The 113,939-nt window shown below is 35.0% G+C and overlaps 2 protein-coding genes across 2 annotated transcripts; one reads left to right on the forward strand and one right to left on the reverse strand.

The window, feature by feature from the left end:
• Nucleotides 1–13,432: 13,432 nt before the first annotated feature.
• LOC149804733 (uncharacterized) lies at nt 13,433–85,936 on the reverse strand. Its single transcript, XM_089943609.1, has 14 exons — nt 85,881–85,936; nt 77,937–78,047; nt 70,332–71,076; nt 68,841–69,144; nt 60,645–60,772; nt 55,268–55,355; nt 52,633–52,793; nt 51,189–51,376; nt 47,126–48,444; nt 43,028–43,173; nt 36,978–37,120; nt 33,342–33,562; nt 27,689–27,788; nt 13,433–19,785 (listed from the first exon to the last, which is right to left on the reverse strand). Exons 3-14 carry the CDS (start codon nt 71,068–71,070, stop codon nt 19,642–19,644), a joined length of 3,681 nt encoding a protein of 1,226 aa, XP_089799735.1. The 5' UTR covers nt 71,071–71,076; nt 77,937–78,047; nt 85,881–85,936; the 3' UTR covers nt 13,433–19,641.
• Nucleotides 85,937–86,073: 137 nt separating this feature from the next.
• Nucleotides 86,074–104,862, forward strand: LOC149804734 (lactoylglutathione lyase-like). The gene is made up of 6 exons (XM_089943621.1): nt 86,074–86,281; nt 87,584–87,666; nt 91,618–91,758; nt 96,027–96,094; nt 96,505–96,594; nt 101,001–104,862. Exons 1-6 carry the CDS (start codon nt 86,087–86,089, stop codon nt 101,099–101,101), a joined length of 678 nt encoding a protein of 225 aa, XP_089799747.1. The 5' UTR covers nt 86,074–86,086; the 3' UTR covers nt 101,102–104,862.
• Nucleotides 104,863–113,939: the final 9,077 nt, after the last annotated feature.

Genomic DNA, 113,939 nt, shown 5'->3' on the forward strand with positions numbered 1-113,939 from the left:
CGAATTCGCATACTTTTAAAGCAGTGATACACGTTCAGCAAATTATGTCACTGTCGCAGATATAAAAAAAATGTGCTTTGCGCAGTATGCAATTTTTATTAAACTCTTAACTTTAAAAGAGCTTTTCGCGACATAATTTGCGCTACCGCAGCTCTCTCACAGCGCTTACTGCGACATCCAGATATCTGGATACTTTGGTTCGACATGAATATCAGTAGGGTGGGAAAATCTACTGATATTTACAGTGCTTGAATTAAGAGGCAGAAATACCCAGAGATGTACATGTGGTCATTTATAACAGTACATCAAAAAAACAACTTTAGCTTTCATTATTGTGTTCATTTCCGAGTGTAACAGAATAAGCAGTGCACGTGACCTCGGAATCATGACATGTTGAGACTTAGACTTGAATGAGTATTTTGGGGTTCAACGGCAAACTGACAAAGATTGTAATAAGATTCGGGAGAAAATTGCTAGAACTGATAGTTTAGAAAGGACAGTAGCCAAGTGTAAGAAAGTGTGTGATGCCTAGCTTAGTGCTTTGAATAAGACCTTCCTTGGATCGAAAAAATTCAGACTCACTCTGATGAACAAGCAGGAGCTATGTCAGTGTTATACAAAAATGTAGAAATTAAACTCTACGGCAACCAATAGTTCTTATAATTTGCATGGTTTTCTGAGAGGGGACTGCAACTTTTCCTGGTGGGACTCATATTTTTACCAAAATGGGAGCCATGGACTCTTAATTTTAAAATCCTAACGAGACCTCTGGTTCAAAACTGTTCTTTTTGGAACAGAGATATCCAAGAGAGAATACCCATGGGGCCCATACATGTGAGATGTTGAAAACTGCACAACCATAAAGAACAGTAACTTGTTCAAGCTAGTTACGCATATGCGTTTCAGACAGCAGGCAATGAAAGGAGTTCACAGCACAGAATAATATTCGTACACGGAGGAGGAGGATCATATTAAATTCAGAAACAATTAACAGATTAATGCTCATAGGGAACATCAGAGAATCCCCATACAACATAATTAAGTGTGTGCAGATCTCTAGTTGGCAGAACCACTGTGGCAACAAAAGAATAAAGAGACAAACTTTTATATCATGCAGATGTATGACCAAATGATGTACATGCTCTCTATGTGCAAAAATTATATTACATTAAACATAAGAGACTGAGTGATCTGTGTAAACTCAAAGCAAGATGCATAAAATTTGTCCTGTTTGTGTTTGGTTCTTCCTATGTATATTTTGATCATGGTGGTATTTTCTGCAGACCTTTTGGCACTTAGTTCCAAGCCATCATTTGGTATTTGTATTGCAAAATGGATAACTAAAAAAGTCTATTATCTAGTACAATACATTTTTAAGCAGTATCATTAACTGATGATGAAATTGATGAAAAAATACTTGATGTCATTCTGATATATGGATTCTTTACTACACTACTAATCTGTTCATCCTGATTCATTTTTTACCATCTCCTTTAGTTTTAATGGTACCAATACTTTTAATAAAATTGTAACTTCTATTTTCTTGCTATCTAAATATTTGTAATCATGTGTTATTGTCAAAAGGTAAAATGTGCTTAGTGTTGTAAAATCTAAAACTATTAATTAGCAGAGGACTAAAGTAAAAAGTGGACAGAAATTATTGCCATATTACAGTGTTGTTAGAAATAACAGAATAGTTGTACAAGATGTATTTTGCACGAAGTTGTAGAACTAGCGCTAGTATTGTCACCACATATTCTACTTAAATAATTATATCATTATTTCTGTATATTCCTATCAGTATTTTCCCAGTTGTAGTAATTTTCTGATCTGATGTTGTTCATTTCTTGCGCAATTTTTACACATCAAGAATTCTCACCGTATCATTAAAAAACCATGTAGTCTGCACCAAATTGAGTTTTCTGAGAAGAAATTAATTTTTTTAACCCAAAAAATCACTGAAGCAACAAGTTCTTGCATTAAAGTCTCACATTAAATAATATTTGAAGTAGTCATGATAGTAGTTTATGTTGCAACTATACCAATTTCACCTTTGGTATATCCAAATCTTGAATGTGATGGAGGAACATAGCTCCAAAATAAACACCATCAATTTTAGAACCTGTTCATTGACTATGAATCAAGTATCCAAGTCCAACTGAATTGTATGAAATTTTTTAATTCTTTTGACAACATCATAATTAGTTGTCAAATATGGAGTGAGCCTATGGTCTTAATGCTATCCCAACCATGATCCCACCATAACCATGTGACCATGCCCAATGACATCACAGTAATAATCACTATACAACTAGAGATGACATCTCTTCAAGAATTTTGATTTCAGAAGAGCTGTAACAGAGTGGAACAGTAAGAAAGAGTTGACAGATATTTAGGTTATTTCCACCACCACCACTTCCTCATTGGAGATCTCTCACACACAAAACTGAAAAGTCATTCTGCAGGGGAGATAACTTGACTATTCGATTTTATTGGTCTCTGGTTATCCCATGGTATTTCTCTTACTTGAACATTATCTTACAGTGTGTCTATTCAGCATGATTGAAAAAGGCTTACAACCATTGAGAGTTATTAAAGGACTCACATTACTACAGATGTGAAAGAACGAGAACCATATTATAAATCATTGAAGATTATTTAAAATAGAGTATATATGGGTTTTACTGTCGCTGATTGGTTGATAATGAAAGTAAGATTTTAGTAAAAACAATATTTTGAGAGCTTGTCCTACTTGTAACTGAAAAAAGTGAGGGACATTGTTTTATTAACATAATTTTCGTCCCTTTACAGACCCCGAGTTTGGATGACTCATTACTGAAATCAGCAGCTGACTCTTTGGTGCAGTATTGAAAGCACACATTTCAAATTTGTATAGATCCAGAAAATGGTGCAGCTGTTATGGTTTTCTTTTCACAAAAGCTGTCATCATAGATGTGTCTATACTGATACAAATTTGATCATGAGCACTCAAAATTTTAAGTCACTGAATTTTAATATCATGGTGTTTGCACAGGTTTACAGTGGGAACTGAATTAGTACAGAGATTCCTGAACTCTTGAGTTTTGTACAGAAATATTGAATCCATGCAGAATACATCCAGAAATGTAGAGGTTTTCAATCTTTGATTTAGTCTCCCCATTGTGTTTCACACTGATATGCATATTCACAGAACATTTGTATAGTAGTAGGAAAAATGAGAAATTTAGATACATATCATAAACAAGACAAACAGTATGTGGGGGGGACAAGATTATAAGAACAGGCTGGAATGGAGAAGTATAATAAAAACAATAATGAGTTGAAGTGTGCCTCTTTTTTATGTGTGTAACATTATTTTCTTAGCTTCAGTAAGAAATTTCATCAAAAGGAAGACAATAAAGGGTGTACAGTTAACTAAACCAATATGAATTTAGCTACTTAAAAGCTGTATCAAATCGATTTTAACCTTCTGGTCTGTTTCTGTCCGTTCTGGTGATATGTCCATTGAATCAGTATGGTTGGAAAAAATATTTGGCAAATTTAAAAATCTTTTGGCAGATTATGATTATACCCTAATTCTGCCTGAGAGATGTGAATAATTTTATTTCTTGGTTTGTTGATTGTGGTTGTTGCTCAATTCAAATGCATCATTGAAAAACATTGATGCATTCTCATACTTTGTTACAAATATTTATTACAGATGCATATCTCCAGATATCTGTATATATAGCTTGAATAAGTTATAACAGTTCTAGTTGGAACAATGAACATTGTTAAGAGAAAATTTAAGTGAGCTAAACTGTAAACTTTTCGGCAGTGTGTGATGCAGGATTGCTCAAGTCTTTTCCATCTCATATGCTCACCATGAAAAATCTATTTGCACCAACTGATGATGACTTTTAGGTAACTGTCAGAAAGACTTAACTGACGATATTCTAAGGTCTACAAAAATTACTTGAGTAAAAGGTTATAAACTCATACAGCTGTGGTAAAAATGATTGACTAGTACCTTTGCTGCTGTGGCCACAGTTGATTAGTTGATTGATTTAGTGTGGTTTAATTTGGGTTTTTTTGGTGATTTTTTTTAACAATATATTAGGTGGAGAAAGAATCCTGAAAGACCACCAACCAAAATTGGTTGATCTGTGACACAAACTCACTCTGTGAGATGTGCAAGTGATGTAAAAGCAAGCACCTTAGTATACTTGGGCACATGGAGCCTCTGTTGATTTGATGTTTATCTCCAACAGCCGAAGTCATTTAGACATGAGATCATTATGGCCTTTACACCATTTTCAGATGAAGAGTATATATGGCAGCCAGTTTTACTGCTGAAGAAAATCCAAGTCCTTTTGAGACACCAAACACCACTTATGTAGAACCACTGACCTTCCACAAGTAACTGGCAACATTCTCATTTACACATTGGCGGCAAGTAATCACATGACAAGCATCTTGTACCACTGCAATGGAAGCCCCTCATATCTGTATCACAAGACAAGCATCTTATACCACTCTGCCATGAAAGCCCCTCAGGCCGTAGGTATAAGTCTCATATGAAAGACTAGAAGTGGGAGATGGAACCTGTGACAACTGGATTGAAAGTGCAGAATGTTATTGCTAGGCCATCAGTGATGATGATGATGCTATTGACAATACAGTTAACTGCAATGACATTGATTTTATGAGTGCTCTGGAAAAAATGATTCCTAGACTTTCATCCATTTTTTAAAATCTAACTTATGATATAAAAATGTTTGACTTGCTATTTTTTTAAAATAACTTTATATTAGCCTTGCAACAAGGCGTAAAAATAAGACATCGGTAACTGAAAAAGATGTTCTTACAAGAAATGGTATAGTGTAAAAGTATGCAGAAAATATGCAACATCACTTCCACAGGCATCATTGTTTTCTTTTCCCTGACAAAGTATATAAGTTTACCAAAACATTTATTGAAAAATATAATAACAAGGAATCAAAGAATCTGACCACACATTTAAAGCAATACAAAATTTAACTATTATTCTAATCAAAAGCAGCATGTCTGAGAACAAAGAAAAATAGCAAGACAGTGATCACTTTAGTAAACACAAGAGTTTAGTAAGGGTACAAATCAGGATTTCTATATTAGAATAGAAATATCTATTATAAAATCTGTATTCATGGATGTTAAATTAGTAGGTATTTAAGGGACTGATCAATGACATCTACAAAAAATAAGCCACCATGAAAATTTGTGATTTCACAGTATCAGTAACATACTTGGCTGACAGACAAACAAATTATATGATCTATAAGAATTCAGTGGATTACCTCCAGCCAGCTGTCATTTAAATCGCTTCTGTTCCCAACCCAATATTAAAATCGCTTCTACCGCCCACTAACCTATAGCCAGAAATTATGTTAAAAAATTATACTTCTGTAGGGGGCACTGTTTCTCAATTAAAACACATCTGACGGTGGATCATAATTTTTTAAAATTGCTTCTGTTGTGGGTTGGTTGAATTTGAAAGTGCCTTCCCCCCGGGGGGTATGTTTTACTGGAACAGCCCTTATGTAATTAATATATTGACATATATATTTTGTACAGTTGTACTAGTGATGAATGTATCTACAAGCAAGTGTTATTGCAGTCAGGTCATACCAGCTATCGGGTCAGATATACACATATAAGGTTGTAAGCTGACCTATAAAGCTTTAAGAATACACCATTCATATTCATAGATCACACTCCTAGTAAAACTCATTGTTCATCTTGATGATGGAAGCCTGTTTACCACAGTGAATCAAAATCATACCAGTAATGGAGTTGCCTATGTTCAGTCAATTACATTATTACCTCCTTAATAGTAATGGAGCTCATTCATAATGGAACTGTTCTTAGATCTTCACAATTTTGTTTACTTTGATGACAGTAAGATCAGAAATGCATTCTCCAAAGTGGGAGCAAGCTAAGCCAATCAGATGCAAGATAACCTCGTTATTATGCATGAATCATGCTCATTACATATATGCCAACCATTATGCTTTTGACATAATCATTATGCTTTTTTTTTCTCACTAAATTACGCCATACGCGTAAATGTATTTGGATTTCGTGTTTTTAGTATATCCCCTCCCCCAAAAAATTAGTTTTCTCATTTTTATTAACATCCCATTTATCTTCCAGACTGTATTCTAGAAAAGACTGCTTCTGTGTAAATATGACATAAGAGTACACTTGTCCATAGACTTGCATGCACTTTCCTAACAGTGTTATGTTCTATTTATAGCTGCCCTATTTCCTAGAAACATGCTGGTTCTACTTTCAAACATTTGACCTTGGTTTCTATTTATAACAGCTGTATGGCTTAATTAGGAGAGAAAGACTGGTTTTCTAACTTGTTATCTTTGCTCGCAGATTCTTTGTTCAAATTTGTATCTGGTACAGAACCAATCGGTAGGTATTTGGCGCTAAAAGTCAAGTCAGATTTATTCTAGTCAACGCATATGTTGGAGCAAAAATGTTTTTCAAATAATTTCACAGATGGATTAGGAAAAGATGAAAAATTGATTCAGAGATGAATACATGAATTACACAATACAGCCTTCCATTCTTTCTAGGGCAGCTTCATGCCCCTTGCAGGCTGTGTGGAAAGGATTTTACTATTGGTCATGGTGGTAAAATAAAGAAACCTTGAATTAGCTTATTTTACTAACTCCAGTACTAAGGTAACTTCTTTTTTACAGCACAACTAAATTGTGGACATGAATTTTATAAATGCAGAGGTGTTATGTACTGAGTTATTAATAGAACATGAACAACCCCCAGCAATATAAGACTACATTGGTCTTTTGTTCAAATGGATGTTTCCTGATTCCAAAATTACACAAAATATGCATGTGCAAGAACAAAATCATCTGATATTGTTACGTTTTTAGCAGAAGATACTTCACTTAAAATTGCAGAAGCCATGAAAAATGGGTCGTTTGGTATTTCAACAGACAGGAGTAGTGATTATGATGACAAAAAGTTGTACCGAGTCTAAGAGACTTTGACAATAAAAAGGGCAAAGTCAGAGTGCTTATCTTTCATTACCAGAATTAACAGTAGATTAACTGGAGAAAACATTTTGTATTTGCTTGATAATATTTTGAATAAATATAAGTTTGCAGAACTGTATGGGGTTTTCAGCTGATACTGCATCAGTGATGACTGGAATTCATAAAGGAGTTGCATTCTATATTTTGAAAAATGTCTCCTTCACTGTTCAAATCAGGTTGTCTCTGTCATATGATGCACCATGCTGCAGAAAAGGCTGCTGATAAATTAGGAGAACTCCTGAAGTATTAAGCTGGCACTCTACCTGACAATGTACTTTATATAGACAGAGTTGATTTTTTTCATCTCATTTCCTTGCTAAAAGACCCAATAACTGGTTATGAAAGGAATATTGGTTCTTTACCATCCTAATGCTGACTGAGAGATTATTCAGTATTGTTTACAAAAGTAAAACTGAATTCAGATCCAGGCTCCGTAACCCAGCACTTAGTGCTCTACTGGTGTGCAAAACATTATAGTCTCAGCTGGTTCAAAGTGTTTTGAAATGCAAAATGAGAGAATGTCGCTTTTTAAAGCACAAAGTGTTATATACGAAAACTTGAAGCAGTAATTGATGTTAAAAGTCTAGAGAGATAAATAAATCATTTTGTACAAATGCTCATTGAATTTTTATCATGTTATGTGGATTACTCTTTTTCTGCTCGGATTACTCTTTTTGTCCACTTGGATTACACTTTTTCCTTGCCAGGGTTTGGCATGTATGCCATTATCCAACACTTATGAGATCTTGGTGTTCTAAACCTAATTACATTAATAAGACGGTCATGGTATGATACATAGAATGGTAGTATAATATGCTGTACCACAACTATGAGAAGAAAATAATTTGTCAGAAAGCCAGAGAAATTTACTGATTAAATGGTAATTAGTCAGTGTAGAACTGTTAAATGTAATGAGAGGTTAGAGACTCGGACACTCTGTTAATGAAATTCTTAATGTCTGTTCTGTGGTGTTCCTGTATTCAGTAAGCTGTGTTGTATTTCAACAAAAATTGGCACTTATTGTAGTGTGACCAAATACAATCAAAAAAACATCTGTGAGGTGCTGTTGATGTTGCACTGAAATGTATTTTTAACATTTTGTTATAACCTTTTTCTTTCAGAATACATGAAGCTCAGTATACATGTCTCTTGCTATTAGAACAGCATACCACCAGCTATCTCAATATGGCTGACTGTGAATAACATCTCACTGATATATTTAAAACTTTCAAATTCAACATTTAATGATACTATTTCTACAGTACACAATTATAAACAGCAACATTCATGAGACGCGAGTCCCAGGTTTGGGTGCTATAAACTATTTCCACTTAATATTTGGTCAAAATTTTCAGTTCATGTTCCTACTGTGTAGACTATTTGGGCTTTTGTTTAATTTTGTTTATAAAAGTTTGTCATGATTACTGACCGGTTTTGAGATAAATATAATCATCAGAAATTGATGTGCTAGTCTGCGGACTACATTATTCGGCCTGCAAAGATAGCAGAATCCATTTTCCATTAGCATTCTGTGGGAATTTCCCACATCTTCTTGTCTCTGATTGGATATTTTGGATTCATCGAATAAACCCTTACTTAGGACAGTAGGCAATGGGAAGGAATGAGGCTAAATTTTATACCTACATGCAAGTTTTTGTGTCTGGCTCATTTTTTTTAAAACTATTCATATCGCTATAACTGGAAACATGGTGAGTGCATGCATACCCTCATGACAAATGTAGGTTATTTGACCTGTATTTTATGCCTTGTTGACTCTGGTTTTAATTTCGTTTATCAAGCTCTATCCAGTTGTCAAACTAGATGACTACCCACCTCTGCTAGTACCACAGGCTTACCACAGAAAAATGTCATGGTGACCTACACTTTTACTGGCTGAGATAAAGTGTCTGCATTGAGCTCATGACCAAATAGTTTTGTGCGTGCATATGTGTGGGACAGTAGTACTACACCATGATATGAAAAGTCAGTCACTAATACCCATATTTCATCCTTCACTGACATTGATTCATTTGCATTTTCTATTATTTATATGTTTATTATTAAACATGATTCTATACAACTCACTTATTATTATACCCATACCAAACATATTATACCCATACCAGACATGTTATACCCATACCAAACATATTATACCCATACTAGACATGTTATACCCATACCAGACACGTTATACCCATACCAGACATGTTATACCCATACCAAACATATTATACCCATACTAGACATGTTATACCCATACTAGACATGTTATACCCATACTAGACATGTTATACCCATACCAAACATATTATACCCATACTAGACATGTTATACCCATACCAAACATATTATACCCATACTAGACATGTTATACCCATACCAAACATATTATACCCATACTAGACATGTTATACCCATACCAAACATATTATACCCATACCAGACATGTTATACCCATACCAAACATATTATACCCATACTAGACACATTATACCCATACCAAACATATTATACCCATACTAGACATGTTATACCCATACCAAACATATTATAACCATACCAGACATGTTATACCCAAACCAAACATATTATACCCAGACCAGACATATTTTACCCATACCAAACATATTATACCCATTCCAAACATAGTACACACATACCAGACATACCCATACCAAACATATTATACCCATACTAGATATATTTTACCCATACCAAACATATTATACCCATACCAGACACGTTATACCCGTACCAAACATTTTCTCTTAAGGGCACTGATAATCTACTGGCTGAAAGTAATTTCCGTTAATGCATGGTAAGACATTTCCATTTAGCTGCTGAGTGTTGAAACCATCTCTAAATTCTTCAGTGACAAGATTTTGAAATTAGCAGCTTTGGTGGTCATTGATTGTTAGTGTGACACCAATTTCATTTAGAACCAATTGGACATCACTTTTTGATGAAAAGCCCAATGTCATTATGACGATCCACTGTGGGGGGGGGGGGAATAAGGAGAACCAGATATTCAAGATGATTGTAGTGGCAGCCTTAGTTGATGCAGGATGCATCATTTTCATTTAGGAGCAACTAGGTATCACAAGGAGTTTTCTGGTAAAATCCCATGTTGGTATGACCAACTCTCTAAGATGTGTAGAGATAATGGCCATAATGATGATCAATGTGGTTTTCATTTAGGACCAACTCTTCTGGAGAAAACCCCATGTAAAAATGACTTTCCATTTAAGGAGTAGCAATAACAAGCTGGTGACCATACTGGATGTCGGATCAAAATGACATGCACAACAACATGCAGCTTACATATTTGACTAATAAGGTGTAAAAGATAATGGCACGATGATAAAAAAAATGCAATCCATCTTTCCAGTTTGTTGAATTGCTTCAGTACGTTACTTGACAAATCTTCTGATGAAGATGAGATTTTTGTATCCAGCTGACAGTAAAGTAGAACACAAAAAAAATAATGCAGGATAGTTATTGAAAAAGTATTTATTGAAGAAAGGGATTATATTTCAGTGTTTTGATTTTATTCTCTACTTGTAATGCAAAGATGTATGAAATATTTGTGTAAAAATGGGAATAACATAATTGTTAGGTGTAACTGATCGTACCCAAAAGAACCCCACATGGTAGCAAAACTAGCTATATATAATACTGTGTGTATCTCAGCTTTAGAGCATGCAAGTGATAGAGGTAGAGGTATCGTGCACGATTCACCAAATCATCAGCAGTTCAGACCAGCATGAGCATTTTTTCTTCAAAATACATATTTTTATATATAAATATATTTTCTTAGTTTTTTTCTTCCACGATTTGTTTTTCCTCTTGCACTATATTTCTTTTTTTCTAGCATCATATATCCACAGATTTTAATTCGATTAAAAATAATCCTGAAAGCAGTTTGTTTTCGAATACTATTTCAACTGGTTGCTTACAGTTGTCATATCCATCTCATTATTGTTTATCTTTCCACTGTTCCCAGGTGTTGATAAGTACAAAATGTTTCCTCATGACCATTCTTGTTTTGTGGTAAAAGCATAAGAATGACCGTATCCCAAAAAAAAGAAACCATTTGAGGTATGTCTTTCTCATCTTTGCTTGTGTTCAGTTGCTGGATTTTGAACATTACATACCTGTCTTCTTTTATCTTATTACTGGAAATGCATATGCATGGATATGTGGATTGTCAAAATTGGAAGAGATGGTTTTCCACAGCTGTTCCATTATTTTCAAATCAAATGATAAATGAATAGTTCGAATGTGGGCCTCACAAATGGTAGAAAAGTCTCGTTGAGTAAATAGCCCCTTTTAAAGAGACTCAATGTCACTGGACTCTGTGTGCGTGTTGTGTGTGCATGCTTAGCAGGGTACGGCACGCAGACATGTGAATAAATTCTACTTGTGCATGAACTCCATATTGATGCACATATAAAACATTCTGGACATTTTTCACGCCAGAAATTTGTCACATTCTTCTGTTTAATTGGTCAAACATTAATATAAAAATGGTGTATGTCTTTTCAGATTAGTTACATGTTTACATGCTTACAGCAAGAGGAAATGTTAACATGTTTACTTGAAACTTGATTCCATATGACCTAGTCTATCTGAAGTACGAAGGTTTGGTAATACAAAACTTGATAAAGTTTAAAATGTCATGTTGTATATCTGTATATTTATAATACACCATCCCTAATTTGAAGTCATTAAATATAGAATTTCGTAATTTCTGGGACATAAATGCAATAATATGACATGATTTTCTACAAAAAATGAAATCTAGATGTTTTCTGATTATATTAACAACTGAATATACAGGACCTTAGGGGATGTATTTTAAAAAATTAGATCATGTTGAGTTCTAAATGAATATGACAAAATAATGATGTCAGTGATAGCATAATGGGTATGGGAAGCATTGCGCATTGGAATAAAGGAACCAATACATTTGTATTATTTCGTCTACTGTAGTTTTTGTTTTTTCATTCCATCCATTCCGAAACCCATTTGATATATAATAAGAAACTACTGATCATATTGAAAATAAATGTATCAAAACTAATATCCTCGGCTGGTGAAGTAATGAAACCTGCTATAGTGCCTCACACACACTATAGTTTACAGCTGTTGTATTCTCACTCATAAAATTGGTAGAAATATATAAATTTTTGATCAATCATATCTTAAGGAATATTTTTGTCAGAATTATTAATAATATAAACAACTCCCCCCCCCAAACAATGCATAAATAAACAGCCTCCATCACTGATATTTTGAACCTTTTTAGTTCATCTCTATACAAAGAATCAACATTCTGCCATTATTAATGTACAAAGTATATTTACTCCATTTTTGTGTGAAAAGTAATCAACAAATACAAAAATTGCCTTTTCTGGAGTGATTCTTTCAAGAATATGAGAGAAAGATAGCTCTAAACATATTCATGAGCAAAGCATTTTAAATGAAAACAAAAACAGCTGTAAGAAGCAATCAACCAAACCTAATGGAAATATATGCATAATTTATACATTGTTCCAGACCAAAACTGAAGTTTTATAAAGTTTTATCAATTACTGTTGTGCATATTGCATTTAAATGCAAAGTTTAGGATAAATATTTTTTGCCAATATGCCTGATAGGAGTTTTTTAAGCTACACATTTATAATCCATGAAAATTGATTTCACAGTGGAGAAATGATAGGTAATTCAATTGTTAAAATCCTTTATTAAAAGCGGTCCTGGATAAAAAATCACATACATATTCAAGCAAAAATCTGTTTTATCTGTACAAGTTTCATTGAGATCAGGTTATGGGCCCATTTTCGATCATTTACTTTGTAGACTTTTTTAAAATTTAAAGAGCAAATGAAAAAATTAATGTGAAAAGAATGAAAGAATTAGATTCACATAAGCTGATTAACTACATGAATGCACTCCAGTATCATTAAGTGGTTAATAGAAATCATCACTTTTTGGGTTATGTTTCAAACTGAACACCCAAGTTAACAGAAATGAAATTTCAGAAAGTACCAGTGCTCCAGGTAAGTATTTTTCTTTCAGGAATGTACAAGAGGAGGTACCGTTAAATAGGTGCATAGTTCTGGGTTAATGAATGCTTTTTCAAACCAAACAAATATACAAGTCTTCTTCAGACAACGGACGTAATTTTGTTTACAAAATTCAGGTATGAAGTGTTTGAGTGGTCTGGAGAATTGGAGAGGGTCACTAGATTGGGCAGATGGAAAAGTGTTAGGGCAAAGGTAGGTGGAGTAATAAGTACCTATGATGATAAATCTTATAGGAATGATAAAAATATGATGAACCACAGTATAAAGATTTAATTTTAGAAAATGTCTTCATAAGTCACAAAGATCAATGTTGTAATTACACTGCTTGGAAGTAAACAGAACAAAGAAGGTATATTTATCTTTCATTTCACAATGCCATTTTGTGCAATTATCACTGACTAATCAGGCAAATTATATGTTCTGCTTATTGGGAGTCCTCAAACATTTCAATATGAAAAGTAATACAATGAAAGAATATCTTTAATGTGACATGGAATAAAAAATAATCAATTTTCAATATAAGGTGAATAATGAAGAGGAAAACAATCTTAACTGGAGACCATACATACTACAAGAAATGTACGTCTCTGAAATCATGACATCCCAAAAATCCATTGTAAGTAATTAACTCCTGTAACAGCCTCATGAAAATGCATTTGATTTGTAATTTTCGTTAATTTATCCCATCATTGAAAAGAATGACAAAAAAGGCACTCAAGTGATTTGTTTTTAAAATAAAAAACAAATGTTTCATTTAAAAAATCATAAATTTTTTTTTGTATCTTAAAGGAGACTTGCACAAATAAAAATGATCAGAAAATCCGTAAGGTAAAGCTTGAGCATTCAGAAGAAAACCTTGTGTAAGGAATTGGTCTTAACAGGTATTAAATCTGTGCTCATGCTATAAACTTTAAGGTAGTCTTGTTTTACCTTTCCAAGTGACCCAACCTTTTAGATGGCATATTATTGCTCTTTTGTACTTACTTTGGGCATTTCTAGATGTTAATTCACAATATTAAGTACATACAAATATGCAAACTTTGACACAGGCAAATCCATGAATATAGGAAGACATGAATTCTATTTTCATAAATAAAACCACAAAAAAGTCATACCCATGGCATAAAGGTAACCACAGTATACAAACTGAACATAAAGTATTCTCCAGGGAATACATTTGTAATCTGTATGAATATTACAAGAGAAAATGAAGGAAAGCCAATGACAATTGGATTTGTATGATTTTCATATGGAACAAAATGCCACCTTACTCTAACATTTGAATAAAATTTATCAATCACTGTGACATAATTTTTTTTAACAATGGAATTTTCAGTTTATATTCAGCAGTTAAATTTCATCCACAAATGGTGACCATGCTCTCCTAACATAATGAAAAAGAATTGGCTGCAGATTTATAAAAAATAATGAAGGCTTTTCCATTTTAACACAAACAGGAAAGGCAGTTTTAATAATATATGCCAAGGTACTATGATTACTTTCTGAATTCAAATGAAAATGATAACAAAATTATAACCTGCCTCTATAAGTGACTAATCCAAATTGAAAGAGCTTTCCTTGGGTCCCAAAGGAATTGTCAAGTATCGAGTTTTTGTGTAATCAACATGTCTGACATTCAACTGCTGTTTTTTTTTCTGGGAAAAAAGAAACTGAAAAAAGGGCAGAGAATAAACATATACCATGTACTAAAGTCAAAAAACCACATACAATATATAGATCCCAACATTTACTATATTCACTTTCATATATATATAGATATATACTTTAAACAAAACAGTATTTAACATAGAATTGCAAGTAAATAAAAAGTTTCATGTTGCACATATATTAAATGAAGAATAAAAAATGGTACGATACATACTTCTACATAATGCCCCATTGACAAGTCTACAAAGCGTATTCATAATTCATCCAAACCACTCTGGTGTCCTAAGTGGTTTTCAGCATCTGCCTCATACAAACCCCAACCAAGTCATACCAAAGAATTATAAAAATGGTAGTAGCAGGTGCCTTGCTTGGCATTCAACATTAATAGTGCTTGGCCTGTTGTCCGGACAATGAACTGGGTGGGACATGATGCCACGTGTCTGCGGTATGAAGGCCCACTGCAAGACATCACTCTAAATTGCTATACTGCAGATATCGCAGTGATATGACACAGATTGTTAAAAAATAAAAAACACCAACACATATAATTAATCCAAAGGGGATAGGTTTTTATTCAATCTATATCAAGTCTACAAGTATATTCATAATTCATCCAAAGGGGCGAGATTCCTATTCCTATACACACACAAGAACAGACTGCATGCTACTGTAATGCAGTTTTTATTACCGTTATCCTCTGTCAGGTTACTTAACAGACTAAAAGAATAAAAATGGATTTTACTTAAATTATGATGCAATTCTGAGGATTCCAGTTGAGAAATAATAATGGATGTTATATGCAAAATGCTTCCTAATTTATTTGTTATACAAAACAATGAGTTGTATACAAGCAAGCAAAGTCAGGGAATTTTGGTCCCCATACACCATTGTGAGGTTAAAAAAGTTCATAATAAGGAAATCTGACAATGATCCATATGACATGACTGTAAAGTCACTGGACAGACAGAAAAAGTAACCAAGTTTCATTGCCGTCTCAAGTGGCATTAGATGAGAAGTGCAGAAAATGTAGTTTTAAAAACAATTAACTATCAGTTATGTTGACATTGAATTGATTGTGATACACAAGATGCAATTAAACTAAGATGTACAAGTGTATCCTGGTTCATCCCTGTACCTCAAACAGCTTTTATGACACAAAGCAGAAACAAAGGAAATCTTTCAATATTGACACATGACCTTGACCTTGATAAGACCCCAAACATGTGATGCAACATGTCGTCTTGTGACAATTATACCAAGTTTCATCAATTTCTCTTAGCTTTAAGTTAGAAAGCAGACATGCAAATGTTACTGAAACCTAAAATATTTACCTTCCATTAATGTGATTGGAACACCAAGGTTGTTCACAGTGTGTGTGTATATATATATATATATATATATATATATATATATATATATATATATATATATATATACACACATACATATATACACACACACAACAGCCCTCCACTTTTTATGGCCAGAATCCCTTTGCACTGATGAGTTCGTGTTCAAAGGAACCTCAAGTAAGGCCACCCCTTTAATGCAACCAGCGGACAACATAATAGTGCAAAAATGTAAAATTTTCCCCTCACAAGTGGCCAAATTTTATTATTAGTATGTGTCCAGAAGCAATATTTAATTCATATGGTAAGGTAAGTAATCTGAATATCTTTCCGAAAGTCGTTTCTGGATTTCAGATGTCAGGTTTTTGTTGCTCAAAGACGTGATGGCTAAAGTACATATACCACTAATGGGATTAGTATTACTAATGCTGATGTTTAGAGGAAATGGGGTCAGCAATGCTTTGAGTTTTGGGCTTCACACAGCGGTTTGTTTTGTTTCTTTTTCTTTTTTTTTTAATGATTATGACCAAATGTAATTGTCAAGATCATAGCATGGACAGCATTGGCTAAATTTAGATTTTGTGCATTAAAACACACATAGCAATTAACCTTCAACAAAACAGAGTACCAAACAGAGACCGTAAAATCACGAGACAGTACATGTATCACGTCCTTGAAAAACGATTTTATGTTTATAAAAGATTTGTCTGCATAATTAAATTGCAATACTATACCATTAATAATATAGGAATAAATTGTTACAAAACTTAAAACCTAAACAGAGAAATAATACTCTAGAAGGAAAAGAAAAAGTTATTCGACATGACAACAATGGGGAGAGTTCACCTGACGATAAATTTTATGTTGGGAAGACTCAAATAAATAAGATCACAACAGATAATATGAATATTCTGTAGCGTTGGGAAAATGGAGTAAATGGAAAGAGAATTATTTTAAATACAAAACAATGTATGTACCAAGATTTAAATAACATTTTTGAATGGTTCTGCAATGTGCATGCCAACAAGACCCAAATCACATATCGTGTCTAAGAATAAGAACTATTAATTATGTTACCTTGAAAAAAGTATGTTTTTAAACAAGAATATTTAATTAATGATGCTTTTAAATGAAGATATTAACTGCTTTATGTTATATGCAGATTTCTTACTATATACATATACATATACATCTCAAAAATATAGTCCCCTTTTGGAAAGGCCACCAATCTTATATGGCCACACTCCTGGTGCAGAAGGGGTGGTCATATAAGAGGGGGACCACTGTGTTAAAGAGCAGAAGGTAAAATGGAAAGCATAAATACAGAGACATGACCTTGACATTGAAGATAGCAACCCATATGTGGCATGTGATAAACCTTCAAGTGACGATATAAAAGTATAACAAATGTCATTCCATAGATTATGGTTATAGGCCATAAAATAGATGAATGAATGGAAATGTGGACCCAATGTCCCTCACTTTTCTTTGAAAAAGCTGGAGACAAAACTGTGGAACTAAGTAAGTATTTACAATTTATTTTCACGCTTAAATTGTAATGCTATTCTCATCATTTCCTTCTGAGGGAGAAAAACGGGTGTAGTATATACAGTTTTAAAAACTACCGTGATTTTTTAAAAACTGATTATGTTTTAGAAGCATCATTTGCACTGTCTCTACTTATTTATGGTACAAAATGTAACAGGTGAATAAACAACAGGAGAAAGAACCTTCAAATACAAGTAATTAAAGATGAAAAGTCAGAGGTAGAAGATTTCAATGTTATCAGGCTCCCCAAAAAAGTGTTGTTCTGGTTACACTAAAAAAAATTAGGGTAGGTAGGTTGGAACAAACTTTTACTGTCTTGACGAATTTAAATGAAGTATAATGTAGAAAATAAGCATCATTTGCATCCTGAATTGCAATTGTAGCTACATCCCTTTGTTAATTTTCTTACACCCAAAATGTTTCCAAACCCACCCACCCCCAATAGGGTAAGCAGGAAAAAATTTAGGATTGGTCAGGTAACCAGATCCACATATACTTTTTTTGGCCCTATCCTTTTATGGTGTTGTATCCATTTTCTTTTAGTCTGCGAACCACTACAGCATGAAAACAGAGGGTTATTCTTGCAAATACATTTCATAGTCACTGAAGGTACCAGCAATGGCATAATGACACTATTGTAGCAATGAACAGGTTTGGCATCAGGAAACATGCTAGAAAATGTACAAGAAAAAACTGTCCTGAGCAATGGGTTTTGCAGTAAAGGCATTAATAAAATCTGTACATAGTAGTGGGTTTGCAGTAAAGGCATTAATAAAATCTGTACCTAGCAGTTGCAGTAAAGGCATTAATAAAATATGTACATAGCAGTGGTTTATATCCTCTGTACAAAGATAACAAGGCATCAGTTTTCATTCTTTCAGAAGACTTTCTGAGTGCATAACTTATATTTAAAAGGCAGACCAAAAAACATAACTCAGTCATAATTTATCAGTTAGAAGGGTTCACAATACTAATGAATAAATTATACCCAAGCGAGCATACTCCCCCATCAGTTTTCCCGACATATCAATGAACTTGCTAAACACTTTATCTAACTTGCTTTTGTTCTTGCTAATATTCCTTTCTATGTTGTTCTAGGAATTTTATACAACTTTAATATGAAAAACAATTACATGGGTAACTGTTGCACTTCATTCTTGTATTTGCTTAATTAGATTGTGATAACAATTCCTGTTCTGTATGGAACCAACCATGGTCATACTAGCTGTGGTAAGGCACATCTCAAATCACTTAATCTAAATTTAGTTATGCCTTCGATATTAAATTGTCTCACAAGAACTGAAGATGATATGGAAACCAAACCCAGATCATATTCAAGCCTGTTACATTCTACAACAGGGATTAAATACGGACACACTAAGGGACTTGCACCTTTAGGATCTGACAAATAACTAGAACTGTTATACCCAAGCCTATTAGTTATTCAAGAAAGTTTCTCCAAATTACAGAATAGTGAAGATTTCTGGAAAACTGAAAGAGAACAATTTAAATAAATTCAAATTATAAAGTGAAAAGCAAATACTAGGTACCTAACAATCGGTAAAATATGCTGCCTCAAAATTAGACAAACATAGGAATCCGATCATGTGCTGGACTGTCAAATAAGTAGCAAGCATCTCAGCATTGCTGTCAAGCAGTGTGTTGAACTTGAAAAAGCAGCAATTATCTTCCAGCTGCTACTGGCAGACTAGTGGAGCTTGGTGATTCAACATTTAATGTTGCATATGGGCTGTTCAACATGGTTCAAGCTAACAACATCTGTGCTATGTTTCCAGCTTTCAATGGGTTGTTGTTTTTCACACAGGATAACTCATTCCCTTTGTAATCCATTGCACTCTGAAGCTCTGGCTGTCCAGACATGCAGCTATCAACAGGACTCTAATCTTGGTCAGACCAGTAGAAGTCCTGCTCCTCATCAGAATCTTGATCGATCTCCAGGGAATCATTTTGTTTGTTCTGGAACAGCTGCAGGACACCAGGTGCACTCTTGCCAAACAGGCTTCTATTGGGAATATCTGATACCTGAAAAACAGAAAGTGAATGTCTTTTCAATATACAAAACCAGGTAAGGAAACATCATATTCAATGGATTCAATGGAATACATTCTAAGAAGAAGCATACAACTTATCACTGTGTATCATCTGACATGCACTAATGTTCAACCTTTGGATGGTGAAAAACCGATGGAATACACATGAATCTTCTAAATGAATAACTTCCTAGACCAGTGTTTACGACTAAGAATGCCAAATTCTAAGTCATTATTCTCTATATAGATTACTAAAATGCAATAGAGAGCATTGTACATTCATAATCTCGTTTGTTAACTGATCAGCTGTTTTAAAAAAGACTAATCAAAAAATAGTTCAGCCTGGCCTTTTCAATAACTTGTGTAATAGTCAGATCATGTCAAATTTACTTGAACAATAGTGCAACTCAACCTTGGAACGTTATGAATGAATCTACACACTTGGTACATGACTCACCTTTAAAGTGCAAACTTATCATTGATAAGAAATTTAGTATTTAAAATATTAACTAAATAACCCTTACTAACTAAAATCATAAATGATAATACACATACTATAGGTATACATAACACAAAGTACACCCCTACTTACTGGTGGGTCAAAGAGAAATGAGCTTTTTGTAACCCTAAAATATGGGTGGGGGACTTATAGTAGAGTCAACTTAAAATTGAATATATACAGAAGTACAAAAATTATCTAGACACCAACAATTTTTTTTCTTAAAGCCAACCAAACTTTTTTGTTCTTTTATGTTGAAACAAATTTACCCCTCCTCAGAAACTGGTGACTTAATAGTCAAACCTCAGGCCATGAAACTGTTTTGATGACCCTAATTATCATGTGGAATAAATGCCAATAGTCAGCAATAAAAACAGCAGACATGGCCTATAAATCGTGATCAAGCAGATCCCTAACAAAGCGAGCAACAAGACTGTTAAAAATAATAATAAAGGAAAACATTTCTTTCATCTCAAGACAGTTGGCAGAAAAAAATTAATCACTTTGGTAACTTTAAAATCAAGAATCATTAGCATTACATCAAGGATTTGTAGCATTAAGATTAATTAAAGCATTTTTGATGGAAAATAAGGATTATCTTTCAACTTTTCATAAGAAAGACAATTTGAATACCAGCTGATGTACTGTGTGTTATTTTGGTGATACAGTCAGTTGTGGAAAAAAATCTTTACAAAATGTTATCAGTACTGGGTCACGTTTATAGATGGGCTTCTAGAGTGACCAGTATCACTAAACTAAAACAATTAAATTAATATAATGCAGATGTTCATCATTGGCAAGGATATAATGCAACATCGTTTACCTACCTAGACCACTTTCCACCAGCATCATAACTGACTGGATTCTCAATACGCAATCATGATAAGAAAGATATTAATTTTCCAGATAAAATATTTGGGAAAATTTATAATTTTCATTAGAACATAAAGATAAAAGTAATCAGAATCAGGATATTTGGATTAATGACGGCAAAGAGGAATACAACAGTGTTAAACAGAAATATTAGGAAAACAAACTTCAAACAACTGCTACTGTTTGTGTATGGTAATGGCAGAAACTTGATAAGGTTCAAATGACGTTGGACTATCAGCCTATCTAGCATTGCTACATTGTGGGTGTTTAGCATAAAAACCTGTTAATCCAATCCAATGGTTTACTTTATTGGATAATTTTTTGCACTTTTATGATGTTCCTTCTAATTTTCCTTAAGTTAGGTTTTACTGTCCTCGTGCAAACAATTTATTATTTGTATACCATCCATTTCTGAAACATTAATTTCTAACATGAAAAACTGTCCGACTCCAGTACATGCACAGTTTTTAATCTAAAAACCCAGACCTAAGTCAAGTGGTTAAGAATATAACAACCAATAGTTTTGGTGTAGAGAAAGGGACACAATTTTTTTTTATCTAAACAGATAGCACATGTAATTTGGTTGATCAGCTGTTAAGAAAAATTTCAAATCAATATATGGACATAACTAAATTTCATGCCATATAATTTTTTTCCCAGTGGCATGAAATGCTGATTCAGTGTTCTCTGGTGAAATGTTATAATATCTTTTTGTCCAAAAGGTCTTAGATTTGAAAGAATTTTTTCAACAAGTTTTGTGTACTACTTGGTTTTGATTCCTATTCTGAGTACAAAAGCCACATTTACCATGAACATTTTACATGGGAAGTATCACATGGCACTCAAGGTTTATGTGCCTTCCTGCTCATTACATCATGAATTTTGGCCATATGACTTCAAATGAGCACAGCATACACTGTACATTGTATTAAATATATTCAACTGCTGAAATGAACATTTAGATTAGTTCCCTTTATTACTATTGTCATCTTGTTAAAAAATAATAACTATTAATAATCACATGCTTTTCAGGATGATATTAGCCATGAAAAAGATCAATTGGGAAGCAATAATAATCACATGGTTTTCAGGATGATATTAGCCATGAAAAAGATCAATTGGGAAGCAATAATAATTACATGCTTGTGTTTGCACAATTGATAAAGTGGTAACACCTGTAATGGACACAGCAGTTCATTACTGTAGAACTACCCATAAACCCCCAATTAAACGAGAAATTATTATGGCCCTTCCTCCCTTCCCACAATGAAATGGTCAGTCTCCAACGAGATGTACATTCATTTTTCTGCAAAGATAGGTATATCTTGTGGTCAAACTGAATCAGACACAGTTCTGACAATTCTGACATTATGGTAGTCAAGAACAACTCTGTTCTAGTCAGGATTCACTCAGGTAATCCAGCAGGGAAGTTTGAACAAGAGTACTTTACAATCCCTAGTGAGTACAAAGATGAACACTAATGACTTTTGCATCACCTTTAAACTCCCTATTGAACTATTGAGTTTCCAAGACTGCATCTAATTAAACTACACACACGCACACGCACACACACACACACACACTCAGTGGATTTTAAAGACAAAAACTTGATATTTGTTATGATTTAATATTTATGTGGATGTGATTATGTATTTGCACACATGTATGTGTATAGTGCTGATATTCGATATTACCAACAATTTTTTTTCTTTGTAAGTGTTATTAAATGCTCTGAAGAAATCAGACAAGTTATTTTCTTTGATTCACATCGTAATTTCCAATCATTTGTTAGAAGCTTATATGAAAAGATAGCTTACTCTCAATTGAACAATGTTGCTCCTTTTGGTCACACACCTGGGACAACAAAGTACACTTTTTGAGTCTTAAAAAAACCCCAAAACAACATTGTCTGGGAATATGCCAGGTATGGAAGTAATTTTTGTGACCAATTAGTTACCCACCTTGCCTTATGTTATGAGTCTATTGTCCCAAACTAAGTAAGTGAATGAAGCAAAACCAAAAAGTTTTGTAAAACGTACTAAATAATTTAATTATCAAAGTTATAAATGAAAATGTGAGAGGAACTTAAAGTATTATGAAATGAATCAAAAATAATCCTGAAAGAGTTTAAGTCAAAAAGAATGACAAGTTCTGTATAAACTTTAGAAACAGAAATGTAATGGTCTGCCAAGAATCATGATGTTGTCAAAATGGCATTGTCCAGAACTCCTTTGCATAATTCACAATAATTTCAGAGTAATATTAAAATCCAAACAATGAGCTCTTTCTATTTCTGCGGAACAGTCCAAACAAATGTTTTTCATGTCAAGTAATTTCTACATATAACATAAAACATGTCTGTTGGCTTGATGTTACTTCAAGAACACAAGAAATAAGAACGACTCCAAAATAAGAATGAAATCTAATTGCTCAGTTCTCTCCTTATATACATTTTCAAGGGTCTATTATGATTATATGTTGCAATATATTACATGTGACAGATCTTACTACTCATTCTAATATTTCAAAATACATATTCATGTGACCCAACTCATCCAATAGGAATTAACTTAGTTCTTAGATACCACCTGACTGATCTGTCCAAAGTGAAAATAACCAAATTTTTTAAACAGATTTACTTATTTTTTTTATTAGGAGCTGTCAACATATACGTAAGCATCTATTAATAGATTACATGCATTTTTATGTTCTTTAATATGCACCTACAAAATCCAGCTATAAACACTACAATTTAGAGCCATAAATAAAAATTGTAATAATTAAACAAATTCATGTACCAGGAGTTAAAATAAAGTATGTATATATATATATATATATATATATATATATATATATATATATATATATATATATATATATATATATACATACACACACACACACATACATGCATTTTTATGTGTACATATTTATGTGCATACACACACACATACACATATATATAGTAGTCCCCCTTTTATAAGGCCACCCCTATTGCAGCAGGTAAGTGGCCTTATAATGAGGGTGGCCTTTCTAGAGGGGGATGACAAATGCAAATAGTAAATACATATGAAGAAAGTCACAAGTACATTTAATTCTAAAACATTTAATATTTTCATTAAAAAATCACATGCATGTTGTGAAATAAACGTAAAACAAACTTTCATCATTTTTAAAAAAATGTTATGAATGACCATTGATATAGTTTTAAAACTGTCTTTATAACTATGTTACAGATCACATCATCTGTCACTTTGTTGGTAACAGTCTAAAAAAAAAAACCCAGTCTCATCACAGTTAAAAATATCCTTGAACTCATATCCCCTGCATATATCGTTTAGTCTTTTGTTCCAATCTTCAACAACTTCATTATTAACATCAGCTGATTCTCCAATAAGGACAGAACACTTAATATTGTGTCGGACTTGAAATCTGTGCAACCATCTGTTACTTGCGGCAAAGCTGTAATTTCCCATTTCAACTGAAACAATTATTCCTTTTTCTTGGATCATTCGACCGGTGAGTGGAATTTTCTTAGCACGTGCAGTGCAAAACCATTCAAAAACCTTGTCATTCAAATTAAGATACAAACATCTCTTGGCTCAACCAATCTTCCTTTCTACGTCCATTTCACCTTTCCACTTCTGCAGAATTGTTTCCTTATCTTTCACGATATTGTTTATCTGAGTCTTTCCGACATCAGTTTTCTGCAAGGATCCTTGCCTCCCCCCTTTTCGGTCAGTTGAATTACTTTCACTTTCTCTTCTAAACTGAGAATTTTTCTTTTCCTCGATGACATGTTGATCTTTTTGCAGTAAATTATTCATGTTGCCAACTACAATATTGAAAAGGCAATATTTTATGCATCTGAACAAATTGCCTTGTGTTTTTAAAGGAAGTGATCTTGTCACGTGATTCGTTAGTTGCAGTCTGGTACCCTATTTTTTTAATACATTTCTTTACATTATGTGAGAGAAGCTAAAACGGCTTCGATAGGGACCATTAACATCATGCAGATTTGACCTCGCGGCCGTTAGGATTTGTATTCTTGACAATTATTGTTAGTTAAGTAATAGTCACTAATTATCAAAGCGAACAAGCTCAACATCTTACTAAGGGAAGCCATAAAGGCTATCAAACCATTTTCCTGATGACTTGTGTATTGTACACATCAATACTGCCACTTCTCAGCTGTTAATACTGTTCAATAATTGTAATCTTAACAATAATCAGAGTGACTAAACTGGACATCTTGTGATAACAAAGCAGTAGAGCTAATTGGATTACACATACTTACCCTTTTGTATGGATTAAAATTTGAGTTTTTCTTGACTTTATGGAACAAATGTGCCTTCTCATGAAGCGTTAATGATATATTAACCTTAGTGGTACATGTACTTTAGTCAACACTTCTTTCACTAACGAAAACCTGACATTGGGAAACAGAAATTAGATTACTTAACACACATTATGAACAAAATACTCGTTCTGGATACATATTAAAATAAAATATGGCCGCTATTGAGGGGTGAATTTTATATTATTGCATTATTATGTTAGCCGGGTGGCCTTTTGAAAGGGGTACTTTTGAACACAAACTCACCGGTGCCAAAGGATTCTGGCCGTAAGGAGTGGGTGGCTGCTGGTCAGGAGGGCCATTCAAGAGAGAGACTACTGTATACGTATACAAAATTTGTAGTTTGACTAATGAACCATGGCAATTTCATTTATTAAGCTGAACATCTAGATCTGTCTTTTACACTGGTTTATCTTTTTTATACTGACCACTCCGATTGCTTAGTGGCTAGAGCATTCACCTCGGATGAGGGAGATAGTGGGTTCAATCCCCAGCTGAGTTGTACCAAAGACTTATAAATATGGTACTAACAGCTGCCTCGCATAAAGAGGTTAGTGATAGGACTGGTCAGCCTGGTGACAGGATAATGTGACTGGGCGGGACATCATGCTACATGTCTGCAGCATGATGCCCCAGTGCTAGACATCACTATAACTGCTACACTGCAGACATCGTAGCGATATGACTGAAAATTCAAATCACACATATACATACACACTTTTTTACTCTCCAAAATATTGTCCCCAAGGATGTATACAAAGCCAAAACTTTGCATACAAAGTGAAGCATTTGACCTGGGAATGGGGAACAATACTATATCTGTTTTCCATATCTGACTGGTTACCTATAATTAGAAATCAGCTTTCCTTTATGAATAATAATAAGCTACTGTGCTGCTTCAAGCGATCTACCAGTTCCTATGTGTCTGTGTAACAATTAAGCTAGCCAAGGGAATTAGTGACTTATCAAGATCTGTTCACAATAGTGCTGTACAAAATGGCAGTGTTATATAATTACAAAATGGTGATTATTTTTATAATCCATTTAATTCATAAACTACTTGCTGGCCACTGATTCCACTGACAGATGGTGTGGGCATCTTTAATTCTTATCAGTCTGATGTATTGTACCATGAACTAATTACAAAACTGTAGGATTTTATTTTTTAGAGACGAAATCAGCCATCATGGAAAAAAAAACAAATATGGACCATAGCTCTCCAACTTTATTTAAAAGTTCAACTAAACATAAAATGGAGATTTTTTTAAACACATGTTACATAGATGTAGATCTTCACACACAAAATTACTGGTACTCGAGTCCCTGAGTACTATAGACACTTCTGACAGGCAAAGTTTTAATTGATTTGATATCAATTTGGAACTCTATGGAAGTACACAAGTAATGCTGCCCTAAACTATTTTTCAGTGATTCTCAAAGTTAATCTTCTATTTAAAACAGGAAAATTATTAAAATTATGTATAAAGAAGATGGAGACTAAATATTTAAAAACTACAAGATTGAAGGAACATTCATTCAGTAAAAGACTAAAGATATAGGAGCAAAGAAACTGTTTTTCATCTTTGTCTAATGTGATTGACTCTGTACTGACCGCATGCCAGGTCTTCTTGGTCCAAAATTACCTCCCATGGATTGATAACTAATTTATCTGCTAGTCAGCATTAAAAAACTTGTCACTGTTATGCAAACACTTCTAAGACATTTTAATCAGACCACATAGCTGTCAATTTACCTCAAACTTTCCAGTGTAGGACAATGGTTAATATTCTTAAAGAAATTTACTTTTGTGACAAGTCCAACTAATGGAATGAAAATATCCACGAATGTTTTACCGCAGAGAATGAATCATCATGTGTAAGAGCATTACTGAATAATATTATGTAGAAATCAAGAATATTTGTCGATTATGATGTACAGAAATGACAAGATGAACAGTCAAAACAGAGCGTATCTTCTTTTCAAAATACCTGAAGAAAACATTTTTAATTGATTATGCAAAACTTTCAGATCTATAGAAAATTAACATATTTGTATGCAGCTTTTGTGTCAAATGCTTTATGAAGGTTATGTCCTAAAACTACAATACTAAATCAGCTGCACTAATGAGCATTCCATTCAAGGACTTCAATAATTTTCTTTACCTACCTTTGTCTTTTTCCCTTTTGGTGCCTTTTTCTGTGACCCTATTAACCGTCTAGGTCCCTTCTTCTGTTTGAATTGGTATATGATGTGATCAGCAGCTTTTCTGGAAAAGATTATGCATGACTGTAATAGAAACTAATTTTTGGATTAAAATGTTTCTTTAATAATGCTAATCTGATAATAGTGCAATAGGAAAACATCTGTTATCTTGTAAATCCATTCTTCCAACTTAACAAAGACATTAACCACATCTTTTGATTTAGTTTTGCAGTTTTAAAATTGCGAAGATGAGATGTGACTGGCATCTAATTATGTCTATATTATGTATGAAGGGAGTGGGTATGCATGCTCTTCCAGATATGAAGCCGATTCTGTGTACATTACAATCAGATAAGTATTAATGAAAATGCCTATTTTACTCAAAAAATGATTTCTTCTTTACCTAAATTATCTGGTTAGAAGACCAGGTAAAAGATGGAGGAATTTACATGTCTTTACCACTGATTCCAATCTGCAAATGTATGTTCAAGTCTTGTTCAAGTTTTGAGTGAAATATGAGCTATGGTTGGTACAGTTAAATGGGGACCTTGGGAGGTCAAATGATCTGAGGTGCTCACCTTTACCAACCACTAACGTCTCATCTTTATCCACGTGGGTTCAAGTTTCAGGCTCGGAAAGCATGGGTATGTGAGAAAGTTTGACAGTAGCTTCCGGTGGGTCTGTGTTCTTCCAGGGATTTTTCTAGGTAGTTCCTCCACCATTTATATTGGCCACCATGTATAGCCTATTACATGCTAAAATAAGGGCATTAAACCCTGAGCAACAACAGCCTTGAAAAAGCTGCCGAGTAATTCTGTATGGTGTCTCAGGTTTGATGTACATGATGATTTACTGGAAATTAGTTATTCCTAGCATTAACACCAGTCTTTGAAGAGATAAATAGCTGTGTTCGTTTGAGGGGATTGATTTCAATTATTCATTGGAATTAGAAAGTGCTCAGACTTAAGATTCTGTAGCTGTATTAAATTACGGTGACTGCATTTAAAGACATTTTAGATTGTAATTGTGATATGTCTGTAACAGCAGCATGAAATTCATTTGGATTGCCACTGGAACTCATATGGATTACTTAATAGTTTTAGACATGTGATTTTAGGACTATTTAGTATTTCATTCACCATACTGTATGTTATTCTGAATTTTTCACCTTCTCTTTTAGGGAAATAAATTATATTTTGAATTTTACAAAACTTTCTGGTTTTCACTCTTTTTCTGTTACTTAGTTTAAGACCATAGAGTTGGAACAGATCCCCTTTGCCATCTGAGATAAATGACAATAGTCAAGCTGTTGGCAAGAATTTGGACACCCTTTTCAGATAACAGCTGTCAAGATCTAAGGGCATGCAATATGGAGTTCGTCTCCAGGAGGATGTGTATGCAGTGCTTCTAAAGGGACCAAACCCTACCCACTACTGGAAAGGAGGGCAGGAGATGGGCACCCCAACCAATTATGCTGACATCCGAGCAGATCATGACAACTAGACATTAATTGTGAACCAACTGTAAGCAAAGAGAGATCCTCTCATTTGCTGAAATACAATGCAGTTGAAATCTTGACTCATTCTGTCTAGTGGGAAAAATTCTGGCTATCATTGTGATAGTATAGAAGGGTCATCTGTATGGATAACCAGCCCAAAACAAGAGATCTGTGACCACAATGAAAATACCAAAGAGGCAAAGAGAACAAGAGTCTTGAAAGGACTGATGCTATACTGGCCAAAATTCTCAGAATGTTTCTTTTGCTCATTTACTCTTTCTAATGGGGCTCCAAGTGTCAGAATGCTCTAAAGTGTTCACCATTACAAATCACTGCCATCTCATCTGTCTGCATGGTTCAAGTCTTGTGCTTGGCTAATGTGCGTACATGAGAAAGCTTTTTCCTCCACCAGTTATACTGGCCACCATATATAGCGAAAACCTGTGGTAATATCACCATCCATTCAGGAGAAATAGCAAATATCAAGACGAGAGTACTAACATGACATTCATGTTAGGTCAGCACCAACCCGAAATCATAAAAAGTCTTTCAGTTATGTACATTTGATTTAATTTAACTGTTTGTTTGTTAGTTTTAATTTTTTTTAATTCCATTACATGCTATTGTAATGTAACTTTATTTACTGGATTTGACACTGTCCAGAAATTCAGTTCAGTTCTATTTGAACTAACTTTTATTGATAAACACTAATAATAGAAACGCTTATCTAGTTTCTGACCTTGATTCAAAACCAGTGATAGTTTTAGTAAACAACTTTTAATTTTTTTTAAATATTCTTTCTCAGAGTAAAAATTATTAAGTTAAGTCAAAGGCCATACCTAGATTACATGATATTTATCATGTAAAAAACATCCATTTCTAGAAGGCTGACCCCCCATTTGGGAATCTGTTTTGCATGTTAGTTAGACTTATTACTGATGTATTGAGAAAGACTTGTCAGTCGTGCCTTAACACTTGAGACATCAAGTTGTTTATGTTGTGTCCAGTTTGGGCTAATTATTATATTTTCTTCAAATTAGTTTGAATTCAAGTTATTGTTTTCCCTGGAAATACAAGTGTTCTAAATTAATTCTTGGACAAAGACATTTATTGAAATTTATACATAATTCAAAAACAGGAATAATATTTTTCTGTGATTCAACAAGAGACTGTTGACAATGCAGAACTTTGCAGGTTGCAACAGACGTCATCATCTTCCATTTTGGATTTAAATGTGATTTGAACTCAGTTTCATTCATGACTTTTTATTACTAGGACTTCTATTTCTTAATTCTTGGATTATTTTTGGATCTGATTTGTAAAACCGTAAGTTCTTTTTTCTCATTTGATATTCTAGGGAAATAAATTATTTGTCCAATTTTACAAAGCTTGTTGCCTTCACTCTTTTCTGTTACATTTAGCAGGAGACCAGACTCATAACACAGTGAGAAGTTGATGTCAATATAAACAATTGAAGGGAAGAGAAGCAATAAGGGCTATTCCTTTTAAACACACATGGTACTCAGGAAAGGCAGTGTTTTAAACTTATATGCCAGGATACTTCGATTTCACAGATATATAAATGATAAAATTTTAAATTGCATCTATGGGTGAGTAACTCACTTTAAAAATGCTTTCCCTTGGTCCCATGTATTTTATAACTGAACAGCCCTAAAATGATTTATAAGATGGAGAATGGCGACATTATTTCATCGGCAGTCGTACTGGATGTCAAATTGGTATCATCTTCATTTAAAATCTAAAATTGCTCCCATTTCCATTTAGAACTGCATAAGTTGTCTTGTATGATAATGCATGTCAGTATGACCATCCGTTCAGGAGTAGTGAAAACAATATTTTCAAGATGACCATTATTTTCATTAAACATTAGAAGTCTTTTAGTGAAAATGACAGGTTGATAGACCAACTGTTCAGGAGTGTCAATAACAAGGTTTTCAAGATGAATGCTGTGGTTGTCATATTGGATGTCTGTGGGGCACTATTTTCATTTGGGATCTACTAGATTTTGGGATATATGCTGGATGAAATGACAATGATAAAACTATTATGGTCTATGACCATTTGAGCTAAATATTTGTCACATTTCAAACTCAAAAGGGGTACTTCTGTAGCCCTATGGTGGACATTCTGGGTTGTTCCAGTACAAGATACCTGGGACCCAGGGACTTTTAAAGGGGTATTCTCTCATAGATGCAATTTATAATTTTTTCTCATTTTAATATGGACTCTGTGAAATCAAAATACCCTGGCATATATTTTTTTATAAATTGGCCTTCCCTAGGTACCATGTATGTTTAAATGGAAGAGCCCTGACTGATTTGTCATGAGTTGAAAGTTCAAACAACTTAGTCATTGATCATTAACAGCCTGTTTATTATGCTGAAATTTTACATTTAAAAAATAATCAAACATTAACAATTGATCAATTACATGAAGAAGAAAAAAATGTCAGTACAAATATTCTGATACGGCATTGTACATTTATGACGACTACGAATTTAACATTCACACATTGTCCTTCCATTTTACTAATTTTTGTCTTAAACTATCATTTTTATTTTACTGGATTGTGTTTTGCTGAAAAGACACTAATATTAGTGAAAATATTGTTTCTGGAGTTCTTTCAGTCATACCTTTTTCATCTGGTCAGTGCTGCAGACTGTTTTCTTGACCATAAATAAAGAGTCCCTTCAGTTACCTCCATTGCAAACTTCCTTCATTATTGAACAGCTTTAACTTCAATGGCAGCTTCTGTGCATTTACTGGATACAATTTGCAACAAAAACCATTCTATGCTTGGTAATACCCAAGTGAAGGCAAAAATAATCTCCAAAAGCTTTTCAATGTTACAAGCAGAGAGTCTTTAAAAGGACACTTTTGTAACAGTTCTTGACAACAAGTCCCCATCCCAATCTCAGAGAAACATTTAAGAAACAGGTTTAGAGAGATGAATATTGTGTCAGGATGAGTGAGGTGAGTGTGTCCAAAAATCATGCTTTTTGACAATTTTTAAACACTCTAAGGCAGACTGCCAAACCTAAAAAGATCTCAGTATGGCAGTCAATCATTTTCTCTAAGTTATACCAGTTTTCAGTATACTGCTATTGTCAAGCTGGAAAAGATGCATTAAAAAAGTTCAATGTGTTATTAAAGAGCTATGCAAAGACAGTAAACATATGTTCAACTTAAAGTTTGTAAAGCAATTAGACCTTAATTACTTCCAAAACAGTTTCAAAAACTGCAGTTCCAAATTCTAATGGAGCTCACTGATTTCTTGATACCTCTTGACATAATCTTTGGTTTTCCTTTGCAATTTCATGTGGAGATGGCAATCATATCTCCTCATATCTCCAACCATAAACCAGACTCAAAACAACACATGGTGTCCAATAAATGTAATTAATGACCTTCATGATTTTTCCCTTAAGATTCAGTTTATTCATTCTCATCCTTCAATTGAAACTTATTTAAAGGCTTTGTGTCTCTTTCATCTTGAACATGTATTGCTTGTTGGATGCTATTTTTAGAAAATTCTGTCAGCAACAGCTTGATCATGTAGATGTTTTGAATAAAAAAAATAATGCAGATTAAAGTGTCTGATTTACTCATGTAGAGTTAGTCTGGTTCCTTGACCAACTCCACTTAATCTTATATGAAATCTAGATCTGAACTGAGCACGGACAAGCCAGTATACAGATTTTACTGCAATAATCATATTTCTGTAATATGGGCTTTTACATACACACACAAATACATCAAACATGCTGATTTTAGAAATACTTCATATTAATTTGAGACCCAAAATTTTCATTATTGTGATAATTATTATGGTGTATACTTCCTCTGTAATGTTGCTGTGAACAGGGATGGTTCAAAGTTTTATAAATTACCCATCTATAAGAAACCTGTATTTATTAATATGCAAATTCTGAAACTATGCTAAAAGTACATCAGTTTTATTTTCATTTAGCTTCTGTGATAAATTTATTTCCCATGTCTTTTTTAATTGTTTGAGCCCAAATCGATTTAACCAGCTTTTTCCTACAACTGATTTGAACAGAATGGGGGAGAGTTTGGGATATCTCAGGGCAAGTCTACCTGTCCAAATCCACGGAAGGAGTAAACACATTGGAGATTACTGCTGGGGTTTTCTTTTCTGACGCCAAGTTCAAAAATCTTGGGTTCTTGCTCTGAACCAGTGGTGTCTGGAACCGGCTGTGAAGTGAAGAGCGTCTCTTTATCAATTCATCAAATATACCATCCTCATCTTTCATATTGGCACCATTCATCCCCATACTTTTGTCATTCAGCTTCTGTCTCTAGAAACAAAATTGTATTTCATGATGGCATCAAACTTAATTTCACAAAGATATTTTACAATTATCATTCCTGAGGAGGACATATTAAAAACATTTCTAACAGGCAAAAAACTTATTTTGTTACATGCATTATTCTATAAAAGGTACAGATGGTCATTACCTTAGTAGTCAAACTTGTTAACAGCAGCCATCCAGTACCCTTAGGACAATGCAAAATTGGCCTGTGTGCACAGGTTATCTCTCTATGCAGGTATACCTTTCCAACTTGGTTTTTTGAACAAATATAGGAATATTCTATTAAAGATTACTGTATCCTGCACACTTTAATACACCTCTTAAAATAAATAATCACATAAACTTAAAAAAAAAAAAATTAACAAAAATCACTCTTCTTTCCATTGTGCACCATGACAAAATACTAATTTCAGCTCACATGGGCCTAAAACATAGTACAGATTGCATAATAAGGCATATGAACACTTATTCACTCCTTAAAATGATATATGTGTTAACTTGTTGCTCAGCTGGCTGAGATTAACAGAGTATTCTGTCATGATTGGCCTCTGATGATCAAGAGTTAAAAGAGGCTTAAGAACTCGGGGGTGGGCATGGATTGTCTTTCGAGTCCATGTAGATAATTTTTTCATTTTACCTCTGGAAAACTAATTTGTTTCACCTAAGATATTGAATGTAATAGGTTCATTTTCTCACAGGGGTTCGTATTGTTGCTTACAATAAAGGGAGGACACTTCTCTCCTTTCTCTCATCATCTATTTAAGAATAAACGCTGATATTTCAAGCTACATTTCATGTAACGTAAAAAAATATCTCAGGCATTTGACATTGTATGCGTATCCAAAGTCTGGCTTGCCATTATACCTTTTAGGAATGCCAGACCATTTTCCCATGCCAGTGCTTGACATGGCCATGATTGTGCCCGCTTAATATGCAAGAACAATGCACTGAATGGAATACTGCCTTCCCATTAGCCAACTGAAAACAAGTTGTAAATAAATGCAGGACATAATTTTTATTTAACCAATGAGAGGACAGTATTCCATTCAGCAGGATTTCACTTGCATATTAAGCGGGTGCAATCATGGCCATGTCAAGCAGTAGCATGGGAAAATGGTCTGGCATTCCTAAAAGGTATGATAGTAGGCCAAACTTCAGATATGCATACAAAGTTGTATGCCTGACCTAAACATCAGTACCAAATTTATTAAGCTATGTGAAATGTAGCTTGAATATCAGCATTTATTCTTAAATAGGTCGCACGAGAAAGGACAGAAGTGTTCTTCCTTGTAGTTATTGTATAGTGCATGTATGACAGGTACATTTTATGCAATGATACGAGCCCCTGTGCTTTTTCTCAGAGCAAGAATTTTTTGTTCCATCCTATTTTAAAGCTGGAAAATTTTAATTCCCCCACCTATCAAATGGTTGGTCCCAAATGTAGTTGTTTTAAAATGAATCAAAACTTTGCCTGCCTTTACAGACAAATTTTCCAAATTATGAATAATCCCTGAACCTAATGAAATGATATGAAGTAATATGCCTCTTCAAAGATTAACTTTTTAATCAGATTTACAAAAAAATAAGATTTCAATCAATACGTCACAAAAACCATCTGATGTGACTATGACTACTTTTACCTCCATCCAGCTACTGAATTGCTCCTATCCTATATAAAAAAAACGCCTTGCTTTCAATTTTGACAGATTAACATTTTTTACTTAAATTGACAACATGACTGGAGTACAGTGAATACAAGACAGAAATGTGTACAACTTGATTCATGCCCTAATCCTTTTATGTAAACTTATTCATCACAAAAAAGTTCAATTTACACGCATAGAGCATTGTTGATATGCTCCAAAGACCCCTTAAAGCAGGTGGCTGATAAATATAAACATATATACATAGAACATGATACTTATTAAGGAAATATGTAATGGGGAAATTAGAATGGCCATTGTGACCACTGCATAAAGGTGAAGATATATGAATATCCTTAATATTTTTTTCATTACACACATTATTATAGAGATGGTACAGAAAATAGTTTTTACCATAGTTATCAGGTCATTCATATATATATATATATATATATGAATATGAGAGAGACAGAGAGAGATCGATCAATAAAAGGGCCATCAAGAATGATTTTTACAGTGATGGAAACAGCCTTCCAAAAAGAACCTGAACATTTTCCATGCTCCTGTAGGGCACTTGTAAAATGTAGAATTTCACAACTAACTGAAAACATTTCAAAATCATCAAAACATGTAAGAAAAGATTAACTATTATTATCATTTGTTATCTTGAAGACTCTTTCATTGTTTTGACAAGTGACTTGTGAAGAACTGTTGATACCCCTTCTTTTAGCTTGTATGAAATTGTTTTTCAAACAGACTGGTGCGCGTGCTGTGAGGTAAAAACAAATGTGTCTTTTCAACTGCACTGGTTTTAAAATTAGGGTAGGTAGTTTTTTTTAAACATTATATTTATATTATAATGATCAGTATATATAATGAACTAAGCGCTTTAAGTACTGGGGTAAACCAGCTCAATTAGATGCACATATCAATTTTGGGAGGGGAGGGGTTATCCCGGAATGAAATAGGGGCCACGAATGGCAACGAAAAACTGAGATGGTTGGCTGACCGGAAACATTTTCTTTTGGCCTGAGGTGGTCACTGCTATTTTCAAAGATGAAAGTGACCAAAAAACTGCTGAAGCCCCTATGTATCTAAACCTAATCTTCCCTGTATGTACTTTTTTGTTTTAGCATCATTAGAGAGCACTTTGTTGCCAGATCCAGAATTAATTGTCTTTGAAGCTCATGTAACAGGCAACTCCAGGTTCCTCCAATTTCTAAACAGACCCCCCCCCCCCATCCTGACTGTAATCTTTTTTCTTCTAAAAATTTCCATCTGAACAGATTATTTACAGACTAGTCAAAGTTAGTTTTATTCACACATTTTTCTCTTTCAAAAAATTTCAATTCGTAGAAGCCATGAAAAGATGTGAGTGTGTGAGACATTACTTGAACTACATAATGAATGACTGAAACAATGAACAATATCTGCCTGCACAATTAACTTCTGGTATGCAGTGTTTTATTGCCTACTTTCCTACTTGAATTACATCCAGGAACAAATATTCCTCATTAAAAAAACAGAAATAAGTCTGCTGGAAATTTTACCAAAAAAAAAAAGAAAAATTGTCTGCAATAAAAAAACGGATTTCCGACTAAAACCAGAACATTTCCAACTCTGATTTTACTTTCAAAGAAATTATGCTTCCAAAGTTTGATTATGTTCAAGTTTGATTAAAACAAATTAGGAACAACTTCTTCATTGTAAACTGAAAGGGAGGTATTGTTGTTTAGGTGCACTTGTGGATTACCTACTTTGTTAAGGTTCCTGAAGGGTGTAGCATCAAACAGGTCCTCAGAGTAGCCCTCCTGTTGCTGGTCCAGGAAGTCACGCAGCTGATTTTTGCGCTTCAGTGTGCCAGCCTTCCCTGTCAGCTGTGTAACTTTCTTCTTCTCTTCTAGATAGTAATGGTTGAAAATTAAAAAAATGATACCTCCTCTTCAAAAACAAATGGGATCTTATGAGCTATGTTGAGGAAAATACTTACTAATCTAACCATCATTCAGTTACATATAAGACAGTGAGACAAAGAATTCAGTGGAGGTCAACTGACATCTGATAATTATACTGTCTTGATAGTCTTAAGTGTTTATGAAAAGAAAATCTGAAAGAATGGGGAGACTGGACTGCATTGTGCTTGATGCAAAGCATTTTTAATTTATGATTATACAGGTATTGGCAACAAATCCAAATTTGTAAATTAAACAGCACACCCTGTGTTTAATATACCACTAAAAGAACTTTCTTTAAGTGGTCATTATGAGCACATGGTATTATATGCAAGTACCTATACAAGAGTACAAAATTCCATTGACTGGGAGCCATGGACAACCCCAAAAATATTACTGCAAAATTATTACATTAAAAATTATAATGGAATTTTATATTTTTTCCAGTGACAAACATTTGACCATTAAATTCCCTTTGGGTACCTTCAGCAGGATGCTCAAATGATCTCTATACAGTTCCCTAGCTGAGTGTTGGGTAATTGCTATCAGTAAGAAGTCACACTAATCCATGTGTCAGCAACTCATTATTTCATTAAGTACAGTCCGTACTACTACATACTGATCCATGTGCTAGCTATTTGTTATCTGATTAAGTACAGTCCATACTACTACATACTAAACCATGTGCTGGCTATTTGTTATCTGATTAAGTACAGTTCATACTACTACATACTGATCCATGTGCTGGATAGTTTTTATTTGATTAAGTACAGTCCATACTACTACATATCAATCCATGTGCTGGCTATTTGTTATCTGATTAAGTACAGTCCATACACCTACATACTGATCCATGTGCCGGCTATTTGTTATTTGATTAAGTAAGTACTGTCCATACTGCTACATACTAATTCATGTGCTGGCTCCTTGCTATCTGATTAAGTAAGTACTGTCCATACTACTACATACTGATCCATGTGCTGGCTCCTTGCTATCTGATTAAGTAAGTACAGTCCATACTACTACATATCAATCCATGTGCTGGCTATTTGTTATCTGATTAAGTACAGTCCATACTACTACATACTGATCCATGTGTTGGCTATTTGTTATCTGATTAAGTACAGTCCATACTACTACATATCAATCCATGTGCTGGCTATTTGTTTTTTGATTAAGTAAGTACAGTCCATGCTACTACTACATACTGATCCATGTGCTGGCTCCTTGCTATCTGATTAAGTACGTACAGTCCATGCTACTACTACATACTGATCCATGTGCTGGCTCTTTGCTATCTGATTAAGTACAGTCCATACTACTACATACTGATCCATGTGCTGGCTCTTTGCTATCTGATTAAGTACAGTCCATACTACTACATAATAATCCATGTGCTGGCTATTTGTTATCTGATTAAGTAAGTACAGTCCATGCTATTACATATTAATACATGTGCTGACTATTTGTTATCTGATTAAGTAAGTACAGTCCATACTACTACTACATACTGATCCATGTGTTATCTACTCATTATTTGATTTAATAAGTACAATGCATATTACTACATACTAATCCATGTGCTCGCTATTTGTTATCTGATTAAGTAAGTACAGACCATGCTACTACATATTAATACATGTGTCGGCTTCGTGTTATCTTATTAAGTACAGTCCATTCTACCAGCTCCTCATGGTAAACCATGAAGACACAAGACCAGCAAATGCTTGTTTGTGTATCAACACACCAAACACATTTCTAGACTCTCTTGGTGAACCACTGAAGACACAAGACCAGCAAATGCTTGTTTTTGTATCAACACACCAACATTTGGTACTGATGTTTCATCTTTGACTTCACATAATGAATGCCTGCGATCTAGCAGTACACTTTTCCATTAGCCAGTGGAAGACTGGACACTCATTGTAGAGCCTGTGTTCTTTATGTTGGCTAACTTTACATAAAGGATTATGGCAAGTATGAAGACTGAAACCAACTGCAACTGTTAATACATGCTATATTGGCATGAAGGGTAATGACTAAACAAAAATCCTGATTGTAAAGTTCACATTCACCTTCAGTTTACACACAAGAATAGTATCATATTAATGCTAAGGAAAAAAAAAAAAAGTTTCTTATTGCACCAGTTTTAAAATTAGGTTAGTCAGGTCAGTGTTTTTCTAATTTTTTTTGAAACTGCATTTATAATTAATGTGATGTTATGCGATGTTTTTTTTTTACCATGGGTGAAAAATGTGCTAGGGTCAGCAGTGAGAAACAGGGATGGTCGACCAAACGGAAACACATATTTCTGTACCTAACAGACCTGCCAACCGCCATGAGTCCAGCTCAGCAAGGCAGTTGATTTTCTTCCATAAGGTTGACCAGTTTTCAGTAAAGTGTAACAAAATATCAGAAACTGCTGTTGTAAAGTTGGAAAACGTATTTAAAAGTTAGGTATTTGAAACATGCAGCGACAATAAACACTATGTTCAACTGAATAGTGTGTAAAGTATGCACAGACTTTATTTACCACTAATACAGTTGCACAAACTTTAGTTCCAAACCCTAAGCAGCTCAATGGCTTGTTGCTAACCCTCAACTTGACATAATTCTTGGAAATTCTTTTTCCATTTCACATGACAACGGCAATCATATCTCCTGCCATGAGACATACTAAAATTGGCATGTAATGTCCAATAAACGTAATTGTGTCCCTTCCAGCTTTTATTCACAAGAATCTGAATATTCCCTTATATTCTCCTGTGTTGATTATTAACATTTTTCAAGAAGCTTATTTTCAGTTTTGTCCTAAACATGCATTGCTTGCTCGTCGACATTTTTACAAAATTCTATAAACAGTTTGATCAAGCAGACGCTTTGCATGAACAAATAGGTGCAGTTTGAAGCATCTGAGGTGCTGCTGTAAAGTTAGTTTGGTTCCCTGACTAATTTCATTAATCCTATGAAACAGAAAAATATTTTATGGCAACAACAATTTTTCTGTATTTTTTGCTTTTATGCCATAAGTTTGTATTTTAAGGGTAATTTTCATAAGACCTATGACAAAATTGTAAGGGTTGGAAGGTCTGCTTAACATAAACTGTAATGATGTTAACTCATGTAAAAATAAAAGATAGATATGTTTCTGGTCAGGGGTTGTCAAGTAGTATACAGCGCTCACCTTTAACAATCACTGCCATCTCACTTCTGTCATTCTGGGTTTGAGTTAAAGATATCAATAGGTACCTGGGTACTTGGGTACCCACTGGTTGATAATAACTAAGGTAATAAAGTGGGCAACCAGGTACGAGTTAAAACTTTTTAAAAACACACACAAAAAAATCACAAAAAGCAACATGTTTCCAAGTTCAGATCAATGACAGTAGGAGCAAGCAAGATTGATTAACGATTAGTTTGAGGCTCTTATTGTAGTACTATTAGCTACTAGTTTTGTTTTCTATTTATAGTAACTTTACATGAAACAGTTCCAAGAAAACAAACGGGTTTCTTGAATAAGAGACCATATGTCACAGATTCATTCTATTCTGATACTCACATATGTAATGCACCAGTCTAAATTGAAAATACACGGTGACAGATATTAAGATAAACTGACTTTATTGATGTCACTCATGGATATTACATGACCAAAAAATGTTACAAGAGAAGGATTTTGTTAAAATTAAAAACATGTATCTGGAAAAGAACAAATCAATAGCACTTTACAAATTTTGAAAGAAGAATTTGACAGCGATGTAATACAGCATTCATCATTTGTGGACTTCACAACCATTTACAAAGGTTACTGTAGACATGCAGACAAGTTAAAGTGAGTGTCGTGCATAAATAATTAATAAATTTGTTTCTATACTCTCATACTAACTATAACTCCACATGGATTTAACCAATTTTAACTGCAGATCTAGATGCATACCACAAATAAATGCATGTTTGGTTATCTGTAATTATGGCAAGCAATATACAGATCGCTCTTGTTATGCTCAGATTACATTTTTTGCCACTTATATTAGTGATAATCATGCTTATACCTCTACTGGGGGCTTGGCATGTATGAACCAACAACAAAACAGCTCAGGTTCAAATTTAATACAATTTCCGTTTGATCACGTACCTGAGTAACAAATTGTTAGGATCAACAGGTACTCGGTACAAGTTTCCTAAAATGTTGACATCTCTAGTTCAAGTCTCAGGCTCTGTCAATGTGGGTATGTGAGAAAGCTGCCAGTATGTTCCCATGGGTTGGTGGTTCTTGCCAGGGTTTTCCCGGTTCTTCTTGTACTAGCTATACTGCCTGCCATATATAGTCTATCTTGTACTGAGAAATCTCATTAAACCCAAAACAACACAATGACAACAAAACACTAAGCCTGGTTACCTATTAGAACCAGTAGAGGTTTGGGGGCGGATTTATTGCCTATCTTTTATTTGCTGATCTTGAACAAATTAAGTGTGTCAAGATGTGCGACACTTTCCATTAGCAAGACAGATGGTGAGTTACAAATAGTGTATGCTATTTAGATATATATGACAAAAGTTGTTGAATAATTTTGAGTACAGAACCTGGGGCAATTGAAACAATTCACTGGGCAACCAGACATAACTGCAAGGCACTTTGACCAAGAACAATTATGGATTTTCAAACTTTTTCTACCTGAATATAATGAGAAAAGTTTTCAAGGAACCATTACATAATGGTGGTTCTTTTATGCAGTTGGTCACTAAAGCTGGTTTGACTATTCTGTACCATTTTCAAAACTGCAGTGTAAACTAGATTTGTGTTTATAAAACATGTACGTCTTTACTACAGATATCAAGACTAAGATTTATGTATTTCAAAATATTGCCATAACTGCATCAAAATCTAATCGGGTCATCTACATAAAATAGGTAATACACCTAAAAAGTTTTAATTATCTACCCCAGGTAATTTTTGCTCAACATGTTAACAAGATTATTGTTTTTAAAAAATGTCATAGTTAGAAAAGTTAAAAATGTTTAAAAAGGAAATGAAAAATTGCTGTAATGGCCTGAAAATGTAATCAGATCACTTAAATATAAACTTAAATAAGTCTATTCCATTTAAATGGTACGAACTGTGTGCTTTTGATTAATAATATTAAGAAGTTTGGTACCTAAATATCTCAAAAAGTTAACAAAATTAAAAAAAAATAACTTAATGGTATGCAAATTGAAACACTTCATCTATGTATGTAAACAAATATGCCCACAAAATTTATGTTTGATTCAAGTGACTTAATCACATTGACATGGCTTTTGTAAATAAAAAAAGCCATTCAAAACTGTTTTAAAAGATTAACAAGAATCCTATCTGAGAAGGATTTCCAGGAATTTAAGACCTTTTCTTATTTTTAACTTATGAGTGTTCAAATCATCTCGTCTTGAGCTATAACAAGATTTTTTAATTAGCTGCTGTGGTGGCCATACTGATAGAAAGATCAGTACCCGTTTTGCTTATAACCAAATTCATAAAAAAATAAAAAGGAATCTTGGTGAAGGCAGTCAACTTTTCCCCATAAATGTGGCTAGTTTTCAGTAAGGTGTAGCAAAAGATCATGTTATTGTAATGGTGAGTGTTATTCAAGACATATGCAGGGACAGTAAACATTATGTTAACTAACGTTGACTTAGCTTGAAGACAGCTAGTAATATAGGCTCGTATTGACTTAGCTTGAAGCAAACAATATTCATGCTTTTATCCTGACTTTTAATATCCTTCAAATGCTTTCAGTTCAAAGTGGTTTGTCAATGTTCATTGGTAAACAAAGTTAATATTTCACAAAAAAGACAGGTACCAGCAGGTGTATATTTACCGTTACTTTCCTTCTTCTGTTTCTTGGCAAGTTGCGGAAATTCTCTGTAGTAATAATCCTGGCACTCCTGGACACTCCTGGTGCCAACAAGACTGGCTACTGTCTCCCAATACCCTGACTGGCCTTGCTGAAGTTCATCAATTGCACTACAAAAACAAGCAACATAACTTTTATGCACAGTCTTGTTTACACAATACAACCTCCATTAACCTAAAGTCTAACCAATTCAAATGCCAACAGAAACAGCAATCAATAAAATATTAATGTTACTGATTGCACCCTTTAAAGTCCTAAGATACTGCTCATGACACTTGGAAGCAAAATTTCGATAAACACATCTTTCTTGCACCCAAACTAGCCCTAGTTTACACTCATTGCAAATAAGCTATGGGACTGCTGGGTGTGTCAGTGTACCAGGAGTTTCCCAGCTTCCCTGTGTTCCAGAAACAATGCAAGATCATGCTAAATATAGGTTATCCCTAAAAGCAGGGATTCTCCCTATTTTATTGCAATGTGCAGTGGGTTTTTTATTTGTGTGCAAATTCAACACAAATCTATTTTGTTTCTTAAGTCCTGGGACATATGACCTAGATGAAAATAATAGTTTCATCATAAGTTCTGGGAGAGGAAAAAAATTAGTTATTTTATTGAGTTCCAATATACAGAGTTATTGTTGTTGTTGTTGTTGTGGAGTTTAATGCCATTTTTCAGCACACAATAGGCTATACATGGCTGCCAGTATTAATGGTGGAGGAAGAACCCGAAAAAAACCGGAAAGAACCACCGACCCACAAGAAACTACTGGCAAGCTTCTCACATACCCACATTAGCCGAATCTTAGACTCAAACTCACGCAGACAGAGGTGAGATGGCAGTGATCCGTAAAGGAGAGTACATTAGACCACTCGGCCACCCTAATATATAGAGTAAATATGGTACTACTGATCTTGTTTATATTAAGAACTCATCTAGATGCAGTGATACAATGTTGTCTAGTTCCCAAGTAAATAATCTTAATGATGCCTAATCTTAATATAAACATGTATGTTGCCTGGAACTTGCATAGGTCTAGTTTATGATACTTTAATTGAATGTGTTTATGGAAAGAAATGACGAGGAGTACATTCTGACAGAATACTTGTTGCGATATTGCAAGAACTTTCTTAGAGAATCATTGAGAAATTACTAGGAGTAAATACTTCTGAGAAAATACCAAAAGAACATGTTGACAATCATTTTACAATTCATATGTTCTCCCACATCCAGCTAACTGTTGCAGATTTTGGGGAAATACATCTGCAAGTAATACTGACAAGATCTACAACATTCAGAACTAACAGCAAGAATAATCTTGAATCTACCATTTGACACACCCTCTAAAACACTAACTTAAAACAGCCAAAATTTGAATACCTACTTACCTACTCAATATGATGATAATCTTTAAAGTTAAAATTTAATCTTTAGAAAAATCCTTACAAAATATGTTTAAACTGAATTTAATGGAGAAAAAGAACATGAAGGATGTTGGCTAAGCTCAATGACAAATTGCAACTGTATGGCACTTTGGCCAAAACATAAGAACAATGAAATAATCATTCTCCCATTGTGGTGCTATCTTATGGAATGAACTCCTAAAAATAATTTAGTCTGAAACAAAACAAAATAATTGTAAAGATAAAGCATAAAAACCTTTACTTCAGAGACTGAATGCACCTTTATCAAGAGGGCGTGTAAAATGTACTGGAAGTACATCTTGCACAAGAGGGCATGTAAAATGTACTCCAGGTGGTACACCATGCTCAAGTGGGCATGTAACATGTACTGGTAGTATATCTTGCTCAAGAGGGCATGTAAAATGTCCTCCAGGTGGTACACCTTGCTCAAGAGGGCATGTAAAATGTCCTCCAAGTGTTACACCTTGCTCAAGAGGGCATGCAAAATGTCCTCCAGGTGGTACACTTGCTCAAGAGGGCATGCAAAATGTCCTCCAGGTGGTACACCTTGCTCAAAAGGGCATGTAAAATGTACTGCAGGTAGTACACCCTGCTCAAGGGGGAAAGGAAAATGTAATCCAGGTAGTACAACTTGTTCAAGAGGACATGTACAATGTACTCCAGGTACTACACCTTGCTCAAAAGGGCATGTACTATGCACTCCAGGTAGTACACCCTGCTCAAGGGGGCATGTAAAATATACTGGTAGTACACCTTGCTCAAGAGTGCATGTAAAATGTCCTCCAGGTGGTACACATTGTTCAAGAGGGCATGTAAAATGTACTCCAGGTGGTACACACTGGTCAAGAGGGCATGTAAAATGTCCTCCAGGTGGTACACATTGTTCAAGAGGGCATGTAAAATGTACTCCAGGTGGTACACACTGGTCAAGAGGGCATGTAAAATGTACTCCAGGTGGTTCACACTGGTCAAGAAGGCATGTAAAATGTACTCCAGGTAGTACACCTTGCTCAAGAGGTCATGTAAAGTGCACTATTTACCCATGGTATACCTTAATCAAGACTACATGTAAAGTGTATACATCTTGATCAAGAAGGCATGTCAGTGTACTACTGGTACAACAGCTTAAGTCTATAATTAATGATCATTTCAGTACGACTGACAGTCATATCATATGGGTTGACAGGTTTGTTAATTAGTCCTACAATGTAAGACATAGCACATGTTGTTTTTGTTTTAGTGCTATGTCTTACTATTCAAATAACAACCTTGTATAGCGTGTTCCGATGTCATTTACATCAGAATGAGTAGTCAGAGTTTCAGGAACATCTCACATACTTGGCAGCCTATATCGACACTCCTCCACTAATTTATGTGTAATTAATATACTAACTGTGCTGTCTTTATCCTGGTGGAATGAAAACATGATACTAGGAAATGGATGCATTTTCACGTTCCACTGAAATACATTTGAATTTGTTGCAATGCAATGGTAGTTGAGGTATGCCGAAGTAAGTTCAAGTAGGTTCACACTGGGGATATGTTTCTTGAACAAAACGAACCATTGCTAACAGTTCCAATAAGAATAATATATTTTTATTCGCTTCATTAAAGAAAAATATTTCAACTTAACCCAATTTCCCAGCTTACATCGCTTTCCAGCCAACTGGAGTGTAGGCCAATGAAACTTGAAAACAGGTCCATTTCTTGTGAGAATTTGAATTTATTAGAGAAAAGACATCAGAATAGGTAAAGTCTGACTAAAACATTATGAATTTACTTTGTAGAAAAGTGTCGTTATTATAGTTGAGAGTTGTGTGAAATATTCCCAAATTTTTTACTTTCATAATGATGTTAGTCGACATCAAAACAAGCTACACAGCGCTGTTAGTGTTAGGCTGTAAGACCTTGATGCCCACAACATAAATATCAGCATCGAGGTCTTACATGTAGGACTAGTTTGTTAATATATCCAAATCTTGTGTATAATAAAATTCATTGGTTATCTTGACAATATAAGCTTTTTTACAAAGTGTGATATAAAAAAATCAAGTCCAAATAGTTACTGAAGTGTTGATGACCTCAACCAATCAGATGCAGTACCACCTCATTAATATGCATGGATCTCATGAATTAGTAAACTCATATAAGATTCTAAAGCTATAAGCCTATGTTCCATTTCTGATCAAAAACTGGATCAGAAATATGATCTCCAGGAAGGAAAAAAGCTCAGCCAGTCAGATGCAAGCTTGGTAACAAGTGTGGATCTTGCTCACATTCAAACTTACCACAGAGCTTCATAATATGAACCTAACATTAGCAACAGCTGACTGACAGATCATGAAAGATTAACACAGGGCCATACCATATGCTCACTGGAGTTAAGGCAAGCTCAAAGACAAAAAAAATGCAATGTTTTGATTTCACTGTGCTACAAGTTCTGGAGAATTAGGTCATTTACAGGCCTAAGTAGCAACATTATATGGTCTTTATGTACAAGAAATCCTGCCCATCGCCCCCAAAATGGTTCTGACCATAACTGGGTAAAATTAGTAATTACCAAAGCATATGGTATTTGGCTTGAACCAATAACATGAGTGGTATAAAGCAGGTGGCTGAGTCAGTGCTCCATTAAACCTACCTCTCCAATTTCTGAACTTCATCCTTCTGCCAAGCACCATCATTCTTTTTACTGTCACTGTCTGATTTACTGTTGTGAAGAGTTTGATTATCATTGTTCTTGGTACCATCCAAACTACCCTTGTTCTTGGTACCATCCAAACTACCCTTGTTCTTGGTACCATCCAAACTACCCTTGTTCTTGGTACCATCCAAACTACCCTTGTTCTTGGTACCATCCAAACTACCCTTGTTCTTGGTACCATCCACACTACCCTTGTTCTTGGTACCACCCAAACTACCCTTGTTCTTGGTACCATCCAAACTACCCTTGTTCTTGGTATCATCCACACTACCCTTGTTCTTGGTACCATCCAAGCTAGCTGATGCTGAACTTCTTTTGCTTCTAATAGTTGTTTTTGTTCTGGATTGCAGATTCTCTCCATTCTGAGTTAACATTTTTGAAATTCCATTTTCTGCTGTATCGGCTGCAGGTATGGCTTCCAACTTTTTTGATCTGTTTTCATGTAAGACAGAATTATTATTTACAGTAGATTTGGAAGATGTTACCCTTCTATCCATTGACCTTGTTATCCGTTTTTGACCTAAGTCAATCAAATTACTTTCTGATGCAGACTTGTTATCATCTTTACTAGGCTCTGAAGACTGCTCCATTTTATTTTCAGCAGGATTTTTCATATCAGTATTGCTTTCAACCAATGTATCAATTCCTCCAGATGACTGTTGCTTGGATTTGCCACTTGATGTTTTCCTTTTGCATACAGATTTCTTTCGGTTGACTGATTTATCACTTTTAGCTTCTTTTCCCGTACCTGTTATAGTCTGAACATCATCTGAAGTGGAACTAGTTTTATTACTAGTCTTGTATGAACTCTTGGATCTGTCAGGGCCTGGCTTTTTAATGTTCTTAGTTGTTCTAATCCTCCTTTGTAGTTTTTCCTCCTCAAAATCATCTTTTGTATGATCGACAGAGAACACATCATCAGCACTGTTGCTTGGTCTTGAATCCTTTGCGTTATTATAGCAGGTATTTCTTTTGGGTTGCCTTTTACTTTTTACTTGCTCCTGATGACGCTGAATAATATCATTTACCCCTGCCTGAACATCTAAACAAGTGGAATCATCCTTTGATTTTTTGTCTTCCTGTGGCTCTTTAATGACCATACCAGAATTCTTGCTTTTAAAATTCATTGTTTTGGCTTGAGACTTAGAGGACTGTGTTATATCAGAGTCAGTCTTCTTGGCTGTTGGTGATGAGTTTTTGCTAAATGATGCATCATTCTTAACCAATACTCTCCTACAAATCATCTTCTTGGAATTCTGTAAAGAAAGAATAAATGGAAATAGTTATAATTATTTTTCAACATACTGAAACTTATTTAATTAACTTACTCCTAGTTTCATTTGTATGTGGCTACTGATATTACATAAATTGTAAAAAATGTTGTTGTTTAGCTAAATTTGCAAATATTGTATGCTGACAATAGTAGTAATTCAAAGCAAACCCAAGTAGAGTATACAGGACAGATGCAGTTTTGGGTTCAACACAGAGTACATAGTACAGCTGTAGTTTTGAGTTCAACATGGAGTATATAAGTTTTGTAATTTTGAGTTCAACATAGAATTTATAGGACAGATGTAGTTTTGAGTTCAATACAGAGTATATAGGACAAATGTGGTTTCGAGTTCAACATTGAGTGTATAGGACAGATGTAGTTTTGAGTTTAACATTGAGTATATAAGACAGGTGTAGTTTTGAGTTCAACATAGAGTATATAGGACAGATGTAGTTTTGAGTTCAACACAGAGTATATAGGACAAATGTGGTTTTGAGTTCAACATTGAGTGTATAGGACAGATGTAGTTTTGAGTTTCACATTGAGTATATAGGACAGATGTAGTTTTGAGTTCAACACAGAGTATATAGGACAAATGTGGTTTTAAGTTCAACATAGAGTGTATAGGACAGATGTAGTTCAACATACAGTGCATAACAAGCCCTGCAATAACACGAATTCAGATATAAACACTTCGTGGCATAGCTCCCTAAATTTTGCATATTCATTTGCACATAAAAAAATATTTTTTGTTCAAAGTTCATGAATTAAAAAATCATTTTAGGGAATAGATCATGTATGAATTTGAATATAATACGATCGTGGCTGGGTTGCTGAAATTTTTAATACATGTGTATTTTTTTCATACTGGGAATAAATTTATTCATGTACAAGAAATAGTGTGCAAAATGTTTATTATTATTTTGAGGAAGAGTTCGCATCTGAATTTTAATATAACACAATTGTGGCATAGCTTCTGAAATTTAAAAATTTCACCAGGTTTTTGAAGTGTTATGCCAAAATAAACATTATCGGAAATGTTACTTATTACTGATCCATGAGTAAAGCCAGTAAGTTGTTGTTGTATTTGTGGGGTTTAACGCTATTTTTCAGCACACAATAGACTATACATGGCGGCCAGTATTAATGGTGGAGGAAGAACCTGGAAAGAACCACCTACCCACGAGAAGCTACTGGCAAACTTTCTCACATACCCACTTTGGCTGAATCCGAGATTGAAATCAGCTCAGACAGAGGCGAGATGGCAGTGATCCGTAATGGAGAATGCTTCAGACCACTCAGGGCCCCCAGTAAGTTGTCTTTGTAATTGTCTTCAATTAATTCTGTATACAATCATTGCTAAAACAATAGCCAACATGTGTTTCTTCTTTAACTGCATACATAACCAAGCAACAGACAATGCAGTGATTGATAAAAGATTATCACAATTTAATAAACATCAAAAATTGAAAGCCACCAAAATGTTTGCTGGGCTTGGTGGTATTATTAGATACAATCAGTTGACCAGTAAATAATGTCTGCTTTATTAGCTTGAAATTGAAAGGGTATGAAATTGCACAGGCATTCATCTTAAAATAATTCATAAAAGTGACTCGCGACCATTGCAGGCCTAGTTAGTTCTTGGGTTTTACATATGTATGGTGTTTGCTTATGAACTCTTTATTAGTGTCCTATTTTTGATAACAATATTTTACCGTTATGGAAAAGCAAGCTCACAAACGCAAGTCGTTCTCTGCACTTTGCACATTGATTAGTATAGAAGTTTTCACACGTTTCTTTCAATATTCACAAAATCTGAAGTAAAGGTTATATGCACGCTGAATGCATGTGTTGATTGTTAATTATTCTTGCTGTAGTCATTCAATTGAATAGGCATACAAGCGTTAATTATTGGAAATTCAAAATGAATAAATGTACATGGAAACGCATATAAGAAAATTTGAACAGTATGAAATTTGTACAGACACCATTCATAGACCCTGGAACATAATGAACTGTACACGTGCTTCGTCTTTCTTAACCTAATTTTGCTGTTAATTTTTCCCACTGAATTCAGACACATAATGATCTGTGACAAAATTATTTAATAGTTTAATAAGTATGCAATTTTTGCAATGGAATTAAATGTATTATGTATTAATTGCAAGCCCTGATGGTACAATATCAGAGTGCAAGTAAACGGAGTCATAGTTTTAACTGACTTATCCATTTAACAGGTCCTGCCAAGCCAGCCTCTGTATCAAATGTGCTCTTCTGACCTTTGTTATTAACCAATCAGAACTGAGCACAGGGCACACAGAAATACGTTGCTTATTTACAACTATACAATTACAACATATTCCCCAAGAGTGACAACCAGGAATTTTAAATCAAATAGCGCATTCTTAACAAAAAAAATGCGCACAATTCTTAATTTTTAGTTGATTTTGCCTGCACAGGATTAAAAAACTTGTGTTAAATCTTAAATTTGATGTACTGTACACTCTTTGTAATACTTACTTCTGTAAAATCTACTGGTGCATCAGAACTCAGAATCACATGAAAATAATTATTCAAGTAAATCACATCATAAAATGACTAGAGCTGATTTTATTCAGTTTAAGTAACTGATAAACTAATGTGACAGATTAAAATAGAGTTTAAAAATCTGTACAATGTGCAAATGTGGCATTTTGATGCTGACCCTTTTGTTTAGATTAACATTACCTTCACTTGATCCTTCAGGGCAGTGAGTTCCATTTCCCCATACTTAGTGTTGCACGTGACTTGTATATCATCCCCTGACTCTGTGATAGACTGTCCAACCCACCAAGATAACACAGGTTTTACCAATCTTCCACACTTGGTACGATTCAAATTTTTTATGTTGATTATCTGTCCTGTAGGGGTGCAGACTAAAATGCAGAAATATCAGACATAATATAATGCCACTCTTTGAAAACAAGAACTTTGCATAGCAACTGACATAGTGATGTGACACATTAATACAAAATACAGAGGTCAAAATACACTACCATGATAATACTATATGTTGTTTATATTCAGCACTTCTTAGGAACTCGATTTTGTAATCACTATTTACGGCTACCTAAGCACTTGCTCCTGAATTATTTAAATAAACGTTTAATGTTTTTCACCGTCAAATTAATGATACTAATTAAAAAAATGTGAAAAAAATGATAATAAAATATTTACCAAGTGTCCCTGAAAAAGAGATTCTACTATATAAACCACAAAGAATTTCCAGGAATCGAAGACAATATCATCTACCTAAGTCTTGAAACTATCTGAAATTCTTAAGCAATAACAAGATTTTCAAGATGGCTGATGTGGTGGCCATATCTGATGTCAGATCAGCACCATTTTCATTTAGGATCAACCACACATCATAAAAAGTGATTTGGTGAAAACTCGGTGTCAATATGACCAACCATTCAGGAGCAGTGATAATAGGATTTTCAAGATTGTCACCATGGTAGTTATTGGAGGTCAGATCAGCATCATTCTAATTTAGGTCCAACTAGATATATTCAGTCTGCCTTTCTGGAGGGGTAGTGATAAAAAGTATTTCAAAATGTCTGCCATGGAAGCCATACTGAATGTCAGATCAGAATCATTTTCATTTTGGACCAATTGGATATCACAAGATGTCTTCCTGGTTTCTCTCTGATTTCAATAAATATTTACTAATTTAAAGGGTTTTTCACATTTGGAACAAGCCTAATTTTTTCCTTCTGACTTTTTCCCAATTTTCTAGTAATATGGGAAACTGGCTGAAAGTGACAAATTGTTCAGATGACTTGGAAAAACTAGAAATGTGTTCATGGATAACTAAAAGCAAATGAACAAGAGTAACTCTATATGTCCCTGTCACTCTTCTGCTAGGTTATAAAATGTTTTAGAATATTAGATCTTTCAAGACCAGTATTTATCGCATTATGGATTTTAACTTAATGCACTTTAGTGGGTGCCCATTCTGCCATAATCAATATTTTCACTGAACAAGCAAGTCCGAGTTTTTTAATCAATGTTTCATAAAATTTGTAAATCCTATTTTTGTAAAAGATCTATTACAAGTTTAGCTTCATCCTGTAATTTACTTATCTAAATATCTTTCAATATACATTAAGTAAATACAATGTGAACCAACTTTCAAATTCTGATGTAGCTGTCGATGATGTAGGGGTGTCAAGGGCAGGTTCTGTCTTTCCTGATTTTCTTTTCAATGACCGATTAGGAGACTTGAAATTATGGTTCTTTGTGTGGTTCTCCTTTTGACTTCGGGATGTTTCATTTGTCTTCACATTCATCCTGTATAACAGAAGATGTTGGTCTCATTGGAAGAAGAAAAATTTGTAAAAGAAAACGATGAACAAATCCTAATGATTAAACTATGAGTGTGCATGATGCAAATAGGTCAAATTGTTGGATACTTATAAAGATCCTGCATAGATAGAGCATTTTCTGCTATAGCACGTAAGGGCATTAATAACAACTTAGGTATCTATTGCATAGAAAAAAGGGAGTCTCACAATGGTACACGGATGCAAATGTCAACTAGTATGTTCTAAGGTGTTTTATTTTTTAAATAGTTGAAAATACTGCTGAGATATTTAATTTTGACCATTTACATGAAAGTGGCTTACTCCAAAACTCCAATAAAGTTATCAAAGTGAAGGGCTGACGATGGATGGCTGGTAAAGTTATCAAAGTGAAGGGCTGACACTGGATGGCTGGTAAAGTTGTCAAAGATATGGTCTGACATTGGTAAAGTTATCAAAGCTAAGGGCTGATACTGGATGGCTGGTAAAGTTATCAAAGCTAAGGGCTGACAATGGATGGCTGGTAAAGTTATCAAAGCTATGGGCTGACAGTGGATGGCTGGTAAAGTTGTCAAAGTTATGGTCCGTCATTGGTAAAGTTATCAAAGTTAAGGGCTAACACTGGATTGCCGGTAAAGTTATCAAAGCTAAGGGCTGACAATGGATGGCTGGTAAAGTTATCAAAGCTAAGGGCTGACAATGGATGGCTGGTAAAGTTATCAAAGCTATGGGCTGACATTGGATGGCTGGTAAAGTCGTCAAAGATATGGTCTGACATTGGTAAAGTTATCAAAGCTAAGGGCTGATACTGGATGGCTGGTAAAGTTATCAAAGCTAAGGGCTGACAATGGATGGCTGGTAAAGTTATCAAAGCTATGGGCTGACATTGGATGGCTGGTAAAGTTGTCAAAGATATGGTCTGACATTGGTAAAGTTATCAAAGCTAAGGGCTGACACTGGATGGCTGACAAAGTTATCAAAGCTAAGGGCTGACAATGGCTGGCTGGTAAAGTTATCAAAGCTATGGGCTGACATTGGATGGCTGGTAAAGTTGTCAAAGATATGGTCCGACAATGGTAAAGTTATCAAAGCTAAGGGCTGACACTGGATGGCTGGTAAAGTTATCAAAGCTATGGGCTGACATTTACCTGGTATCTGCTTTACCTACAACTACTTTCATACAATATCACAAATGGAAATGATTTCTTAAAAGTAATTTGAAATCTGGATCCATTTATATGAGAATCACCTTTCCCTGATGTTTTAAATTTGCAATGAACTGTGCCAGATAAACAAGATGAGCTTGTATTTGATGCAAACATTTGGAGAAAATTACCAGTACACATTATCTTTTCTCATGGAATAGTAGCTGGTAAAGTTGTCAAAGATATGGTCCAACATTGATAAAGTTATCAAAGCTATGGGCTGACATTGGATGGCTGGTAAAGTTATCAAAGTGAAGGGCTGACACTGGATGGCTGGTAAAGTTATCAAAGCTAAGGGCTGACAATGGATGGCTGGTAAAGTTATCAAAGCTATGGGCTGACATTGGATGGCTGGTAAAGTTGTCAAGTGAAGGGCTGACACTGGATTGCTGGTAAAGTTATCAAATCTAAGAGCTGACAATGTCTGACATTGGTAAAGTTATCAAAGCTATGGGCTGACATTGGATGGCTATTAACTGACTTTCTTAGTCTTTTCATTGATTAAGTTCTGATTGTTCAATGCATCGAGGCAATTATAACTCACCCTCTTCATCGCTACAGCCCACTACTGCAAGGAAATTTTGGAGATGAAACTCAAACTTAGTCCTCTAACTCTGACAATAGGTGACTGATGCATTACTTTGAAAAGGCATGTGTTAATACTTGTAACAGTCTAATTCCTCTTTTATCAGTGACACAATTTCAATGCACATTTTTCAATCAAAACGCCTCATTTATCAGTGACACACTTTCAATGTACATTTTTCAATCAAAATGCCTCGTTTATCAGTGACACACTTTCAATTTACATTTCTGAATTCAGATTCAAATAATTCTAATGCTCTGAAAAGATTTATTTTCATGGATTTATGTTTATGCTGCCACTTAATTTCCTTGATTGGGAAAATGTTCCTGTTATTCCAGCTATTACATCACAAATTAAGCTCTTTATACACTTCCTTAATTTTTCTACATTTTGATGATATCCAGTGCAATAGCTAAAAGTTCAGTTGTCATTCACCTAGATTGTAAAACTCAACTGTTAAACATTTTACTGAGCAAACTTATATATAATTTAAGAACCCAACCTAGGTAAACTATCTGCCAACCTTACATATTTACTATACTCTGATAAAAATTCCTTCCAAAGTTGGTCTTGCTCATAATCAAAGTCATCCAAAAACATGATGCAAAAAGTCTAAAATCATGATTTTTTCAGCACATATCTCTAAATAATAATTTGCAAGCAAAAACTTACCGATCTGGATTGCAATATTCTTGCAGTGTTTCTTGCCAGTCTTTGGGGAAACCATGTTTGAATGCATTAACCACTTCTAAGGGATAACCTGGCAGAAAAGTGAAATGAAGCTTAGAGTCAATAAGAGTATTTAATTTTCATTGTTTTTAAATGTGAAATTATTAATAAAATATCAAATGAATATCAAATAAAATTTCCAATATAACTGAACTAAACAATAGGTCACAATATTACAAGACCAATCCAACCATAATGGATGATTTGTAAAAGTATATGTGTTGCACCAACAAACTCAGTTTATCATAAAGTTCAACTGTGTTTCCCAAACTTATAACATTCTCAAATCCCTTTTGGGACATTGGTCTTATTGGTGTATCCCTTCTCCCAGTGACATAGCAGCTTTTTTAAGTGCTAATTTTACTGATTTATTTTTCTGCCATGTATTTCCTGAATGCTTTCACGTACCACCGGTGGTACAGGTACCACACTTTGGGAAACAATGTGCTAAATTAAAGTAAACCAACATAGTGCATAACATACATTTAGTTCAAAGACACTCATCATCAACAATAAAAGCACAAAAATTGGTCTAAATTCATCAAATTTAACTTTAATGATTGATAACACTGCCATACCTATAAACCATTCATGCTACAGTCCAATCTCATTTACCTGGTATCTGCTTAACCTACAACTACTTTCATACAATATCACAAATGGAAATGATTTCTTAAAAGTAATTTGAAATCTGGATCCATTTATATGAGAATCACCTTTCCCTGATGTTTTAAATTTGCAATGAACTGTGCCAGATAAACAAGATGAGCTTGTATTTGATGCAAACATTTGGAGAAAATTACCAGTACACATTATCTTTTCTCATGGAATAGTGGTATTATGAATTCAACCCTATTTTACTATCCAAAATCTATTAACCCTTAAAGTGCTATATTGTTTTGCAGCACAAGATCCCTCAGTGCTGAATTGTTTGAGAAAAAAAAAGGAAGAAAACTGCACAGTTTTCAAACTGCATGCATTTCAATAAATATACACAATAGATACACAAACCCTATATGAAAAATGATGGTGGAGGTATAAACTTTAAGATTAGCATCAAGGTACATGTGCAAGTTCAACATATTTGCATGTACAGGTGCAAAATACAGGTAAAATTACAAGTTTTGACTGTATTTCATCTGTATTTTTGTTTGTTTTTTAATGAAAAAGCTCCAATATCTAAGAAATGTTATATTCTTTTGTAGTTCATCCATGTACATGTACATGTTATGTCTGTCACAATGTTATATCTAAATTGTGAAAATCACAGGTAAAGAAAAGGTAACAGTTTTGTAAACATGCAATCCTTGAATGTCAGAGGTAAATTTAGACCCCCAGGGTCAGTAGTAAATGTTCATGAAAATTTTTCACTTGTTTATTCTGATATATTTCATGTCAACTTGTGCACTTAAAGAGTCACCCATTGTGTTTATTACCTGTTCAGGTATTATTCTAGCTCATCTGAACTAGTACATTCACTCTGTTGGTAATTTACACGAGTGTGGAATAACCTGAAACAATCAGGTACACAAAGTGCCACTTGGCATGTCTCACATCTGAAAGATGTTTGCTTTCTTTTGAATCCCTCATGGTCCTTTCTTCTCTTATTACAAGCAACACAATCACGTGCAGGGTGTGCTCGTTTAGCTCCAGGTGTAGCTGGAATAAATTCAGGGAAATGCCTCCCAACAAGGCATTCAGGTTGCTCACCAGCAAATTTTCGTCCTCTCCTAGTAGGTTCTGACACATCTCCTGCTTCCAGAACCAATGACTTCACTATTGAGACATGGAAATCATGGTGACTTAGTTTCTTCTGCACAGGTGAGAATCTCAGGTACAACTGATAGGCATTTACAATACATACATTCAGCAGATGAAAAAATAGTTTTCTCCACCATTTCTTGGATTTCCTTACTACAGGATTGTACTGGTTGAATTGGTCACTTAAATCTACTCCTCCCATGTTGTTCACATAATCCACAATGCATGTGGGTTTCATCACAGGTGTGTTTGTAGCAAAATTTGTTTTATTGACCACTGCTACCTTAGTTTCATGAAAACTTGAGATCATATTTACATCTCGTTTGTCATGATATTTCACCAGTAGCAAATTGTCCTTTCTGCGATAAATACTCACCCTGGTTTAGTTTTTTTTAAACCTTCATTGCCTCTGCAACACCTACTCAATTTGTTCACAAGGTTCCACATGCAGAGGTATTTAGCAACTCAAGTTTGTTAAAAAGTTCAGGTGATGAATAATAGTTATCCATATATACTCTGTGTCCTTTATTCAAAAGACTAGACTTGCAAAGCAAACCAATCACAACTTTTGTTGTTTTACTCAGCTCATCAGTGTTTAGTTCAAGTCCTTCACAACAATTGTCAAGGTCTCCACCTGTTTTACCAGCATAAATGTGGTAGCCAATACAATATCCACTGCTTGCCTTGCACACCTGGAACAGCTTTAAGCCAAACTTGTTAGGTTTGGCAGGGTTATAAACTCGAAATTTCAGACGACCTTTCCAAGGGCAGGTAGCTTCATCAAAACTGAGGTTCATATCTGGTGAATAAACCTCAGCAAATGCTTCAGTTTTTTCAATCATTGGGCGGATCTTGTGCAAAGTGTCACCTTGATTGTTCTCGTTGTCTGCCAGGTGTAAATTGCTTAAAATAGCTAGAAATCTATCCCTACTCATTTTTTTGCTGAAGTATGGGGTTGATATCACATCATCAGTAGCCCAGTATGAATCGAGAACAGATTTATGTACCAAACCCATTGCTATAACGAATGAGAAAAAGAGCTTTAGCTGCTCAGGTTTGACAGGCTGCCATTTTTTCATGCGACTGTTCTCCTTCAAGTCTGCCCCAGGAACTCTCTGATCTGCATAATGATTTGTTTGATCTATCAAATGCAATAACTCGTCATCAAAAACAAGTCATAAGTATTCGATAGGTTCACTATTTGCCATATCAACATTTAATTTTGAAGTACCAGTGAATGGGGGGGGGTTGACAGGCGTGCCATCTTTTCGTGTCCAGCCAGCATGTACATCCAACTCCAGTTCCACGTCGATTCCTGGCTCAAAATCACTCATGGGTATTTCCATCAACACTTCGCCAGCTCCAATAATTTCATCCTCCTCAAATCCTTCAAAATCATTGTCGTCATCACTATCAAAATTCAGTATTTGTTGATAGAAATCACCATCGTATTCAGCATCAGCCATTTTAATTTTTTTCAGGCGAGTATTTGTAAAACTTCTTTGCTCAATGTTTAGTAAAGTACAACAGAATGCTTGTTCCGGGCCTTTATAAACCATGCAAATATAGTTTTACAAGCAGTCATGGCAAGTTGAAGTAATAGGACGTGTACATTGTTGCCTACCTGGAAAACAACTTAAGTCGCGACATGCACTACGAGACCTCGAACATCAGCGTGACTATTGTCGCGACTAGCACTTTAAGGGTTAATTGCGACCAAAATAAACTTACAAAGTTTAACAAGAGTACATGTTGCACGATAAGCTCAATATATATATATATATATATATATATATATATATATATATATATATATATATATATATATATATTTCTGCTTGTTGGGTAATTCTGTGCAACATTATGTCATTTCTGTAAATATTGGATCACAGGTTATTTTTGGTTAAAAAATCATTTTGTATAAAAAAAACAAATGATTGTACTTTAATTAAGAAAAGAAATATTCATAAAGTGTACAAAAATATCCCACATTTTGACTTGAAAGGCATAAGAAAATATGATTTCTAAATGTCAAGATGAAGACCCACTCCATGACCTTCTTGAACCTGTAACCCAGAAAATCCTATTTACTATGTATCTTTTAGAATCATACAAATAGATACATTATATAAAAGATGGAAATGTATACATTTAACAAATTCTGTATCTTAATCCAAGTTTCCAATTTTGCACGAAGTTGTCCCACACGTACAGTATTGTCTGCTACCCAATATGTCAACTTGCCGCTAGAATGGCATTCTCAAGATATTCCCCGGAGTATAGTCTGTTACTAAATTCTTTAGTAATTTTTTCCCATAAACAAGATATTGTAAAAACATTACATCCTATTCTTTGTTTCTCTTCCACATAATAGCTTATTTATTTTATAAAATGTTGAACTGTACTAATATTTTTAATTGGTTTAATATCTCTTGCCATTTATTGGCATTGTTATGTTGAATTTTTGTAAAACTAGCTATAAACCTGACCTAATTACTAGACTGAAATGCTGACAGAAACAGTCTAAAGTGATGTACTTCATTTCTATAGCCCTATGGATAAACATTACATCTTTTCCAAAGATGTTGCAGAATATGCTGACATATCGCAAGTCATGAAAACAAGGGGTTGGAATCCTGTTTGTTCAAAATTAATATTATTTTGAACAGAATATTCTGGTGACAATTGCCTCTTTTCAAATGGCAAGCACTGCAGTATTTTATTTTCGTCAATCAGTAGAATTTGCTAAGCGTTTTGCTTCAATATTGGAGATAGAAATATTAGGTTATATATATATATATATATATATATATATATATATATATATATATATATATATATGGAAAAAGTGTTCTCAATAGTTATAAACTTCCACATGAACATGGAAGTAAGTCATTGATGCTGATGTACATTTTCTTGGCTTTGACCTCAAGGCTGGGAGTGCGACTGTGAGGCATGACACAACATCTTTTCATAATATCTAAACCAACTTAAGTTTAACATAATATCCTCAGCATTTTAAAGTTTAACTGAAATATCTGACTCATTTTAAAAGCTGCAGCCCAAATGATTATTCAGATTACTAACTTGCATTTGTCCTTGTCCTGAAGACTTAAATATGGTACACAATGTTAAGTCATCACACACATCTGGGAAAACTTAAATATGGTACACAATGTTAAGTCATCACACACATCTGGGAAAACTTAAATATGGTACACAATGTTTAGTCATCACACACATTTGGGAAAACTTAAATATGGTACACAATGTTAAGTCATCATACACATTTGGGAAAACTTAAATATGGTACACAATGTTAAGTCATCACACACATTTGGGAAAACTTAAATATGGTACACAATGTTAAGTCATCACACACATTTGGGAAAGGTTTCATCGAAATCTCCATAAGACTTGCAAACGTGTGGGCTTGACAAGCTAATTTTAACAAACAGAACAACAGACAACACCATAACATAATACACCCAACTTGATATGGGCATGTACAATGGAAAAGTTTTCTTCTTGCTTAGAAATACAACAGTAGTTCCCAAACCTGCATCGAGAGCATCCAACTTTACAATGTTTCCTACCAACTTGTAAACAGTGCCAGAGTTGGAAAGTACTCTCCTTGCACTGAGTCTCTTTAGAATTGCTGAACTGTGCCAGAACTGGTCAGAATTGCTGTAAAAAAAATAATTAAACATCTATTAATAAAATCATTTATGATGGATGATTCCATGATTTCTGTTCAGTGTGATTGTTTTCTGTACAAATCCATGACTTAAAGCGAAAAGAAACTGCTATCTACCATTTGATCCTGAAATACTTATAAACCTATGAAAAGCAACAAACTTTATCTCAAAAACATCTTGCAACATGACAGAGATTTTTCTTCTTCATGATTTATTTTTGAAAAATTGTTTTAAAAGTATAATGTTCCACCTACATGTGTTAACTCTTTACCTCACAGAGCATAGTTACAAAGTGCAGCACGCTATAAATAGAACACCTGTTACCTATTCAACTCCATACGCATAGGCCTGCCTGTTAACTGTTAAGCAATGTAGTGTATGTTATGTTTAACAGCAATTTTAACCATTTTACATTTTTGGTACCATCTATTATGTGTGGAAAAATTTAAGAGTAAAGTCCAACTGTTATAGCTGTGTAATTATTTTTCAAAGAAGAATTTTTTTACGTGCTTTAAAATCTTGAGAGAACTTGTTTACCATCATGTCAACTGAGAAACAAGGTTAATGATCAGGGACAAAAGACAAAGAAGAAAGATTAAATCTTCGACAAAAGCACTTTTGCATTTATTTCCAAAGTAAGAAAACTGGAAGGAAAAATTGCAGACTCAAGTGTTCAAAGTAAATTTCAAAGGAATGGTTTATGAAACATGAAGAATTAAAATCCAGTGAGGAAAGCCTGCAACTGGGGATGCCTTAAATAAAGTTTGAATTTTCTTCGATAAACCAAATTTACAACATGTTTTATTTAAATGGTCTCACTTTTATTATGCAGATGGGGCACTTGGGCAACATTCTTTCATTCCTGAAATGAAAACTGAGAAGAGTCAAACAGGGGAAGTATATAATATTGGTACATTCATTCCAAGGACACATGTGAGATCTGTATTTAATTTCTTCAAAGTATTAACTTTTTCCCATGCTTTTTCAGAAAAATATTTGGCATGTGCATTGAGTGCATGCCTAATGTAGTCATTAGACATTAACTTAATGTAAAACACAGGTACTTCTGTTATTCATCTGTTCTACAGCATGATTATTTGTTTTATGTTGGAATATCTCTAAAACACATGTTATTCATCTGTTATATAGCATGATTATTTGGTTTATGTTGGAATATCTCTAAAACACGTTATTAATCTGTTCTAAAGCACGATTTTTTGGCTTATGTTGGAATATCCCTAAAACACACGTACCTCTGTTATTCATCTGTTCTATAGCATGATTATTTGTTTTATGTTGGAATATCTCTAAAACACGTTATTCAACTGTTCTATAGCATGATTATTTGGCTTATATTGGAATATCTCTAAAACACATGTAACTCTGTTATTCATCTGTTCTATAGCATGATTATTTGTTTTATGTTGGAATATCTCTAAAACACATGTAACTGTTATTCATCTGTTCTATAGCATGATTATTTGGTTTATTTTTGGAATATCTCAAAAACACATGTACCTGTTATTCATCTGTTCTATAGCATGATTATTTGATTTATGTTGGAATATCTCTAAAACATGTTATTCATCTGTTCTATAGCATGATTATTTGGCTAATGTTGGAATATCTCTAAAACAGATTTTATTCATCTGTTCTATAGCATGATTATTTGTTTTATGTTGGAATATCTCTAAAACACATGTACCTCTGTTATTCATCTGTTCTATAGCATGATTATTTGGCTAATGTTGGAATATCTCTAAAACACATTTTATTCATCTGTTCTATAGCATGACTATTTGTTTTATGTTGGAATATCTCTAAAACACATGTAACTCTGTTATTCATCTGTTCTATAGCATGATTATTTGTTTTATGTTGGAATATCTCTAAAACACATGTAACTCTGTTATTCATCTCTTCTATAGCATGATTGTTTGATTTATGTTGGAATATCTCTAAAACACGTTATTCATCTGTTCTATAGTATGATTATTTGGTTTATGTTTGGAATATCTCTAAAACACATGTACCTCTGTTATTCATCTGTTCTATAGCATGATTATTTGTTTTATGTCAGAATATCTCTAAAACACGTTATTCATCTGTTCTATAGCATGATTATTTGGCTAATGTTGGAATATCTCTAAAACACATTTTATTCATCTGTTCTATAGCATGATTATTTGTTTTATGTTGGAATATCTCTAAAACACATGTAGCTCTGTTATTCATCTGTTCTATAGCATGATTATTTGGTTTATGTTTGGAATATCTCTAAAACACATGTACCTCCGTTATTCATCTGTTCTATAGCATGATTATTTGATTTATGTTGGAATATCTCTAAAACATGTTATTCATCTGTTCTATAGCATGATTATTTGGCTAATGTTGGAATATCTCTAAAACACATGTTATTCATCTGTTCTATAGCATGATTATTTGGCTAATGTTGGAATATCTCTAAAACACATTTTATTCATCTGTTCTATAGCACGACTATTTGTTTTATGTTGGAATATCTCTAAAACACATGTAACTCTGTTATTCATCTGTTCTATAGCATGATTATTTGTTTTATGTTGGAATATCTCTAAAACACATGTAACTCTGTTATTCATCTGTTCTATAGCATGATTATTTGATTTATGTTGGAATATCTCTAAAACACATGTTATTCATCTGTTCTATAACATGATTATTTGGTTTATGTTTGGAATATCTCTAAAACACATGTACCTCTGTTATTCATCTGTTCTATAGCATGATTATTTGTTTTATGTCGGAATATCTCTAAAACACATGTTATTCATCTGTTCTATAGCATGATTATTTGGCTTATGATGGAATATCTCTAAAACACGTTATTCATCTGTTCTACAGCACGATTATTTGGCTAATGTTGGAATATCTCTAAAACACATGTACTTCTGTTATTCATCTGTTCTACAGCATGATTATTTGGTTTATGTTGGAATATCTCTAAAACACATGTACCTCTGTTATTCATCTGTTCTATAACATGATTATTTGGTTTATGTTGGAATATCTCTAAAACACATGTGCCTCTGTTATTCATCTGTTCTATAACATGATTATTTGATTTCTGCTCTCATTTAGAAGCATGGACTGTTTATCTGGCTTCAAAGTCACTACCCAGTGACAAGGCCAGTCATGTATATTTTTAGTATCTGCATTTATAATTTCACCTACATCATTTAGATTTTAAATGATTACATGATTATATCAGCAAACAGCCTAATTGGTAATGGTATACTATTTACAATATCTCTCTCTCTCTCTCATACAAAGCATAACCTGCCTTAGCTGAAACCCCCATATAGTGGACACCTGTTAAGATTTAACACTTTCATGGATCCCTAATGATACTCCTTCCTGTAGATATCTTTCTACTGCAGACAACTGGCTCTTCTTGGTCAATAAAAATAGCATATAACAGACATCATGACCAAATGTGTATTGATTTGCCTCTTATTGCTTCTTGTACAAAATAGTAAAGGATCCAACTTAAAGCTACCAGTTTTATCTATGGTCATCTCCTCTCATATTTAAAACATGTTCTCTATCATCCTTGCCAGTTTTATGAAGGTGCTGCACCCTGCCATCCCTGTGGGGTGCTCTGTACTCTGTAGTATACACCATGCACTCCTTAAGAGCTGCCCTGCCTTAGATCTCTGCAGCTGGTATCAGTCTTCATTTGCATATTATTTTAAACATCTCTTCTAGAGATGGTGCCCTCAAAAGAGATTTTAGTGTAAAAAGCACCAACAGGCAGCCAACACCTACCACTATTTAGTGTTCCTGGGACAAAACTGTATTTTTATGTCTTTTAACCAAAAAAATTCCCTTCACAGTGGCCCTGCTTTTGTGTACGAGTTCTCAATACTAGCTGCATGACAAGGGCCCTGATTTTGCTTAAGAGTTTTCAATGCTAGCTCTATGACAACAGTCCTGATTTTGTGTACGAGTTTTCAATACTAGCTCTATGACAACGGTCCTGATTTTGTGTACGAGTTTTCAATACTAGCTCTATGACATTGGTCCTAATTTTGTGTACGAATTTTCAATACTAGCTCTGACAATGGTCCTAATATTTTGTACCAGTGTTTAATACTAGCTCTATGACAATGTCCTGATTTTGTGTATGCATTAATACTAGCTCTATGACAATGGTCCTGATTTTGTGTATGCATTATTCATACTAGCTCTATGACAACTGTCCTGATTTTCAGGGATCGTCCCCCACTTCGCCAATGTCGCAAATTGTGATTTTGTTTCCTTACTGGTGATAAAATATACCATCTGACGATTTTTTGGGCAACAGTCTTTTTTAGCTATTTAATTTGTACATACAGTATTAAAATTGAGTTGGAATGGAGAAATTCAAAGGGACCACGAAAGGAAGCCACAAACATGGATACACAATGCAATGGAATCTATGTTACATAAATAAATCCTTTGTATTGACAAACCCATCTTTACATTGCACTGGTACATCACAATCCGTTTATGTTGACAGCTGGCCTGAGTACTGTATACTGTGATACACTCATTCATGCTACCGGACTATACCTACAATCGACCGACCTCTGTAGACTCAAACAGAAATAGCTACAGTTAACTGAACGACAGCTAATCCTTCAGTTGTTTTTTAAATGTACCAATAGTTCTGCTGAAACTTCAGAGAAAACTGATTACCTTTGAAGTACTGATTGCTGTGTATAAATACAAAGCAAATGGAAAAAATCTGAATCAAAATTATATACTGTCAACAGTGCAACTCTATCATGGGTAAACATAAATCAGACATTGCATGTTCATCGTCTCATCCTAAGAGTAAGTTAACAAAATTAACCGCATTTGGATTTAGTGCAAATTCATCAGACAAAACCATAGCTGCCAACCTTCCAGGCTCACAATTAGTGAAAATAGGAATAAAAAGTCGTGAATTTGGACATGAATTAGTGAAAAATACCATGACAATAACTCCATCCACTCTGACCGTTAATACTACACTATATCAAGATCGTAATAAAAAAATAAAACACTACATATATGCAGAAATATATCTGCATTTCTATTTATTATGGTATTCATAAACTTCACTTGTTCTTGTGGTTATTTATCAAGACATGATACTGTGGCAGACTTGAACTTCCTCAACTGATTGATCGCAAAAAAAATTCTAAACAGTTCAGACTTCTTGCTGTGAGGAATGCACAGGAGCTGCAGCACTTTTGGTTCTTCCACAGGACAATTTGGAAGCGATTTTTGAGTCCAGGAACATTTGTCGGAACAAATGTTTAGCATGGTCTCCAGCTGACAAAGGTAGATTGTGTTCAACAAGAAAACTCACAAATAATGCCTCAGCGTTGGTAGGTTGCAGGTCTTCCGCCGATGGCTTAAACTATTCCAGAGCTGAAATCTGCGAATTCTTAATTTTCCCAACTCCAATGTGCTTTTTGCAACCAATGTGCTTCCTCACACTTCCTCACATCGTCTCTGTGACCATGCCCAATACTACAATTTGTGGCACACTGTGTGCAAAAAGCATGATGTATATCAATGTTTAATGGCAGAATGCATGGTTTATTTTTGATATTCCAAATTAAACTTACACTTTTTGAGCAATACATTTCTTTTTCCTTGGTGGTGAAGACATTTTCAAGTTCTTACATGTGATGCTGAATGGTAACTCAAATCAGTGTCGGTGACGCATGCACTGAGCAAAATTCCGGTTAGGCCCCAGTTTCTCTCAAAAGCATTTGTAAAACTACTCTTATACATATAGACTAAAATAGGCTAAAATGCTTGCTACCGGGCCAACTGTACTAATCGGCTGCAGTTCTACTAACATTGTGACAAGCAGTACCGGACCGTTTCGGCAACTGACAGTCCAACATCATCTACATGTAGTGATGGTATTAATGCTTCAAGTGCAACACCACATCATGAAGGGGTCAAAAGTTCCCGAAAATTTCTTGACAGCTGGAAACTTGGGCGTCCATGGCTAAGATATGACTCAAAGTTAAAGGTGATGTTCTGTGATATATGTATCAAGGCACAAGTCGTCAATTCATTTACAACTGGTTGTGATATTTTGAAGAATGAGTGTCACCAAACAAAAATCCAGGCAGGGTAAGTAATATATGTTAATTTGGCTCATTGATCTTTTTCTTTTGCCATAAATCCTGTGTTACAACTTCAGGGACTTTAAACTACGCAACAAAAAATTGCCAAACAAACAAGTTTTGCATAATTGAAAATAGTTTATTTCTCCAAATACAGGAGTGAAAAAACTAAATTAACTTACAGCATGGTGAATAAATTCCTATTTCCTTATAGTCCTTTCAATTTCAATAGTTCCAAGAAATATGAATAAGTTCCAATGAAAATGTACCTTCTGTGTTGAAGTTTAAAATGTACAGAAAGATTTCCAAAGAATTCAAAGTCATTGAATAAATTTAATTCATACTGTACAGTTATTCTAGCATGTCATGCAAACAATAAATCTTTTAAAAAACCAAGTTGGAAGATTGAATCCGAAAACATGCAGATTAGGACCTATCATCTGAATTTTTTTGTGGCATATTTAAGCATCGATTTCACTAAATATTCACAGATTTTTTTGGTCCAAAACACGCAAAAGCCTCAAAGGACACGCTGTCACTCCCTGTGGAGTGTGTTATTCCCCCACCCCCCAATGTGCCCCTATTTCATATTCTGGTCAGCTGTGCCCAAACTGCACAATAGATAAAGGCTAGACTCTGCTTACTAAATAACATATTTATTCCAAGTTAGATTTTGGGGGGCACATATGCTCTGTGATCTGTTTCTTCATTCCTTCTTTTAAGTTAATGATGGTAATTAATGCTTATATATACGGTACATTAATGCCAGGGCTTGACTCATGTAATTTTCATTGGTGGGAATGGAGATCATAGTTTGCTTATCGAGAAAAAAATCTACAGCATTCAGTGATCATTCTTGGGATTTAGGAAGCAATTAACCAAAAGCAAAGCATGTAAAGTGTGGAAAAAATAAATTTCTGAACTCCTAGTTGACGGAGATGTATATTGTCAAGCTAGCCATGAAGGGGGAGGGGACATTTAATTCGACCGTCGCATTATACTTCACTTATCTTACAGTGGAAAGTACAATCACAGGGTTGTATTATTAAAATGTTTTTAACTAAAATTCCATACAAAACTATTATTTGGAAAATAATATACATAATATTGATTCGCTTAATACCTGATGTCTCTATTTAAAAAAATGAGAGATATAAACTGTTGATGTCAGAAAAGAAGATATTTTAAATATGATAATGCATTATATCAGGTGACAATTTCAATTTCACTGCATATTCATTATTAGACTTGGAAAAATATTCACTGCTTGTTCTGGCGACATTTTTTGAAAATTGGCGACAATATTGAGGCTGGCAATTTTTTGGGCGACATTTTAAAAGCCAGGACCATCCCTGGATTTTGTGTACGAGTTTTTAAAACTAGCTTTATGACAATGGTCCTGTTTTTGTATACGAGTTTCTAATAATAGCTCTATGACAATGGTCCTGATTTTGTGTACGAGTTTTTAATACTAGCTCTATGACAATGGTCCTGATTTGTGTACGAGTTTCTAATAATAGCTCTATGACAATGGTCCTGGTTTTGGGTATGAATTTTTAATACTAGCTCTGTGGCAATGGTCCTGATTTTGTGCATGCATTTTTAATACTAGCTCTATGATGATGGTACTGATTTTGTGGACGAGTTTTTAAAACTAGCTCTATGATAATGGTCCTAATTTTTTGTACAAGTTTTTAATACTAGCTCTGTGACAATGGTCCTGATTTTGTGCATGCATTTTTAATACTAGCTCTGACAATGGTCTTGATTTTATGGGTTACAATTCACACATGTTCATTATGAAGTCCTGTCATCAAAATGATTAATTGCAAAACATCCAGGTTGAACATGAGATTTGTTATGGCTTCTCAGCCGTATAAAGAAATGTATTAGTTTGCTTACTCTTTCATGCCTTCCACACAAACTCCTTTTGAGTTTGGGACTGGTTTGATAATCCACTTGTGCAGCTCTATTGTCTCTTTGCTCCTCTGTAACTGCATCTCTTCAAAAGCCAGAATAGCTACATCATAATTTTTCAACTGTTCTATGATTTTTACAGCATTTGCACCATCTTCGTTGCCAGATGTTTCTCTACATGCTTCCTTTTCTACTAAAGGCGCTTTAATTGCTCCTTTCTTTTGTTTCCTTCTAAGTTTCTTTCCATTATTATACTTCCCATTCAATTTATTTTCCTTGCCACTTGGGTCTGTAAGAAAATACAAGCTGAATTTCATCATAATTAATCTGTGACATTTAAAACATTAAAATTCTTTAATATATACCTGCATATCAAGGCCAAGGGATATGACAAATTGGTCCTGTATTGACAGGTGTCCTTTGTAAACACAGCCAGTGCTCTTGATATGAATTATTGCTAATACAGTTAGCATTGTATAAACTGTGATGAATGATAAAGATTTTAGGATTTCTTGTCAAAACATGTAGTACCACAGTGAAAGACTATTGCTATCAGGTAAAGCGATCCATTTCTGTACAGAGGTAAACATATTTTCAAGGTAGACACTATTGTGCCTTATTCAGGGCTAGTCATTTTCATTAAGGACTAACAAGACACCATAAGAACACTTCTGAGAAGAAAAAAACTATGTCAAAATGATTTTCCATTTAAGAGTACCGAAAACAAGATTTTTAAGAGGGTCACATGTTAGATGTCAGTTCATCACCAATTTTGGATCAACAAAGCATGTTAGATGCCATTTAGTGAAAACCTCATACTGACTTGAGCATTTATTCAAGAGAAGTAGTGATAATATTTTCAATATGGCCTCTGTGGCCACCATTTTAGACATTAGATTGGCCCCATTTTCATTTATGACTAACTAGATATCATAAGAAGTTTCTGGTGAAAATCCAACGTCAATACGACCTTCCATTCAACACGAGTATTGATAAGATTTACAGGATGGCCACTGTGGCAGTCAGAACCATTTTCATCTAGGATCAAGTAGGCATTAGACATTTTTTGGTGAAAATCCCATATCAATATGACTTTCAATTCAGAAGCAGTATTGATTACAAGATTTTCAAGATTGTTGCTGTGGTGACCATAATGGACACTAGAGCAGCAACTAGACATCATAGCATAGGAATACATTTAGTGTAAATCTCATATTGATATGATCACCCATTCCTTCTGAACACCCAATATATACCTAAATTTCAATGACTCCATGGACAGTAATACCAAACATCCCCTGAAACCAGTCAAAATGTATTATGTGTGTAGGAAGGTTCTAGTATTTCAATGAAAAGCAAAATCCAAAGAATCAATATGTACAAACAGCAGGCAAATTTAAAAAGAAGTTAACCATCTTGAACATGTCATATTGGTAGAGCCTCGCAGAGATTTTCAAAATATTCATAAATACCAACCTTCTTCATCCAGGCTGTAAAACTGGTTTTCTTCAAGCAGGATGAAATTTTCATCTTCCCCATCATCTATAGAATACTCTTCTGTACCTTCTGTGTCGATCTCTTGATGACTGTGCAGCTGCTCTGACTCATCAGCTTTCTCTTCAGTGTTCAGAATAAATCCACTGTGTTTATCTTTCATTACATCCAGGTCAAAGGCTTCATCAAAACTCTCTCTAAAATCTAAAGATCCTTGCTGTGATTTTCTAGAAAAATACTGTTCTTCCCCCGGTCCAACACTGCGCACATCAAATTCTGATGGGGGACGTGATGCAGTCGGAGAGATACTATTGTCAAGTGTTTTAAATATAGTCTCCGACAACTGACTTTTCCTAGAATTTTCACAATTATTGACATTAAAATTAAAGCCTCGTTCATTTCTGTTTAAACAGCTGTTATGGCTTTCATTTACCGATTTGGCCGAATCACATGTTTGGTGCTCATCATGTTGATTAGCAGCCTGCCATGTCAACTGTGGAGTGTTTCCTCCTTGACTTTTCAATTCATTGAAAATCTTTGCTATAGGTGATAGGAAATCTGAAGCTGTTCTAGTCTCACTACTCTTGCTACTGTATGACTGATTTAGAGACTGGTTGAGTGAAGAGTTGATGGAGGTTAATCTTGGAAGAGGGGACACTAAGTAACCATGCCTTGCAGCTGGAGATAACTCTTTGATGGTCCCTGGAACTTGTCGCAACATAGTAGTCTGAAAATTTAGAAATGGCATATATTAATATTGATGGATTTAATGAATATGCAAAAGGTAAGTATCAAATAAAGATAAAAATTCATAGCAAAGAAACAAAATTAGTTTTTCAATTTTAAGACACTGTTAAGCACAAATGTTAAATGTAAAAAAATCAACCAGTACCTGCTGCATACATGTACATATATTTAACAGATTGCTAATGATGCTGAAGCAACTTCCAGTCTGCCACTGTCATCATACAAATTAAAGTGGATGGCTCTCAAGTTCTAAGGAAAGAAATTAATATTTCTTTAAGATGAGATATTTCTTTTCTTTCAGTGACTTGAGTAAGATCTAGCTAATGTTCACTAGCCAAGGGTTGTTGACCTACGTCATTTAACAATGACCAGCTGGCATATCAGTTTCATTTCAAGTTGCTCCACTATCTTTTTTTGGCAATTTTCGGTGCAATTAAAATTCATCCATGCCAACCATATAGCACTTAATAAAGATCCCAGATAAATGATCAAAACAGAACTGAGAGATTCAGTGAACTGAGTATATACATACCAATCTGGCTTACTGAGTAGAGTGCTCAAACACTGAACAATTTTATTAGATAACAAATAATTTACTGATGTTGATTAGCCTGGGAAATAATCCAGAATGTATAGCTGATAATCATGGACAGAAAATTTAGTTTCTTATGATGTACTATGTTAGTTGTGGGTGTGTTTTGGAATTTTAACGTAGCTTTAACTATTTTCCAGTCATATCACAATGATGTCTGCAATGTGCATTTTATCATGATGTCTAGCACTGGGCATCATGCTGCAGACATGTAGCATTATGTCCCACCCAGTCACATTATACAGACATCGGGCTGACCAGTCCTGACACTAACCTCTTAATGCTGAATGCCTAGTGAAGCAGCTGTAAGTACTATTTTAAGTCTTTTGGTATGACTCAGCCAGGGTTCAAACCCACATCTGAGGCAGACACTCTAACCTCTAGCTTGCCAGTAGCTTCTTGTGGGTCAGTGGTTCTTCCCGGGGTTTTCCCGGTTCTTCCTCCAGCATTTAATTCTGGCCGCCATGTATAGCCTATCATGTGCTTAAAAATGCCATTAAACCCCACCATAACAACAAACAACAATAATTTCCAGAAACCTTATTAAGTACAGACTGTTCTGATCTCTCATTTGTGTTGGTGTTTGTTGTAATGTTCCAATTAAAGAAGACTTGCTTTTCATTGTTATGTTAAATTATGTCTTTTGTATCAAATCAAATAAAACGGGTAGGATAAAGTAAAAACCCTTCCTGCATAACTCTTTTAAATTGACCAGTTATAAATATAATTATGTAGGTTACATAATTAAAGTATCTAACATCTAGGTATATGCAACTTATTTACAAAACCAATTAACAATATCAAGGGAATCAAGTAAAAACAGTATTTGGTGCATGAAAAACTTTGTTCACATAGGTATAAGGTTCATTAAAGAGAACCAAGTTCAAAAGTTTGTAGGAAACTTAAAATCCCTGAATTGAAACACAAAGTTTTGCTTAAAATGTGCAAAACTTCACTGTTACTTGCAATGAAATTGCAGTGTCAATATTTCACTCATAAAACATTATATTTAAATGAAATTTCAACACTGATGGTTGTTGCTGCACAAATTAAAAAGATTATAGTTTTTGAAAAAAGGAAATGTTTTCTTTTGTAAATCAATAACACTCAAAAACATGTATATCCAAATTCACATGCAAAAAGCAATAACATAATACAAAGCAAGTATTAAACCATATAACAGCCTCTGTTCTTATTCAATAAGTGTGTGTGTGCGTGTGTGATTTGGAATTTTAATGTAGTTTTTAAAAAAATTCAGTCATATTGCGATGATGTCTGCAGTGTGGCAGATTTTAGTGATGTCTAGCACTGAGGCATCATGCCACAGACATATAGCATCATGTCCCACCCAATCAATTATCCTGACACCAGGCAAACCAATCCAAAAATTAATGCTGAATGCCAAGCAAGGCAGCTGTTAGTACCATTTAAAAAAATCTTTGGTATGACTTGGCTGGGGTTCGAACCCAAGACCTCCTGCATCTGAGGCAGACACTCTAACCACTAGGCCACTGGAGCAGTTGTCTCTCCAACATGCATGCATACGATGCAACATTCTCTTTATCAAGGAACAATGTCTACACTATGGATTGCAAACCAAGTTCAAGCTGAGTGGTCACAACCAATAAAATGATATAAGAGACTATGACAAAAAACATCTTTATGGGAACATCCAAGAAACATGCAAGGGCAGAAAAGAAACATCACTATGCATTAACAACAAGCAGTTTGGTTTGATGTACTATTATCTGACCTGTTCACTTCTGTGTAATCATCATAGATACAATAAGCAGAGTGGTCTAAAGCACTCTCCGTTACGGATCACTGCCATCTCACCTCTGGGTTCAAGTCCAGGATTCGGCTAATGTGGATATATGAGAAAGCTTGCCAGTACCTTCTCATGGGTCGGTGGTTCTTCCCAGAGTTTTCCGGGGTTCTTCCTCCACCATTAGTACTGGCCGCAATGCATAGCCTATCGTGGAAATCTTGCTGCCATTCTTTTGAGTTGTCGACTTGTTTGTCTTTTAAGAACTTTAGGTGGATTACCATTACTTCTATTACTTATTGTTGGAGGTTTTACAGCATGAGGTTTTTTGTTGTTTCTATTCAGTAGTTCTTTCACTGCTTTCTTGGAATTTTGTGTTATCTATGGTGGTGGTAGTGGCTTTTGTCATAGCTGGTCTCCTTGTATAAAGTTTCAAATGGCTACAATGACAAATGTTAGCAGCTTGACACCTTGATTATTTTTCAGCCTTACCATGCCCTTTGTAAGAACATCTTTTCATACATAAGAAACCAGCAATCATATTGCCAGTTTGCAGCCAAATCTCCTTATTTTACTGGCATTCTTCGTAAGAACAAAAGCTCCCTTTTGATAGATTTTAAAAGATTTATTTCTTTTATCGAAATTTCACTTCTGGCGGATCTGAACATTTTTTGTGTTCTGTTACACTTTGACCTATAAAGTCCATGTTTGTTAATGTTTGCCAACATTTGAATACTTGAGAAACATTGGTTGCAAACTTTCTTGTTTTCTTTTTATTCATGTTTCTTCCTATGAGATCTTAAAATAGTTATATTTCCTCATTTTATATTCTAATTAAATATAAAGTCCAAACAAAATAATAAAAAGATAAACTCTTTCAATGAAGAAAGGTCATTAGTGTAATTTATGTTAATATGGTAGGTTGTAACTTAAATATTTATCTTTTTTTGTTTTCTAATTTCATGGTGTTTGTTTTTTGGAATCCTATCATTATATAAGTATTTTTTTATGTTATAGGTGTTCTCTAAAGCGCTAAGAGCTTCTAAAGATTAGACCCTATACAAAGCCCTCTTTATTATTATTATTATCTTAATATGGTTGGTTTTAAAAACTAGCATATTCATTTTTGAGAGAAATTTGTTCTTATAAATTCTTAAAATAAGTTAGTGTCTGCTTTAATAAATTTAGTTTTGGTAATCAATTGTTCTAATGCATAAAAGGCATAATTGGAGGTGGGGAAGAATCACTTAGCCAATCCTTTCCCCGCGGGGAAACTTTCAGCTGGAGGGGGAAAGAACTGACTAGCTGATTTTTTCCCTAGGGAAAGAATAGGCAAGCCAATTCTTTCCATTAGGAAACTTTCAGAGAGGGGATAAATATAATTACTACACCAACAAGATTGGAAAAAGTCAAAACAAGACCAAATTTTATTGTTACAAATGACAACCAATCTCATCAACGCATTGTTTATCACTTCCAAAGAGTGGAGAAAATTATGTTGCAAACAATACTTTAGAGTAAGGAAACTGAACAAATGCATTTCTGACCTTTACAGGAGCTGCATTCATAACGGACAGCATCACATGTTAATACCACAACAATACAGTTTGTTCCATAGCATTGAGAATTTTATCTTATCTGAAACTCAGTAAATTATCAGGTCAGCATCATTAAAATGTAGCTAAAAATTTCATTTTACACTATATATATAAAATGAATCAGGTATTTTAGCTACGTTTAATGACACTAACCTGAAACTTGACAGAATTACTGATACGATAAAATTCATGATACTTGGTGAAAAGAAATATAGCGTAATCTCATTCCAATATCGTCATGGTCAGTCACCAGCTTTATCAATACACAATTAACACCTTTGGTTCAGAGTTCACTGATAAAGTAATTAGTTAAAGTGTTTCATTCTTGGGATGAATGTAACCCTTCAACTTCAGCATGGCCAGACCACATGACATACAATCATCTATAAATAAAATCCAGCAACGGATGTCCCAGAAATGCCTAATCACATGCATTTGGATGCCAATTTTTTTATATATGGGATGCAGAAAATCACTGAGGCGGGAATCCTCCGTACGTATGTAATAGGTGTGTGGCAAAATTCACAAACTTGCCAGTCCTGCTTCAGCCACCTGCTTTGTGGGAAAACATGTTGATCAATTAACTGTGCTGATATTCACAATGACAGAATTCAGTGGCTGAAAGACCCCTTGACATACATGTTGCAATTATAAGATTACATCAAAAGAACATGATGCAATAGCTGGGTGACAAGTTCAAAGGCTTTGACTGGCAACCAGGTGGGAAATTGTTGTTATTGTTGTTGTTGTTGTAGGGTTTAACACCATTTTTCAGCACACGATAGGCTATACATGGTGGCCAGTATTAATGGTGGAGGAAGAACCCAGGAAAACCCCAGAAAGAACCACCAACCCACGAGAAGCTACTAGCAAGCTTTCTCACATACCCACATTAGCCGAATCCCAGACTCGAACCGATGCAGACAGAGATGAGATGGCAGTGATCTGTAACAGAGAGCGCTTTGGACCACTTGGCCACTCTGTGCCCCGCCAGGTGGGAAAATTTACTGATATTTACAGTGAGTGAATTCAGAGGCAGAAAGAGCCAGAGATGTACATGTGGTCATCTATAAGAGTACATCAAACAAACAACTTTAGCTTTCATTATTGTGTTCATTTCCGAATGTAGTGGAATAAGCAATACACGTGACCTCAGAATCAAGACATGTTGAGACTTAGACAAACTGCCATTTGCAAATTTGGATAAGTATTTTGGGGTTAAGAGGCAAACTTGCGAAGACTGTAATGAGATTCAGAAGAGTGCTAAAGCTGCTAGAATTGATAGTCTAGATGGGACAGTAGCAAAGTGTAAGAAAGTGTGTGATGCCTAGCTTAGCGTTTGGAATAAGTCCTTACTTGGATTGACAAAATTCAGTCTCACTCTGATGGACAAACAACAGCTATGTCTGTGTTATAAAGAATGAAGAAATTAAACTCGATGGCAACCAATAGTTCTTCTAATTATCAGTTTTTTGGGAGGGTCAGGGGTCACGCTACCAGGCAAAGTAGGCAACTATGTTGCCTAAAATATTTAAACTTTGCCTTTTTCTGTAAGAAAAGCAAAAACAACTTCACTCTGTGACTTTTTTAAAGAAGTATATTGACCATACATTTGAGATGCCCCCTCACCTTAGCCTGGTTAGTTCTAGTTTTGTAGCGAAATGTATTCATCAAGACATCAGTAGCTAGGCCTAGTTTTGATATCAATTATGTTGACAAACTCTTGCCCATTCACAAGCATGTGTTTTGATAGCTGATTGACTATTAATCCTTTCCCTGAGTAAAGCAGCAACTATCACTGCCCAATTTCTGCATGCTATCCTTTAATGATAAAAACATATAAACTTGTGTTTCAAAACTTTAACAATAGTGTGTAAATAGCAATTTGTGTTTTGTGATCAGAATCGGTGATCTGGATATATATTAACTGCCTCTTGTACACTATTTCATCATAAAATTAGTTTGAAACTATAAGTGAACCAGTATGTCTAACGGGAAATAATGGCAACATCGCTAAGTCTGGGATGTTCCAGTTTATTAGATTGTCTGTTTTCGTAAATCATCGGGCAAATATATTCAGAAAAATATACAATTCACTGAAAGCAAAGCCTAGATATTATTTTATTAAAGATTTAACTTTAAAATGCAAATTATGTAGTTCAGAAACATACGCTATGTTGTAGAATTCGAGAGATGCGTTGTAAGGTCTAAGCTGTTTTCTGACTTGGCACGTATTTGTGAAAATATGGAAAAAAGTAGCAAAGCAGATACTATTTAACCATTGCCTAAAATTACTATAAGTATGTAGACAAATAAATAAACCATACATTTGCAATCTGTCAATGGACTGTTGTAATGAAGCTATATTAAAGTGAGTGAGTACAGTACAAAAACCTCTCCATCTAAAAACAGACGCACTCAAGTCTGTGTTGATTCTGTAGGACAGAAGGGTTTAGTTCATATACTGACTATAAAGGAGACATGTCTGTAATTTTAGGCATTTTAGTTGTTTTATCTGCAATGAAGAAATGAGGACGAACAACATGATCTGAAGATATGTGTGCATTTGCCCTCATGTACATGGTACAGGGGTTGTTTCAAACACATTTAGAAATATTTAAAAAAAATTGATTTATGTGTGAGTGTGTAATTTGGATTTTTAACGTAGCTTTAAAAAAATTTCAGTCATATTGCTACAATGTCTGCAGTGTGGCAGTTTATAGTGATTTCTAGCACTAAGGCAATATACTGTATTTCAAATACATTTCTAAAGAAAGAAAATGTGCCCAGCCCTGTCATAATAGGAAAGCCACCAGTATAAGCGAACAATCATTTGTCAAGATATAATAAAGCTTGTTACGTACCAGTTTACTCATGTATCTTACCTTGATTAAATTGTCTCATTGGTTTGATAAGAATAGGTCATCATGGGAATTTACCAACCAGTCTATTTCATGTTCAACATTTGGATCAAGTCTGGGTGGCACTAAATTCATCTGTAAGGAAGAAACAAAATACTTCACCATACCTGAAGTCTACATATACTACACAGCAGGACAAAATGAAGATCAACCAGTTTAACAACTTTTCCATCGGGCAATAAAACAAACAGCACTGGAAGGGACAGTTCAAATTACTGGGTAGAAGAATTAGCTATTAAACAGAAAAATTATGAAGAAAAAGTTTGATAATAACAGTAGCATGTAATTATTGAAGCAGATCTTAACTCTAGATAAAAATATAAATAAATACTATATATTCATCCCATTGCTAGGTAATCCTGATGATCAGCACACTTGGCTGGGTCACAATCATTCTGTCTCCATGGCATTCATCTCATTCCTTGGTAGTTCTGGTAGTCAAGCTATTTTTAATATTTGTCTCAATGCTTGTTAATTCTGTTAATCAATGTATTACAAGCAACTTTGGGCATACTCCATCCTATCACATAGGTGATTCTCTTTTGAGTGTCATGACTATAATGATTTTCAATGGCAGTAAGATCCCTAGATGTAGTTTGACTGAAGTTTCAGGAGAACCTACTCAAAGAAATCCATTCATTAGGTTAGGTAGGGTGGTAAAACTTTTGCGTCAGCAAATGAAAATGCGACCATATAATGCAAGATAACCAAATTCTCATGAATCTTTCAAAACTTTGAATGACCTGTTATGCGATTGAAACTGGGAATGCTGAAATCAGGTTAAGTTGAAGAATACTTCTTTAACAAAACGAATGAAAATATATTAATATTGACAAAAGTGTTAAGATAGCTTCATTTCATTCAAGGTTCTTATCATGCTTTTAACCAATTTCTGGTTTCATGGCTTCTATCGCATTCCGGCCAACAGAACTTTAAAACATGTCCATTTGCTTGTGTGGGAATCGTAATTTAGTAGGAAAAAGACATCAGAGTAAGTAAACCCTGAATAAAACATTACTTAAATTTGTCCCAAAAAAATGTGAATATGGGCTGCCAGTTGTGTGAGATATTCCTGAAAATCTGACTTGTTGTTCCGATGTTAAATGACATTGGAACACACTCTATAGTGCCATTATTTTGGCAGTAAGACACAGACACCTAAAACATAAATATCAGTGTCAAGATCTTACACCATGTACGACTACCCTGTGACTACAGGCACTTGATTTCCGGGTAAACTAATGTGTACACTCACCAAATAACACAAGGTAACTAACTTTCGCCAGCCACAATCAGACCCCTCGATGACTCTGATCTAATTTTCCAATACTACCTGTGCATTCAGTCACTCTTAACATACACCACTGTAAAGAAGACACTCCACACTTTTCATCCATTACCATTTAAGCAACCTTACTGATTCTGAAGGGCCAATTTTGTGAAAAGCGTATTCACTGCTTCATGCCTTCAACACACAGGCAACCATTCCAAAGATCAACTTCTGGTCTACTTTGGAGTGAATGAGATTGGATCTTGATTACTTCAGTGATTGGTTCCTTTGTTGAATGAGTCTCTTCAAACATCACTTTCAATTGCTACATCTTGGCTTAACCCAGCAAATATGCAATCGGAATATCCGCAGTATTTTTTGTCAAGTTGTTTCGCTGTTCTGATTGTTACATGTGCTCAAGACTACGTGACATTTGCCAGGAAAATATTTAACATTTCCTGACATGTTAATTACATTGATTTTATTTCTTGGCGCTTTCTGAATAGCTATATAGGTGATCTCTGTTTGTGTGTGAAGAAAGATTTTTTTAAAACTGTAGACTTATTTAATTTATAGTTAAGTAATTACCCAAATTTCAACTGACATGTTATCTTCAAAATGTTAAAGACTGCTTTGTAAACATTTCTCTTTTTGCTAAATACTATCAATCTCATATAGGATTTACCCTGTCAAGAAAACTCAAGGATTAACTTGGTTAGTTTTTGTGTAGTTATTTGTCACTAATTTGCATACCCAAACACAAAATTTAATCTCCTATAGGATTTACACTGCCAAGAAACCAAAAGGACTAACTTGGTTAATTCTTGTGCAAATATTTGTCACTAATTTGCATACCCAAACACAAAACTGAATCTCATAGATTTACACTGTCAAGAAAACAAAAGGATTAACCTGGTTAGTTTTTGTGTAGTTATTTGTCACTATTTGCATACCCAAACACAAAACTGAATCTCATATAGGATTTACACCGTCAAGAAAACAAAAGGATTAACTTGGTTAATTCTTGTGTAATTATGTCACTAGTTTACAAATCCATACACAAAATTTTATTTGAAATGTATTTATGTTATGACCTGTAGAACTAATGGCACTAAACCAACCATGCGAGGTAGTTGATTGGATTTGGTTATATAACAATTTATTCTTTGTAAATGAAAACTATTTTCTTTTGGTAAACTTCACTTGTTTAAGCACTGTATGTGTGTACTGAATGTAAAATGAATAAAGCACAATTATTTGCAAGCTGGAGTCAAAGACATCTGTCAATAGTTGGTAAAGTAATTGTTGTAGAAACTCTTGTTCTGCCCATATTCATATATCTTTTTCCAGCACTTCCAAACCCATCAGTAAAAGCTGAAGCAGAACTAAATCGCACATTTTTTAAGTTTGTATGGGGTGGAAAGGTAGAGATAATAAAATGTGATAGACTAGTTTCCCCAGAAAATGAGGGAGGACTAAATATGATACACATACTTTCATTCATTAGGTATATTAGGATAAGATGGGTAGAAAGATTGCTGGAAAAGGAAAATGGAACGTGGCAGAACTTAGTCAATACAACTATACTCAAAAATAAAAAGGATATCTGGAATTTAGGGAAAGGGAAATTAGAAGAATTCAGTAACTTCATTAAAAAAAGTTTTTGGAAAATGTAATTTTGGCAGTTTCTAATTGTAAAGAGGAATCGCAAAATCCTAATGAGTTTCTGTCCATGAGTATTTATAATTTTGTCCCCCCTAAAATGTTCTATCAATACAAATCCTGGACAGAAGCCAGTTTTAAAATTGTGAATGAGCTAGTAGATGATCACGGTAATTTAATACCTTCTGAAATAATAAAACAAAAAACTAGAAGCAATAATTTCTTGAAATACTTCTCCTTTATATACAAAATTCCAAAAGCATGGAAAGACGCCATAAAAATACATTTAGTACAAAATAATCTTGATAAGCAGGAGGATAAAATAATGAACTTGCAAAGACAAAATTCACACAAGTTTGTTGTTGTTGTTGTTGTTATAGGGTTTAACGCCATTTTTCAGCACAGGATAGGCTATACATGGCGGCCAGTATTAATGGTGGAGGAAGAACCCGGGAAAACCCCGGAAAGAACCACCGACCCACGAGAAGCTACCGGCAAGCTTTCTCACATATCCACATTGGCCGAGCCCGAGACTCGAACCTACGCAGACAGAGGTGAGATGGCAGTGATCCGTGACGGAGAGTGCTTTAGACCACTCGGCCACTCGGGGCCCCCACAAGTTTGTTTACAAAGATCTTTTAAAAAAAGCTAAAAGGCAACACACTGAGAAGCAACAAACTTGGATGCAAGCAGTGTTTCCCTTTACCCTCATTTGCGCTTCATAGAACCCCAAATTTTTAATTTGACCGCCCAGATTTGATACCAAAGTTTGTTTTTTACTCAGTCTGACCCCTAGTTTTGACACTAAGGAGATTTTTGACTCCCAGTCTTGCACCCTTAGGGGATACACTGTTGCAAGTATTTAATAAAAATGTAAGTAGTGAGGTTAGTGGTCTGAGATACCAAGTTATCTCTTTTAGCTTTAAATTAATCCATAGAATAATCGCTACTAATGATTTTCTCAAAAGAATTAACATATTAGATTACAACATATGTACTTTCTGTAAGAGTGAAAATGTAAGTATTGAGCATCTCTTTCATGATTGCAGTATTACTTCACACTTTTGGTACCATTTTATTGAAGTTTTTGCACCTTTTTGCCCAAATATTGTACATTTGTCCCAAGAAAAAGAAACATTCTTAGGAAGTGAACAACTGGACAGTTTGTGTAATTTCCTGCTTATTTTGGCTAAATATTATATTTATACTTGCAGATTCAATATGAAAAATCCTTCTATTTTTGCTTTTAAACAAATAGTTGCAATACATAAGAACAATGAAATTATACTGCTAAGGTAAATAAAAAAATGGACCTCAATAATGAACATGCAACTTGTATCTGACTTGATGGTAAACAGGAACAAAATACTGTAATATCACAAAATCTATGTCACCTAGATTATGTGCCATATGCATGTGTGTTTGTGTGTTTTCTTTTTCTGTAGATTATATTTATTATCCCTAGATTATCTGATAACCAGAAATGTTTGATTGTATGGCGACCTTGGGATGGTTCCCCGACCCAGTGGTCAACCTTTTATGGAGTTAATATAAAAAAAAAATAAAAAAAAAAAAACATTATTTGCTGTTGAAAAGGCTGTATAGGACCACAATATCATTTTTGTTAGGTCAAAGTGGGACAGGCAAAAGTTTTGTGCTTAAGGAAATACAAAAGAAATTGTCAGCAGCAGGTAAAAATGTCAGTGTAACTGGCACAACAGGCATTGCAGCACTGAATGTGAAAGGATGCACAGTGCATTCCTGGTCTGGGATTGGTGATGGTAGATATGATAGTGATGTACTATGTACAAAACTTCTCACTGATGAACATTTTGATTCATATAAACAAAATATTTTGAAAGCAGACGGTTTGATAATTGATGAAATTTCTATGCTTACACTGAACTGTTTTGAACAAATTGAACATGTATGTAGAATGAATAAACATTCAGACTTATGTTTTGGAGGTATACAGTTATTTCAAGTGGGGATTTTTTTTTCAGTTTCTGCCAGTACCTGACCCACTGACATGTGATTTGGGTGAATATTGTTTCAAATCCACCATTTTGCAATGGTATTTGGGCATAAAATTGTCTTTGATGATGTCATAAGATGAGATGAATTAGATCTTATAAAGGCTATCAATGATGTTTCAAAGGGAGAAATTCCTAAAGATACCAAAAACTTGATATTGAGACTGCAGAGACCTCTCCCTCTGGGGATGACCCAATAAGACTGTGGATGGAACTTTATGAAATATATAATGCATGCAAACTTATGGAAATGGATGGTGTATCAAAGTGTTAACAGTCAACAGACGATGGTGACAATAATCGGTGCAATAAGATGTGTATTCCAAAAGTGTTACACTTGAAAATTGGCTGTCCAGTTATACTGGTCAAAAACTTTAGTTCAGCATTAGTAAACGGTTTACAGGGAAAGGTTGTGGCAATGAAGGAAGACTCTGTGACAGTTGATTTTGAAAATAATTTAGCTCAGTTGGAAAGAGAAAATTTTACTGTTTACAGTACCATTGATAAAAAGATTGTAGCCACAAGGCATCAAATTCCACTCATTCTGTCTTTCAGCATCCACAAGTCACAAGGATTAACTTTACATACAATTGAAGCTGATGCATCAAATATTTTCAAAATAATAGTTCATGTAGTCTTTTTCGTCCATAAATCAGAGCAAGAAATTTATGTGAATCTATTTAACAACATGAAATTTGGTTCCAATAACTTCCAGTACTTTAACCCCACCCATTTTTATTAGAAAAAAAGTTCCAAAATTGATACATTGGCAAAGTAGCATCGAGCACCTGTGATTGGCAAGGAATGTTTTTTTTTAAACTTCAGTCTACAAGCCAGCACATACCAAGGTGAGACTGTAATTTCAGCAATTCTCCTGTATTAACCAGATTTTCTTAAGCCTTATGTCATACTAAATGTCTGGGTTTTAGTGATTTCCGAATTAAGAAAAAATACTTTGAATTACCCTCTTTTCGAGATATCATATTTGAGATGTCTCTCATTTTATGCAAATGTTAATGTGTTGTGACCGCTATGATACACGTAAAATTGGGTAAAAGAACAGATTAGTTGAAAAAACATATGTGAAATAATAATGACTAAATGGTTCTGAAAAATATTGAACTTAATTTTAATTTTGATTGTTCTTATTTATATCTATTCATAATTTATATACATCCTGCCCAATAATCTCATTCACTCGGAAGTAGAACGTAAGTTGATCTATGGAATGGTTGCCTGTGTGTGGAAGACACGAAGCAACAGATACACTTTTCGCAAAATTGGCCCTTCAAAATCAGTAAGGTTGCTTAAATAGTAATGGATGAAAGGTGTGGAGTGTCTTTTTTTTACAATGGTGTTCATTATGAGTGACTGCACAGATATTATCAGAAAATAAAATCGGAGTCATCGAGGGGTCAGAATGTGACTGGCAAGAGTTAGTTACCTTGTGTTAATTGGTGAGTGTACACATTAGTACCATGAACCAAAAAGGGACACTTCCTACCACACTAAAATCAACAGCCTCACTTTCATGTCGACATTGACTGGCCTCTCAGGGGTGTTCTATCATGCCATGTCTTTCGGGTTTTTTTGTTGGCTGTTTAAAATTAACATCCAATATAAACTCTTGATACATTAAACTTAGAGTGCTGTCATATTAAGTTCAAAAAACCTGCTGGAATCAAAGATTATGATCGATTTTGAAAATTGTTGAAACTTGATTTCAATAGTACTAGCTTCTGTTCTGCTTTAATTTTACAATAGCTTTGAAGCACAATCAATTAACAATATACACCTTCAAGGATTTTATGTGTATACTTAAAGTGTTTGAACTTACTTTGATTTCAGCTGAGAGGTCATGTGTGTGCAAGCCAAAAGTTGATACTTAATATGCAAGTGAAATCACGCTGAATGGAATACTGTCCTCATATTGGTTAAAAGAAAACGATGTCCTGCATTTGTTTATAACTTTTTTCAATTAGCCAATGAGAAGGCAGTATTCCATTCAGCATGTTGTTCTTACATATTAAACAGGCATGATCATGGCCACATTGAGCATTAGCGTGGGAAAATGATCTAGCATTCCTTGAAGGTATGATAGTAAGCCCAACATCAGATATGCATACAAAGTTTAATGCCTGAGCTAAATATCGGTACCAAATTTATCAGGCTACACTAAATAAAGCTTGAAATATAAGTGTTTATTCTTAAATAGGTTTCATGAGAAACGAGAGAAGTGTCCTCCCATGTTTAAAATTACTATAATTATAATATATTAAAAAAGCTAGAAAATCTATTTGTGGCCCAATTTAAAAAAAAACATAGCATTTTATAAACAGCTAAATAATCTTTATGAATGTGCGAAATATGGTTTTTATATCTCTACAAATAAAAAACGCTGGGTATGGTACCACTTTTTGGCACAAAAATAAATTTATAAACAGTATTAAGTCGACATTGTTTGAAAAAAATCATAAAAATTACAATTTCTGACATATTTTCATACAATAAACTTTTATATGCTTCTTTCAAATAGCATTACATGTGTGCAAATTTTGAATGAGTTAGCTTTCAAAAAATAAAAAATGATTGGTTCATGCTGCATTAGTTACCACGGAATCAAGTGCATGTGCCTTCGACCGTGCGAATAGCATCTCTGCCTCAGTTTAAATATGACTTGATATAAACTGATGGCTAATCATGAACTTATATATGCAATAATCTCTTGTACGATATACTTCCTAAAGTGGATAAAATTACTGGAAAGACATGTTATACGGAACACCATCATACTATCGAAAATTGGAAGTAGTACCACGCAAACTCAAATGTACACAACACCATTAAAGAACATATTCAGAGCAATACAACATACAATGAAACTGATACATTCGTCAATTTCAGCATAACAACCCAAGAAACTAAGTTATGAATGTATGAAACCTTGAAAACTTGAAATGTCAATTCACAATGCCCGCCATTTCACAACCATATTCCGATAAGTCGCAAACAATACAGTTTGTGTTGATGAAAAAATAAAATCATATTTATAGTCAATGATACATTTACCAAATTATGATACAATATTATTGTATAATCAATTACTTATGTCTTATTAACCTCTTCATTTACGACATTTAACTTACAGCATGCGGCTACTTTTGACATGCCTTCACACCTATCGTTATACATCGCATTTTAAGTTTATCAGGATTTTGAAGGCGGTAATACCATCATCTCGGTTGACTAGTGGCGTTGGTGTTGTTCCAAAATCAATTTCTACAATGTCATTATCAGAGGAGGAAATAAAACAGGCGTGTCATGTCCCGGACCCAAGTACTAAGGTGCAGGCTCACCGACATAATTTTCATATAAATATCATCTCGTGTTAATAAATGTGGCATTTTGTAAATGTCAGACATAATAAATTACAAATTAGCAAATAAAATATATTACATTTTTTTGTTGTTTATATTAAGTGCAGACAAGTAGAGATGCATTATATTTTGTTAAAAATGGGCTAAGTGCAACTACAATCTTGTGTTGAAGCACAGAGTCCGACGTTTTATCAATAAAGTAGGGCGAAATCTCTGACAGCATGAAATCACCTTATATGGAATACAAATGAGCACAAGGAGTGCAAGTGTGACCACAACAGTCCACTTTTCTCGCGCGTCTTTTATTGATTAAGAATCGCAAGAAGACTGAAAAACCACACATATACATTCAAAAGACAGTGACGTACCAATGAATAACTCTTGGACGACCATCGCATGAATCCATTCCGGCGAATTAACCTTTATTTTCAGCATTACAGTCACAAACTCTTTCTATTAAAATCCACCAGATGGATGTAGCCCATTTTACCACGGGCTGTTGTTGTTGTTGTAGGGTTTAACGCCATTTTTCAGCACACGATAGGCTATACATGGCGGCCAGTATTAATGATGGAGGAAGAACCCAGGAAAGAACCACTGACCCACACAGTGTTTCCCTTTACCCTCATTTGCACTTCAGAGACCCCCAACTTTTTAATTTGACATTCAGTTTTGACACCAAGGAGACTTTTGACTCTCAAGTCTTGCATCCCTAGGGGATACAGTGCCCACAAGAAGCTACTGGCAAGCTTTCTCACATACCCACATTGACCGAACCCGAGACTTGAACCCATGCAGACAGAGGTGAGATGGCAGTGATCTGTAACGGTGAGTGCTTTAGACCGCTCTGCCATGCAGGGCCCCCACAGTAAATGTGAACCCAGCTGGTAAATATGAACCCATATTGTAAATGTGAAACTAGCTGGTAAATATGAACCCATATGATAAGTCTGAACCTAGCTGGTAAAAGTGAACCTAGCTGGTAAATATGACCCCATAAGGTAAATGTGAACCTATATGGTCAATATGAAACCATATGGTCAATATGAAACCCAGATGATAGTGTGATTGTCAGATGGATACAAGAGGATGAACTCAGAAAAATTTAATCTGACAGAATTCATTCAAATCTCAGAATAGTTTGTTACATTTCACAACCTTGAACTTTAAAAGTATCACAGGTATGCAAGGCATAATTACATAGAATGAATTGACATCAATAGTATTATTCCCCTGCACCTCAGCAACTCGGACTTTTCTCTGTTTCAGGATTTTCTCTTCCAACAAACCATGTACAGGATCAAGGATCCAAAGCGGTCGCTTGAGTTTTATACAAAGGTTCTTGGAATGACGTAAGTGATTGTTGCTTGGTTGTAATATTCATGAACCCTTAGCATTCCGTTCATATTTAATATACAAAAGACCATTAAATTTACATTCCAGGTTAGTTGTCTGTATTGACATTTAATGTGGGGAGGAGTAGGAGGGGAAGGGGAATGCAGTGTAATTATATCATTCTTTTGAAAACCCTTGTGTATGCCAGACACATCCAGTAAAAGATAAATTTGCATGGTAGTTAGATGGGGAGGGGGATGCTGTGTAATTATATAATTCCTCTGAAAATCCTTAAATATGCCAGACGTGCCAAGTAAATTATATTTTGCTTGGGAGGGGGAGGGGGATATTTTGAATTTATATCAAGCTTCCAGAAACCCTTATATGCTAGACATGCCCAGTGGTAATTATTTTTTTGCTTAACTGTTTATTCTTTTTCTTGTATTTAACTTCATAATTGTAAAATCAAAAAATTTAAAGGCCTTTATGCTTTAAAAGCAGTAATGTGGGAAGTAATAAATATACATTCCTCAAAAAATGAAACTGGCACAATGTAACACTCATGTTACTGTGTTTAACAGAGTTTTCAGACAGGGTAGATGTAGCTATGACAACATAATTTCCAAATGCATATCAAAAGTATCCTTTTTCCACATCAGGTCCTATATTTCAAAACCACTTAGAGTTTTTGGTGCTGGAAGCACAATATTGTAGATGAAACAAAAGGTCACAAATACAGGACAACAGATTAATGATTTTGGCATAAAAAGCACTGGAATGTTAAGATGAAAAGCCAAATACCTATACAGTATTTGTACTGTAAATATATACCAGGGGTGCACAACCCGTGGCCCGGCCCACATACGTGTTCTGTCTGGCCCTCAGGGCAAATTAAAATAACACAGAAATCTGGCCCATGAACAGTAATTATATTAAAGAAATTAGTGCTTGCAGCCCTGAAGTGGTCTTAGAAAATGCAATCCGGCCCTTGGCTGAAAAAGGTTGTGCACTCCTGATATATACAGATAACTATATATATGTATATTTAGTTCAGACATATTTAGTCTTTTTCTTTCCTATTTCATTATTTTTTCCCAAGAAACATTAGTCTTTATAGATGCAGTTATTTCAACTTTGGGCTTTTAAATAAAAGTATGATAATATGCGCTTGTTTATATAATTTTTTTAGTAAATTTGTTTGGTTTAATTATGGATTGAAGTGATTGTATGTACCATATGTAATAAGTTGCAGGGTGGGTCCAACTACATACACCACGGACCTTGATCTGCCATCCCATCATGCAACTGCAGATGTAGATCTGTCTTTTTTGCACTTGGATCCGACATCAATATACAACTGAACAGCTGCAGGAAATCATCATGCTAGGTGCCCAAATTTAAAATGTCTGACATCATATAAAAAATCTTCATGACATCTGGTCATTGGGTGTTTATGTATGAGTGTGTGAGAGAGAGAAGAGGAATAACTAACTATACTTGCTAGTAAATTCCCATGGTAAATGACATTGACAGACATTTCACTTTGCACTGATTATTATTTAGTTTACCCATACAATCCGAGAAATTGTAGTTACATTTTATCCTCACAAACTAACATGTGACAAAACTGGACTCATCCTTGTATTCATATGTACTAATGATTGTCTCTACACTTTCAACATACCATTACATCATGTATATCATAAGGATTAGATACCATTACATCATGTATATCATAAGGATTAGATGCCATTACATCATGTATATCATAAGGATTAGATACCATTACATCATGTATATCATAAGGATTAGATACCATTACATCATGTATATCATAAGGATTAGATACCATCACATCATGTATATCACAAGGATTAGATGCCATTACATCATGTATATCACAAGGATTAGATGCCATTACATCATGTATTTCACAAGGATTAGATACCATTACATCATGTATATCATAAGGATTAGATACCATTACATCATGTATATCACAAGGATTAGATACCATTACATCATGTATATCATAAGGATTAGATACCATCACATCATGTATTTCACAAGGATTAGATACCATTACATCATGCGTATCATAAGGATTATATACCATTACATCATGTATATCATGAGGATTATATACCATTACATCATGTATATCTTAAAGATTAGATGTTGTTGTTGTGGTTGTTGTTGTGGGGTTTAACGCCATTTTTCAGCACGATAGGCTATACATGGCGTCCAGTATTAATGGTGGAGGAAGAACCCGGAAAACCCCGGAAAGAACCACCGACCCACGAGAAGCTACTGGCAAGCTTTCTCACATGCCCACATTGGCTGAATCTTAGACTCGAACCACCGCAGACAGAGGTGAGATGGCAGTGATCCGTAACGAAGAGCGCTTTAGACCACTCTGCCACTCGGGGCCCCTAAAGATTAGATACCATTACATCATGTATATCACAAGGATTAGATACCATTACATCATGTAAATCACAAGGATTAGATACCATTACATCATGTATATCACAAGGATTAGATGCCATTACATCATGTATATCATAAGGATTAGATACCATTACATCATGTATATCATAAGGATTAGATACCATCACATCATGTATATCATAAGGATTAGATGCCATTACATCATGTATATCATAAGGACTAGATACCATTACATCATGTAAATCACAAGGATTAGATACCATTACATATGTATATCACAAGGATTAGATACCATTACATCATGTATATCACAAGGATTAGATACCATTACATCATGTATGTCACAAGGATTAGATACCATTACATCATGTATATCACAAGGATTAGATACCATTACATCATGTATATCATAAGGATTAGATGCCATTACATCATGTATATCATAAGGATTAGATACCATCACATCATGTATATCACAAGGATTAGATACCATTACATCATGTATATCATAAGGATTAGATGCCACTACATCATGTATATCATAAGGATTAGATACCATCACATCATGTATATCATAAGGTTTAGATACATTACATATATATCTTAAGGATTAGATATCATTACATCGTGTATATCAATTATTAGCTACCACTACATCATGTATATCATAGAATAACATCCCATTACATCATGTATATCATAAGATAACATTGCATTATGTTATTTATATCATAAGGACTAGGAATATTTGCTATCCTGTTAATAATGATTGTCATGAATACTTAAAATACTTATAAACTCATATTTTTAAACCGGCTGAGTCATACCAGAGACTTACAAAAATGGTACTAACAGCTGCCTTGCTTGGCATTCAGCAGTAAGAGGTTAGTGTTAGGACTGGTCAGCCTGGTGTCAGGATAATGTGTCTGGGTGGGACATCATGCTACATGTCTGCGGCATGATGCCCCAGTGCTAGACATCACTATAAACTGGCACATTGCAGACATCATAGTGATATGACTGAAAAATTGTTAAAGCTACATTAAAAATCAAAATCACATCACATCACATATTTTTAAAACTATGGAGCTGTATTACTTTGCTGGCAGTGAGATTTTTACTTTGAGTATTTAAGTTTACCATAATTTTAAAGATAGAGCTTGCATTCAGAATATATGCAAACGAGTACAACTTTAGTCATTGAGTACTGGTTTTTGTGAGTTTTATGGTTGCTAAGTACAGCAATAGGTTACCAGTCAAGACACACTGTTTCCTTCCCACCCCCAACCCTGTATTTATTTACCTACAAAACGGTCAATATTTACAGAACTGTGAAAATTGATGCTTAGGAAAATAGATGATGTACTGACAGTGGATCTTATTTTATTAATTTTATTTTATTCTTTTTTTATTGATTTTATTGTATTGATATTACTTTATTAATCTCATTTTATTGATCTTATTTCATTGATCTTTTTTATTGATCCTATTTTATTGATCTTTTGCATGATTTGCAGACTTCTGAACAAATATGACTTTCCTGAAATGAAGTTCAGCTTGTATTTCCTTGGTTATGAGAAATCTGAGGATATTCCTGAAGACAAAACAGAGCGAATCAGATGGTGCTTCTCTCGCAAGGCAACTCTTGAACTGACACAGTAAGTATCCAGTTCTCTTGAATTCTTGTAAATTCAGCTAATAAGTTGTAATCCTCCCTTATCTTGGCAATTTTGTCAGAGAGCTGACTTTTGTACAGTGTGGGTGGAGTCTGATTTTTATCATTTTTTTAAGTTCTACCGGACAGTGACTAGAAGTGTTTATGCAATGGTCTTACAGCAAGCGGTCATTATTCAGGTTTGTTATTGTTAGGCATGTTAAGTCTAGTTGGTCTTAAATGAAAATGGTGCCAATTGGACATTTAGCATGGCTGCCATGATGATCATCTTTATTACTATTTGTTCTGCTCTGGAGGTCATGGAACACCATTGAAAGTTGAATAAGCACAAGGCAAAGTTTTTTCTCAACATATCAAACAGTGTAGAGAAAGTTATCTTATGTTTATATATAACTTTCACCAGCTTTACATTAATTTTTATAACAGTTAGGAAAACTACTGTCTGAAGCAGACAGATGATGAAAATGACTGCTTCTGTGTGCTTGGGGAATGTACTTGAAATAGCATTAATTACATACACTTTGCCTGTATTTGATTGGTTTGTGGTTCAGTGGGTTGAATGCCATTTTTTGCACATGATAGTCTATACATATTGGCTAGTATATTTAGTGGAGGAAGGGTCTTGAGAAAACCCCAAGGAAGAACCACTGACCCATGGAGAGTTACTGGCAAGCTAAGTCAGATACCAGCTTGGCAAAGTTGAGACTAAAACCCATGCTGACAGAAGTGAGATATTGGTGATCTGTGAAGGGAAACTCCATATACCACTCAGCCCCATATGTAATTGAATTATAGAAATGAATCCTCATATTATAGGCATTAATACTTTATGAAAATGCACTTGTAAAATTTTAAAATATCAGAAATGTTGGAAAAGTAAAATCAATGTTATCTGTTAATTTTTGGTACTAAATGATCATAAAGCTGGAAAAGCTTATGGTATGATCTGTTGTCTATTGTCTGTCCATTTGCACAAGTTTGTTATCATTTGGTTCTAAATGAAAATGGTTTTGATCTGTTATCCAATGAAAATCTTGTTATCTTCCTGAATAAAAAATGTCATGGGATTTTCACCAAAAGTCCTGTTCATGTCTAGTTCCTCTTAAATGTAATGGGCTCTGCTTGCACATCCAGCATGGCTTTATTATTGCTCCTCCTGAATGGATGGTCGTATCAGACTTGCAATGTCTGTTTGGTATTAACTGATTCGGCCCCGATCCCGTCTGTAGGCGTGATGAGGATGTACCCTACTTCAAAGCCCTGCAGCATCAAGGCCATTTAAGGTACACCAATGTGGGTGGTATTAAAATAAAGCAGACAGATACAGCTCTAAAATGATATCAAATAATCTGGAAGTTCTAGTTGCACTACAAAATACAGAGAGAAAAAGCTCATTTTTTGGACCCGGCTTTTTTTTCACCCAAAAATTCGCTCGAGATCGGAATGCGATTTTGTGTCCGGATTTTAGACCTTTTGGCATCAGCTCTGAGGCATACCAGTCTTAACTTCTAATCGAAAATCGTGTTTGTCAGTATCTTATGTTCATGTTAATTCAGATATTAGAAAATTCTTTTGTTACCAAATTTGGTATATAGGAGTTTCACAGGAATGTTAGAGATGGTTTCTGTACTCAGGAATTAAATAGAAGAATGGAGATTCTGGGAAGTTTTTTCTGTTAGTAGAACATCATTGCTTTTGATGGACTGTTAAGTTTTATTGTGCATTTTACTTTTATGGAAATTGCAAGGGTGTAAACAGGTTTTAGTAGTAAGGGGCCATCCATTTACATGTAGTATGTACGCAAAGCTTGACCCCTCCCAGTACATGTGCATACTTTTTTTACACACCCCACCTGTGTACATACGCTTGATGCACACACACACACCCAATTCTATAGAAAGTTTACTTAACTTGCAATTTACGCAGTTTGTTCCCTTTTCAAGGTTTTATTCCATTTTGCCTGGAAAAATAAATATTTATATGTCTCATGGGTGCTTACCATCTCATCTGTTAAGTTTTGGCATTTCTGCTGTCAATGATCTGCTTTCTTGTGTTGTATTTGTTACTTTCTCCCCTGTCCAGACTTTATTTTAAGGTATATTTGTTCCATTTTCTTGAATTGGAGGGTTTAATAGTTGTAATATACTATCTCTGCTATTGGGACCCTGAGTGGCCAAGTGGTCTAAAGCGCTCTCTGTTTCGGATCACCTCTGTCTGCGTGGGTTAGAGTCTAGGATTCATCCAATGTGGGTATGTGAGAAAGCTTGCCAGTAGCTTCTCGTGGGTCGGTGGTTCTTCCTGGGGTTTTCCCGGGTTCTTCCTCCACCATTAATACTGGCCACCAAGCATAGCCTATTGTGTGCTGAAAAATGGTGTTAAACCCCACAACAACAACAACAACTATCTCTGCTATTGCTTTCCATTTTATGAGAGACTTAGTCCACAATTGAAGTTAAATATTTCACCAAATAGTAATTGGAGGCCCATAATTTAGAAAAATAGTATCTTAGTCAGACTTCTAGTCATTGATAACAAAGAAAATATCTTCCTCTTTTAGTACATGTGAACAAAGTTGCTTATAGAAATTTGCCATTGTTGTCATTTTTAAATATATCTTTAGCCAGTCATATACCTTTTTGTGTCAAAGCATTCCTCTAAATGGCACTTCATGTCTGAAATGAATTACTAGGAGCCATGTGTCTATGTGAAGTAGGTAGTGGATACATGATAGTGGTTTCCCGAGAATGCTCCATTGGATACACACCCAACCTGCCTTTAATACATTGGTTGTATATGCCTCTATTGGATACACACCCAACCTGCCTTTAATACAGTTTGGTTGTATATGCCTCCATTGGATACACACCCAACCTGCCTTTAATACATTGGTGGTATATGCCTCCATTGGTTACACACCCAACCTGCCTTTAATACATTGGTTGTACATGCCTTCATTGGATAAACAAACAGCCTGCCTTTAATACATTGGTTGTATATGCCACCATTGGATACACACCCAACCTGCCTTTAATACATTGGTTTTATATGCACTGACAATATCCTGTATGTTATCTATGGACAAATCAAGCATGGAACTTGGCACAAAGTCGTCACACCTTTAGAGGGAGGGGAAAGATCCTACTTCCTTGTCATTGTCACAAGACAACCCCTCCTTTTCCAGGAATGGTTATGGAAAGATAACCCTCTGTGGAGCATAAATGATGATGATCTCCATGGTTTTGGATTGCCAAAAGACCAAAGACTCATGATCCTCAGTTGATGACTATCAGTGCAAGTGAAGGATGGATCTTTGGTCCTTTGCAGGAGAGGGAAAGTGCCTGAAAGCAAGTTGCATTTTCCTGACCACAGGGAGGAACAGTGATCTCCATGACCTGACAAATGAGCGTTGAGAAAATATTGAGATGGCAAAAGAGTGCAAACAATAGAGATTTAAAAATACTATACTTTCGAAAATAGTATATGATAGAAACATTAAAAAAGTTACACATTATTTTCATTTTAATCTAATTTCTAAAATATGAACATGAAAATAACATTTCTCAGTAATCAAATACAAAGTTATACTGTATAGTCAAATTATGACCAATGCTGCTTAGATAATCCATCAAGAGTGCCAATAAAAGAACTTTAAAAACACTATATTTAAAAAATAAGACATTAATGAAAACATTGAAAAAGTTACAGATGTTATTTATTTTTAAAATTTAATTTCCAAATGATGAACAATGTCACAAATAGTAGATTAAAAAATATTATAAATGTATGTCAGCCATTACATTATTGTGGAATTATTTGTTCCATATATTAATCTGCACACGACTTTCTTAAAGAGTATCCTGATTGGTCAAGGTTTAAATTCATCCAATGAATCTTCATGTAATGGAAACATGGCAATGGAAAGAAGAAGCATGCTTGCAAAGCATGGCATCCCGAGTTGTTGAGAGAGATGATGACACCAAAAGTTTAGATAAAGGTTTAAAAAATGTTCCAATTCATGCTTCAGAACTTCACTCCTTCCTTTACACCAAAATCTCAGAGTCAGGTTGGGGAGCTCATCTAGACCTAGTGAGAGTAATCCTGGAAATGCTGTTTCGATAGAACTACAAGGTGCTTCAACTACACAAGATATTACTATTTCAAGGTGGTCAGGTGATTAGCAAATGATCATTACAAATTTTAAAATCAATTTACCCCACCCACCCCCAAATACATTCTCTTTTCTCACTTTAGTAATTGGGGCACAGAGAAAGAAGATGGCGATGTTTACCACAATGGCAACAGTGACCCCAGAGGATATGGTTTGTATTTTGTAACTTCCAAAGATCCAAATGCTCAGTGCACTTCACTGCAGTATTATACATGTTTTACAGTTTGTTTCAATGCCAGTTATCAGGAAATGATTTATTTTCTTCTGTACACAAGCACATTTCAACTTTTGTAAAACAAAACAAAACAAAAAATAACAAAGAGAGCAAGTAATTGATACAATTGCCACACAGCTGTTCTTGAGTATATTCAGTATGACAGGTATTAAGACAAACACACGCAACTCTTGAGCCACAATGTATCCTTTAGTTTATTATTTATTAAATCAAATATCTATTTAATATGGATTTTAATCTTCCAAGTCAAAACTATTGATGATTCCTTTCAGCATGAATAGAATGATGGAGTTGTTAGCTTATTTACAAAACATCTGCTCTTGCAGGTCACATTGGACTGAATGTACCTGATGTAGATGCAGCCTGTAAGAGGTTTGAAGAACAAGGTGTTCAATTTCAGAAAAAACCTCAGGATGGTGAGTAGCATGTTAGCTGGCCAAATTTGAAGTTATTGGATGTAGTTTTTAATTAAGCATCTGCAATGAAATTTTTAACAGTTCTGGGAGATTTGAAGAGCATTAGAACAGCTTTTTGACAACAAAGCTTCAATCTACAGACCTGACTAGGTAATGCAGGGTTTTGGAAGTTTTGATGTTAAATCTTTGAACAAGACTGGATTATATAGGGATCAGTTGAAGAAGTTTTGATGTCCAGTCTACAGACAAAATGGCGCCATGTGGGGGCTGGTTTAGGAAGCTTTGAAGCCGAGTCAAATGAAACTGGGCTATGTAACTATGTAAAGGGTGGTTTAAGAAGTTTTGATGTCAAATCTACAGACAAGACTGGGTTAAGTAAAGACCTGGTTTATGAAGTTTTAATGTCCAATCTACAGATGAGACTGGGTTGTGTAGTGGATGGTGCAGGAAGTTTTGATTTAAGATCTTCAGAAGAGACTATTATGTAGGGGTTGGTTTAGGAAGTATTGATGGACACTCGACAGACAAAGCTGGGTTATGTTAGGGAATGGTTTAGGAAGTTTTTATGTCAAATCTACAGAAAAAGACTTGGTTATGCAGAGGCTGGTTAGGAAGTATTTTGATATCCAATCTGCAGACAAGACTGGGTTATGTAAGGGGATGGTTTAGAAAGTAATGATGTCCAGTCTATAAGCAAAAGTGGATTATGTAGGGGCTGGTTTAGAAAGTATTGATGTCCATTCTACAGACAAAAGTGGATTATGTAGGAGCTGGTTTAGAAAGTATTGATGTCCAGTCTACAGACAAAAGTGGGTTATGTAGGGGCTGGTTTAGAAAGTATGGATTTCCAGTCAACAGACAAAAGTGGGTTATGTAGGGGCTGGTTTAGAAAGTATGGATTTCCAGTCAACAGACAAAAGTGGGTTATGTAGGGGCTGGTATAGGAAGTTTTCATGTCCAACAGATGTGACTGGGTTATGTAGTGGTTCCTTTTAAGAAGTTTTGATATTACGTCTATATGACAGGGTTATGTAGGGTTTTATGACAGTGCTCCCTTTTTATAGCATTTTTCATTGGAGTTTTGAACATGAGCCAGAATATATGCAGTCACCTTATGATATTCAAGCACCACTGTGTTATCACAGTACATATTATGCGACACAGAACAAATAAACAACACAAAAGAGATCCTTAATGATATGAGGATAGGATTTGTTTTCATTAACCAAGGACTACACTGAAGTGAAATAAATTAAGTAGCCATAATAGAACATTGAACCAACTTAAGGTTTCCTGATGATATCAGTATTGCAAGAAGGGCAGTATTATACTAAGGAGCTTTATAGAGTGACTACTATACTAGTATTATAAGAATGACAGTGTGGTACTAAGGAGCTTTACAGAGTGATTACTGTTCCAGAATTATAAGAATTGTGGTATTATACTAAGGAGCTTTATAGTTGTTGTTGTTGTTGTTGTTGTGGGGTTTAACGCCATTTTTCAGCACGATAGGCTATACATGGCGGCCAGTATTAATGGTGGAGGAAGAACCCGGAAAACCTTGGAAAGAACCACCGACCCACGAGAAGCTACTGGCAAGCTTTCTCACATGCCCACATTGGCTGAATCTTAGACTCAAACCGCCGCAGACAGAGGTGAGATGGCAGTGATCCGTAACGAAGAGCGCTTTAGACCACTCAGCCACTCGGGGCCCCTAAGGAGCTTTATAGAGTGACTACTGTACTAGTATTATAAGAATGGAAGTGTTATACTAAGGAGCTTGATACAGTGATTACTGTACTAGTATTATAATGAATGGAAGTGTTATACTAAGGAGCTTGATACAGTGACTAGTGTACTAGTATTATAAGAATGGAAGTGTTATACTAAGGAGCTTGATACAGTGATTACTGTACTAGTATTATAATGAATGGAAGTGTTATACTAAGGAGCTTGATACAGTGATTACTATACTAGTATTATAAGAATGGAAGTATTATACTAAGGAGCTTGATACAGTGACTACTGTACTAGTATTATAAGAATGGAAGTGTTATACTAAGGAGCTTGATACAGTGACTACTGTAGTAGTATTATAAGAATGGCAGTGTGGTACTAAGGAGCTTTACAGAGTGACTACTGTACTAGTATTATAAGAATGGAAGTGTTATACTAAGGAGCTTGATACAGTGATTACTGTACTAGTATTATAATGAATGGAAGTGTTATACTAAGGAGCTTGATACAGTGATTACTGTACTAGTATTATAAGAATGGCAGTGTGGTACTAAGGAGCTTTACAGAGTGACTACTGTACTAGTATTATAAGAATGGAAGTGTTATACTAAGGAGCTTGATACAGTGACTACTGTACTAGTATTATAAGAATGGAAGTGTTATACTAAGGAGCTTGATATAGTGACTACTGTACTAGTATTATAAGAATGGAAGTGTTATACTAAGGAGCTTGATACAGTGACTACTGTAGTAGTATTATAAGAATGGCAGTTTGGTACTAAGGAGCTTTACGGAGTGACTACTATTCCAGAAATATAAGAAGGGAGGTATTGTACTAAGGAGCTTTATAGAGTGATTACTTTACCAATATTATAAGAAGGCGGTATTTTACTAAGGAGCTTTATATTGTGAGTCATATACCTATATTATAAGAATTTTTCTCTTTCTTCATCAGCGGTTCTGCCATTGTTATTATTGTTGACGTAATAACGATTAGATGTACATGTATTTTGGTTTTTATAAGGTTTTAGGGAAATGTGGAATAAATATATATTAAATACCAATGAATGAAACCAAAAGACATAATTAACTCATCAAGAAACAATACATTTATTTTGAGACAAAGTTTAAATCACCAGCATTATAGCTCTATAAACAAATGTTGCGACCATTTGTACCCAGGTAAACAGATGGTGACTTGGTGAAACAATATAACATAAGAATGAAATATAAAAAAAATAATCCAGAAATATTCTGACTTACTAGTATTAATCTGGAAATAGTCTAACTTAATAGTATTAAAGACAAAGAGCTCATTTGCCCCCCAGGCATTACGGATTAAATGGAAAGACAAACAATGGACTCAACCCTACACTGAAACCCTTTCAAAAGATTTCTCACTGGAACATTAAGACTACCAACATTGTGTCAGTTGTTACGATCTGTTTCTTTGTGGTGCGACTGTTCATAGCAGTATCAAAATGCATATTTTGCCAAGATATCACGGTTGCTGGTCACGTTCAGAAGGTGGTTGCTCATAGCAGAGGTCACTCATAACAGTTTTTACTGTATATATAGTTATCACATTGTTTGGATGGCTTGTACTTGTGGTAAGGAAGAAGCCCATCAATTTTAGAATCAGAACATTGTCAAACATTTGGAGTCAGAACAATGCCACTGTAACTGAAAGAGAAAGAAAATGGTTTCAGCATAATTGCCCTCCATGTACAGTTAGCATACTTGTGTATGGCTTGCATTTGGGGTAAGGAAAAAACCTCTTTATTTTCGGGTTCAAGGTTGCTGTCACTGGAGGGGAAAAAATGGTTTCTGCACAACTGACTTATAGAAGAAAAATATTTTTTGCATAGTAACTTTTGTTCTAGACTACTTACCTTAAGAAAATTGTGTGGATGATTTACACTTAAAGGATGGAAGAGCCCAGCTGATTTTCTGGATGAAGAGGTCAAAGGTTAAAGGTATTGTGGCTCAAAGGAAAATTGGTTTTATGGAAGAAATTTTATTCTAAGAGTAAATTAGTTGACATTGCTTTGTGGGTGGATTTCACTTAGAGTGATAAAGAAACTTGTTGGTGTTTGGTTCTAGTGGTGAAAGACAAGTCATGCTAGATCTAATAAAGAAAATTATGGTTTGGGCACATTTCATTTTGTTCCAGACCACATAACTTGACCAAAGGTTAAAGTCATTGAGAAGTGTTCGTCAGTAATCAACAGAGTAGTGCCTACATGTCCAATATGGGGCATGCCATTCATAGTACTCTTGTTAATTGTCATTACCACATATTGTAAAAGTGTCAGTGCCCCATAATTGAATCTAGATATATATTGTCAGCTTGTCATTTCCCATGTGGAGATTTGGATTTTGTGGAAATGATTTTCATTGTAAATCAGGGATGACACAAATCACAGGAATTAGACTTGGAATTATCAACTTTGTCCATTGCTAGAACCAGCATGGATGGACATGCTGTAAAAAAAAGTTATAGGCATATTTGTCAGTTTTTTTTCCTGACAAAATAGCATGCAAGAGGGGCACACAGGGTCTAGCTTTGAGGGACATAGGACACAAAAATTGCATGTATAAAGATATTACATAGTAGTCACATCAATGGTATATATTAATATTACACATAGCTCTTGATATCTTTACAGGTAAAATGAAGGGAATAGCCTTTATCAAGGACCCTGATGGTTACTGGATAGAGATATTTAACAACAATCACATAGCAGAGCAGCCCTTCATGAAAAATTAGTCACCCATGTATGCACATGTACTCATGGGAGAAGTCTTTTTCATTGTTGGATACTTGAATAAGTTACACACGCAAAATAGCTGGTTCAGCAATTGCTTAACTTTGTGAGAGTAGAACTTTAGGCTTAATAAGTTAATATTTCCATTTATTTTGTAAAAGGATTGTATTTATCCATATGGTGCAGTTTGATTTCTTAATTGCATGTCATATCATTGGCTATTGATCCGTATACTGCAAGTTTGATTTCTTAATTGCATGCCATATCATTGGCTATTGAACCATATGGTGCAGTTTGATTTCTTAATTGCATGCCATATCATTGGCTATTGATCCATATGGTGCAGTTTGATTTCTTAATTGCATTCCTTATCATTGGGAATTTATCCATATGGTGCAGTTCGATTTCTTAATTGCATGCCATATCATTGGCTATTGATCTGTATACTGCAAGTTTGATTTCTTAATTGCATGCCATATCATTGGCTATTGATCCATATGGTGCAGTTTGATTTCTTAATTGCATGCCATATCATTGGCTATTGATCCATATGGTGCAGTTTGATTTCTTAATTGCATGCCATATCATTGGCTATTTATCCATATGGTGCAGTTTGATTTCTTAATTGCATTCCTTATCATTGGGAATTTATCCATATGGTGCAGTTTGATTTCTTAAATATATGCCATATCATTAGGTATTTATCCATACAGTGCAATTTGATTTCTTGATTAAATGCCTTATCACAGGGTATTTATTTGCATGCATTTTGATTTGCTAATTAAATGCCTTATCACAGGGTATTTATCTGCATGGTGCATTTAGATTTCTGAATTAAATGCCTTAGAATGGTGAGCAGGATCTAGAAATCTAGTCATAAGAGTGTTTCTTAATGCTTAGCAAATTTGAGAAAAATAATACGTGCAAAATTTTCTTAAGGAGGAATAGCAGTTGGAATCCTCTGCATTGTTTGTTTTAAATTATACAGAATACCATAAATGTATGAATTTTAAATCATTTGACAGCGATTATCTAAGATTTCATGGACCATTTTATGAAACTTATAGTTAAATTTTTTATAAGGAATCAGATACTATCATGTAAATGCTAGGTTGATACAGTGTATGGGTTAATGCCTGTGGCGTATTGATACAGTGTATATGTTGATGCCTATGGTATAATTGATTCAGTGTGTATGTAGATGCCTGTAGTATAATTGATGCAGTATATATTTAGATGCCTATAGTATATTGATACAGTGTGTACTATATTTGCTGGCCTTTAAGTCATTCCTTTTTTTTTAACCAGAAAATCTAATCTTCTTCTTGCACCACAAATTGACTTGTATATGGATCATGTAATTCAAATTGCTTATGATATGTCATGTAATTGTTCGTATATAAAATATTCTCCCAAAAAAATAATGTGTCAAATAATGGAAAAATAATGTGTTAAAATAATTATCACTTTGAGGAAGAGATCACTTATGAAAAAATATAGGACTTGACTTTAATAAGAATTTAAAAATATATACATGATCGTCATTATTAAATTCATGTACATAAGATGTCATTGCACTAAAGCAACCTGCACTAGTAAAATACATTGTTCAAATTTTATTACAGATGTGTGCATTAGAATAGACAAGTTAGAAATTATATAAGCATAACAGAGACAGATATTTCACATTTTTCTTCTTGCACCACGTGATCAAATAAAATATGCCCCAATATGAGAGTAAGAGAAATTTTGTATAATCATGACAAAGACAGGTATTCCATTGCCCTTTTTTTCATGAAGTGTATATGACCTTACTGATAAAGAATAATCTTGTTGGGAGCAAAGAGGTTGTTGTACTCGCATGAAAATTACACATCATGTTTAATGGTTTATTCTTGCAATTTAACCTAACTAGAGTCTATATGGATGTAAATATTGTGAATATTTAAACTCTCTCCTTTCCTCCTTCTCTCTTTTGCTCTTTCTCTTTCTCTCTCTCTCTCTCTCTCTCTCACATATATTGGGGCATATTTCTTTTTTGATTATGAGTTGCAAGGAGAAAAATATGATGGAATTCATATGCCTTCCTCTCTTCAAAACAGTGATGCTTTTTCCCTATTGCAGATTATCTGAAATAGCATACAGTGATAACATTAATGTTCATCAAACTGGAAGTTCCTATAGTTTCATTCCACACAGCATCACAAATTTTATCCTATCTGTAGCTCAGTAAATTTTCAGGTCAGCATCATTATGTGTAACAAAAAGCACATAATTCATTTAAAATACTTCCTGTGAAAAGAATTAGGTACTTTTAGCTACATTTAGTAATCCTGATCTGAGAATTTACTGAGTTATAGAGAGGAGAAAATTTACGATGCTGTGTGGAATGAAGTTAAAAAGACAAAGTCAAGGTATTGATCTATCTTTATCTTATACTCAGCATAGACTTTTATGTGGAATGAAGGATGGAAAATTTAAAAAATTGCAAATTTCGACTTGGCATCAATTATTGGCAGACAAATATGGTATGTTGATTCCAATGGTATATTGGGACAGTGTATCGGTTGATTCCTATTGTATATTGGTACAGTGTATCAGTTGATTCCTATTGTATATTGATACAGTATATAGGTTGATGCCTATGGTATATAAGGCTGCAATGTTTAAACATGTAAACGGCTTGGTTTAGTTTACTGCATGTAAATGTTTACAAAATCCATAGACATGTAAATAAACGTGTGGCCATCACTGTTGTAAGAAATACCAGTTCCAGTTATATTGTACATTTCCGCATCTCTGCTTAAGAGAATTGTTAGTGGAATATTTCTGTTGTTAATATGTTCTTTTCTAAAGTATGCATCTACAATTTCACATAGAAATTACACATCGGGCTGATTTAGGGATAATGTGGATAAAAATTCTTTAAACTAGTGTTCGCTTTTAAACAACATGTTTGTCAGCAGAATCTTTGATTAGTAACAATTTAATTTAAAGAAATACAGTTTCAGATTTGTAACCCAGAGAATAGTCTCTTAATCACACTAGTTCCCACAACAACATAACATGTGCATATCCAGTCAGTTCTATTGTTGATTTTAATCATGTACATATGTAAAATCTATGTGCATATCCAGTGGGTACTATTGTCGAAATCATGTACATTTGTAACATTAATAAACAATGCCGATTCAATTCTAGGGAAGTTTTATTGACGCTGTCAGATATATTCAACAAAGAGATGTTACACAAATCCTGAGATAAGAGATACAGCAAATGAAGCATTTGCCAATTGAGAGACTTAACGACCTGTAAATTATGATATCTGTAAGCTGTTCAGTAAATCTAGCAGGTAGATAGGGAAAAGAGTTTCTAATCTTCTCTGTTAAACTCGATCAATTTGTTTGTTGTATACATTTAGAACCTTGGGTAAACGTTGCAGCCTTAATGGCATATTGATTCTAATTTTTAACTGATTTTTTTTTCCAACTTTTTTTTATTTTGATGACTTTGTTGTTTGTGTTCTAGCCTCATATAAACGGACACTTTATACGTGTATGCTTGATTTCATTTTCAAATAAGGACTTTATAACCATTTTGGACTTAAATTGTACTTATTTAAGAAAAGACTGTTAACTTTATAATGGGTATAATTGATATACATTTAATTTTAAGTGTTTAAACCTTGAATTATAGCAGAGCCAATTATATCTATGCAGGTTTACACAATATATATCTTTAATAAAGGAATATTTTCAAAATTTATTTGGCTTATTTTTTAGTCAAGTAGACCCGAATCTCTCTCTCTCTCTCTTTCTCATGGGTTTTATCAGTATGTTAAATCTTACATGAAATTACTGCAGAATGACAAAATACAATTTAGCCTTTATATATTACTACATGATAAGTAGGAAACTGGTTTGCTGATTAGTGTAATATTGTTTTTTTAACTAAGTCATACATGGTTATCATAGACATTTACTTCCAATGTATAAGTTAGCATTAGTATAGTTAATAATTTCACAGTACGAGGTGGCTGATTGTGAGGTCATGGTTTAGCCTTTCATTGTAATATTCATTAGGGCCCTCATCACTCAAAAAATAGATGCTGTTTGTGATATGAGTGAATTGTGTCATTTGCATTAAGCATGCACACCCCTTGTCCTATTTCGTTGATGGACATTCGCCTAATTTATTTATTTAAACTGATTACCACTTTTCCAATGATAAGTTACCCATATAGCGAACCAGTTTCAGCATTAAGTGTAACTGGTCTAATAAAGCAGACAAATTGCTGAAAATATGTTTTGATGGACCGTTGAAAGGGGCCTTCAGACAGGGAATATTCTGTATATATTTTTAACATGATTGATAAAAGATACTTAATATTCAGTATAAGGTCCTGAGTAATTATTAGGTAATTGGAGCCTAAAAGGAAGAAAATTTAAGAATTTTTGGTGTATCTTCAAGCATAGTTTGTTTATGGACATCAAACTTTATCTGCCTAAACAATTTTTCATGCCATAAAATATTCTGACATTGTGAAATAATTTTATTTACGCATTGATGATTTTAGATGGCAATTATAGTTATGCAGTGATCAGATGAGAGAGTCTGTCTGCTTTTAGAAAGTGAAGGAATGACTTATCAGGAAGGAATGGTAGATCATTAGGTAGAAATGGATTATCATTAGGAGGAATGGCCCATCATTAGGGAGGAATGGCCTATCACTCGAGAGGAATGGTATATTAGGGAAGAATGGCCTATCTTTAGTGAGAAATTGTTTATCATTAGGGAGGAATGGCCTGTCATTAGGGAGGAATGACCTATCATTAGTGAGGAATGAATTATCATTAGGGAGGAATGGCCTGTCATTAGGGAGGAATGACCTATCATTAGTGAGGAATGAATTATCATTAGGGAGGAATGACTTATTAAGGAGGAATGGCTAATCATTAGGGAGGAATGACTTATCATTAGGGAGGAATGGCCTATCAAAAGGGAGGAATGGCTTATCATTAAGGAGGAATGGCTAATCATTAGTGAGGAATGGCCTATCATTAATGAGGAATGGCTTATCATTAGGGAGGAATGACCTATCATTAGTGAGGAATGAATCATAATTAGGGAGGAATGGCCTATAAATAGGGAGGAATGGTTTATCATTAATGAGGAATGGCTTATCATTAGTGAGGAATGGCTTATCATTAGGGAGGAATGACCTATCATTAGTGAGGAATGAATCATAATTAGGGAGGAATGGCCTATAAATAGGGAGGAATGGTTTATCATTAAGGAGGAATGGCTAATCATTAGGGAGGAATGACCTACTGTTTGTGAGGAAAGGCTTATCATTAAGGAGGAATGACATACGATGGTTTATAGTGACAGCACGTCAATTACCGCAAGGCATCATTCACATTACTCATCAAGTAGCCTTGACAACAACTGACCGATATCCGCATCGACACTCAAACCACAGAGCAATTATTTTAAAACCTGGATGTAGCGGTTCTCTAAGAGATGTCATCATTTGCTCCCATTTAAAATGGAATCCTAATGCCCCTAAAGTCCTCCCCAAGAAAAAGGCCACTCCAAAAAAAGCCAAACGAACCCAAAAGAAGAAAAACAGCAACGGTGTCAAAACCAGGTCCAAGCCCCAGAAAAACAAAGTCCACAGAAAAAAGAAAAAGAAAAGGTCCCAGAAAAAGAAAACAGATTCTACCCCGCAAGAGAGACACATCGGCCAGGACGCAATCGTACATTTGCAAATCACGACTTGCAGCGACGGTGACCGCGTCTCCAGTAGCCTCAGATTCTCCCAATTCTCCGTTGCTGGTGATGCCTGCCAAGCCGAATTTGACGCCCGTTCTTCCTCATTAGATGAAACACGCGTCTCCAAGAACTTCTCCGACGACGGTGGCACCTCCTCCTTTTTAGTTACAGTAGGAGCTGCTCACAAAGTATCTGCCCCCAAAATCAATGTCCAAGAGAGATCGGGCATGTTACAGAGTTTATTGGATTTGTCCGATCAAGAACTGTCCCTATTTAGTCCTTTTCGAACCCCTCCAGGACGTTTGATGTCTGTCATCAAGTTGATACGCGTAACGACAATCAGTGGCAACGCACTCCAGTATAAAATAGACCATCCGTAAAGGATGGTGATCAGTGTGTTTGTGTTCCTGAACACCCAAAGATGTCTCCTCAAAGAAGTGTACACCGTCACCATTGTCATTCTCCTGTCCAAAAAGGAAAAGGATAAAGAAAAGGACAGTCTCGTCATCCGATATAACGCTTAGGCAAGCATCGACGTCACACCCAGAAAATACATAGTCGTCTAAAGAAAAAGGAGCAACCAAAGGGGAGGATTCTTTGGCGATTTTGGAAAACATTTCGTTACCTTTCTGACGAAGCGATAGTCCAAAAAATGGATAACAGGTTGTGTCCCAAGTCATCGAAGTCAGTGTATTTTTGTTTTGTGGTAAAGATGTCACCCTGCCCCCCCCAAGTAAACGTCCTTCACTCCCCAAAGGAAAGAAAAGGAAATGACTGCCTCCTCGTTTAGTCAAACATGGGGACATGTTTTCCCTCCTGTCCAAAGCTTCTCCATCCGTGCGAAAAAAAAAAACCTCATTTAAACAGCCTCCAAAGACGTCATCGATACCGTGTGAGAATGTTGTTTGAACGTCTTGAAAGGCACGATACCTTTGTCTAAACACCAGGGGAAAAAAATGCTTAGCCAAACATCGTCACGGAATTTTACCCATGTTAGGAACAACTCTTGTCAAAGGAATAGTAGGACACACAATGGGTCTCCTGGGAAGTGTTTTACCCATGCTTCCAAGAAGACAAAAGGGACCTCTGGAGTCAAGAGATCTTATAAGTGACCATTGAAATTGAAAAAAAAAAAACAACCTAAAGCCATCCAGTTACCATCCCCACTACCACTACTACCCTCGACTTCTACTCCAGAGGCACATCGGGTACGTAAAGCCGTTTCCAAACCACCGCTTCGCCCCGTCCAAAGTAGCATCAGCGAAGAGTGGATGACTTATTTCAAAAATGGAGAATGTGTTAGCCAGAATTACTACGATCCATCCCATCCTGCAGGTTACGGAGGAGTTTAGAAATTGTATCGTGCTGCCAAAACCCGTCTGAAAAGTCTCCGTTTACCTCAAGACGTGCAACGATGGTTACAAGAACAATCCAAGTACACTTTACACAAACCCACTTGGCGAATATTTTCCAGAAGTCGCACTTGAGTGGAGGGCATTGATTATCAACGGCAAGCCGATTTAGCCGATGTCTCTTATTTGGCAATCTACAATCGTGGATACAAATATTTGTTTTGTGTCATCGACGTCTTTTCTAAATTTGCCGGGGTCGTGCCATTAACTTTCAAATCGAGCAGTAAATTAGTGCGAGCCCTCAAACTGGTGTTGAAACAAATCAGTCGTCACCCTGTTCGATCGCAAACCGACAAAGACGCCGAATTTCTGAACCAAGCGTTCCAAAAAGAATTAAAGAAACGAGACATTCACTTTTTCACCACCGATAGTCCCAAAAACAGCCAACATCGTGGAACGTTTTCAACTCACCTTGAAAGAACGCACATGGAAATATTTTACGCATCAACACACTCTCAAGTACATCGATGTCTTATCGCACTTGGTTCAAGCGTAAAACCACTCTTACCATCGAAGGATCGGATGTGCCCCCCCCCCCCCCCCAAGAAGTGACTCGAGACAACGAAGTGACCGTTTTTGAGCGCCTCTTTGGTACGTACCAGACAGTGGCTGTCGCCAAGAAAAGTGGAGTGTTTTCAGCAGGAGATTAGGTGCGCACTGGCAAAACCAAAACGCACTTTCGACAATGGTTACATACCGAAATGGACCACCCAATTGTTTCGTGTCACTGGAGTGGACGAGTGCGTGGCCGTCATCCTGCCGTCTATTAATTAGATGACATGAATGGGGAAGTGTTAAAAGGAACGTTTTACTTGCCCGAGTTACAACGCGTGACCAAAAAGGAAGACGAAGAGTACGACATCGAAAACATTCTTGAACGAAGAACTCGTACAGTGGGCAAACGACGTGTCAAAGAAGTCAAAGTGCGTTGGAAAGGATATTCTCCCAGTTTTGATTCTTGGATCGATACTTCGTAAGTCATCGACTATGAAAGGAAGTGACCATCATGCCCATCAACACAGCCTCAGCAACCGCTGCCAACGTGACCACTCCTTCACCGAGTTCTTCTCTGCAAGATCTACAAACACAACCTTTGTGGATGTAGTTTAGAGAACCTGTGCCTGAAAAGCATATCGTCTTTTTCTGCCAAATCTGTGTGGTGTATTGTGTCATCGGTGCTGCCATTGCCAATTTGAGTTTGCAACAAGGAGACAAACGATTGTGGGCCATTTTACTGATCAGTTTTATCGGTTACCTTCTTCCCATTCCTTCCCTGAAATACTTCTCGAACGAAATAACGGAAGTCTTGTGCCCAACGTCAGTCACCACCCAAACAATAACAACAATCACCAAAATAATCCTCTTTTAGACACTCCTTTAGAGTGACTCCTCGGACAGCAGCAGAACTTTGGAATTATGAATAACTGCAACCAATTTCACTTAACGTTACCCAGTGACAGTTCCATGGAAGTATTGCCCAACAAAACCTTGTGCTGTTTCACAGCCAAATTACCTCAGGCCATCCAGTTGGTTCACAAAGCCCATTGGACAGTAGCTTTGGTGGAAATGATTCACTCGACACAAATCAAAAACATCACTGAAACTCAAAACACTTTTGGGGTCGAAGTTCTGGATGTCCAAGTGCAACAATACTTGAATGAAAACCAAACTGTAGATTACTCTAAGAAACGACAAGTATCCCCCACTACTCAACGATACATCTATACTGTGAAAATTCCGGCAGCCTATGATTTTAGCGGTCAACATTTGGTGGACACGATTGCTGCCAGATTCAATGCACTGTTTAAAAAAGTCTTGGAGAGAAAAAAAAGTGACACACTAGAGTACCATAAAACGGCTTGTCACCTACTGATGAAATTTCAGGGTGACAAAACGTTAGCCATTCAATTTTGTCCCGAATTGTTTAATATTCTGGGTGGGAATGTCAAGGTGATTAAGCTAGGTGAGCCCGTATAATTTATCACCAACAACATGTATTTTGCGAAATATTTTAGATTCCCTGTATGACTGAACCATAGACTGAATTTGTGTTGCAGTGTTTTCTTCCATCACTGTTGTGATGCTCGCTTGTTCAACGTGGAATTGTGAATGAATGAAAAAATTTCCACTCTCTCCATTTCTCACTTCTCGTTCTACCTAACAATTAAGATTATTTACAATATTTACATTTATTCAATTAATAATAGTAGTGTATACAAAGAGAATTCTGACACTGCATATAACTCAAATACCACAAATCCCTCAAAATGTATACTAGATCACAAGTTAGAATGAACACAAATAGATATGCAATTTGGAAAACCAACAACTTATTAAACAAATTTAGCAAACTGAACAGTTCAATAGGAAATAATTCAGCAAGCCCTGACACCTCTGGCAAGATTGGAGAAAACATGTGAAGCAATGGCACCAGTAACAGGTCTATTTCAAATGTTAGACCGGACAGTCCCCTTAATTTTCATATCATTCTTGGGCATTTTACATCTAGCCCCACCTCATTCTTAGTTATTCAGCGTCCGTTGGATGTTATTTCGTACAGACCGTGCGACGACCTCTTAACAACCAACACAGAAACCACAACAGGGGAAAACGTACCAATGGAATTGGGCGGAATGACCGAATCGTCCCAAATGCCCTCGCCCATTTCACGTAGACGGATATTGACCTATCGGGCGGCACTGAGAAAAGCAACATCACCGACAACTCTGCCTGCCCCGACCGGCTTGGAGGTGCTGAGCCTGTCACCAAACAAGGAAAATTCAAATAAAATTGGATTTGAATGCAACAACATGGCAACCTTGACAGGATCGCCAAACAAAACGAGAGGGCGCGGTGCTTCCGGACTTGTCGGGACTGCCGGACTTGTTGGACTTCCCTGTAATAAACTTGACCACAGAACACCCCTCTCACTCAGTTGAACACCTTACATTTACCCCTTACTCAACAATTAACCCACAATTGCCACAATTACCATCACCTACCATCCCATCTCCAATTAATTACCCACCAATGTGTCTGTCCCCGTTACCACCTTCACCAACCCACCGCTGTTCCCCGAACTAGAAATGTCAACAGGATAACCTAATGACAGATGCCCCAAAATCTACTACCACCAACAACAAGATTCAGAAAACCCAACAGGGAAATTTGGCTCAAACCCCACTATTACCACAAGGTAAAAATAAAAAGGGACTGACCAACTCAGTCAGATCAAAGAACCCGAACCACCAAAAGGCAAAAGAGGTCATACACTCCAGCCAAACCCCAGGCCCTTCAAATGAATCTAACACATCAGATTTAGCAGACCCAAACATGTACAATTTGCTACCGACAGAAGAAGAACTTATGCATACGTTATCACCGGAAAAGAAAAGAGCAAGGTCACCAGAAGAGATATTGAATCCAAAAAGGGGAAAAACTCCGATGAACGGAATATCCAAAGCAAAAAATACAACTAAGGCAATTATTTTTACAACAACCAAACTAATCAAGACCCCTATCAAAACAACAAAGGAAATAAAGACAACCACACAACCAACAGTAAGTAACACCAAGGAAGGGACAAAACAACAAACAAGAATGAATAATCGACCAACAATGGGAGATAAACAGGCAAAAAATCAATATCATAGTATAGACCTAATCTATTCATCGCCAGCAACAGCTCCAAACAACTCAACATAAGTACTATTAGTTTAGCATCCATTCTAACTAAAACTTATGCCGCAGCCTTCGAAATCATCCGACCAAGATCAAATTACATCATAGTCAGATTCAGCATCTCCAGGCAAGTAGCCCAATACATGGAGATACAGCAAATAGGCCCAACCAAAGTGAACGTAACAAGGCATAAAGCGCTCTCCAAAAACAACCCAAGCATAATCAAGCAGGACCCGACAAAGAACAAGAAAAAGGAGGAAAAACCTGATGCTGTCCAAAAACTCAATACCAAACAAACACTAATGACTGGACCTAAATCAATTATAACTTACAAAAAGGTCATTAAATTACATCAAAAATTGAATCACCTAAATAACAACGACATAACCTTAGAACTAATAAACCAGGGAGGTGAGACATCAAGAGCTTCCAGGTTTAAGTCGAGTCAAGGACAACCGACCAACATTATCCTACTAGACTTCTATTCAATTCCACCACTTCTCGTCTACTTTGATGGCCACTCGTATCCACTACTAGAATTCAATATCAAACCTCGCTTCTGCAGTCATTGCAAGTCATGAGGACACCAAGCCAGCAGCTGCAAAAAAAAAAAGATGCGACACTTGCGGCGGCAACCACAGCAGCAGATGCACATACTGAGGACAAAAATGTGCCAACTGCAATGGACCCCACCATCCCATCTCCAAAGACTGTCATTACACCAGAAGAGAAGAGAAAATTATAAAGGTGATGAAAGAACAAAACTTCCCTATGCAGCTGCCAAATCTACTCTCCAATCGAAACGCACCGTGCAGGAAAAGGAACAAACTCCACAAATACCTGCTATAACTGTGCCAAACCCAAACAAAACCATAAGCCCGCCCCTACCCAAGCCCACCCTAATCCAACAAAACAGCTGACAACAGGAACCACCCTCTTGCCCTCAAGCATCAATAATAATTAAAAAAAACAGGTGGATCTTAAACCAAAACAAGTAACCAAGGTTAACAATACTACTACTAAACCAACCAAATCAGACATATCGACCTTCGTCCGGGAGGTTCGAAACCAAGCAAAAACTGAAAATGCAGACCCACCACTACCAAGCAATGCAAGTAACAAGGGCGAAAGAAATGCAGGTAACACAAGTGCTTCCCCACATGAGGAATTCTCACATAACACCGTTCACTACTTAAAGAACCTCGTGGTGGGAATTACAGACATCTCTCAAAATCATCACACACCTTGTATCCCATTATTCAGGTTATTATCTGACTTACTGGAAAAACACCTCCAAACCAAATGCTAATTTGACCCTATAATTTACCAACATAATTATAACATTAGAAATTGATACAACTAAGAAAATTAATATAATAATCTGGCAATGGAATAGCCGGGGATTAAATATTAATAAATCGGAATTAATGATCAAACCTCAACAAACTAAAATTAAACCTGATTTGATAGCTATTCAAGAAACGCTTATCCATCAAAAAACTAAAAATATACCAAAAATCCCAGGTTATTCAGCCAGTAATTTCACTACGAGATATAATGAACAAAGAGCGGGTGGTTTAGCCATCTTTGCCAGTGACACACTCCCAAATACATCATTTCAACAGCACCCTGTAGCCACAAATGACCCCAACAATCCCACACCCCTTGAGTATCAATCGATAGTTATCGCCCAGGCAAGCCTCATGCCGTCTCCCCCCTTAACTATGCCCAACTCAACAGCACAACAAATGAATACATGATATGCGGCGACTTCAGCGCACATAGCAAAAGATGGGGAGGAAAGCACGAAAACAAGAGAGGCAAATTAATCGAAGAATGGATCACCAACAACAATCTGGTCATACTTAATGATGGTACTAAAACCAGAATTTCACCAGAGGATGGATCACTATCGGCAATTGACTTAACAATTTGCACACCCAGATTAGCGTCTATATCTAATTGGGAAGTA

Source organism: Sinohyriopsis cumingii, chromosome 2 (assembly GCF_028554795.1).
Source record: "Sinohyriopsis cumingii isolate HCF-2022 chromosome 2, ASM2855479v2, whole genome shotgun sequence".
Classification (NCBI taxonomy): Eukaryota; Metazoa; Mollusca; class Bivalvia; order Unionida; family Unionidae; genus Sinohyriopsis; species Sinohyriopsis cumingii.

Bases quoted from the DNA above. Each gene is read 5' to 3' on its own strand.
- LOC149804733 (XM_089943609.1), bottom strand. From the start codon at position 71,070: ATGTTGCGACAAGTTCCAGGGACCATCAAAGAGTTATCTCCAGCTGCA. The intron at 51,377-52,632 runs GTTGGTTCACAT...TCTGCATTTTAG, and splicing joins AGCTACATCAGAATTTGAAA to TCTGCACCCCTACAGGACAG. The intron at 37,121-43,027 runs GTAAATATACAC...ATTACTATCTAG, and splicing joins ACAGAAGAAGGAAAGTAACG to AAGAGAAGAAGAAAGTTACA.
- LOC149804734 (XM_089943621.1), top strand. From the start codon at position 86,087: ATGCGGCTACTTTTGACATGCCTTCACACCTATCGTTATACATCGCAT. The intron at 87,667-91,617 runs GTAAGTGATTGT...CATGATTTGCAG, and splicing joins ACAAAGGTTCTTGGAATGAC to ACTTCTGAACAAATATGACT. The intron at 96,095-96,504 runs GTTTGTATTTTG...CTGCTCTTGCAG, and splicing joins CAGTGACCCCAGAGGATATG to GTCACATTGGACTGAATGTA.